This window comes from Lotus japonicus, chromosome 6 (assembly GCF_012489685.1).
Source record: "Lotus japonicus ecotype B-129 chromosome 6, LjGifu_v1.2".
NCBI lineage: Eukaryota > Viridiplantae > Streptophyta > Magnoliopsida > Fabales > Fabaceae > Lotus > Lotus japonicus.
This window is the reverse complement of record NC_080046.1, coordinates 58,970,960-59,115,138: the sequence shown is the minus strand read 5'-3', so window position 1 is coordinate 59,115,138 and position 144,179 is coordinate 58,970,960. Positions and strand designations below refer to the sequence as shown.

At 34.5% G+C, this 144,179-nt stretch overlaps 7 protein-coding genes, 3 long non-coding RNA genes and 2 pseudogenes across 14 annotated transcripts; 7 read left to right on the top strand and 5 right to left on the bottom strand.

Moving 5' to 3' along the window:
- Positions 1–9,948: 9,948 nt before the first annotated feature.
- LOC130724720 (patatin-like protein 6) lies at positions 9,949–11,953 on the top strand. The gene is made up of 2 exons (XM_057576011.1): positions 9,949–10,988; positions 11,218–11,953. The coding sequence occupies exons 1-2, from the start codon at positions 10,059–10,061 to the stop codon at positions 11,563–11,565; spliced, it is 1,278 nt and encodes a 425-aa protein (XP_057431994.1). The 5' UTR covers positions 9,949–10,058; the 3' UTR covers positions 11,566–11,953.
- A 1,543-nt stretch (positions 11,954–13,496) lies between these two features.
- LOC130726554 (accelerated cell death 11) lies at positions 13,497–17,403 on the top strand. Its single transcript, XM_057577837.1, has 4 exons — positions 13,497–13,834; positions 14,292–14,464; positions 16,376–16,521; positions 17,110–17,403. Exons 1-4 carry the CDS (start codon positions 13,640–13,642, stop codon positions 17,214–17,216), a joined length of 621 nt encoding a protein of 206 aa, XP_057433820.1. The 5' UTR covers positions 13,497–13,639; the 3' UTR covers positions 17,217–17,403.
- Positions 17,404–18,962: 1,559 nt separating this feature from the next.
- On the top strand, positions 18,963–31,103 carry LOC130722062 (30-kDa cleavage and polyadenylation specificity factor 30). The gene is made up of 7 exons (XM_057572656.1): positions 18,963–19,483; positions 21,620–22,003; positions 22,831–22,993; positions 25,618–25,728; positions 27,249–27,317; positions 28,977–29,063; positions 29,933–31,103. The coding sequence occupies exons 1-7, from the start codon at positions 19,089–19,091 to the stop codon at positions 30,794–30,796; spliced, it is 2,073 nt and encodes a 690-aa protein (XP_057428639.1). The 5' UTR covers positions 18,963–19,088; the 3' UTR covers positions 30,797–31,103.
- Positions 31,104–31,237: 134 nt separating this feature from the next.
- On the bottom strand, positions 31,238–40,051 carry LOC130722063 (uncharacterized; annotated as a pseudogene).
- An 8,757-nt stretch (positions 40,052–48,808) lies between these two features.
- Positions 48,809–51,786, bottom strand: LOC130725661 (peroxidase A2-like; annotated as a pseudogene).
- An 18,833-nt stretch (positions 51,787–70,619) lies between these two features.
- On the bottom strand, positions 70,620–74,134 carry LOC130724361 (1-acyl-sn-glycerol-3-phosphate acyltransferase 2-like). Its single transcript, XM_057575567.1, has 4 exons — positions 73,953–74,134; positions 72,237–72,313; positions 71,898–72,056; positions 70,620–70,970 (listed from the first exon to the last, which is right to left on the bottom strand). Exons 1-4 carry the CDS (start codon positions 73,969–73,971, stop codon positions 70,941–70,943), a joined length of 285 nt encoding a protein of 94 aa, XP_057431550.1. The 5' UTR covers positions 73,972–74,134; the 3' UTR covers positions 70,620–70,940.
- A 3,743-nt stretch (positions 74,135–77,877) lies between these two features.
- On the top strand, positions 77,878–98,832 carry LOC130724038 (uncharacterized). The gene is made up of 10 exons (XM_057575198.1): positions 77,878–78,151; positions 92,396–92,587; positions 92,766–92,931; positions 93,077–93,541; positions 93,803–93,821; positions 95,009–95,018; positions 96,480–96,719; positions 96,845–97,036; positions 97,850–98,015; positions 98,121–98,832. Exons 1-10 carry the CDS (start codon positions 77,933–77,935, stop codon positions 98,600–98,602), a joined length of 2,151 nt encoding a protein of 716 aa, XP_057431181.1. The 5' UTR covers positions 77,878–77,932; the 3' UTR covers positions 98,603–98,832.
- On the bottom strand, positions 88,664–91,664 carry LOC130724039 (uncharacterized). Its single transcript, XR_009014413.1, has 3 exons — positions 91,277–91,664; positions 89,228–89,290; positions 88,664–88,832 (listed from the first exon to the last, which is right to left on the bottom strand). It is a non-coding gene; the product is annotated as an uncharacterized LOC130724039 (long non-coding RNA).
- A 10,743-nt stretch (positions 98,833–109,575) lies between the features above and the next one.
- On the top strand, positions 109,576–117,437 carry LOC130722746 (peroxidase C1A-like). Of its 3 annotated transcripts, none has more exons than XM_057573571.1 (4): positions 109,576–109,987; positions 110,539–110,730; positions 112,786–112,951; positions 116,293–117,186. In XM_057573571.1, the coding sequence occupies exons 1-4, from the start codon at positions 109,766–109,768 to the stop codon at positions 116,403–116,405; spliced, it is 693 nt and encodes a 230-aa protein (XP_057429554.1). In that variant the 5' UTR covers positions 109,576–109,765; the 3' UTR covers positions 116,406–117,186. The 3 variants fall into 3 exon arrangements, with proteins under 3 accessions (XP_057429554.1, XP_057429556.1, XP_057429557.1); XM_057573573.1 differs by lacking the exon at positions 116,293–117,186 and adding an exon at positions 113,040–113,165 and having other exon boundaries at positions 109,578–109,987; XM_057573574.1 differs by lacking the exon at positions 116,293–117,186 and adding an exon at positions 117,278–117,437 and having other exon boundaries at positions 109,583–109,987.
- Positions 117,438–120,987: 3,550 nt separating this feature from the next.
- Positions 120,988–129,242, bottom strand: LOC130722749 (uncharacterized). 3 transcript variants are annotated; one of them, XR_009014091.1, is made up of 6 exons: positions 128,700–129,242; positions 128,495–128,588; positions 127,174–128,390; positions 126,806–126,940; positions 121,274–121,562; positions 120,988–121,194 (listed from the first exon to the last, which is right to left on the bottom strand). It is a non-coding gene; the product is annotated as an uncharacterized LOC130722749 (long non-coding RNA). The 3 variants fall into 3 exon arrangements; XR_009014090.1 differs by having other exon boundaries at positions 120,988–121,562; positions 127,174–128,106; positions 128,285–128,390; XR_009014089.1 differs by having other exon boundaries at positions 120,988–121,562.
- LOC130722748 (uncharacterized) lies at positions 121,688–125,221 on the top strand. The gene is made up of 3 exons (XR_009014088.1): positions 121,688–122,282; positions 123,631–123,717; positions 124,811–125,221. It is a non-coding gene; the product is annotated as an uncharacterized LOC130722748 (long non-coding RNA).
- Positions 129,243–138,640: 9,398 nt separating the features above from the next.
- LOC130722747 (uncharacterized) lies at positions 138,641–140,867 on the top strand. The gene is made up of 3 exons (XM_057573575.1): positions 138,641–138,868; positions 140,153–140,336; positions 140,700–140,867. Exons 1-3 carry the CDS (start codon positions 138,787–138,789, stop codon positions 140,740–140,742), a joined length of 309 nt encoding a protein of 102 aa, XP_057429558.1. The 5' UTR covers positions 138,641–138,786; the 3' UTR covers positions 140,743–140,867.
- The last annotated feature ends 3,312 nt before the right edge of the window (positions 140,868–144,179 follow it).

The window sequence follows — 144,179 nt, the reverse complement described above, 5'->3', positions numbered from 1 at the left end:
AACGTGAAGTGTAAAGACTAGAATTCCCCTCATTCAACCATATATGTTATATCATCTAATATTTTGTTTATAGGAGAGGGAAAAATATCAATGACATGAAAATACACAATGAATTAAATTATATTTTATAATTACTCACACTTATACCAAAGTCTTACATTAACCAACAGACACGGTTGGCAAAGATATTAGGAATGCAAGCTTGCTTCCTCTCAATTTAAGAGTCAAAGATTTGGATATTTCAAGGGACAAGAGAAAAAGAATGAGATCGACCATGGAAAGCAAGCGTGTGAGTGAAGCCAATTTTGAATTTTCGTACCACTAAGTCACTAACAGACTTTATTCAGGCTCATATACTTTAACTTAGTCTAAGAAACCTACCTCAATGATTAAAGGTTAAGACCCATGATTAACAAAGCCTTAAACAAACCCATTTGTCCGGTGAAAAAGAAGCGTGATATTAATTAATTGGATTATGTATGATAGTGCTCCGACAAATATTATTGGTATAGTAGCAATTTTTGCTTCTAATCAAGTTTTTCTATTCTTAATTTCTCACCTAACGCTAGCTTATTACTTTGGTGATGGACTGATGGTGTCCCTACCCACATACATACTCAGAATTCAGAGATATCTGTTTGATACCGTCGTCTTTTGTAACGATTTTATGATCTTATTTTATTTCTCAGAGCAATGCACTTGGCCGTCGGTGAATGCTGGAGGAAACTGTAACGGAAGTTACAGATTTTATATATCAAACAACCATAGCATGGCATGACCCATTGAAGACATATATAATTATGTTTATATGTAGTTAAACAAAGATTATGAATATCAAAGTGGTCTGGAATGGGTGAGGACGGTGGAAGGGGGCAACATATGAAGAATGTAGACTGATGTGGGTCAAAAGAGACACTTCATTTTAATACCTAAGATTTGATATCTTGCGAGTTTGTGAATTAGAATTAGCGATCTAGATAGAGATCATCGAATTTGAGTATAGAGGATATATATGTTTTTGTGTTGCATATACTTATACTTTAAAGTTAAAAGGTGAGCATTTAAAAAAAAAAGTTAAAAGGTTGAATTCATAATTTCCCTTTAAAGCGGTATGTACGTCCTGAATGATAGTTCAAGTGGTAAAAATTAAGTGACATATGAGTTTGATAAGGAATATTCAGAGATCAATTTCTGAAAGGGCCGGAAACAATCATTCTCACTAATATAACAACTCTCGTTACACAAAAATACTCAAACAGAAATGCTCAAAGACACAATCCTTTGATTGTTAGGTTAGTATCTAGGATTTCACTTTTTGAACACAAAGTAACATGTTACTGTGCATAAAATTAAATACTTGATGTTGTGATTTGTTTTGACCCGCTATCTAAGGAAGGGTGAAAAGCGGGACATGAATTAATCTAGTACGAGTAATTCCAATGTTTTGTTTCTCTTTTAAGTGATATTTTATTTGATTATATGATTCTGCTGTCACATTGGAGGACCCATTGAATTCGATCAATCACTCCCAGGAATCTGTCTTAATTAATCCCAGAAAGTTAATTGTGACGACAAATTGAAAACGATGGGTGAGGAATTGTGATCGCAATTATTTAAATTAAGGGGTGACCACAATGATTTTAGTGGGTATAAGGTTTGACCCAATTCCCCTGAAGTAACAAAGATACAAAACCAGAGGTTCAGAGCAAAGCTTCAACATTGAGACTCAGATTTTTACTTTTAGTTAATGCGTCTTTGGAAACTATTTAATAATTGATTCTGAAACTAAATTACTTTTAAGATAAGTTTTAGTAAGTAGCATTTGAGTTTTAAAAATGATTTTGATGAAAAAAAGTTGATCCAAACATATTAGTAATTCAATTTTGGTTGAGAGCAAGTTATGTACTCCTATAAGACATATATATCATTATGGGTTCAAACGTGCAACTAACATGGTTAATTATTCTGTTCAAAATTAAGTGGAGCATGACAGTAAAAATGACTTTTGGTGGAAAAGCATAAGTCAACTCACTTTTTCCCTCTTTGACATTTAAAAGTCAACAATAAAACGATGTTTTGGCATTAGTTACCGTTAATTAAAATTTTGTCAAAATGAAAACTAAGATTGATAATGATGTTAATTTGATGTCGTAAAAGAAGTTTCTGGTGCACAGTGCACTAACCAAACTTTTACTGAGAATTTGGTCAAACAAACTTTCGCAACTGCTTCTGATAATGCTAGAACAATTTCATGTCAGTTAATATACAGGTTTGATATTAAAGAATTAGGGCATGACCTAGACTTTCTTTCTTAATTGGGGTCTATATTTATTCATTCCAATAATTAGACATGCCCAAGTAGTGGCTCGCCATTACTGAATGAACAAATGTAGAAAACAACTGAACTAGATTCCACCCACAACATTCAATTCTTCAAACCACATGCTTGTAAATTTCATTCAATTAATAGAGGTCTAGTCTAATTCAACCCCACTTCATAGAAATATATGAGCTACTACTGCCCAAAAATAATGAACAAGTTCATGTGCCGCCGACAGTGGAAAAACAGTTCACCTTTCATTCCATCGATAAATACAATTGATCCTAAATGGTACTGCCCTTCGTCCTTTTATTGACCCCATATATGTATGTAAGTACTTGACTACTTGCCTAGCATATAATATAGGATATAGGCTAGAATATATCTTCCAAACAGTACATGCACATGCATAATTTCCATTTGAGATTCACAGTAAATTATAGAAGCCTGATGATCAAATATCAATCCCCTGCACTGACCAAATCGTAAATGCTCATGCATGTACCAACAAATTCATGTGTTAACTTTCAGGCTCATTTTCACTTTCTCTATATGATTTACCCCCATTTCCATCGATCTTTCCATACTAATTTGAGAGCATATGATAAATGTGGAAGTTGAACTCTATTTTTTTTGTGTTATGAAAGTTCAAGTTACATAAGGGTATTTATTTCCCAAAAAAATTGTATTCCTAGAGTTGAACTTATAGAAGTGAAAATAGCTTCCCGTACAAAACTTGACTGCAGTGAATGCGAGTAGAGTACTAACAAGTGCAGTGAAAATCCAGAGAACTTCTAGTTTTGGGGTCATGGCAGAGGATAAGTCTCTTCATCACAGCTCATAGCAGCACAACTAGCAGTTGGTACATATTCATGAACTCATCATGGTACGGTTTGCCAGTGGGTACTGTCCGGACAACTGTATTTTCAGAGAAGGGGGTCAAATAATAATGGTCAAGATAGTTATATTGTTTTCAGAAGAATCGCAGACGAATGAATGAAATTTATGGAGGAAAGAGGAAGAGGGAGGTAGATAAATAATCACATCTTTATGATTGTTTGTACATCAAAATCAATTGTTTGTACGGTAATCCCAATAGATCCAAGTCGAATATATATGCTCCTCCACTTGTGGGACATTGGACCATGGCTGAATTTATGTTACCCTAATCCAATTCTAAGTTGGACAAGTCTTCAAAAGACCTCACACCAAACACAAAATTAGTTTTTACATAACGTTGATTTGGTTTCAAATTTTAACTGTTACTTTGGGTTTGTAGGAAGTATTTATGTGTGCATATAAAAAAAAAGGATTATATGTAAACAACACTTCATCCTTTAAGCAAGTGGTTGAGGGTTCGAATCTCAACTCTTGCGAATAGAAAAAACTCATTGGTCAGCCCCCTACCGCTTAGTGCGCTGACCGTGAGATGAGAGATTAATCTCACGGTTGTCGGCTGTAGGAATACCTTGGTCAAGACCAAAAAAATAAAGTATATTGAGACTAACGGTTAAAAATTGGCAGAAGTTAATTTTCATCCGCTGTAAATATTAGCAACGGTTAAAAACTGCTGCAAATATTGGGGCAGTTAAACAAAATATGTACGATAATTAGATGTTATTGATAAACCGTGTGTTTGAGAATCATTTTGGTTAACATAAAGTTAAGACTAACTTAATTTTCCGATTTACCAAAAAGTTAAGACTAACTTAGTTCTTTTATTCTGCTATTTTTGCTATAGTAAAATGTTAAAATTATTTAGTAATTCTTGTGGGTTTCTTTTTTATTTTTAATAAAAATCTGTTAATTTATGGTCCATTTGAGGACATGAGTAAGCGAACTTAATTATTTGAGTGATCCATTTTGTTTGAGCTTGAATATCTGTAATAATTAGTGTGGACTACAGTGTAGGCCTTAACTCATACGCTCATTATGGGAAGAGATTTGGTTAAAACTTAAAACTAGGTCTCCTCTATAATCACTTACCTGAAATGACTCTACAACTTGTTCCATTGACGATTGTAAAAGATAGTGAGAGATATAAAGGAAATCTTAGTCACTTGTAGTTAATTGATCCACATCTAGTAGAAGTGATAAATGGTTATTTTTTATAGATTCACATCTAGTAGTGCTAAAATTGAAACCAAACATTCACTAAAAAAACTAGAAGCATCTTCCAATTTTGCAACAGTGAAACTCACAAGATCAATTATGAGGAACATTCACATCAATTCTAGTGAGGCTAGCTCTCTTAAACCTTAATGACATTTTTTCATACACACATTATACTCAAATTTAAACATTGCTTAAACCAAATAACACTTGAATCAACCACCAGTTAACTAATATTTTAATTGAATAACAATAGAATTAAGCAAAAAAACAGAAAAAGCAAAGTATATATACTAATAAACAAAGGTAGGAAATTATAAATTAAAAAGAAAATATTTGGCCGCAGATAAATGTCGGTACGACCGTACATGCATGAACTTTTGAGAGAAGAAGAGATCAAAGAGAACAGGCTGTAAGGGAAAGGAGGAAGAGGGAGTGAAGATTGATAATAAGATCTAGAGGCCCTACTGAGATTTTCCCTCTGACCCTCACAGTGAGAGAGAAAGAGAGCAATTGTGTTGAGCAGGACATGACATGGGTGTGTTTGATACATGATAGGGAATCTCATCTGTAACATTAATGTTCCAATTTTCACAAACCCCTGCACGGGTGAGTAGTCGATCAATGTTACTTTTTTGCTGGTGTTAGCTCAGAAGTTTAATGTCACAATGGTCAGATATGGCCTAGGGAATTAAATGAAGAGTAGCCTACTCTAGTTTTTTCATCCATTTTTGTTGGATTCTTACTCTAGGGAATAAAGAAATTGAACAATAGCTTCTTAATTTCTTAGTAGGCATTCATTGAACATTGAAAGTACAAATTTCTTAGAGTGGATAAGAGATCAGGAGAGATGTTAATGATAACTATACAACATTCAGAACATCAGTTTATCTAGTATATGTATGGGTCAAGTCAAGATTTGTAATTTTTGTAAGGTGCTAGATCTCCCATTAATTAATGCTTATCTTTTATGTTTGTTTGCTTTTTAAATTTTAGTTAATTACTACATATATTTTGGAGAATGAAAATTCTAGTTGACACAACATTTGTCCAGCACAACTTGCACACCTACACTCTTATTTTGGCGTATTGATTTTTTGTTTTATTATATTTAAAAAAACATGATTTTTCACTAATTTAATTTAACAATGTTATGCCTAGTCGTGCATAGTGAGTGTCATATGTTATAGCAGCTCTCTTTGGAACAAGAATTATAAAATTAACTTATAAATGTTAAGGAATAATTTATATTTTTTAACCATAATTAAAGGGTCCATTTACCATACACAAGAATTTTCTTGTGTAAGGTTACACAACTCTCACTTTTACCTACTATGATAGGTTTTCAGGTCATTGATATTTTTCATTTAAAAATATATATATTTACTACCTCCTCCTCTCCATCACCTTCCTCCCCTCAACCTCCACCATCCGTTGCCGGCACCACCACCCTATTTTCTCCAGATTTATCGAATCCTTTCTTCAAACCTTCCTTCCTTCAAACTCACCAGAAAACTTTCTTCAAGCCACCAAATCTGAACCAGATCCAAAAGGGGTGTTGCAGAGAGAATCTAATTGGGTAAGGGTAATTGAGAATTTAATTGGAGTTGAAGGAGGAGGATTTTGGAGGGATGTTTGATTCACGTTCTTCTCACTTGCGTTACCACCGTACCCCGTCATCGCCCTTTCCCCCATCGCCAGCGAAGTCGCGACCTTCTCTCTCAGGTCGTTTTCTCTCTCTCTCAAACTTGCTCTGTTCTGATTGCTTCCAAATTTTTGCTGTTTTTGTTCCAGCATTGAACCCTCTCTATCTGTTTGTGTGAAAATTAGGGGAAAGAAAAGGGAAGAAGTGGATTCCACGCATGATAATGGGTCTACAGATGGTCTTTGAACCCATTTATCGTAAATCCTACAAGAGCAAGATATGATGTAAAATTCTGGAAGAGTAAACTATGTTGTTGAGTTAAATCAATCACGAAGTGCCCTCCTTCATATGAGTTAAATCAATTCTACGGGTGGTTTTGTTTTTGTTTATGGGTTTTGATTAGGGTGGTTTTAATTTTTCTGGGCAAAAACCAAACTTCCTCTTCCTCCTCCTCATTGTTTGAGCAAACCCAACATTTCAGATCTGCAAATGACAGAGATCGAGCAAACCCAGCATTGCAGGGAGGAGAGAAGGAAGGGGTGGAGTTGGTGGTGGAGGAAGGAGGGGTCGGCGGTGGCGGTGGTGCCGGCGGCGGATGATGTGGAGGTTGAGGGGAGGAAGATGGTGGAGAAGGGGGAGAAAATAAATAAATATTTTTTAAAATTAAAAAGAGTGACCTGCTGAGAAACCTGTAATAATGGCTAAAATTAGGCTGCGTCTAGTGTGGGTCAGTTTCAAACTGACCCACCGTGGATCAGTTTCATTATGCTTATGATAAGTCAAAAATAACCTTCATTTTTAAATTTCTCCATGTTTATCCTTCGCCCAAATTCTTTCTTCTGCATCTGTTACCACCGACAACACCATAGCACGTCGCTGCAGCGTCGTAGCCTCGCCGCTCCACCGAGTTCTTGTTCGCCTCATCTCCAACTGCTCCTTCCCCACCACAATCGAGAGAGGTCAATCCACCATATCCTCAACAACCCCCTTTCTCTCCGCCGTTGGATCTGATGATCTTCACGCCTTTGTTGGAATCGAAATCGTGGTTGAAAGCGATGAAATCACCGTCGGAGGAGAAGCTTGGGAACGAACCGTTCAGTCTCAGCAACTTCAAGTTCGGGACGGGTGAATGCACCCGGTGCATGGTCGCGGGTGTGAAGCAGTGCAGGGCCGGAGGCGTGACCCGAACTGGTAAGGTTGTGGGTTCAGCGAGGTTCAAATCGGGTAAATCAACTCTGAAGATGCTCACCAACCATCCTCCGCGATCCTGTGGAAGAAAATCGTGGAGTCTCGCGACCAAGATGGCCACCCACCACGCTCGGAGACAACAACGCGATTCTCCACCCAATTTTGGATCTTGGTTTCGCTCTTGAACCCATTCAATTTCGGATCTGGATTTAACTTATGCGGTTTCGGATCTGGGTGTTTGGAGGGGTGTTTTGGGTGGAGGATTTGGTCGTTGGGGGTGGTTTTAGTGTTGGCGGATGTGATAACCGTGGCTATCTCCATCTCCGGGAGCTGGATTTGACGGTGGTGAAGTTCTATATGAGTTTTTGGTAGGGTGACTTTGGGTGGAGATGATGGGTTTGCATGTTGCTTCAACTTCAGTTCTGGGTTTTTGGTAGATCCATGGTGGCGGTTCTAGTAGGCTGAGGGAGAGATTGACGGTGGTAGCAGTTCAAGCACGGTAGTGGGGTTGAAGAAGCATGGGAAGGGAGAAGGGTGTTTTAGTAAAATTAGATATATTTAATTAATAAATTTTTATTATTATTAGCTGATCTATACTGTTCAAATTAAAAACATTAAATCGAGCGGTTGAAAGTTGAGCTGATCCACCGTGGGTCAGTTTCAAACTGACCCACGCTAGGCAAAACCCTAAAATTAGGGTTGTGCAACCTTGCAAAAAAAAAAGTTGTGTACACTAAATGAACCCATAATTAAAAAAATTGGATTAGTCCAATCGATTGAACAAAAAATTAGTGGAGTGACATTTCGGTTAATTTAGAATGTTGATATGTGCACATACATACGCATTTCAGCGGACATCCAAGAAACATATAATTGAGTAAAGGTTTTTAGTTGTTCCTAACATTAGTGGCAGCATAACAACAACTAGAAACCGACACTAATCCACGTGCCCCTTAAATATTCCAGAACTTTGTATATAAGGCTAACATTTTCCTTAAATTTGTGTTCACGAGTGAACCGCGTGGGATACTAAGTTATGAATCATAGGAGAATTCAATACTTAGTTTTATGAGCTTGAGGGCGTTACAGACCCGCCCTAGAGATCTCCCTACCAGCCTTCTCGTTTCTAACCTTCACCATGATTGTAGGTATAAGGATCCTCCCTCCGCAAACCATTTGGTCAATTCGATCCTCTTAAGGACATTTACCTTCCTAAGGATTACTACACTCGGTTTTAGCAATGATTTTGAGTTTTGAAAACAAGTATCTAGTAAGAACAAGATGTTATTGGTAGTGAAAATGTCAAGAACATGAATAGACTTTGATTACATTATCAAGATGTTGCGAGTCTTAAAGATTTTCGGGCAATTTGCTCTACATATACTTCGAAAACTCTAGCCTTTTTGCATAATTGTCCCCCCTACCATGTTGCTACAAGAGCTTGGTATGAGGCTAGTGCGCCTTAACCTAATCAAAGATATAAAATACCTTTGCCACAACGGTCTTCGACAAGCCGCGACACAATAGGTTGGTCACCTTTGTTGAAGCGGGTCGAACGCGACGAAGCAAATTGCTCAAATTTTTAAAATATAAACCCAAAATCTTTTGATACATTCAAATCAGTCAGGCCCAAAATTCAACATTTCTGTCCAATTTAAAAACTAGTTGATCTCATAAACGCTGAAAATGGATAAATAATCAATTGAACTGAGTCAATGGTGGTGGTATTTAGCCCGTTTGAATATGAATCACCTGTGAGAAAGCGAAAAGGGAATGGCTGAAAATGACTTCACCATTTTTATCCAATAAAGGAATGATAAACAAAAATTACATTCATCAAAAATGGGAACAACAAGATCAGAACAGTGTGAATCACACCATGAAATTCCCCCCACTAAGTTTTAAAATTCAGAAGCTCAATTGAAAGTAGCTCGAATAAAGCAGAGAAGAAAGAAAAGTGCAGCAGTAGCACAAAAAGGAAGACTAACAAAAGAAAAGACTCTACCCACCCACACAAATTTAAATTCAACCCACATCATCATATCACACATGTAAACTTAAAAAGTAGTTGAATTGCAGCTTTGATTGTGGTCTCCTCATTTTTCTCTTTCTTTTTCTTCACACACACCGCTTTTTCTTTTTAAATAAAAAAATGTCATTTGTTTCACATTTTTCTCATAGCACATCAAAACAATTCCCTCCTTAATTCCACACATAAATATTTAAAAAAATTGAAATATTTGGTTTAACATAGGTGAAAGAAGTAGTAAAAATCCTTAAGCATTTAGTACAGAATTCGACGTCAACAATATATGTGAGTAGAATTTGTTCGTAGAGATCTACACACTTAATATGATCTCTAAACATCAAGAGTATTTGAATTCCGTCAAATCAGAAAATATCTTATTTTTTTAATTAAAATTAAAGTCAAATGTAATTATCTCTCCTATGTGGCATGCTTTGGTTGGATGACTGTGTAAAACTATTTTACACTGTCAGTGCATATCCATTAAACTCTTTCTTAATATCGAGAGAATTAATCTCAAAACTGTCGGATATCGATTCGATGTGAGATATATAAAAAAAAAATGAAATGAAATGACGTGGCTATTAATTAGGAATGTTCTTGGATTGTAACATTCACTCACCCACACACTCACTATATAAATCACGTTGCAGTCCTTTCTTCATCATCAACAGCATTCAACAGACACCAACAAAATCCTCCACAGTCAATTTCTCTCTCTCTCACTCTCTCTAACTTTCTCTCTCTAAAAACAACAAATTACAGAAATGGCGGCACTGAACACCATGGATTCTACCTTCGAGGTCGACAAGCTCACCTACGAAATCTTCTCCATCTTGGAGAACAAGTTCCTCTTCGGCTACGCCGACGCCGAGAATCCCAAGAATTCAGTTCCCAATTTGGCGCAATTTTCATCAAAATTGGATAACAACACCGCCGGCAAGGTCAGGATCCTCTGCATTGACGGCGCCGGCTCCACCGACGGAATCCTCGCCGCCAAATCCCTCGCTCACCTCGAATCCTGCCTCCGCCGCAAGTCCGGCGACCCAAACGCGAGCATCGCAGGATACTTCGACGCCGTCGCAGGCTCCGGCGTCGGCGGAGTCCTCGCCGCGCTTCTCTTCACCCGCGGCAGCGACGGGCTCCCGATGTTCACCGCCGATGAGGCGGTAAAGTACCTCACCGACAACCGGAGCAAGATCTCCCGGAAGCCGGCTGGGTTTCTCCGCCGGCGAGTTTTCCGGCAAGTGTCAAAGGCGGAGAAGCTTTTCCAGAAGACGTTCGGCGAGTGCACGCTGAGGGACACTCTGAAGCCGGTGCTGATCCCCTGCTACGACCTCGTGACGCGCGCGCCGTTCGTTTTCTCCCGCGCTGACGCGCTCGAAATGGACGGTTACGATTTCAAGATGCGCGACGTGTGCGCTGCCACGTCAGCTGACCCTGCCTCAGTGGGCCCCACTGAGATGCGGTCTTTGGACGGAAGGACGAAGATCTTGGCCGTCGACGGCGGCGTCGCGATGAACAACCCAACCGCCGCCGCCGTCACGCACGTGCTGAATAACAAGCATGAGTTTCCGTTCTGTAACGGCGTTTCTGACCTGTTAGTCCTTTCCCTTGGCAACGGAGAGTCAGACTTCAACGCCGTTAACTCGCCGTCAGGGTTTGTGAAAATCGCCGGTGAAGGTGCTTCCGATATGGTAAGAACCAACTACCAATAAGAAATCTTATTTTAATAAAAAATAATTATTATCCTTTTTATCGTGATCCCTTTTAAATTATAATTGGAGTGGTGGTTAGGCTAAGAGTGATGAATTTCTCACCTAACAAACATATCCATTTAAATATTTATTTAAAAAAAAGGTGTGATGGGTTGGATTAATTTTAATTATTGGCAAATACTAATGATTGTTGAAAACAATAATGCAGATTGATCAAGCTGTATCAATGGCATTTGGAGAATGTGGGATGAACAATTATGTGAGGATTCAGTCAAACCGGGTGATGGCGAAGGCCGAAAGCAAGGCGGCGTCGGATTTGTTGGCGGTATCGGAGGAGATGTTGGGTCAGAAGAATGTGGAGTCTATTTTGTTCAAAGGAAGGAAGGTAGCAGAGAACACAAATTTGGACAAGTTGGAATTGTTTGGTGGTGAATTGATCAAGGAACATGAGAGGAGAAAAACTAGCATTTTGCCAACTGTGGTGTTGAAGAATTCCTCTCCCTCACCAAGAACATCATCTGCTACTACTTTGTCATCTTTGTCTTCAAGCTGTTAGAGTGAGGGGAAAAGATTAGTAGGAAAAAATTCAAAATTGGATTTCATAGAGGGTTGGATTTTTATGTGAGTTAAATGTTGTGATTTTGGGTTAACTGCCGCTTATGACTGATCAAGGAAAAATGAGTCTGAGCTGTGCAGAGCTGAATCCTCTATACTACTACTACCTACATTATGTAGTTTTTGGGTATATATTACATGTATTACATGTATTTACTATTTAGTGATAGTGGTTTGTGCATATGTGGTTGTCAAAGGATGAATTTTGAGGCCAAGTATAGAGCTATGCTTGATTTGTGAGGAACTGAGAATTAGATTGTACTGTTCAATCAGAATGTCTGATTGTATTGTGACTAAAAATGCACAACATTTATTCTATTAAATTTAAATCCCATGACTAAATGATTGGTGTTTTTTCCCCAAGTGACACATTTGTTAAATCTGATGACTAAACTAATTTTCACAATAGGGAATCTTGAATTAAAAAACATGTGTAAATATATTTTACATTAAAAAAATATTACAGGAGGAAAGGCATTTTACATAAACATTTAAGTATACTTCATTATCTTATTGTTTAAATTAAAATTTAGCTTTTTTTTTTGTGTTAAATTAATATTGGACACAATGCGCTTTCAAAATGAGAAAATTGGACCCAATGCATATAGTGAGAGGTAAAGTCTGATATTGGGCCGTATTCTGTCCAATCTGCATTGTCCACAAACGGTCCAATGAATTTTTTTTACATTTAACCGAAAACTTCATTTAAACGAACCATTGACAAAAAAGTTTAAACGAACCAAAAAAAAAGATGGCACATCAGAGCAAAGAAGGGGAACAAATCATGGAATAATCCTTCCGTGCAAGAGAGTCGGCCACAACATTATGTTACTACCATTTTACATGAATCAAATTACAGGCAGCAGAAAAGACTAAGACAATCCTGGATCAAAGTGGAAAAGTAAGAGGATTCTACAACTTGTGTTTTTTATTTTCTTTAAAATGGTAGAAGAAAAAGAATACACCTCAAACTATCGGACAGAGTGTCAGTGACATGCTGAAGTGACCAGCAGAGGTCCACTCCTTGGTAGGAGCGTCGAGAATCTTCATAAGGAAGGTTTCCCATCGATTGATATTTTACTTGACGCATGAAGATTCGAACTCTCGACCTATGAAGATGTAAGAGTTAAAGTCGGAACATGGGCCAGTTGTGTCAACCCAAGTTGGTCGGATTCGACAACTTTGACTTCCAAATTGTAGAAATGTTTATGATCAATCTCAAATGTTACATTTCCAAATCCCAAATCATGAGCTAGATTCAATGCCCATTTAGAACAATAAGTCTCAACAAAAAGAGGATAACACATCCAATCACCAGTTTGTTGCAATAGCAAATACCTTGACATTTATATCACGAGCAATAATGCCTCAACCCGTGCCCACATCCTTTATGAAGGAGGCGTTGATGTTAATCTTCACCGTACCAACAAACAAAGGAGACCACCTCTCGGCGGACTGAGGAAGTAGATTTGTAGAAACTGCAACATCATGGCCAAGAACTTTAGGGAGAGAACACATATTTTCCATTGACAACACTTAGGTAACTAAAAGCAGAGAGTTCTAGGAGATTATCTTGGTACGCCGATTTCACATCGTCCAGGCCAAACAACGATCAATTCCACAAGTGAAAATAGAGCCTTCATGTACAAAATAGCTACAGACGCAACAAATCACATCAGTTGAACTTATACATATTTTGCCTACATTTAACCGTGTGCACCAACAATGTAAAGATTATAATGTTTAACATTTTTTATTTTAATTATTTGTGATGGGGTGACAATAATTATTTTATTTAGTAACTATGACATTGACAATAAAAAAAAACTATGTTAATATTTATACATACATTTTTAAATAGAGATTAACAATGGAGGAAATTCATATTTCCAGAAAAGTGATGATGCCTTCTATCATGCATTGAGTGATTGCCACATTGCAGCAAAGAACAAATTCTCAGTGTCGACATCGAGGAACACAAGACAACAACAGAAGATCCCTCTCCTTGGCTATCAATGGCGGATAGCAACGGCGACAAAACACTGCGTCTAATCGCCGGCGCATTCAAGGACCTCGCCAGCGCAGTCGCCGATTCGCAGAAGGCAGAGGTGGAGGTTGCTCCCTTCTCGCAGGCATGCTCTCTCGTCTCCCCTCTCTTCGGATGCTTAGGTGTGGCCTTCAAATTCGCTGAAAGGGATTATGTTGCCAAGGTAATGTGTAGATTCATGATCATGGGTTTTTGATTCAGCTGTAACGCTTTGGATTAATTGGGTTTGTTGTAATTCTCAAAAGGGTCTTCGAAAGTCTGAATCTTTATTTATTTGGTTGCTGCTTTCAGTAGAATGTCTCAGCTGAGGAATTCACACTTTTTTTCTTGCTTTCAGCTGAGAGCCCTTGATTTAAATCATGCTCATTTTTTATGATTACAAAGAAAAATAAACAATTTTTTTAATTCTTTGGATTAGTGAAATAGTTTTTTTTTTGTGTAATTTAGTTTTATCTTTTAATGATCTCAAGACATGAAGTGAGATTGAGCATATAGTTTCATCTCCACGTTGGGCACTTAGTACTTAGTGTATCTACTTAATGCTATTTATTATGATGATTTAGCTTACTTTTGTTATGCCAAGGTTTCAAGGTTTTTGGTTTATTGTTTGATGATCATAGGTTGTAGATTTATCAGAGGCATCGAAGTCCATTCCGACTTTACATTCTTTGATTGATCGGGATGTACAAGCTGATTCTGTCAGGACTGCGGGCAGCCATACCAGAAATCTGTTGAGAGTAAAGCGTGGACTTGACATGGTCAGAGTACTCTTTGAACAAATGCTAGTCACTGAGTATGTACTACATCACTCACTGCTTTACATTTTGCTTTGTGCTAGTTTCTTCTGTTTATAAATTGCTATGTTTTGCTTTGTGCAATATTAAGATAGGATAAAATTATGCTATGAAACTGAAGAGGGATGAAAAATTGGAAGAATAGCTTCTAATTTTCATCTGTGGATCCCAGATGGCCAGGGTGAAAAAAGGAGGTTGGTAATTGATTTCAGCCCCTGTTGCTTGTGGGGTAGGGGAGAAAAATAGCCCAGTAGCGAATTTGACATTCAACATGACCATCAAACTTCAATCACAAAGACTGGGGTTGGTGCCAATTGAGTTACAAGCTCATTGACTTACCGTCTTATTGTCATTATAGCATCTATAATCTATAATCTATAATAAAAAACTCCTTGTTGAACAATGTGTTTGTTTATGGCTGTTCTTTGCCCTGTGACCAGTATATTCAATTAAGGGTTGTTAAACTCGAGAATCTATATATACCTTTAGAGCTTCTTTAAACTCTTCTTATAGTCCCAACTCATAAACTCATAGGATTTTACCTAGTACAAATGTAATATTTAAAATCGTATAAATAAATCTAATGTTTATGTTTTGCATTTTATGATTGAGCCCTAGCCCCAACATTTCATGCATAAAAGACTACATTTTGGGTAGAGTTTCCATTTCCCTGAAGACTTGCTGACTCTTTCATAAACTCAAATTCATGTGAGTTTAAGCAGTTTGTCTGAAGTCTATCCAGAATCAAGTATTAATGTGAATTAACTCGATTTCACAGAGAAATTGTGAACTTTCAAGATTCTACAAGTTGATAGTTTGACAACAATGAGTATATTCCCCTCTTCCCACTGTAACTGATTAATTCGGATTCTGTTTCCTGACCAGTTTCATTGTCAAACCAGCATGACCCAGAAAATTTAGTAGAAATTGATAAACTGGAAGTATTTCCTTTTTCTTTTTGTTTATTTTCAAATCTACTGATTACAATCTTCTCAAAGGTGCTAATTGCTTTGGTTTTTCATTTGAAAAACCTTGGTTTTGTTTAAAAAACTGTCTAGTTCTGATTTGTCAGAAGGGGTTGTAAAGGCAGTTCATTTCTGTTGCGGTCATGTGATATTTCAGCCTTTATTGTCCTATTTTTATCAAACACTTTTGGGTTAAGAAATGTTTGCAAGCACTATAATATCATAGAAGTGAATGCTTCAAATACTGTATCCCAGTTAGGCCTAGGTAGCTTGAAACATTCAAGTACCAATTCACACTTCACACTTCATCATTTTCTGTTTTTACTGTTATGTTTGATACCAGTTTGACCATGGAAGTAATCAGAGGGTTCGGCCTGCACTAAACCGGTGAATGATCACCAGCTTGTCCATTCTGGTCTTTTAGACAAGGGTCAAAACAAATGAAAATAGTGAATAGTTCAATGAAATGTTCCTTAATGATGATGATGATTTCCATTACCTTAAATTTTTTGCTTTTAAAGAACTTTTTCACAACCATCTTTTGTAATGTAACTACAGAGTCTAATGGAGATAGTTGTAATTTTAAAACTAAGATTGAGGTTCTTGCCATTTGGTGCCAAATCTCAGTGCAGTGTATCAAATAAAAGCTATTCTTGAAGAAGCTTTAAATTTTGGCATCCAGTCCTACAACTTTTCAGAAGCTTTAAATGGCAACATTAGCCTTAACTTATCCCCAAGTACCTTCTTTCGCCACAAAAACTTACTTGCCTTATAGCAAAAAGTGATTATCTCCATAGCCATATTGTGTTAGCTGATGTTAGTTATTGATACATAATTACATATTCAAATTAACAAATAGTCGGATATTGAGCAAGTAGCACAGAAAATGTATCTATCTATAAGAAACACTTGTGTTAACCCCAATAGATGAATATCTTGTGGCAGGGGAAACTCCCTTAGGGATCCAGCTTCCAAGGCTTATGAGCAGGTATTTGCACCTTACCATGGTTGGGCTATCAGGAAAGCTGTTTCTGCTGGAATGTATCTCCTTCCTACAAAGGAACAGCTTTTGCAGAAACTCAATGAGGACGGTAAGTGTAGCCTTAAGTTTACTTTCTCATTTATTGAAGTTTAATTCCTGGAAAATTACTTGACAGTGTAGTTGGGTCTAGTGCTAGAACAGGGGAGGCAGGGTAGCGAGAGAGAAATGATTTATTTGAGATCTATTCAACAGGCAACACTTTCATCGTTTTTTGGGACTTTTTCTAAGCAGTTGCATATCTCAATTCTCAGGTTTAACCTTAAAGTTTGGGGGTAGAGTAGTATTTTTATTCTTCTATGGTTCTACCCACATTGTTGTGAGCAACTCCTAGGAGCATCAAAGCTACATGAATTGAATGTTTAAGCGTCCTTTGCACCATATTATTAAACTAGTGTAATTTTTTTTTGAAGCTAAAACCAAGAGAGATAATATCAAATCAATTCTGCTCCATCACATTGTATCTTGTGAATATTCTTCTTACCATTCTTTCTAAATGTGGGATTAGGACAGTGTAGAAGAATGGAAATAGGAAAAACCATTTTCAGAGACTGTTGTTCAAAATTTGTCTTGTAAATTTATGCATTCAGGATGCTCATTTTCCCCCTTTTCCTTTTGTTGCTTTCATTTTTTGATTCAGAGGCGTCAGCAAAAGATCAAATGCAAATATATGTCTCGTCATCGGCATCTCTAATCCAATATATTGACAAACTCTTTGTTTCCAGAGACTTGGGAATAGATTGGTGAACCTTGGATTGTATTCAAATTGTACAATGTAATTTGCTATTAAGTTATATGCCATAATTCAAGTGTTTAGTATTCATTTTATTATGTAATTAGTCCATATTACAGTTGATGTTTTTTAGCGCTAATTTGCTGGCTATTAAGATGCTACTGGATATGTATACTCAATGGTAATAGTGGGTTCCAAACATATTTGACCGGTTCTATTGAAAAATATAATCTAGCAGTAAAATGGTAATTTATCCTCTTATATGGGTGATAGTGGTAGAGAATAGTAATGGTGGTAGTAATAATGGTAGCAACGGAAGTGAAGTGTGGTAGGTGGTGATAGTGGAGGCAGTCAGTGACAGCGACAATGGGGTGTCAAGTAGCGGTGGCGAGGTGGAGTGTGACATGTGGTGGTAGAGTTGTGGTAGATGGCGGTGGCAGTGTTGTGTGCATAAAAATGATGGCGGTGATGGATGGACCAGACGATGATGGTGAGTGGTGCTTGTTATTGGAGGAGGAAGGTGGAGTCTTGGGTGCACGGTGAAAGATTTATGGCAATGATGATAGAAGTGGATGGTTCCCCCACATTGTGTGGAGGTGGAAAGCGTCAAACAATATTGATTGTGAATGCTATCAAGTATTGTTGATTATCAAGTTGTGATGGATATAGACAATGTTCATGGATGGTTGCGACGAGTAGTTCTTTGTGGTGGTGGTGGTGAATGGTGTCTAGGGATGGTGGAAAACTTGAAATGGTGGAGGGAGACAAAGATGATGGTGTTTGTCTTGTGTAGTGGTGGAGGGTTCTCAACAACAATGATGATGGATGGTGTTGGGTGTTGATGACGGTGGAGGCTGTTTGTCAACAATAGCATTGGTAGGGGTGATAAGTGTTTGTGAAAGGGGTTGAGTGGCAGTGATAGATGATGCCAAGAGACGATGTAGTGGTGGAGGGTGCTCACCAGTGTGATGGAAGATGTGTTAGATAGCAATGGTGATGGCGATGGAGGGTGTTGGTTACGATGGTTGTGTTGGAAATATCAAGCAACAATGGTGGCGGTGGTGGGAGGTGTCAAATGGTTACAATGGTAGGTGTCAAACAATGGTGAAAGACATTAGGTGGTGATAGCGATGGTGTAGAGTGTAGGCGGTAATGATATAGGTTGAAATTGAGAAGAGAAAAGTAACTACCATATCCTCAACTCCCATATCCTACTTATTTCCACTCTAACTCGTCTTTCTACATAAAAAATTACATTAATGATCTAGAATGGATAAGCCAATATGCTTATCATATCCTATAATCTTAATAAATATATGATTAAAATACTTAGTTCAAGAGCTTTGCAGTCCATAATAGTCGTACCCGACTCAAATAAGATTGTCTCAGTGAATGATATATATTATTTAAACAAAAAAATTCTCCATAATATTATGATCACTAGCGAGCTCTTAAAGTACTATTATTTTCTCTAACAATTATCATCATCTTCCATTTTTCCATTTAATAAGTGTCATGAATTAACAGTTAATTTGATTTTATATTGCAAATATTTCAAAAGTAAGGGTTTCTTTTTTTGTTACAAAAATGAGGAAACAATGACACAAACAAAATCAAGTGATGTTGTTGTAATGGGTATAGTTTGGGCTTCTGGCCCCATAATTAATCAAATAAAAAAAGAAACATACAAAATTCACCAATAATAGCAAGAAATAAAAAAACAGTTACACATAATAAATAATGAAAAAAGAAAAAGAAAAAGAAAAACACACACAAGTGTTCACTGCAGTTTTGATCTGTGTCCATTACAGTGAGTTTCCTCTCGAAATGCATCATATTACCATTTCCCCCTCAAATCCCTAATTCACTTTCAAACAAAACCCTCAATGGACGACACCGAGGGAGTTCTCAGTTTCGATTTCGAAGGCGGTCTCGACGCCGCCACCACCGCCGTTGCCGCCGCAGCACCTTCCGGACCCCTCGTCCACCATGATCCCACGTCCGCCTCTTCTGCCTTCGCCAACGGTGGTGCCGTCTCCGCCCCATCTGCTGCCGACCCCGCGCCCGTCAACAACGTCACCGTCGGGCGCCGGAGCTACCGGCAGACGGTGTGCCGCCACTGGCTTCGGAGCTTGTGCATGAAGGGCGACGCGTGTGGGTTCCTGCATCAGTATGACAAGTCCAGGATGCCGGTGTGTCGATTCTTCAGGCTCTATGGAGAGTGCCGCGAGCAGGATTGTGTGTATAAGCACACCAATGAAGATATCAAGGAGTGTAACATGTATGTATGTGTGTTTGTGATTATGTGATTAATGCTTCTTGGCTTTTTTCGCTTTTCCTTGTAGTTTTGTGTGTATGTGTGTTATTGAAGATTGTGCGTTTGTTCTGTTTCTTGTTTGATTGTAAGTTTTAGGTGTGATTGGTGAGTCAATTGAACTGGTGTCAAGGTTACTAGTTTTGGGATAGAGGATTGTTTGGCTTAAACACTTGCTCTTATTATAGACTAGGACTGTTTGATTAGATGAAAGAATGAAAACAATATTTTGCTTCCGTTAGTTCCCCGCTCGTTAAGAAATTGGGAAGTTATAGTAATAGGGTTTCGACGTAGATGCAACTTTGGTACTTAGAAAGGAAGGGTTGGATTGGTGAAAGTAAGTCTTGTAGCAAAGTTGCGACTGAAATCTCGGCTTATATACTTGGATGGAGGAGTTTAAAGGGGAGGGAGGATATTTTTTTGTAAGTAAACATTACTCTTAAAGACCGTTAAACCAGAGGGCTAGCATCTAGTTCTCACAGCATGTCGAGTTAGCTACAATGCACTTTAATGAAGATCACTGACCAAGAGAAAGAACAATGTTTTGTGAGTAGAAGTATGTATAGTCCTTCAAAAGCATGCTTGACTGCATGCTGAAATGATTACTGTGCTGCTGCTATTTAGGTAATTATGATTTTCACAGTTATAAAAAATGCTGATTATATATGTACTGAACCAGCTGACCTGGCTTGGTCTGGTAACCTTTTATGTTAATTCATTTTGTCTACATTCTTAGTAGGTTCTTACTATTGGATCATAAAATTACCTTTACCATTCTCTGTATGATTACAATTAACTAATTTGGGAGAAACAAGTTTAATATGCTGTGATTGGACCTTCCAAACCAGGTTTTGACCTTAAGGTGCTTTCTATTTCTACATATTATTATTAAGCATTTCACTTTGAAGTGCCTTTCTAGAAGTATTTTTAGTCAACTGAGAAACAGTGAAGTAAGAGTGTATAGTGGTGATTCTTGAATAAATAATAGAAGTTAATCAATAACCTGAGATGGCAAGTGATCACTATGATGTAAGAAAGGTGTTGGTATTTGATACTGTCAATGACTAATTTTTTATTTATTTTATATGTTTAGACTGATCAATAGAGTCTTGAAAATAGTCATTGGTGGAAGGAGACAAAATGTTCAGGACATTTACTGTTTTTTGTTGATCAAACATTTATTCTAGCTTGACTTTCGAGCTTCTACTTTCATTAAACATTGCATTCTAGCTGCTGGTCTGTTTGGAATGATCTCTTTGGCATATTTTCTGAACAGTCGGTTGGCCCATAACAGTTGGAGGAGCTTAATGACTCACTTCAGGGGTCTTGGGTGAAGAAAGATGGGTAAGAATAGATTCTGCGGATTTGTGTACAGTGTTTGTGATAGTTTGGACTTTTTGCCCTTCACTGGAGGAGAATAAGTTTGTGCTAAGAAGTTTCTGTTTTATTTGTTAGTGATATAGTGTTACTTATTAGCATCATTATGATGTTCTGGTATTGAAGTTGTTAGAAATATAATTTAAAATCAATCATGTGACTTCACCCAACAACTTAAGCTTTTGGGATAATGAGTTTATGCCTTTATGGCATGATATTAGAGTCTTATGTCCTATGACCAAGTGGTCTAGAGTTAGATTCTTCTTACCACCCCTATTCTTCTAATAAAATGTTGATTGCTGAGTGGGCCTACACCTCGTCCATGCTCCTTGCCCGATGGGCTCTCACATGTGGGGCATTGTTAGAAATTTGATAAACCATTCATTTGTCTTCATTAAACAGCTTAAGCTTTAGGGATTGTTGAAGTTTTAGAGCTGGCTGCCTTCTCTGTTGGATATTGAAAGAGATTGGAATGATTTATTGGTTTGATGTGCTTGGATCACGTACCTGTGCTCTTTTTTAGCTTTTCAGTGTTATCCGTGAATTTTCTATCTCTCTATTGTTTCTTTCATTTATTTTTTACTTAACTCTTGTATAAACATTTTCTGTCTAAGAAAAATTCTTTCATCCTAAATCTGATTCGGTATTTTGTCTGGCTTTTTAAGTTTTAACTTCATTGGTAATATCAAAATGTCTATTTATAATTATTATTTTTTGAATCTGCAGGTACAAGTTAGGATTTTGCCCTAATGGGCCTGATTGCCGATATAGGCATGCAAAGTCTCCTGGACCTCCTCCTCCTGTTGAAGAGGTCCTTCAAAAGATCCAACATTTATCTTACAATTACAACTCCTCTAACAAATTTTTCCATCAAAGGGGCACTGGCTATAATCAACAAGTTGAAAAACCTCAGTTTCCTCAAGGAATTAATTCTACAAACCAAGTTGTAGCTGGAAAACCATTAGGAGCAGAGTCAGGAAATGTCCAGCAGCAGCAACAAGTTCAGCAGTCTCAGCAGCAGATCAGCCAGAGCCAAACACAAAATCTTGCAAATGGCCAGCCCATTCAAGCCAATAGAACTGCAACTCCTTTACCCCAAGGAGTATCTAGGTGTGTTCAGAGTCTTGTAATTTTCAATTGGGCTTAGATAAAATCTGTTATGAGTATGCTGATAGTTACATTACCACTACAAGAAAGTACATACTTTAGTATCATTTTTCTGTATTGGAGTATATGGCATATCATGTAATTGGCCGTATAGTATCATAGCCTCTAGTGTGCAGTTAGAAAGTAGTTAGCACAGCTGTCACAGTTAGAAATTAGAGTTAGTTGAAGGCTACAGCTAAGCATAGGCTGAGCCTATATATTTATGTACTTGTGCACTTCTCAATCATTCAATGAGAATCAGATTCACATACACTCTTTCTTGCTTCTAGCTCACCTTTCTCTTTACTTTTTTTTTCTGAACTCTTTACTTGTAATAGTCTGGGAGATTTTACCAACATTTGCCTTATGTAGTTAGTTTCTCTGAAGATTACTGCAGTTCACTTGGAAATTCAATACAGATATATTTCATGTTGTGCCATAGGTTCAGACTCCTAGTTGATTTCTCGTATTTTCTTTACCACTCACTAATTTACTTTATACAAAGTCCTCACACTGGCTTCTAATTCATCCTGGAAATATGATAGCTGATTGCTGAACAAGCTAAGCATTGAAGTTCTTCACTACTTACTGTTAATACTTGTCTGGCTGTTATTTTCAGTTCTAATGTACAAAAATGAAAAAAAATGACCTGTTGAAGGTGAGAAGGAAGTTTATTATAAAAATGATAAAGTTTGACATTTTAGACAGCAAAATGTCTGAGTAACTTCATGAATTTGATATTATAAGTTTTTTTTTGTTACACTAATGTACTTTTCCTCTAAAAACCTTAGGTATTTTATTGTTAAAAGTTGCAATCGTGAAAATTTGGAGTTATCTGTACAACAAGGAGTATGGGCAACTCAAAGGAGCAATGAATCTAAACTAAATGAAGCTTTTGACTCTGTGGAAAATGTGATATTGATTTTCTCAGTCAACCGTACTCGACATTTCCAGGTATGTTGTGTATTTCACCTCCCACTTGGCTAGGCTTGTTACATTTTATGGATTTACGCCACAAATCTCATTGCTATCAATCGACCGGTGAAATGAAAATATTCAGCTGTCAACACCTCTTTAAAACATAGCATGCCTCTAGATTAATTTTATTTGACTACTAGGTGGAAAACTAATTAACAGATAAGAATCTTGGGGGGCTTACTATTAGGTCAATTTTCGCTTAATGGACAAAGATTCATATTTAATGTCATGACTAAACCATGTTGCCTTTCTGGCACTCATTTTTAAAATCTTTGACACAGTTTCTTTTTGTAAGATGCTTCTTTGAAAGTGTTATTGGTGAGGTTGGTACTGCTTATTGATGATTAGAATAGAGACCTAAAAAGTCTGATGGTAATCATTGGTTCTTTGGTATTGCTTAGCATGGGTTGTTTTTTCCTCTTTTGTCTTTTTCTATTCTCTCAAATTTTCAATGACACATCCATGTCTATGGTTCTTTGCTGATATCACATGCAATAAATCTAACAAGTTGCTCTTATTTTGATTTGGAGGGTTTCAAAAGTATATTAATGATTTATTTTAGAAGCTGCCAAGTGTTGGCAAATGGCAGCCATGGCGGTATGACATGGTGGATTTTTGACAAAACACCTTTTCATGGCTGTGACATGGTGACTTCACATAGTGGCCTGGTGGCTGCTATTGTGTGGCAAATATGGTGGTTCTTACAGCTATTGCAGAAATGGTTTCTAAATTACCTAAAGAAATGAAAACAGACTGGTATCAGAGACCTGCTTTAAACCCTTATGACCCATCAAGCCCATAATTACTTGCAAAAATCCTACTGACCTATCCAAGCCCTAACACAGACCTGCACATCTCTTCCCTCAATCTCGCACATATTTGCTGATTGCTCTAATTCACACGTCTATGCTCTTAACTCAAGAGGCTAAAATTCACCTGCTCAGCTGCTTCCACGTCTCCTTTGTCATCTCTGGAAAGCAGTCCTTCTCTAGTGAACTACCCATCTCCAGCAAACACAAAGCAATCCATTCTCTTCCTCCCTTTCTTTTCCGTATTCCCTATTTTCTTAGTCTCAATCCTTGCTCTGTATATCCTGTTCTGTTCTCTGTTCCTCTGTCTATGTCCCTCTACATCCTTTTCAATTCTATCCAAGCTATTTTTTCTTAGTGGTTTTGCCTTATTTATTCAGTGCTTCAAGGGCTTCTAATAATGATACTTTTGGTGAATTTCATGTATTTCTTGTTTATTTTATTTTATATTCTACATTTTTTTTTCTATACTTTTTACGTATTTATTATATGTTTACTATAGCTGACATGCTTCCACCGTAAGCCTCAGCTCCATCTGTCCTATCGAAATGGTGGATTTTGGGTTTGCTGCCATGAAGTTCCCTCTCCCGTTAACATCATTGAAGCTGCTAAAACTTTTAATATTTCTATAGAAGTACTGAATATTTTTCTTAGCTTACAATGAAAGATGAAATCTACAGCTCTTTGCTGCGACCTCTATAAAACATATGGCTGTTTTTAGTAGTTTCTTTTAACTTTCAGTTAACCACATATTTTTATCTAGCAGTGTGTTTTTATTTGTTTTTTAGATGGAGGCTTCTCTGAAAAGTTCCTTATAAGCATTAGAAGTAGCTAAGATGCTGAGTGTATTTTTTCGAGATAAGTTAATAATGATTGGTTAGTGGTAAAAATGAGCGTAACACATTGCATAATTAATTCATTCATCCAATTAATTGTGTGTTGTTGCTTGCTTGGTAAAGGTTCTTTTGCTCATAATTTATCTCCACTAGAGGGGATATCGTATAATTTTAGCTAATTGCACTTTTCATATTGTTATTATAGCTGATGTGCTATTTTGGTGTCCAAATAATGTTTTTAGCATATTTAGTCCCTCGATTTTAAAAATTGTTATAATTAAGCCCCCTATTGTTTTTTGGATCAAAATTAAGCCCCCTATTGTACTTACAAGTTAAAACTCTCATTTCCTAAGTAAAATCTCCACAAATTGAGTCGATTAATTTATTTTAAACATTATTCCACTCAAAACCCATCAACCAAAATAGTTAGTTTAAATTGAGAAATTCCCAATACTCTCCTCTTTAAACCGAGTCTCACATCCTATAAAATTCTTCAAAATTTATTAAACTTTTACCGAATATTTTACTATTAAACTTTCAAATTTATTTTATATTTCCAATCCATCATAAACTCCAAAATATTTAAATACAATGAGCACTCAAGGATTTTTTAGATATGAAAATTGATAGAAGGACCATATTTACTAAATTTTAAAACTAGAGGTACTGGATTAGCTCGAATTTGACTAGGGGGCCAAAATTGCAGTGCAAATAGAAGGAAAAAAGTGCAATTAAGCCTATAACTTTAAAATGCACATTATGCGTGCCTAATTGGTTACTTGATTAACTTATTAAGTCCTTATGTCTCACTAAGGCAGCCAAATGCTCCCCCCCAGCATTTAACTGCTTATGGATTGGGGACTTTTTTATTTTATTTATTGACAAAAGATCCGTAGATGGCTTTGCTTGGGCTATGGCCAAGCCACTGAACCTGGACCTATCTACATTTTGGCAGGGTTGTGCAAAGATGACATCCAGGATTGGTGGTTCTGTTAGTGGCGGGAACTGGAAATATGCTCACGGAACTGCACATTACGGGCGGAATTTCTCTGTTAAATGGTTGAAGGTATGAAAACTTTCTCATCAACTTCCTTGACTTGATTTCTCTGAAATAGAAATAATCCCGGAGGTAATTCCAAACATACTTAGGGCTCGTTTGGCATGCCGTATTAGGCATGATAGTATAAGCTTATACAATACATTATGAGTTTATCCATTGTTTGGTGATGACATTGTATTGTATAAGCTTATCCATCAAAGTCCCCTTATACGTTAAAATGACGTATTATTTAATCCATCATGTGAGTGATGGATAAGGCATGATAAGGTTGTGACGTATAAGTCACCATCACCACCACCCTCTATTGCTGCCAACTTACACCACCATTGGCACCGCCACCACCACCATCCGATCACCGCCGCCGCCGCCACCACCGCCCTACCGTCACCACTGGTGTTGCCACCGCCGCCGCCGCCGCCCTACCGCCACCACCACCATAATCGCCGCCACCACAACCCTATCGCCACCACCACCATAATCGCCGCCACCACCGACACCACAACCACCACCCTATCGCCACCACCACCACCACCACCATTGCCTCCACCCTCCACCGTCACCACCACCCTACTAAGCCGCCACCGCCTTACTACCACCACCACACCCTATCGTCGCCAACACCACAACCACCATCGCTGCCACCACCGATGTTACCGCCACCACCACCGCCGCCCCCCTACCGCCACCACAACCACCACCACCACCATTGCCTCCACCCTCCACTGTAGCCGCCACCGCCTTACCACCACCACCACCACCCTATCATCACCACCCCCACAACCACCATCGCTGCCACCACCACCACCAACCTATCTCCACTGTCACCACCACCGCCACCAACACCAACCTACCACCATTGCCACCACCACCACCAACCTACCACTACTTCCATCACCACCGCCACCACCGTTATAATCACCTCCATATTTGATTTTTATTTTATATCATTATTCAATACTTCATTAAACATAAAATTGCATTAATTTAAACGATATGGTAAATTATACAGTGTATGTCCAAACGCTGGATAGTATAAGAAAGTTATCAGGGCTTATACTATCAGGCCTAATACTATCAGGTCTTATACTATCAGGTCTTATACTATACGTCGCACCAAACGGGCCCTTATAAGACTGTGGCAAAGGGAAGCTAAAATTACAAACTTCTGAGCTGGATCAACTTTTAAATTAATTACCTTCGGCATTTAGTTGCAATACAGTAAAATATTTGGAGTATACCTTTGTGTTTTATGGTGAACAGTTGTCTTTATAAGCGTTTCATCTAAAAAGAAGAAAAAGAAGCTCGGTGATGTAATCTCCGTGGGATTCAGTTTTTATTTTTCTTTTCTATTAGATATTTAGATCACAAAAGGAAAAGGATTTTCAACTAGATTATGAACCCAGCCGGCTGTCTAGTTAAGCACAACATAATTTTTTTTATTGTTTCTGTGTCCTAACTTTGTTGGGAGAAGTTTGTTCCTGAACCACTATTGGAAACTGTGTAATGTCTAATGGTATTTCTTGCAGTTATGTGAACTGTCATTCCACAAAACACGCCATTTAAGGAACCCATACAATGAGAACTTACCAGTGAAGGTATTATCTTTTCCATTTCTATGATCTTATTCAAAGTATAATAAGAGTTGTTTTCTTGTCTTACTCTTTAGCATAATAAGAGTTGTTTTCTTGTCTTACTCTCGACATGCTACACTCTTTTTTCCCTCTCTTAATGTGGCTCTTAATCTTACACAGAAATTTTCGTTCTGAAGTCATATCCTTCTTGAATATAGCAAGGATTGAATATATCGGGCTATTGATGTGATCCTTGTGAAAGTGTAGTTGGATCCACCATCCGCCATATTTAAAGTTTAAATCTCACCTCACTTTCTTGGTTAATGTTTTATCTTGTGTTTCCTTGGTTCTTTGGAAAATCCATTACATATCGCCATTTAATTGAGATTTTTACATGATTACATCTACCAAAACATCAGAGAGTCAATCACAGGGAAAATGTTAGACCCTACAACGTCCGTTAAAAAACGATTACCTCTGATTAAATATCAAAGTATAATAACTTCGAAAACATTTACTTAACCCCAACAAAGTTAATTTTGGAGTTTTTTCGTTAATTTGATTTTTTGGTATTTTGATTTAACTAATAAAAGAGATTATTACAAGTTTGGCTTGAGAAGTTTTAATTCATGCTCTTGCATATTCCTTGATGCAATGGATAATTCGAAGCGATGTTTGAGTTGTCTCTTCAGCCATGTTTTTGAGGAAACCAGACTCTATTATTTGGTCATTTTTGCTTTATTTAAAAGGTTCACTTGTAACTTAACAAGCTTTAGCATGAGGGGTAGTGAGAGAAAACATGTCATATTTATTTTATATTTTAGAATATCTTATCTATTAGGATTAGTTTTAATATTTCTTTATATTTCATAATTTTTTCCGTAGCTAATTAGGATTCTTAGTGCTTTGTCTTTTCTATAACATCCGAAGATACAAGGAAACTTTATCCAGGGACTAACTTATCTCTTTTCCTCTTCCTTATCTAAAACCATATAATTTCTGCAATTTTCAAATGGGCGAGCCACATGTACCCTAATTTATCTGTAGTATAAATTTGTTGGTTGTTGATCTTGTTCCTTTATAATGTTTATTCCCAAATTGTACACCCCTTTTCACTTTTTGACTTGTATGACTTCTGCATCAGTTAAAGGCAGATTTGAAAATGAATACCACTAGACATTTAAGTCAGATTTATCTAACAAATCTTTTGAGTTTCATGGATAAATTCAAGAGTAAGAAGTGAAGAACTGAATTCTATGAATTATTAATCATGGAACTTTTAACAAATCGTGAAAATGTAAAACTTCAGTTTGCGATGCTAGTCATTTGTGTAGTCATTAATATGCAACAAAAACGGGAGAAAGTATGTTCCAAGTACTTTTAATTATTTGGTGATGGTTGTCACTAGAAAGGATAAGGAGCATGGACCACAAAAAGTAAGAATAGGTGGCCAGAAGATGGTTATAACTCATAAGCTGGTCAGTTGGAGTGTATTACAAGTTTCTGCAATAGCTAAATATTAAGTTTTTCTCTCTTGGCTTGATGATATATCTTGGGTGTATTGTTGAGGTGTATTACGTTGTTACTTGTTCTTGCCTTTCTAGTTTATTTCCATTTCTTATCTGACATTAGTGTTGGTTCATGACAATGTCTAAATATTTCTGTTCATGTATGTAATTGCAGATAAGTAGAGATTGTCAGGAGCTGGAACCCTCTATTGGTGAGCAGCTGGCATCCTTGCTTTATCTTGAGCCGGATAGTGAGCTTATGGTATGTTCTCCATTTTGTCATCATCTTTTTATTCCCCAGTGAATAGAAACTGTTATTGGTTCATGATGTATAAATGTGAGAAGTTGAGTGACTCTGGATCTGTATATTTATTTTCACTGATATGATAAGGTTTTCATAGTTTTACACTTTTACTTAATTTTCAAAAATAGGTTCCTATAATTTAGAAGTCTTTAACCAGGTCCATATAATTTTAATATTTTTAAATAGGCATATATTGGCTGATAGTAGTTGGTAACAATCAACAGCAACAACAAAAAAACCTTATCCTACTAAGATTTAATTTTAAATTTTAATAATTAGTAGGAGCTTCCTTGAAAAATTAGTTAAACCACAGGGACTTGTTTAAAATGTTTTAGAAGTATTTGTCCCCAAGAGAATCTTTTACACCTCTATGAGTTTGTGCACCAGACCTTGCTCCATCTTATGTCTTTTTCCTCGAGCGCATGTCCTACCATCTCCATTTTAGCTTCCACAGGACTTCTTGTTTAATGTTCTTCTCACGAGTAGTATCTCATTCTTATGTTTAATGTTATGTTTCTCTTTTATCATTTTACCAGCATATAGAGCATGTCCAGGGTCCCATTTCCGTGGGGGGTAAAATTCAGCTGTTAAAACATGCTATGATCAACTGCTTGATCTTTGCAATTTTTTGATTTTTTTCTTTTGGTGGGGATGGTGCCCAATCCACGGAAGGAAAAAGCACTAAACATTTGATTATTTGCAAAGTGTATCAGTTATCTGTTGAGTTAGCCATTGGAATGAATGAATTTGAGAAATATTAACAGCTGTATTGAACTGTAATATTTTAAGAAATAGTTTAATCTCAGCTTTCTTTTTCACATTTACAGGCTATCTCAATTGCAGCAGAGTCTAAACGAGAAGAAGAAAAAGCAAAGGGAGTGAATCCCGATAATGGAGGAGAAAATCCAGATATTGTCCCATTTGAGGACAACGAAGAAGAGGAAGAGGAAGAAAGTGATGAAGAGGAAGAGAGCTTTGGTCACGGTGTTGGACCAGCTATCCAAGGCAGAGGTAGGGGCCGAGGTATGATGTGGCCGCCTCACATGCCTCTGGGTCGTGGAGCCAGACCCATGCCTGGAATGCAAGGTTTTAACCCAATGATGGGTGATGGATTATCCTATGGGCCTGTTGGACCTGATGGTTTTGGTATGCCAGATCTTTTTGGTGTGGGACCCCGAGGTTTTGGCCCATATGGTCCTAGGTTCTCTGGTGATTTTGGAGGTCCCCCAGCAGCTATGATGTTTCGTGGACGACCCTCACAACCTGGGATGTTCCCGGGTGGTGGATTTGGGATGATGATGAATCACGGGCGTGGTCCATTTATGGGGGGGATGGGAGTTGCAGGTGCAAATCCTCCAAGAGGTGGTAGGCCAGTTAATATGCCTCCGATGTTCCCGCCACCTCCGCCCCCACCTCAGAATACAAACCGCATCGCCAGGAGAGATCAAAGAACCGGTGATCGGAATGATAGATACGGTCCGGGATCAGAGCAGGGTAAGAGTCAAGACATGCTCAGTCAGAGTGGTGGTCCTGATGATGACATGCAGTATCAGCAAGGGCACAGGGCACAGCTCCAAGATGATCAGCATCCTGCCTCGAACAACTTCAGGAATGATGATAGTGAAAGTGAGGATGAGGCGCCTAGGCGGTCAAGACACGGAGAGGGGAAAAAAAGAAAAGGCGAAGCTTAGAAGATGTTAACACACTATTTTCACTAACCATATGATGCCAGTTTCCAATGCTTTCTATTTTAAATGAAATGATGAGACTATCATGTTACTTGTACGAGTTTCGTTTTTCTTTTCTTCATAAAAGAAAATTAAAATTCTGTTCACTGGTCGTGTAATTTTTACATTGTTATTTACACATTCAATGCTATGTATCGTGATCAAGGTGATAACAAGTAGGCTGAGGGAATGTACACCTATGTATTTGTAAAGGGATCGTAACAATAGAGTTCTCAGTGAAAAAGGTGTGGGATGCTATATACTTCACAAAGCATTTCGTTTATGGCACAAAGAGATAAAGGGGTAATCATGTAAATCAATTCAATCAATGCTATTACTTCATTTTTTGTTATTTCTGTTCCAATATAAACAATACAAGTTATAGTAAAAACCTAGCTCCCTAGGATTAAGGGATGGCCAACAAGTTGAAACATTCAATTATAGGGAACTTTCTAGAACATTACACTTGATAGCAGACTGGAATTAGTACTAGAATTAATAAAACTAGAAAATAGCAATTCTGGTCCATTTGATGAGTAGTCTAATAGAAGTGAAACTTCTATCAAGGACTTAGATCAAAGCAAGCCATGCACTCTCTTTTAGCCTATTTGTTAAAGCACACAAGGTTACAACCTTTTATTTTGAGGCTTTTAAAACATGTACACTTCAATGAGCTAATTTAGATTGAAACATCTTGTGAATCTTTGGATGCAGCACCACCAACTAGTCCATACGGGTTCTCATTCACAAAGTTGCATTGTGATCGTATTTCTCCATTATTCCTTGTTAACACTCCAATATTACCCATTTTTATCATCGATGCACTAAATTTGTCAAAGAAGAGACTCTGGTCACAACTGAAGCTATTCACAATGGCAATGGTATCCGCACCACAAGTGGAGAATAGCTCTTGGTCGCTCTGAACTAAACCCTTTTGGATTTGAAGATTGGAATAGAACTTCTTATCAAATTGATTAGGTGTGGTGAGGTCGAAATTGACGAGGCCATCTCCATTCTCGGGACACATCTCACGCAGTGTTTCCAAGTAAGTAGTGTCCAAAGTTGGGTCAGGATTTCCAGTGTTGCTGAAATTGTATAATCGGTCAATAAAATTTCTGCAGTGAGCTCTTCCAAATGTATGAGCACCTAAATATCAATGATTACAAATTAGGCTGTATATATTGAAATTATACACACACAATTATCAAAGGTGATGAATTTGATTTTGTATATATACCTGAGAGTGCAACTAAATCAGTAGTGTTGAGTCCTTGAGCAGCAAAAGAAGCTTTAAGTTGATCCAATGTGAAGAAGGGTGCTGGAAGGTTTTGATTTGCAAGGGTTTGATTTGCCGTTAAGCTATCCCTTCTTCCCAGTTGAATTGTCCATGAGGGACCTCCTCCCTGTTGATTGATAAATAAACTTTTTCAACATATTAGTATATATGCCTGACAGAAAGGTAATTATGGTGTCCTTTCTTTCTTTAGTTTTATTAGGCATTTTTATCATAATGACATGCAAATTGCTTTCTGAAACAATAATTAATAAAAAAAACTAAATTATGAAGAAGTTGTGTATTTTATATCTAGAGGTCCGACATCAAATAATATATAAAAAAAATTAAGTATCGTGTGTAAATAGTGTGTTTGAGTCGGGCGTCGTTTGTGTCGGGGCACACATATTTTAAGAATAATATTTATTAAAGTAATTGTATACGTTTAAAGATTTTTTATAGTAGTCCCCGAATGATAGCTCAAGTGGTAAGAGTTATGAGACATATAAGTTGGGTGAAGGAGGTCCATAAATCAATTCTTAAAGAGTGCAATTTATCTTTCCAAATATAAAAAAAAAAAAAAATTTATACAACCGCACTTTTAATATAAAAAGGAGTTACTTAGTTTCACACCCAAAGGCCAAATATGCATGTGGTCATGTGAAGATACATTGAAAAACAAATAATAGAAGTTTTTTTTTTGTTAGACAACAAATAATAGAAGTTAATATCCTTCAAAGGCTATATCCCTTTGTAATTTGCCAGAAGGATCAGGCCAGTGTCAATTACTTGAGCTATAAGAAAACTATGCACTAGTTGCCCAAATACTACTCATCAGTCATTCTACTGTGCCTCCGCAACACCTTCGGAGATCAAACCCTTTTTCATAGGGATGAACCTGAATTAGATACTTTATAAGTTCAGCTATCTAACAACTTTTATACAGCTTATTGACATTCAACAGATTTTTTAATTGAAAAAAGAGTGCTCTACACATTGTGTTAGTTAGAAATATATATATACCAGAACAGAGGCAACTTGAGCTGATATAGCAAGAATATCAGCACGTGAAACTGTACATGGACAAAGATTTTCAACTGCAGTCTTGATGTTATTGACAACGTCCAAACCCCTTAATGAGTTGTTATTTGGAAAAGCAAATTGCTCACTTTCTATAGTTGCCTATTGTTCAACAAAACCGATCCATCACAACCCTGTCACAAACATTAAACTGCAGTTTTTAGTTTTTTTATTGACAAATCCTCTACATCCAATAATATTTAAATGACCAAATAGATTTATAATAAAGTTAATTAAAGTAAAACTAAATTTAATTGAACATTCATATCGCGCGAGCATATCCATATCTCATCTAGCATGTCAAAGATAGAGAGACCTATGCTATTTGGCACTACAAATTCAAGCACGATGTGCTGCACAACTTTTTCATGGAACAATCAGAAGATCATCAAGATTTATATATAAAACATGCATCAGAAAAATAAAAGAAAATTTCAAAAATGTAAATAACACTAGTCGTGAATTTCGTGAGGTATATCAATCGTGCAATCAACTGAATCAAGCATTTGAGACTGAAAACAACATATAATTTATATTTTAGAAGAATGTGTTGGTAGCACTTGTAATATTGCATAAGAAGATAGAAATTAAACACGTGAAATAGGGAAATAAAGAGCTAACATTTGATTTTAATTAACTAACGCACTTGAACAAAGCAATCATGAAAATGAAGCCTCATGAGGCTAGCACCGATACGGGGATCGGTGAGTGAGGCAGTGGAGATGACTGTGGACACAGTAGTGTAGAGTAATGGACATGTTAGGCTGTAGAAAGTTGGAGTGAGCTGAGCATTTGAGACTGAAAACACTGCATTATGCATCACAATTGCACACAAAAGTGCCACTACTACAACACGATTTGTAGAAACCATATTTTATCTGCTCTATGGAATCCTGAGCATGTTTTCAGATCTCATGAATGGAGCCTTCGTTTATAGAGAGAAACTGTGCTGGTTACTTGTGAAGAGGAGAATGCAAGCTGTTCTTTAGATAAACAATAATAATTTATCAATCATTTATTTTTTTCAAACAAGACAATTATATGTAACTATAGTCACTATATTTTATAAGATTTGTCCTGAATCGTGAATACTAGTTCTCGATGATGAATGAATTAGTATTACGAAAAATCTGGTTAGCATTTGGGTAAATAAGTTAATTAAGTATTTATGACAATATAAATAGAACTTTCTAGATATTGACAAGATGTTTTCACGTCCCGTCCAGAGTCAATAACACTCTGCACAATTGGTAATAACACTACACTCAAGGAGTTGTTTTCACACACAAACTAGCCTCAGTTTCGCGATAAAACGACGATCAGAATGATTCAACGACGCTCGTAAATCCTAGAGCTAGCAAGTGCCCCCACCGCATATGACCTAGGAAGCCATGAACCTTCGCCTATATAAGACAAAAAGTCGAAGACCTTCATGTATCAGTTCTACACTATTCTCTTGTTTATCACCCAGGTTTTGACTTGGGCGTTTTCTTGCTTGTTCCCCATTTACGAGAGAGAAGGATACCACGCCATGAACCCTCTTGCACTTCGAAACCTCAACCTCTCCAACCACCACGAACCATCTTCCCCATGGTCATTTCCTCCATACATTGTTGCCCTTTAATTGTTCAATATCCAAATTTCAAAAAATTCTTTTTTTTTTGAAAGTAGAAAGATTTATCGGATGAAAGATCGATAATACAAACGACACTCAATAAAGTAAACACAGTCCCCTCCTATAGTACATAGAAAACCTTAAAAAAGTAATTTAGGATGAGCTAAATTGTTTTCCGACGATCTATTGCACCCACATGTAAAACTTTTGAAGCTCTAAAAATTACTTACCTAGATTTTCGAACTGCATCACGATGGTACCTATTTCGTCAGTTCCCTCGAAACCAACTCCATGTTCATGATAACATTTTCAATGTATGTTTGGAAAAGAAAAATGCAAACCAATTAGACACTAAGGCGGGTTTTGCAGTAGTTAATCTGTGGCAGACGAAAAAATCAGCTTCATGCATTTCCATGGCATTTACTAGTGATTTTTCATTAGATGAAAACTCACATAAAAATTTGTTGATAAATCCTCAAGAACTTGACTTTCCCGCATAGGGATGGCGCCCGCCTCTGCATTTCTCCTTAGTCCCCACCTCCATTTTTCGCGGCGAGTTGAATTTTTAATTCATACCCGCTCCCCACCTCTCCAATGGTCCCATGGGGATCTCAAACATGTAAGTTTCTGTAGTAAAAACATAAACAACAAGTAACAATGTATCTACGTCAAATTCAATAAAAATATATAACAAAGTTCAGCAAAACTAAATGATATCACACAGTATGTGAAGTTTATAAAATAAAAAATTTGAAATGTCAAGTACACAACATTCAATTCATCCAAAATGTTAAGTCTTTGTTGTTCAATATTTTAAGAGTATTATTGCATTATATTTTTACTTATATAGATGAGAACAACGTGTGGAAGGGAGAATGATCCTCATCTCCATCCCCATATTCTCATCGGGATGATTTTGGTCCCTGTTCCCACCCCAAGGAGAAATATTCCTCAAGGTTAGACCTAAAACATAGCTATTTCAATGGAGATTCTCATTTTTAAGTGGAAATTGTCATCCCTAATCCCCCAGATGCCATAATTTTTTATGTTTATACATCACGACCCTTTGTAAAATGATTGATTGCAATATACATTCCATTTCTGTTTAACACGTAAAATGTCATTTTTGACTAGATTTAACACCTCTATGTTTATATTAGAGTTAGGTTAAATGTGGAAGTTCTTTCATCCAATTCAACTCTTTTGTTATTAAAAAAATATATTTTTCTTAATATTTAGATGTGTGCTAATATGAGTTGAAACTTGAAAGTCTTTCCAACACTTCTCCAATAACGTCATAGACAACCGCGGGATGAAATTGAAATTGTCAGGAATCCGTTAAAATATGCATGTCAAGATTGGCGTGTCCTATAATCATCATTGATGATAGAAAATTAGAAATTACTCCTCCGTCTTTATTTTTTTGATACATCGGAAGATTAACTCCTCCGTCTTAAAGTCAATAACATTTACCATATCACTTTAAACAATTGGGATATAATCTTGAATTGATTAAATTGAGCCTGGATTTTGTGACATATATCAATGGGGATGATTCTTAATGGGATGGGGGATAGTTAACAAAGATCACATAGATCCTGGCTTGTTATGACTTTTTTGTGTTTTAAAAAAAATAAAAATCTTTGGTTATCATGGACAAAGTTGAAAGAAGACCCAGCGAGTAGCAGTTGTTTATTTAATTAAAATTCAAAAAAAAATATGGACTAGGGTTAAATACGTTTTTAGTCCCTATTAAATAGGGGAGAATTGAACTTGATTTCTCTAAAAAAGACACATAGATTTTATTATGGTGAAATTAGTTTTCCGATGAATCAAAAAAGAAATAGGTGAAATTAGTTTCTCCGCTAATTTTGTGGCCATTCGAACAACCACTAAATCAAGAATGAATAATTTGTGGCGGTAAAAAATCACTGTTAAAACATAAAAACCGCCACAAAAAGCTTGACAGAGACTAACTTCACATATTTCAATAATGTTAGAATTAAAATCAATAAATGTTTTTGGAAGGACCAGATTAAATTTAGCCCATATTTTACAATAACTAAAAACATATTTTTTTGAACTCAACTAAAAACATATTTAATCCTATGGATTATTGATAAACCGTTAGAAAAATCTAAAAGGCATAAAATTTAAAGTTAGGGCAAATGGGTGAACGTGGACTTTATTTTGGGTCAATAAACTGAGCTAAATTTGTGTTTTTGTGAAAATATGCTGGGCTAAGCGCCTACTGACGATTGTGGTTGACCAAAAATATGTGAAATCTGAATCCAAATGTGGGAAGAAAAGGAAAAACACTTGTTTTTAATTAATTTTATGATGAGATGATAATGGATGAGTATTCGTTCGATGTAATCGTGTAATTAAAGTCATAATCTTGCTCAGACAAGTTGGAGTAAGTTACCATATTTGTGACCGGAAAGTAAAGTTCACCTGTCCAAGTTAGCTGAATTAAGCAAGCAAGCAAGTAGTCTCTACATTTTAGAAAGTCGTTCTAGCTAGTTTAATTTGGACAAATTAAAATTGATCAGCATTTGAATGAAAAGTTGTTAGGGGTACATACAATTACAGAAGTTGTTAGGGTGATTATGTTATGAGAGCATCATTTTTCCAACTTCATTTTTCTGTTATTTATGTCCCAACACAACCTATCATGCACCCTGGAATTATTGGAGATCAACAAGTATAAACATCCAATTACCGGATCTCTAGAACATAAAACTTGAAAATAAATTGGAATTCACACTAAGAGATTAATAAAACGAGAAAATAGTAACTATGGCCTATTTGATCCAATAAAAGTGAAACTTCTATCAGGGACAAAGATTCAAAGCATTAAAGCAAGTATGATAACAAGAGCTAGGTTGTAACACGGCAAAATCACATTGACATGCACCCTCTTTTAGCTTATTTAGTAAAACACACAAGGTTTACAACCTTTTATTTTGAGGCTTTTGCAACACATCCTCAATTAACTTATTTAGATTGAGACATCTTTTGAGTTTTTGGATACAACACCACCCGCTAGTCCATACGAGTTTCCATTCACAAAATTGCACTGTTGTCGTATTTCTCCGTTATTCCCACTTAAAACACTAATGTTACCCATTTTTATCATTGACGCACTAAATTTGTTAAAGAAGAGACTCTGGTCACTACTGAAGCTATTCACAATGGCAATGGTATCTGCGCCGCTAGTAGAGAATAGCTCTTGGTCGCTCTGAAGCAAACCCTTTTGGATCTGAAGATTTGAATAAAACTTCTTATCAAATTGATTTGGTGTAGTCAGGTCCAAATTTGCGAGGTTATTCCCATCTCCATTTTGGGGACACGCCGCACGCAATGTTACCAAGTAAGTAGTGTCTAAAGTTGGATTAGGATTTCCAGTGCCACTAAAATTGTATAATCGGTCAACAAAATTTCTGTACTGAGCTCTTCCAAATGTATGAGCACCTAAATACATATATAGAATGATTTTAAATTAATTAGAGTGATACATTAAAATTGTACACACAATTATCAAACATGATGAATTTGGTTTTGTATATATACCTGAAAGTGCAACTAAATCAGAAGTGTTGAGACCTTGAGCAGCAAAGGAAGCTTTAAGTTGATCCAGTGTGAAGAAGGGTGCTGGAAGGTTTTGATTTGCAAGAGTTGGACTTGCCGTTAAGCTATCTCTTCTTCCCAGTTGAATTGTCCATGAGGGACCTCCTCCCTGTTAATTAATAGATAACTTTTTCAACATATTAGTATAAAACTACACATGCCTAACACAAAGGTAACTATGCTTCCCTTTCATTGACACCAAATTTGAGGGGTAAATTACTGAAATTATGCTCAAGCTGCCCTAATACTACTCAGACAAAAAGACTAAATTTGGATCCCCTTTTGCCTCTGCAGCATGTAACTACATATATATATATATAACCATATATTTTAAAAGTTAACTACTATGTTTGTGCTTGAGGGTGCTCTATATATTGTGTTAGTTAGAAATATACCAAAACAGAGGCAACTTGAGCTGCTATAGCAAGAATATCAGCACATGAAACTCTCCCTGGACAAAGAGTTTCAACTGCAGTCTTGATGTTATTGACCACATCCAAACCCCTCAATGAGTTGTTATTTGGCAAAGCAAATTGCTCGCTTTCTATAGTTGCACTGTTGTTCAACAAAACCGATCCATCACAACCCTGTCACAAACATTGAAATTGCAGTTTTTAGTTTTTTCATTGACAAATTCCTCTACACTCCAATAATATTTCATTAACAAAAAATGACCACAGACTTATAATCATTCAAGTTAATTAAAGTAAGAATACTAGTGTTATATATATATATATATATATATATATATATATATATATATATATATATATATATATATATATGTTAATTAGTACGTATTTTAAAATGCCAATGCACAACGCGAACGTGATGTACTAGCTTCCTCTACCAACCATTTTATGTGATTGATTTATTTTTTATGAAATTAACACCTGTTTAAAAAAGTGAGATCAATATATTGATTTTTTTAAAAATAAATAAATTACACAATATAAGTGTGTTTAAAAAATGGGACGTCTAAATCATACCGAGAGAGACAATCCCTCTAAAAAAATGGTGTTGATAATAAATTTATCATTTTGTGGCAGTTTTTAACTTCATAAAATTGTATGTTTAAAGAATGTCTGAGAAAAGTGTATGTCTATTAATACTTTTCCTTAATAGAATGAATGAGGTTAAGAACTGCCATAAACTAGTTTGTCTCATTGCATGATGCTTTAGCAAGTGTATATCTATTAATATTTTTCATTAAAATAATGAGTGAGGTTAAAGACGATCACAAACTATTACGCCTAAAGGATGTTCCAGCAAATTGTATGTTTATCAATATATTTCGTTAGAAAATGTGTCGGTAGGACTCATTGTTTAAGAATGATAGAAAACATATGAAATAGGGAAGTATAGAGGGTGCCAGTAAGGAGCTTAACTAACGCACTTGAACAAAGCAATCATGAAAATGAAGCCTCATGAGGCTGGCACCGATACGGGGATCGGTGAGTGAGGCAGTAAAGATGACTGAAGACACAGTGGTGTAGAGTAATGGACATGTTAGGCTGTAGAAAATTGGACTGAGCTGAGCATTTGAGACTGAAAATACTGCATTATGCATCACAACTGCACTTAAAAGTGCCACCACTGCAACACGCATTATGGAAGCCATTTTTTAACTGCTATGGAAGAATCCTGAGCTTGTTTTCAGATCTCATCAGGGAAGCCGTCATTTATAGAGAAAAATTGTGTTGGTTACTTGTCAAGAGGAGAATGCAAGCTGTTCTTTATTTGGATAAATAATAATTACTTCTCAATCATATCAGTTTTGTTCAAAGTAGACAAATTATATGTGATTGTACAACTTTTAAAAGATTGAGTTTAATTTTGATACACCGATTGTGTAATTTTTTTTACACAATCAGTAAATCAAATTTTTAAGATTTTTCATGTTAGTCAATTAATTAAATAAAAAAATCATTTTATCCACATTTTGAAATTTGATTGGTTAACGGTGTAATTTTTTTTTACACCGTAGCTGATTCAAATTTTAAGGAGAAACTAATTTACTAACATTACTAATAGCATTTACCTAAAAAAATTAAAAAATTGATTCACAAGTTAATGTAATTTATTTATTAGTAAAACCTATCATATTAGAACATAATATAAATAGGAGTAAAAAGAATAGTTCACCAGTTTAGATGTGCTCTTTGATTATATATAAAAGGGTAGCACACTTTCAAAATGATTTGTTAACCTTATATCAAATCAATTAGTCTTTCAAAGTTTTGTCATAAAATTTACTTTAAATATCTATAAATTTTTTGAAAATTTATTAAAAATAGTCAGAGTAGGGTATATGGGTTGTGGCCTCGGGTAGTTTTGGCTTGTTAAGACATGGTATAACCCCGGCCGCTAGGCCATTCGATTTTCTTTAACAACTATCGGCACACTGGCTCTACCGACATTCCTCAACCAGACACCGAAACAAAGACGTCATTTTATTGAAGAGTCCTCTTGACTAATTAAGGTATCACACGTAACATTCATAAGTATCGAGAAGCGAGACTCAGGTCAATCACGCTAGGAGTGTAGCTCGACTTTTGCAATATAAATACGATTCCACGTTATTTCCAACAGAAACCCCTTCACCATCAACCTCTCTGATAACTAGCTCTCGCATTCGCAAGTCGCACGACATCATTTTATTGTGAAAAATAGTTTTCTCGGTTATAAAAGCTGTTTTTTCCTGGTCTGAATGATACATTGGAATCTAGTTGTTACCAAATATGCATCCATGAAGGAAAGAAGCTGAAAATCAAAGGGATTATCCACCAATTTATTAATGTTTGAGAGAGGAAATTGGTCTTTTGGGATGTGTGATCCAAGCACATATACATCACTTGGCATAAGCCATTTTTAACTAGAACCAAGTTAGGCAATCAGGAAGCATAGTAAATCTCCCTTATGAACACGACATTTAACAACTCCTTGCTTGCATCCATCGCGCCTAGCTCGGTTCTGAGACTCTCGGTCCCTATATGAGTCATATTCCCAAGCGAATACCCACAAAAAGCATAGTATTATTGGCGACTATAAACTGTCAATAAGTCCCAAAAGTTGCGGGTATTGAGCTTATCGGTAATTTATTATTAACAAAATTAATTGCATTTTTTAATATATGTGCATCACGTAAATACTTATATTGAAACGGAAATAGTATGTTATAAGAGTGTGTTCAATTAGGATTTTAAAAGTGGTTAGCACACTTTCTCATGTGATTTTTTCAAAGTACCAAATTTATCCAATTAAAATAAGAATTTTCACAACACCTACACAAACATGCTCCAAGCAGATGAATAAGACAGGAATGGGCTAAAATATGAGAAGGTTGGCGACTTGGCGTGTCGTATAGTCATCAATGTCATTGTTGATAGAAATTACTCATCCGTCTTAAAGTCAATAATTGTTACTTAGATACAATCTTGAATGGATTATACAAATTGAGTCTGGATTTTATGACAGATTAGTTATAATTTTTGTCAATGGCTATGGTGAATCTTAATGGGATGGGATAGTCAACAAACAATCCCATAGATCTTGGCTGGTTATGACGACTTAGACTACCCACAATGGTTTCAACATTCAACACCCTCAACACTCCACTTTTTCTCTTCCCAACACTCCACATCACCTTCTCTCTCCAGTTCAACACTTCATTCAACTTTTACCCACTCCAATGGTTTTTCATTCAACACCCTACCCCCTACCCCACCACTTTTATTTCATATTTTGATTTAATTTTATATTTTTCTTTTTATGATTTCATAAAATTAAAATTTACGATAAAAATTAAATTAAATAAACTATTATCGATTTAATTTAACTTAATTTTTTTTTATTTATTTAAATTAAATTAAATTAACATAATATTTTTTTAACGTAAATTAAATTAAAACACTTAACAATTTAATATTTTTTTAAAAAAATATACACAATAATTTATTTTATTTTATTAACTTCAAATGGAAGAAAAGAAACTAAGCACACAATAATACATTTTATTTGGTTGTTGGGAAACTGATTTGGATGTTGATAATTGTTGGGAATTTGGTTGTTGGGAAACTGATTTGGATGTTGGGAATTTGGTTAGAAGAATTCTGGGTGTTGAAATGGTACTTGTTGGGATCCATTTCAAAGCAAAGGGGATAGTAGAAAGATAATAAGATGAATAAGATGATGGAAAACTTGGTTTTTTTTTTCTGTGTCCAAATCAAACGAACCAAGTCTTTATTTATAGAGAAAAAAAAATCATGAATTTTGGTAATTTGTTTATATTTTTTAAAAATTTTTTTGAATGAAATAATTGAGTTGGAAAGATTAGGATAAAAGAAAATCGTCCGGACCAATCAACGCGTGACACGCGTCACCCTCAGACCGTCCTCTCTCTCCTCTGACGCGTGGCACGCACGCGCCTGTCGGTGCCCAACCGACGCGTGCCACGCGTCCCACCACGGTCCCGCCTGCTGCCACGGCCTGCCCGTAACGCGCCCTGTCTGCGCGTGTGTGGCACGCGCCTGGCATCAACCAACCAGGCCGTGCCACGTGTCACCGCGGGCAGGTTTCAACACAGTTGAAAATTTTCAACACCTCTTTCCTCCTTCCAACTTTCAACACTCACTTTCAACACCATTAAAACTAGAGCTGTCAATATGGGTTCCAACCCGCGAGCCAGCTCGACGGGTTGGCTAAATGAGCCGGGTTGGGTTGGTTAAATTCCAGCTCGAAAAGAACTTGGGTTAGTGCAACCCGGGCCAACCCGCGGGTCAAGCTAGCCAACCCGTCGGGTTAGAGTTATTTTTTATTTAAAAATTATTTTATTTGTCTTTAATTTAAGGTTAGTTTTATGGATTACTTTTAGATAGAAAAATGGAAATTTTCATTTCTTTAAATTTGAGACAATTTTTTGTGTTTTATTTATTGTTATTCTATTATTTATCTTATTTTAAATGTGACAGTAAAATAATTGTGTTTTTAAATCTTGTCAACTAAATTATTTTACTATATTTTGTAACAAAAAAGTTACTTTACTATATTTCAAATGTGACATACAAATTAATGGATTGATAAACCTATTTCTTATGAGTTGTTACCAATTTCTTTAAGTATTTTTGTGAAATTATTTTTTTAAAACATTTTCTAATCCAATTTATCTATTTTTTATATTTTTTTTCACCCAACCCGCGAGCCAGCCCGCGAGCTCGTAGCGAGCCGGGTTGGGTTCATATTTTCCTGGCTCGTTAAGGCCCCGGGTTGACACAACCCAACCCGTTTTCAACTCAACCCATACGGGTTGACCCATATGGGCCGGACTGGCCCGTATTGACAGCTCTAATTAAAACCCACTTTCAACATTAAACTACCCACTTTCAACACCATTGTGGGTAGTCTTATGAAAACAAAACAAAAAACTTTGCATGGTTGCTATGGATAGAGTTGAAAGAAGACTTTGCGTGTTCATATTACCATGAGAAAAATCTAAAAGGCATTTTTTTTTAAAGGAAAATCTAAAAGGCATTACATATATGTATTTAATGTACTTACTCTATTAAATAACTGACACTATTTCTAGCTAAATTTTGTTCCTAATTATCTGTTACTTTATAAAGTTCAAGAGCGCATTAATTATACTTTACCAATTATACCCTTCATTTAATGGTGGTAGAAAAGTTGGAAAGTTAGAATTAATGTGAGAAATAAAGGGTATAATAGGAAGTTGGATTTTAATTTTAATAAAACAAGAACATTAATTAGTAATACTTATGCAACAACTTTAAAGTGTCAGTTATTTAAGAACGGAAAGAGTAATTTATAATTAGGCCAATTGATTAAACGTGGAATTAATAAACAAGCAGAGAACCGAGGAGATTTAATTGGGCCGATTGGGTAAACATCGACTTGGGCTTAATATGCAGCAAATAACCTCTTGGGTCGATAAGCTGGCTAATCTCTTTTCTTTGTCAAGATGAGCTGGGCGGCTATGCTGAAAGAGTAGTATTATAATTATAGCAAATAAAATACAGTGGACTAGTGGACTATTGACAAAAAAAAAAGTTACAGAGGAATGAAGGCTGGTTTAAACCCTCAATTAACCCGGCAGAGTTGATGAGTTGTTTAAGGGGAGCGCTGCATAAAATTGAGGAAAAAAAATTTCCGCTCTGAAGACATTTAGTATTTTACATCATGGTTTTCAGCTGGTTTGTTCAGCTTATTTATTTGAGTGTGCATGCTTGTTCTTTATTTGCTTATGTCTGGTGCATTGCGTATCACTCTTTGAGATTTATTCAAAACATCATTGACAAAAAAAAACCCTTTTATTTTTGTCCTAATCAAAATATACTCATATTCGACAGCAATGAGACTAATTTCTCGTCCTATGATTAACTTACTAATTAGCGATAAAGTATTAACCAATGAATTTTTATCATATAAGTTGAGAATTATATAAAACCTCAAATCACTTACTTAAAAGATGAAGTTGATTCACTATGTAACTCACTCAGTTAAACCCTTAATTAACCCATTGACAATTAAAGGTGAAATCTGAATCCAAATGCGGGAAGAAAAGGAAAAGCACGTGTCTTTAATTTTATGATCATGAGATGAGTATTCGTTGCATGTAATCCTGTAAAGTCATAATAATCTTATTCAGACAAGTTGGAATAAGTTACCATATATTAGGGGTGTACAAGACCCGACCCTACCCGCCGACCTGTCCCGGCTCAAGCCTTTAGGGCCGGGTTGAACCCGGCCCGATCATTAAAAGAGACCGGGTTCGGGTTGATCTTTGAGTTACCCGACTTCGGGTCGGGTCGGGTCGGGTTGAAACTCGGGTCACCCGGCCCGTCCCACATATATATTTGATAAAATATTAATTTGTCATAATGATTAAAATGTGATACATGGTGCTCAAATTTATCTTATCATGTAGATGAAATTAAAATGTTTAACATTTACCTTATGAATTAAATTAACTATTGACACTTTCATGCTCTAACAAGAGAAAATCATGTGTGTGTATTATGCATATGTGAGACAAGTGAAGAAATGATCAAACAAAATGTAAACCTCTCAAGTGCAATAGATTATGAAAGAATTGAATTCTTTCAAGTTATTTCTTCTAAAAAATGGTTCCAACTTATAACTCTTTTAGTATGTTATTATCTTTAAATTTTACAATTAGTATCAAATAGTCTTAAACTTATTGTCCCTCGGGTCAACCCGGTCCCGTCCTACATAGACCCGTCCTAAATTGGACCCGCATAATGTCGGGTTGCTTCGGGTCTAGGGACGGGTTAGGGTCTATGAGTTGACCCGATCAATATTTAGGGTCGGGTTAGGGTTAACCAAAACCCGTCCCAACCCGTCCCTTGTACACCCCTACCATATGTGATATATGTTTGTGACTGTAAGTGGGGGGCACATGGCTAAACATATCCTTCATTCAGAAAGTAAAGTTCAGTTGTCCAAAGTTAGCTGATCAATTAAGCAAGCAATGTATGCTTAATTGCAACTTTGGTCCCCGACGTTTACCAATGCCACGATTTTGGTCCCCCACCTAATTTAATTACATGGATGGTCCCCGACGTTGTAGGTCGTGTGCAACGTTAGTCCTACCGTTTATTTCTTAATGGAGGAGGCTTACGTGGACGTCCAGTTGGAGAGAGAAATGAGGTATGAGGAGAGAGGGAAGTACGTGAGTATCACGCGACCCTTATCTGAACCCATTATACCCAAACCCCTGACCTCCCTGGAACGAAGAAGGTAACGCGATTTAGATCCCTAGGGTTTCAGATTTGGGTATAATGGGTTCATATAAGGTTCACGTGATACTCACGTGCTCCCCTCTCTCCTCAGATCTCCTTTTTCTCTCCAACTAGACGTCCACGTAAGCTTCCTCCATTAAGAAATAAACGGTAGGACTAACGTTGCACGCAGCCTACAACGTCGGGGACCATCCATATAATTAAATTAGGTGGAAGACCAAAATCGTGGCATTGGTAAACGTCGGGACCAAAGTTGTAATTAAGCCATATATATATTCCATACAAAGTCGTTCTAATTTGGACAAAATTATATTATTTGACCAGCATTTGAGTGAAGATAGAGCTGTTACTTAATTAGGGGTACACGTACATACAATTAAGGGAGTTGTTATGGTGATTATATATGTTCTGATCAGCAATCTTCATTATAAAGATAAAACAAAAAAATAATCACAATGCATATTATATAACAACTCCCATCCGAATATAGGCTTTGTAGCTTTCTATAGTTCCTCTGCCTAATTTGACTTCCAACATTCACGTTCTTTGGTAAGTTTCTCGAGATCAGTATATACCGGTGGTGTAATTTTTAGGCTTAATTGCAGTTTTACTCTCTCATTTTTCACCTATGTGTGATTTAGCTCCCTTATGTTTAAAACGAGCGATTTTGCTCCCTTATCTTACAATTTGTGAAAATCAACTCTTTCTGTTAGTTAGCCGTTTAAAGTTTGACGGAGTTGGTTGACGTGGCGTTCATTAAATGACATGGTTCTCACATATTGAACACTTGGATGCCACTTCACTAAATAAATAAAACAAACAATTAAATAATAATAATAATTAAACCCAAATCTCCTCTCCCCTTCGTTCATCTTCAACTCTGTTTTCTCTTCCTCCTCTGTCACATTCCTCCTTTTCTTCTACTTCTTCCAACCTAGAGATTCAACCCAAATCTGAAAACCCAGATTTTTCCAAAATTGTGAAAACCTAGATCTGAAAAACCAGTAGTTGCCCTCCCGTAACTGTCACATCTGTCGTGAAACTCATTTTCATAAGCCCCAAACCCACCGTGACTCAAATCAAAGAAGAAAGATGGTGGCTTTATTGAGAAAGGTGATGGCTATGAGAAAGGTGGTGGTGTGTTGAATGGGTCTTTGAGTGTGAGGTCTTTCTCTTCATCTTTTTAATCTCCAGGTCGATTGAATTTGTGGGTGGTGGTTTTCGTTTAGGGGGTGGGGATTTCAGGTCTAGGTGTTGGATTTAATGGTGGCTGGGGTTCTGGTTTAAGGAGAGGTAAGAAGAAGGAGAAGAAAATTGGGGCTGAGAAGGGAGTGGAGGTGGTGAGAATGGAGGTGGCTGATGATGGATCTGAAGATGAGGTTGGGTGAGAAGTGAGTCAGATTAAGGTTTTGTTCTCAGGTTTTAAAACCCAAGTTTTTCCCGTATCTGAAAACCAAGCTCTTCGTCTCTTCACTTCTCTGCTTCAACTTCCCAAATTTGCTCGTGGCATAACCAAAAATTTGGTATTGTGTTTTTCGACTGGAAGTTAGTGACTAAATCACAAAGGATAATAATATAATATGGCTTGTTTAGCAAACTCAATTTGTTTCAGTTTTGTTTAAAGGATTAAACCAAGATTTTCTCGGTATTGGTTTGATTTTCTAGGTTTTGTTTAAGATGATGGAAGAAGGAGGATGCAGGTGATAGCCCGATGGGGATGAAGATGATAAAAGAATGATTAGTATTTAAAAAATATTCATTTAGGGTTAATTTTGTTTTTTTAATTTATTTGCTTTTTTTTATTTTGTTTATTTACTGATGTGTCATTTTGTGTGGTGCAATTAGCAAAGCCACGTCATCCTTAGTGGTGCAACAAGCAAATTCCGTCTGAAATTTGACGGCAAATAGACGGAGGGAGCCAATTTTCACAAACTAGAATTTGAGGGAGTAAAATCGCTCGTTTTAAACATGAGGGAGCCAAATCGCACTTAGGTGAAAGATAAGGGAGCAAAACTGCAATTAAGCCTAATTTTTACATTGCACATTCAATGCTATATTCATAAAAAAACAATACATTTCCTATTATAATTTTATCTTGTTTAAATAAATTTTTAGTCCTGCAAAATACATCATTTTTGTTTTTCGTCACTGGATTTTTTTTTTACCATTCTCCGAAAATTAAACATTTTATTTTTAGTTTTACCATCACATTTTTCATCCAATTTAAATGGAATTAGTATGAGTTAAATAGTTATTGTGTTATGTGAAGACAAGGACTAAAAACAAAACATATAATTTTGCGAGGATATTAAACAAAAAATTATTTATCAGGAATGAAAGACAAAAATGATGCATTTTGTAAGGACTAATTAAGTTTATTTAAGCCTTTTATCTTTTTCATTTTCTGTTATGACACTTGGTACGTAAGTGATATATAACTGATAACTGACTGGAATTAATGCTATAAAATTAATTAATAAAAGTAGAAAATAGTAATTTTGGCCCATTTGATCAGATGTCCAGTAGAAGTGAAACATCTATCAGGGACGACAAAGATTCAAAGCAAGCATGATAACAAGAGCTAGAGGTACATGGCAAAATCACATTGACATACACACTCTTTTAGCTTATTTAGTAAAGCACAACGCACAAGAGCTAGAGGTACATGGCAAAATCACATTGATATACACACTCTTTTAGCTTATTTAGTAAACCACACAAGGATTACAACATTTAATTTTGAGGCTTTTGAAAAACATTCACTTCAATTAACTTATTTAGATTGAGGCAGCTTCTGAGTCTTTGAATGAAGCACTATGAGCTAGCCCACACGAGTTTCTATTCACAAAATTGCACTGCTGTCGTATTTGTCCTTTATTCCCCGTTAACACTCCAATATTTCCCATTTTTATCATTGACGCACTAAAATTGTTAAAGAAGAGAATCTGGTCCTTGCTGAAGCTATTCACAATGGCAATGGTATCTGCACCCGTACTGGAGAATAGCTCTTGATCGCTCTGAAGTAAACCCTTTTGGATTTGAAGATTGGAATAGAACTTTGTATCAAATTGATTAGGTGTGGTCAGGTCCAAATTGGCTAGGTTATTCCCATCTCCTCTCTGGGGACACACCACACGCAATGTTTTCAAGTAAGTAGAGTCTAAAGTTGGATCAGGTTTTTCAGTACCGCTGAAATTGTATAATCAATCAACGAAATTTCTGCAGTGAGCTCTTCCAAATGTATGAGCACCTAAATATATATATGCCATGATTTTAAATTAGGTTGGATACATTAAAAATATACACACACAAATTATCAAAGAAAATGAATTTGATATTGTATGTATACCTGAGAGTGCTAACTAAATCATTAGTGTTGAGACCTTGAGCAGCAAAGGAAGCTTTAAGTTGATCGAGTGAGAAGGTGGGTGCCGGAAGGTTTCGATTTGCAAGAGTTCGATTTGCCGTTAAGCTATCTCTTCTTCCCAGTTGAACTATCCATAAGGGACCTCCCCCCTTTATTTAATAAATAATATTTTTCAACATATTAGTACAAAATGCCTAACACAAAGGTACCTATATATACTTCCCTTTATTGTTTAGTTTTATTTTCAAATTTTTTTTGTGAAAATTCAGTATTTTATATTTCAGTCTATGGATTTTATATTTTTGAGGGCTGACATCAAAAAATATATAAGAAACTTTTAAAGCAAATGATGTATTTGAAACATTTGTGTTGTGTGTTAGGGCTCCACATATTTTAAGATTAATAATTATTAATGTTGTTATGTTTGAAGTTTTTTTATAGAAGAAATCCTTATATTCATAGGAGTTTCTTAGTTTCACACCAAAAGGTCAAATATGCATGTGGTCATGTGAAGAAAAAGTGAAAAACAAAAAATACAAGCTAAGTTAATATCCTTCAAAGAGATATAACCCTTGTAACTTGCCAAAAGGATCAGGCCAGTGTCAATCACTTAAGCTATAGGAAATATAGACAGCAGATTTGAGGGATAACGAATACCTCCAAGGAGAAATTACAGGTTTTTCCTTTTCCAGGTTTTTCCCAAGGGGGTTTTCCTGGGAAGGTTTTAATGAGGCATATTTTATTATGCTGTGCTTTCAAGGAGGAGGGGGTTATATTCCTGACATGTTTTTTCATTGTTTTTTGCTTCTTTCTTACTACTTTATCTTTCTTCCTCTTTGTATTGGGTTGAAGTACCCCTTGTACTTCATTCAATATATTCATTTGGCTTATCAAAAAATAAAAGATTTGAGGGATAAATTACTAAAATTGTGCACAAGTTTCCCAAATACTACTCATTACAATAAGAAGGAAAAAAGGCCAGGTGTATTTTATAGTGAATTTGGACCCTCTACTGCCTCTACAACAGATAACTAACCATAAATTGGATGAAAAAAAAATCAATGGCTAGCTTGAGGCCATATATTGTCTTAGTTAGGAATACATACCAGAAATGAAGCAACTTGAGCTGCAATAGCAAGAATATCAGCACATGACACTTTGCATGGACAAAACCTTTCAACCTCAGTCTTGATGTTATTGATGACATCCAAACCCCTTAGCGAGTTGATATTGGGCCGTGCATCTTGCTCGCTCTCTATAGTCGCAGTGTTGTTCAACAAAACTGATCCATCACAACCCTGTCACAAATATTAAACATTAAGCTGCAGTTTTTAGTTTTTTCACTGGCAAATTCATCTACACTCCAATAATATGATTAAAATTTCAAAAATAAAATAAAATAATATGATTAATTTATGTACTTTTAAAAGTTAGCACTTTTTAATAAAGTGAGACCAATATGTTAACTTTTTAAAAATAAATTAATTGTACTATGTAGTGTGTTTAAAAAATGGGTTGTCTAAATCATCTTAAGAGAGGCAATCCCTTTAAAAGGATGAGTGATAATTATAGACATGCATTTTCGGTATGACATCCTTAAAATATACAATTTTGTGGTGGTTTTTAACCCCATAAGTGGTATATCTTAAGACAAATTGTATGTCTATCAATACTTTTCCTTAAAAGAGTGAGTGCAATTAAAAACAACCACAAAGTGGTTTGTCTCAAGTTAGGATGCTTCCAAACTTATATATCTATCAATACTTTTTGTTAAAATAATGTTTTAGGTTAAAAACCCCCCACAAAGTAATATGTCTAAAGGATGAAGGATGTTTCAAAAAATTGTATGTCTATCAATACTTTTCTCGTTAAAAATGTGTTGGTATGACTCATTGTATAAGAAGATAGTTGTGTAAGAATGGTAGAAAACACATGAAATAGGGAAGTAACTACAGAGCTAGCATTTAACTAACGCACTTGAACAAAGCAGTCATGAAAATGAAGCCTCATGAGGCTGGCACCGATACGGGGGTCACTGAATGAGGCAGTGAAGATGACTCTGTACACAATAGGGTAGAGAAATGGACATGTTTGACTGTAGAAAGTTGGACTGAGCTGAGCATTTGGGACTGAAAACATTGCATTATGCATCACAACTGCACACAAAACTGACAAAAGTGCCACCACTACAACACCCACTCTGTAAACCATTTTTTATCTGCTATGGAAGAACCCTGAGCTTGTTTTCAGATTTCATCAATGGAGCCTTTTTATAGACAAAATTTGTGCATGTTGTTCTATAGATAAACAATAACTATTTCTCAATCATTTTCAAGACAATTTCAAACAAGACAATTGTATGTAATTATAGTCATTTTAAAAGATTTTTCCTGTTTTGATCACGAATACCACTTTTTGATGAAAGAATTGATTTATAATGGTTTTGTTTACTGTGGACCAGAGACGGATCCAGAAATTTGATGGTATGAAAGCAATTATATATATATATAAATTTGTAAAAAAAAATAATATATACTATTAGAAGTGAGAGCATTCTTTTACTAAAAGGGACACAAGTCAGGAAATTTTCTACCAAAGAGATCATAAAAAATTACATACTTTTACTACTCAAATGAGGGCATTGAGCAATTTAGAACACAAGTGAGGGCATATTTTACCAAATGAGCCATAAAAAACCACATACTTTTACTACTTAAATTTTTTTCTAATGATTTTTTTTTCAAAATCAAGTGAGGGCACTTGCCCTCATAGTCTTATACATAGATTCGTCTATGTTGTGAACAAAGAAAAATATGACTCACAAGCTAAAATGATTTTTCTGTAAATTAAATTTATCACATAAGTAACATATTGTGAATAACATATAGTACTAAATAGTATTAGTAAAAACATAGTTTACGTGTAGGGGTGGAAATGGGCTTAGGCTTTGCGATGTCTGGGTCTGACCTACATTCAGAGCTCGCGGTTCAAGTCTTGGACTATGGCATTTCGTAGGCAAAATTTAAGGTTCGGTCTAACCTAACATACGATCATGTTCGAAAGCATACTTACCTAAAAATATCATCTTAAAGAGATTAATGGCTAATAAGCTAATAGGCTTTAAGGCTAATAGGTTGTGAATCAAGAAACACAAAATTAAAAATAAAATTGAAACAGGAAAATATTGAAAAAAAGGAAAATACATAGATGATGAAACAGGGAAATGAAAAAGAACCTTGAATCAGAGATGATGTGGTGGTCGTGCTTTGTGGTGGCTTGAATGATGAACGTGCTCTATTGGGGTTGCTCCTCGATGGTGGCTTGTGCTTTAGGCCTTGAGGACTTGTGCAGCTGCTGGGTGAGAGGCTGAGATAGTGAGAGTTAACAAAGTGAAAGACAAAAGGAGAGAACGTTTCTAATTTAGGTTTTCATCTTAAGATTTCTTCTATTTTAGTTTTAGTATTTTTGTATTTTTTAGACATGATATTTAAGTATCAATAATTTTTGTTACAATTAAATTTATTAATATATTAGTATTACTTGTTAAAATATAAAAAAATAATTAGGTAAATGGGGCTAGCCTATCAGGCCTAATAGATACACTACAAGAGAAAAGTTTTTTCGCAGCGACAAATGTTGTTGAGATATGTTAAAAGTCGTTGCTAAAACTACATTTCGCAGCAAAAAAAGTCGTTGCATGTCGTCACGATAAGTTCCGACGCGGAAACTTTTTGCACCGACATTTGATGTCGCTGTCATTACTGATGTTTTCACAACGATTATTTTTGCTGTCATTGTTGAAGTTGTCACAACGACTACTTTCGCTGCCATTGTTGATGTTTTCACAACGACTTGTTTCGCTGCCATTGTTTATGCTTTGACAACAACTATTTTCGCTGCCATTGTTTATGTTTTCACAATGACTATTTTCGCTGCCATTGTTTATGTTTTCACAACGACTATTTTCGCTGCAAAGTAAAAATTTTGTCGATGCTATAAATATTGATGGAAGCCACTAACATAGCTTTCATAGCGACTCAAGTCGCCGCAAAAAATGTTTTTCTCAACAAATTTAGTCGTTACAATAAGGTGTTTTATCTCAACAACGATAATTGTTGCTATAAGCAAAGTTTTCTCAACAATTTAAGTTGTCACATTTAGGTATTTTTCTCAACTAATAAAGTTGTTATTATTTTTTTTATTTTTTGAATTATTTGATTTTATAGTTTTTACCAAGTTTAATAAATTAACAATAAAATAAGATAAAAATAAAAGAAAAGGTAAGATAAGGTGTAATAAAGTGTTCATACCAAAAAAATTCTAATATTTTAAATTCAAAGTTGATATTAATATAATTTTCTAGCAAATAAATAACATAAACATAATTTTTCCATTTAAGAAATTAAATGGTTTTTTAGAAGCAACACACATATCGTTTCGCAGCGACAACAGTTATTGTTAGGAAAAACATAAATTAGGTTGTTGCCATAAATTTGTATCTTTTTGCAGCAATTATAATTGTTGTTGCCAATCATATACATTTATCTCAACTAAAAATATAGTTGTTGGGATATATGTTAGTCAAATCAATTATTATCAGCAATAATTCGTTTTGTTGGCATACATGTGAACCTTTTAGCATCAACTATAATTGTTGTTGCTAAAATATGTAGGTTATTTCGCAGCGACTGGTACAGTTGTTGGGATAAGTAGATTTTTTACAACAATATTAGTATTGTCGCAAAAAAAATTCTTTTGGCAACAACTTGAAAATGTTGCTGCCAAATATACCTATCTTTAGCAACAACCCAAATGTTGTTGGGAGAAAGTCGCTGCGAATTAGCTTATTTCGCAGCGACCAGTAAAGTTGTTGGGATAAGTACAATTTTCTACAACAATATTAGTGTTGTTGTGAAAAAAAATTCTTTTGGCAACAACTTGGAAATGTTGCTGCCATATACCTATCTTTAGCAACAACCTAAATGTTGTTGGAAAAAAGTCATTGTGAATTAGCTCTTTTCGCAGCGACTAGTAAAGTTGTTGGGATAAGTTCATTTTTGACAACAATATTAGTATTGTCGCGAAAAAAAATTCTTTTGGCAACAACTCTAAAATGTTGCTGCCATATAGCTATTTTTAGCAACAACCTAAATGTTGTTGGGAAAAAGTCGCTGCGAATTAGCTTATTTCTTGTAGTGATATTTTTTTAAGTCTAGGCGTAGCCTTTTTAGCTAATTAAGATTTTTAAAAAGCACAAGTCTGACGTTTTTAACAAATAAGCCCGACCTAGACCTGACCTTTGTTAGGCTAAGCCGTAAGCTCTCGACAAATCGTCGGGCCATTTCCACCCTATTTATGTGTGAACTAGATTAATTAGATTTGATTTGATTTATATATAAAAATGGTGGTACATTTTTGAAATGATTTGTTAACCTTATCTTAATAATATATAAAGCTCATCCACCAAAGTGGGCCACATTGTTACTTAATTTCCACATGTATTCATTCTATTGGTTGATACCATTGAATTTCCAAATGTCTTATTCTAATTGGTCCACATTAATTAGTTTTCATTAATCCCTATTGATAACTCAATAAATTAAAAAATTAAATTATGTTTAATTAGGAATATACTAACAAAAGATGCCATCATTGATGAATGATATTTTAATTTTGCCGTGAATGCCATATCCCTCAGAGATATAACAATCAATTTAATTTTTCTTTTGCAATTAACCGTTTAAAAAAAAGTCAAAAAGATGCATATTTGAATAATGCTTTTTTTTTTAAAGCAAAATTTTTAATTGATGAATGTATGCTATATTTTTTTAAACGTAAACGGATACTATAATTCAAAGATATATGATTTTAATTTTTTTTTGTAATTAACTGTTTAAAAAAATAAAAGTAAAAAGGAAGCATATTTTACTAATTTCTTTTTTTACATTGATGGATGAATACTGCTTTTGTTTTGAACGTGACTGGATAGTATGAGAGATATATGATTTTAATTTTTTTTTCAACTAACCGTTCAAAAAAATAAAAATAAAAAAGAAGCATATCTTTTTTTAACCTAAATGTCACATGTTTTTCACCTATTGGTTCTAACGATATTTTTGAAATGTTTGATTTTCATTGGTTCATATTGATGACTCAATAAATTAGGAAAAAAAGATATACATATTAAAAAACATTTATTCAAAATATGATCAATTTTGATAAATTGATAATTATTCATACTCTGCTCAAACGGGTAATACTCCTGGAATTGATAAATTTATTACGTTTGAATTGGAAAGATACTCAATCCCTAATTTCTTTATGCCGATTCCCTAATTTAGCATCCATTAGCAAAGTTGTTAATTATGTTTCTTTTATATGAAATGTCTAATATACTTACTTTCAGTCATTCAAAACAAATTTTTAAGTTTGAATTTTATCTCTTAATCACACTCAATTAACTCTTATTTGTGTAACAGCCAGTCAAAGTGCAATTCAAATTTTCAACCCTATTTTCCCTCACAAATTTGGCTGTGCATTTTTCTAAATAGCAACATCTTATGTTCATTCCTCCATCTCTTCCCCAATGTTATTAGAGCTTCAAATTGGCACTAGAGCTTTTTTTTCGTATCATAAGTATTTTTCTTTCTGAGTCGAATATTTTCGTTCTTCTTTACAAATTCTCTTATGTTCTTGATGATTGGAGATTGCAAGTAAAATTCAAAGCTTTAGTGGTTCTAACTTCTAAGCTTACTTAACTAAAGATCTCTTTCTATTTGGTTTTCAGGAGATTTTCTGTTTGGCCCAAGTATCTTTTGGGGTGTTGCTTTTAGTAGGTCCGCTGTGTAGATTTCTAGAACTCAGTAATCTCATGTAGGCAGGCTTTGATTCTTCATTGGCTTAATTGCACTTTTGCTCCCTGATCTTTCACCTTTGTGCGATTTACCTCCCTCATCTTTAAAATGAGCGAATTCCCTCCCTCTTCTATTAATACGTGTGATTTAGGCCCTTCCGTTAGTTAGTCGTCCAATTGCTAACGGTGGTTGCTATTTTCACCCCCCTTTTACTAACCACACCCCCTTATCAGAAATAAAAATAAAAAAATAAAAAATAAACGAAATAAATTAAATAAAATTAATAGAAAATAAAAAAAATTATAAATTAAAAAAACTGAAAAAATATTTTTATAAAAATCAAAGAAAAAATAATAAAATAAATGAAATAAGTTAAATACAATTAATAGAAAATGAAAAAATATTTTTATAAAATCCAAGAAAAAACTGAATTTTTTTTATAAAAATCAAAGAAAAAAATGTTTTTATAAAATCAAAGAAAATAACATATTTTTTTTAATTGAAGATAGAAATTTAAAAATAAAATAAAAGAAGAATTTGTTTCTATTTGCACCACCTACACTAAATTAAAAATAATTATTCTTTTATTTTATTTTTAAATTTCTATATTCAATTAAAAAAATATTTTATTTTCTTTGATTTTATAAAAACATTTTTTTCTTTGATTTTTATAAAAATATTTTTTTCAGTTTTTTTTGTTGATTTTATAAAAATGTTTTTTCATTTTCTATTATTTGTATTTAACTTATTTCATTTATTTTATTATTTTTTCTTTGATTTTTATAAAAATATTTTTTCAGTTTTTTTTTTTTATTTTCTATTAATTGTATTTAATTTATTTCATTTATTTTTTTATTTTTTGGCTTAATTGCACTTTTGCCCCCTGATCTTTCACCTTTGTGCGATTTACCTCCATTTTTTTATTTTATTTTTATTTTTATTTCTGATATGGGGGTGTGGTTAGTAAAAGGGAGGGTGAAAATAGCAACCGCCGTTAGTAATTGGACGGCTAACTAACGGAAGGGCCTAAATCGCACATATTAATAGAAGAGGGAGGGAATTCGCTCATTTTAAAGATGAGGGAGGTAAATCGCACAAAGGTGAAAGATCAGGGAGCAAAAGTGCAATTAAGCCTTCTTCATTTGCTGAATTTTGTTGCACTACAAAGATTTTGAGTGATGGTCCCAATTTGAGCAAGAAGTCCAATTTTGCAAATCCAAATTCAAGGTGGATTTGGGGAGTGTATAATTGTTGATGAAAGCCAGAAGACCAGCCAGTGCCTATGTCTCTAGAGCGAAATGAACCAATGCATACCGAGGTAAATAATTTTGAGATTATTGGTAGTTCTTTTTTATTTATTTATTTGCATCGTTCTTTTTCCAAAGCAAACAACATTTTCCGTCTAATGATTTTCTTCATTCAATTTCATGGTGTTAAGAGTCTGGCATAAAAGGATGCTATCCACGATTTTTTTGGTTATGTGAATTGAAGTACTTTCTTTGACTAACAATTCAAGTAATTTGGAAGAAGATGATGAACATTAATCCACGACTTTATATGCTAGGCTTTCACCTTACCATATCTACTAAGTAAACCTTCTTCAATGTGAAGAAAGAGATCAAGAACCTCTTTTATAGTTGTTTTGTTAGGACCTGCACAGAGAGAAAGACCTTTGAAAAGGGTCCAAGGCAGCTATCACATATAGGCTTGGGTGTGACTAAGAGTCGCTGTAGAATATGACTGCCGATATGGGGTTCTGGCCTTTCTTTATCATATTCATCACAATCTTCCGCCCTCCTCTGTTTGGCAATGTCAGTGTTGCTTTTGTTTTAATTAGTTTACAACATATAGTTGACTTGGTAAGTTATGATTTGTTGTGGTTTCTTATTGATTAGTTTTTATTACTTGATTGTGAATGAAATATTTGATTTAATTTGTTGTCTGCTGTGATTTTAAATTTATCCTCTTTGAGAAATTGAGTGTCCTTCCTAAAGCTTAAATTTATAAATCGGTAGATTAAATTAGAATGGTAATGTTTATCTCTTCCTCCATGGCTTTCAAGCCTTATGTTATAAAAAACCGGTGCGAGAGAAGATAGATATATCTTTCTTTGGAATCTATTCCAAATCATGTATGAGGATGATGGGACAAATTTCAATTCAAAGTTTCCTTTGGATGTAAGTTGAATTAATTAATGGTCTTTTTCAGGGAGTTACAAGTTGAAGTCTTTTGTTGGCTATTGAGCTGTTATTTTCACCGTGCATATGATACTCAATGCTTCAGTCTTCTAAGAAACTGAGTATAATAGAGCCATTGTAAGGGACTGTTCTATCTCTTCCTCCCTTTTGCATATGTTGTTATAAACTATTGCTTATTTGTTATATTTTTTCTCTTGAGGATTTTATGAAATGGATGATGGAAATGTTATATCTTTGTCAGTGAGTGGAGATGTGCAAGTTTTATCAATTAGCATATCGTTTTCTCTTGGTATATAAAAGTTTAGTTTGCCAATGTTGGAACTTTTGCATTGGAACAAACATTAGCATTGGAAGAAGGATTATTGGTAACACAATGTTTAGTATGAGTTGTAGAATGTTAAACTCATTATTTGTGCATCATCTTAGTGCTTAGGTCATGTTATTGATTGAGCACCCCGCACATCATATATTACTCAGACAAGCAAAGTAGCTATGGCTTTGTCCCAACCGTCCTCTTTTCAATTTCTTCCTTTCCCTTTGTTATCATATTAATTAGTCATAGAGTACTTATTCTGCTATAATTTTTATTGGTCTTTAAATTTTATGTAGATATGGTTAATATTGATGTCCCCTTTAAAGCTGTTTGATTATTCTAATACATTAATTAATGGTCTTTTTCAGGGAGTCACAAGTTGAATTGGTCATTTACTTATTTTTACTGAACTTTTTCAATTAAGTTTTGTAGGGAGTATGTTCCGTGATTTTTTAAATTGATGTATCATTTATGCTTTGTTTGGTTTAGGAGAGAGGTAAAGAGAGGAGAAAAGATGAGTAGAGAAAATTATGAGAAAAAATAGTACATCTTAGAGATTGTTTGATATGATAAAAAGAAAAGAGAAAGAATGAATGATGTGGACACTCTCTCCTAACAAGGTGTTAGAGCTGTTTCATTATTTTTTCATTTGTTTTGGTGCCTACGCTAAGAATGGACACTCAGGTTTTGTGTACTTATTTGTCCAATAATTTTATTTCATATTAAATAATCATTACATGGTGCTCCTTTGTCTTAGTTTTTCTAATGAAATGACAAGTTTGTTTTGGGACACAATTGCTCTTAATGAGAATGTGCTGGTGTAAATATCAATTGTTAGTATGAAAGTAACTAGGTAATATTTAGCATATTAATAGAATAGAATAGACAGAATTCTATAAGTAAGTTCTTATATTTAAATTACTTAAGTTTCATTCTTAAAAATGTATTTTGTATGCTTACTTAGGTTACTTACCATTTGTATCCTTGATGTTCTCCTATATGTGTAGGTGTAGCTGGAGCCAGAACACCACTTTCACCCTTATATAACCTATCAATTTTTGGGAGCCTTAGAGTCAATGGATCCAACTTTTCTGTTTCTCCTAACAATTATGCAGATATTCTCTTTGGTAAACAAGATTACAAATCCAGGTAAAATATAAACATATTGTTTATTATCTTTTTAGTATTTGATGTCTCTTTATATTTGTGCTTTTATTTTATTGGTCTTAAGTTTATTCATATATTTATGTTAATAGTGAAACAATGCAACAATATCGAAGTCTTGATGTGTTTAGGGGATGACATTGAGAAGAAGTTTAATGATTATTAATTCCATAAGCATACTTGAGGATAAATAATTACCCTGGTCCAGTAATTATGGAATATCAAGTTGAGGGACTTGGGTTGTATACCGAATGAGTTTCATTACTATCTTTTATCAAGATGAAATAGGAGATCTTCAGGTTTAATCAAAAGAGGGAAAATTGATAGTTATGTTTTCATTTGAGAAATTTATTGCTCAGTAAGAATTTTTTTTGTCACATATGGCTAAGTACTTGGATTGAGCAAGCATATCTCTTCAACCCATGGGATAGTTTAAGAAATAAAGGATTAGTTTGCAGTTTCAGATAGAGCTATGGGATAGTTTAAGAAATCTCCTCAATTTTATTTTGAACAGGATCTTTGCTGACTTAACTATATGTTGTTCACTTTGAATAGAGCTAGACATTCCGGAGCCTCGATGAATGTATCGAAGTTCTCAGAACATGCTACCAGTCTACCAATGTTGTCGTTATTCAACCTCATATATCTGCATATCTCATATCTTATTACTAATTTAGTTTTATGACTTACATCAATCTGTTTGTCTTTAGGACTTGGTAAGTTGTGAAACTAGGGAAACTAATTTGTTTGTTTTTTTCATTGCAGTGGCATCTCCTAAACAGATTATAAAATTGATGCAAGTGGAAGACTTGACTAATGGTAAAGGCAAAAGCTATTTACAAGTGAGTGCGTTTGTATTTAATCAGATTAGAGTATTAGACTACAAATGGTGGATAATATCTTCGTTTTCTTTATTTAACAATAATTTAAAACTCTATTAAATCATATTGGCATGCTCATTGAAACTAAGACAAAATATTTAGCAATTGTATATATGATTCTGTTGTAGGCAGTGAAGGATGGTATTGTGATGGTTGTGCAAAAGCCAAGTAGCAGAGTTGATGTGGAAAATATGGTCTCTTAATTATGATTTATTGGTTGAAAAGTTGGTGTTTTGAAAAAGAAAGAAAGAAGAGAGAGGGGACTGAGAAGGGAGTGGTGCTAAAAAAGGAATAACGAACTTGGACCTGTGCTGGCTTTATCTCTTAATTTTCATTATGATTTAGTAGGTTTTCCTTATGGATGGATTGAATTCTAGGTTTTATTTTACAGCATTGTTAATTTTATAATTTGAATCTTGCAATGCCTAAATCATGGTACTCTTAAGCGAGGGATGTTGCCTCTTCTGCATTAGCTACAAAAGGGTGACCTGTGCTGGATGAAAGAAGTTGAAAATGGTAATTGGTAGTTTTTTTTTCTGCAAATTATGTTGGCCTGAAGTGGGATGTTAAAACACTAATGATGGATAAATTTTGTTGTTATTGAAGTTTTATCATGCAACTTTCAACCTAAATTTGCTTTTCTCACAGTTAAATTTTGGAAAATCATTCTTTTAGTTTTACTTTTTGTTCTAGACTTCTTGGTCAAGAAGTTAGATCGTTGAGAGGAATTTCCGATATTACTAAAACTTCATAGTTGAGAAGGATGGATGTATATTAAGATGGACAAAACTGCAGTACATTTTATTCTAATGTTTTAGAGTATACTTCTTAAAAGTAAAAAATGAAAAATAAATAAGGAGTACATATAGGTCTCAACTATAGTTAATGCTATGAATATGAAGATTATGTGTCACACATGGATGTACTTACCCATGAACAACACATTCACCAATATGCTTTTGATGGCTCTTCCTTTTTCTCCTTATTGCACCAATGCTAATGTGTTGAATTGGCAAACATATTGAAGATTGTCGCCATCCTTCCCCTTTAGCATTTTGGACCGATAAAAAATGTTCTTTCTTATTTTTTTTATTTTCTTGCAGAGGTGAGCTGACTCAAACTGAGTGATTTGAACATTGTGAGCAGAAGTGCTGGCGCCTTTTATATTTATTGTATTTATTTTGATTATTGTATTTATCTTTCTAATGATAGAAGACTTGATTCTATGAACTTGTGGTTGCAGTTAAGCTAGGCCTCTCCCTCATCTCCTTCTGTAAGGCTTAGCCTCACTAACAATTATGGAAAATAGTTGTAGTTTTGTGATAGTTGTTTTAGTGCTATGATAACTCGAATTTAATTTATTAATTGCTCCAAGTTCTTTTAGAATTCTTGGACTATACATGCAAATTCATGTCATAAAGAATTGCAATTTTTGTTCGCTTCCTCAGGTGAATAATGAGCATCCATTGAGTAAGGTCATTTTCGAGTATGCCAAAAAATTCAGAGATGAAGAGAAACCTTCTTTGTCAGAGGGAGAATTCAAAGACGTAAAGAATCATTCTTACTAATTAAAGATACTTATGCTTATGTGCAAATAGAGAAAGAACTTGCTTAGGCAACTAGAGTGATATACCATGTGCATAATGAATAAAGCCTAATGAAATTTATTATGGAATAAAGATCTTGTGACTTATTTTTTCTCTCACTATCCTTATTCATTTTCATCTTTGGGCAAGGCTAGGGACAAGCTTTTCCCAATTTTGGAGACAAAAATAAACTGGAAGTTTAGTACGTAGTTTGGGCATGCTATTTGAGATGACATTCTTTTCTGTAATTGTCTCTACTTTAATAGAGATTTAGTAGAAATCTCATGTTCATCTTGCTGACTTGCGGAATTTAATTGCACTGTAGTAAGTTAACCTTATGGTCTTTTGCTCATGCCTTATGAATATTAACAAAATCTGTACAAAGTAACTTCACTTACTTGTAGTTGATATAAAAGATGACATTTCACCTTTCTAAAGAATACATTAAATATTGGGTAAATTGCTTTAGTCTTCAATGACATTTATTGTTGTTGCATTTATCTCCCTTCTATTTTTAACAAGACACTAATCTCCCTCATTTTATTGGATACATTGCACCAACTTCCTTGAGGTTTAGCCTTATTGTGTTGACCTCCACTAAGATTTATCATTATAACACTTAACACTACTATATTACTCTAAATGAGACATCAAGGGGAGATGTCAATGAATTTTGCAAAATATAAGTGAGATTAATGTAACAATGATAAACATCACAATGCAATTTCTCCTTAAATATTTATAAGTTTAGAACTAATCTTTTGTGGAAGCTACTATAACCTCTTTATCATTGTGGAAGCAATGCAAAGTTATGAAATTGTCTAAGAACATGCGGCTAACCGCAGCTGAGACGCCTGATGAAGCAAAAGAAATCAAAGAGTTTGCAGGAGAGCATGATGTTCAAATCCCGCAAGATCTGCTTATCTCAATTAGTCATGGCCAATTAATGGAATTGATTAAATATACATATTCTGACCTTCCGCACAAAATGAGAGACCTGCAATTCTTTCAAGATAGAGCAATATTGGCCCCTACATTGGAGGCAGTTGAAATGATAAACACATGTTTGGCATGATAGCTGCACCAAAACATGAATATCTGAGCTCCGACTCTGCCTTGCGATCAGATGAGGATTATGAAATCCGAGGTGAGTGGTTTACCATAGAAATTTTTAACGACACTAAAAGTTCAGGAATCCCTAACCACAAACTATTATTGAAAGTTGGTACTTCAATCATGCTTTTGAGAAATATAGACCAAACAACAAATTTATGCAATGGAACCAAGTTAATTGTGGAACTTGGTGAACGTGTTATCGGTGCAACTGTTACCACAAGAACAAATGTTAATGTCAAAATGCACATTTCAAGAACGGACTTGATTCCTTATGATTACAAATTTCCAATTAAATTCAGAAGAAGAGAGTTTCCAATTGCAGTATGCTTTGCGATGACCATAAAAAAAGTCAAAGACAAATACTATCTCAGGTTGGGCTCTTCCTTCCGATGCCCGTCTTCACTCATGGTCAGTTATATGTAGCTCTCTCTAGAGTACGCTCAAGAAATGGTCTTAAACTTTGTATATTGGATGAGTCGGGCAAACAACATACCAGTACGGTAAATGTGGTGTTTAAGGAAGTTTTTGAAATGTTTGATATAGACAACATAATTTCATTTATTTATTTCATTTTTCTCTTCATATATTATTACACGATTGATTTATACACGATTGACTTATTTATAATTTAAAAATTACACATATATATATATATGGAAACTAATTTATTTATTAAAAAATTCCAACATAAAATTCCGTGCAACGCACGGGTTATCGCACTAGTAATTTATACCGTGGTCAATTCAGTTAGTCTTTAAAAATTCCTTTAACTAAATCATAAAAATGTTTAAATTATTTAATTAAAAATAGTTTGAGTTATGTATATGGGTCGTGACCTGTTAGACCCTCAATTAAACTTTTGTTTACCTCCCTTATCTTATTGTTGCGTGTGATTTTTATCATTTAACTTAACTTGATTGATGATTTGGAGTAAATTTTCACGGATGTGGATTTTTTTCAAATGCTCACATAGTATATTAGAGAGACCAAAATAATAATAAAATCATCACAACCAACATTTTCATCCCCAATCATCTTCATCCTCCATCGTCTCCTTCAATGTATTAAAAAAAGACATTATTTAATGCCTTATGGACATGCGGATGAACTTGACAGGGTGAATTATACAAATTGAACCTGGATTTTATGACGACTTATCAATGGCAATGATTCTTAATGGGATTGGGATAGTCAACAAACAATCCCATTAATCTTGGCTGGTTATGACGACTTATTACCAAAAAAGAAATTAAACCATTGGTTGTTATGGTCTTATGGATATAGAGTAAAATAGACTTTGGTTGTTATGGTCTTATGGATAAAGAGTTGATAGAAGACTTTACGTGTTTATATTACCATATATAAGAAAAATCTAAAAGGCATATGACATATATTCCATACAATTTGTAATTAGGCCAATTGGGTAAACGTTGAATTAATCAGCAAGGAGAGAAGCGAGGAAATTTTAATTGGGCCGATTGGGTAAACATTGACTGGGCTTAATCAGCTGCAAATAAGCTCTTGGATCGATAAGCTGGGCTAAAACCCTTTTTTTGTCAAGATGAGCTTGGCTATGCTAAAAGAGTAATATAATGGTCAAATAAAATACAGAGGAATGAAGACCGTTGTCAAATCCTTAATTAATTATTGACAAAAAAAAAAATCCTTAATTAATTTCTTTTTTTCCTTGCACAACAAGACGTTCCGAGATTAGCCTCCAAACATTTCCTAGCAACTTTGTAGCAAATTTTAGCAAAAGGCGTTTAGCTAGAGAAAAAACTAGTGTTTGGCTACCCCAGATTTTTGGTTGCTTGATTTGAGTGGCTGATTGGCTTCCAAATATTTTTCCAGTTAAATGGAGGCGAAATCGAAAAGTTTCCTAGCTATTTACAGAATAAATGCAAGCCATATATTACAATATTTTTTTTTATTTTACGAGTATTAACTAGGAAAATTTCCAACTATTTCCTAGTTGATTGACATGAAAATATCGTTAGCAATTTGGCACCTAATAATACGTAGCTATTTAGTAATTTAAATGACAGCTGCTTTACAACTAATTTCATACTCATTATATTGATTATAATATTTTTATTTAAATATAATATATACCTATATATGGTTAATTTAATTTTAACTATTTTGTAAGTAATGCAACTTAACATTTTTTTAGCTTTATCTATGATTACTATGTTTGCATAAATTAAAAGAAGATGTAGCTATAAATAGGAATCATAAATTAATAGAAGCTAACCAAACTAACAAGTACATATACAAAACAACAAATCATATGAATGCTTTTCGTAAGTAATTAATAACCAAATAATTCAAAATAATTTGAAGTATAAGTAGTTCAATCCAAGCAATTCTAGAATATATCAGTCAATTAGGATTGCTAAGAGCAAATCTTTAGTACAAGTAAACAAGAACATCTTAAGGACTTTCTACTTTTTTTTTTTACTATCCTTGAGGCATCTCTCTTGTATCATCATTTTCATATCTCCTGCACTCTAAGAACCTGAAAATTACATAAACGGGACAAACCCGAGACTAATTTTTCGCCATATGGTCAACTTATGTACTAAGGTGTTGGAGACTTGTTAATGATTTTTTTTTCACTCACAGTTAAAATTCAAATACGTACTCAACTACTTATTTAAGGGATGTTGAATCACTTCATCAACACGTTTGGTTAGACCCTATAATTAACCTATTGACTATTAAAGGTGAAATCTGAATCCAAATGCGGGAGAAGAAAAGGAAAAGCACGTGTTTTTATGATGAGATGATCACCATGGATGAGTATTCGTTGCATGTACGATCGTAAAGTCATAATCGTGTTCAGACAAGTTGGAATAAGTTACCATATACTATTTCTTTGACCGTAAGTGGGGGGACACATGGCTCAACATATTCTTCATTCGGAAAGTAAAGTGCATCTGTCCAAGTTAGCTGAATTAAGCAAGCAATGTCTACATCATATATATATATATATATATATTGCATAAAAAGTCGTTCTAATTTAATTTGGACAACATTATATTGATCTGCATTAGAAGAGTTGTTAATAGGGGTTAATGGAGATTGTATATGTTAGATCAGCAATCGTCATAGAGATAAACAAAAGAATAATCAAAGTGCATGAATATAACAACTCCCATGGACCCATCCGAGTATATGCTTGTTACTTTCTAAAATTCCACCTGCCTAATTTGACAAAAGCCTTAATATTCACACTCTTTGGTAAGTTTCTGGAGATCAGTCCTAGTGCCCTTCCCATCTAGATTTGTCCGTCTCATAATCATAGGTTTGAAATTCTGATTGGACTGATCAGTCCAACCGGTTAATAATTAGGAACATGTTATGTGACCGATTCCCTTAAATGAAAAAAATAGTAAATTTTAGAATTAGAGAGAACTATGAAGATCCAACCGGATCAAAACTAATCAAAATCAACAACGATATTGAAATTGTATGTTTTTTATTTTTACTTTTAATCTTATAAATATACATTATGTTCTTTTTATGAGTTTAAACTTAATTTAACTTAGTTTTAACATTTTATGTTGATAAATTATTCAATATATTAAAAAATATTTATTTAATAATTTTGGTTCAAACAGAATTTAACCATAGTTGAGTTATGAAACAACATCTGATGCCTTGGAGGCTTGTTCTTTTTTAATTGTATTCTGCTGTTTCTCCTTTCTCTCCTCTTTTTTTCTGTCTTCTTTACTTCTATTGGGTTGAAATACTCCCTGTACTTTTTTTCAATATAATTTTCATTGCTTAACGTTGAGTAATTGAAGCGTGAAAAACCCAGCACCTTCATTGATTCAACTATATATCAGATTTTTCAAACATGATAATTAATGGACAACAATTAATGAATGAAAGAATCACAATAAGTATCAAGAGACTTTTCTTCACACTTATCTTCCTTTTTTTCTCAATTTACTTTTTCCATTATATTTACTGATCGGGGGGGGGGGGGGACAGACCAAACCTACCAGGAAGGGTAGGGAGAGGGGAGAACGGTAGGGAACTGGTGGACGTCGAGCTGAGGTCGGGCGAGGGGCAGTCTCGAGCAAAGAGGGTGAGCCCAGGAGGGGGTCCTGCTAGGCACTCCAATGCTTAAGTTAGTTCAGGTAGTGAAAGGTGAGAGAGTTTGATGTAGAGAGTTGGGAAAAAGATAAGTTACCTTGGCCCCCAGCTGCAAGGGGCCTTTTATATCAGAGAGATCGAGATCAAGATATCCCTTAGGAGAAGCAATGAGAACCTAGGATCAGGAGCGGTTCTCCTTCGTTAGATTAGTCTGCAGTTCCTGCAGGTCCGAGGGATACTACGGCTGAGGTTTTCTAGTAACTGATGACTAGGCCTCGAGCCTCGATCCTAATCTTTAGCCTTATGGTGTAGGGTCAGTGATGTGATGTCTGAGTTGATTCGAACCTTACTTCCTGTCGTGGTAAGTCGTGAGCAACCTCTTCATCACAGCCAGGGTCGGTTGTACAATCGTTCAGTCCCGTGGTCGAGTGACTCCTAAACGTTCGTCCTGGTAAGGGATGATCGTCCTAAAACGGTGGTCGGGTTGGGCTGCTTCTCAGCCTCAGTATCGCGGTCGGGTGCTTCACGGCGGTCGTCCACTTAGACATATGAGGTGGTCGGGTATTTCACCGACTCCCAGAACAATAGTCACCTAGTTCTAATCCACTTAAGTAATGGAGAGTGAACTAATAAATTGTCCGTCCTTTCTCAACTGGTGGTTAAGTCGTTTTACCGACTCCCAAAACATTTAAGGTCCACTTTCTTTATTTTGAGACTGTGAGGTTGATCCGATCCATGACTTTTTTTTTTTTGCAGACATATCAACGAAATTTTTTAGATCACAAAGGAGAGGAAATTAAATATTGGATGATTAAAAGTATTTTTTTATCTTCCTTAAAGCTCTCTGCTGTTTAGTTTAAAGTCTAGAAAATAACGTTCATTCCAAAAAAAAGTTTAAATAAAAATATATTGTTCTGAAAAGAGATAAAAGAAATTGCAGGGTGATCTGCATCCGGATATTGAAATGTGCCCATATGCATGACACTTTCATGGCTTTACCAAATGCTTAAAGGCTGTAAATAATAATGACTCTACCAAGTGGCAATTAACAGTTGAGCAAATAATGAATGCGAAGAATGAGGGAAAGTTCATATGATACTAGGATAGAGCCCGTTTGCCCGTGCGATGCACGGGTAAGTTTTTAACAAATTAATTGTTAATTATAATTATTGAGTACTTCATATATATATATATATATATACAATGATATATTTACGAAAACATACAATTTTAATTAGTGAAACACTTATATGTTGTTATTATCTTCCATTTTCTCTTAATGTTTCATCTTACTTATAGTCATTAATTGGATAACTCTGCAATATTAAGTTTAGTTCGCCCTTAACGTGTTTCAAATTTACCCAATCTATCACTTTTTGTTAACAACTCTTATTTCTTTTATCTCCATTAATAAGAATTAGATTATGTACCAAAAAAAATATCCATCGAGTAACGGTTAACCGTTTTCTGGATCAATCTGATTCATCACTTAGATCAGTAGTTCCTTTTCATGATAAAAGAGGAATACAATGATAAAATGAATATTTTTATATTTATTTACTGGTTTGTTTGTGTTAATTGACATGTAAATCCTTACAAAAGAGGAAATTGTATTTAAAATACTATCCATTAGTTCCACAAAGTGAGGTCGTCCTGCACCCGTATCGCAAGGAAAAATCATTTGACAATTTAATAGTGAATCAAGAAATTAACAAACTAAATATATAAATTGTTGGAATATTATTTAAAGTTAAATTTAGTAATCAATAAAATATTTACATATCATATTCGTATTAATTGTTATTTTTACGAAACATAACATTGACTGCATAATCTATACCCTACATAAAAATTTTAGCTTCCTTAAATTATACTAAAAGAAATAAGGACATAAAAATAGCAGTAGCGGTCAAGAAATATGAATGTACTTTATGAAATAGATGCCCTTTTGCTCCCCTGCTAGTACTCCCAATAGATTAGAGCAAGTAGCTCCCTATGCTTTTGTACAGGACTGCAAAAGCCAATTGGCAGCATCCATCCAATGCTCACAAATTTGCCTCATCAATCAATGCACATGCCATGAGTTTAAAACTATGCTGGAACGAAGAAAAATATCAAAATGATCCATCTAATTCTGCATTCACATAGTGGCATGTGTCTAATTTTAAATAAATTACATTTATTTTAAGAAATAAAATCCATGCCATGCTTTGAATAAAGAACTTGACAAAATGAACATAAAGAACATATTGATTCCATATGTTTTAATGTATCATTCTCATATTATTTTTAATTTTTTTTTCTCACTATATATTTCATGGGGCACTTGTGCAAACACCCCCAACAGATTTTTAGTGTAAACTGTAAAGACTAAAGAGTCATAATGAAATAAGATGATAACATTATAAAAAATATATTTAATGTAGTGTAGTACTTTTACACATGGAATGGAACCAATGTGTTTTATATCAAGTACAATCATATCCAGGGGCAAAACATAAAGTTCGATACTTCATTAATCACTTAACCAAAATCCAACACCCCACCACCATCTCTTGAGGAATTATACTACCAGCCAAAGATACATAAGAAGAGTGGGGCTTGGTCAAGAAAACATAAACTCTTCCTTGCACGCTCAATTCCAGCAACAATTCAAAACTCATCAACTCAGCAACAAACAACATCACTACAGGCAGTGAGACCATATATGACCTATACCAACAACACACACCCCACATTATATAGTCCCAACTTCAATAAGTAAATTGTATCAAGCTTTGAAAAAATAGAAAAATTCAGAACAACAATAAAGCAAATAATTCGCGAGAAATAGTAGAGAAAATTACATAAAGCAATTAATTTTGCTGCCAAAGTTTTAGGGTTTTCAGAACCCATATAATTATAAAACATACACCAACAGAGAACCCTAACAACCGGTACAGAAACACTCAGCTCTCTCTCTCTCTCTCCTTCTTCTCCCAAAACTCTAAGTCGCGCGGCCACCACCTCATTCTCCCTAATCGCGCCGCAACCTCCTCCACTCAGCGCCGCCACCACTTCCTCTCTTCCCATCACCACCGAGCCACAACCACCAAATCAACTATCACCGGATCAACCCACACCATCGAAGGGTCCTTATTGTTTTCAGGTTATTTAGGTGCCATTGACGTCCAGCAATTCTGCAAATGTAAAAGACTTTGTTTAGCATTAATTAATTTAGCTATTAAAAAACAGAACTTAAGACCTAAGGGTGACCAGTACATCATTTCATCCAAGCTAATCTAAAATTGAACTTTTCTCCATCTTAGATTAATCATTATCTAAAATATAAAGAAAGGCATAGCAACTTTTTTTTTTGGTGCTTCGGAAGAACATAGCAACTAATTAAATTTGGAAAAGAAACAAAAAACATTGGGCCATTTTCACTATGTAGTTAGGATAGGATTAGGAAACCCAGGGAAGTTAAATGAGAAACTAATACCTACAAAGGAAATAAACTGTTTTATTAAAAACTGAGAATATGAAAAACTTTTATTTAAACTTCCTAACTTACTGAAGAATCCTTCCATAATTACCAATATTTCTAAACCATATGACCATATCCCCTCTCAATACTAAATTCTCAAACTGTACCTAATCGACATACCATAGAACTAATTCCTCTAACTGCCTCCTTTCCCTCTATCCTTAAATATTCTAATATATAAAAATGCTTCAAATTTGAATAGCTTATGTTTAGCTACTCCTCTTGAATCATTTTGTTTCAGTCCTCAAAAAATTGCATCAATCGATTCACTATGACCATATGAACCTAGCTAGCATGTGATTCATGAATGTGTTATCCACAAAACCACCAAACTGAATTAAACTTTTAGCTACCCTTGCTCGCTAGAATGAAATCAACTTAATCACAAGCAGAACAATAGTAACAGTTTCGTAGACAATGCTGCTACGATTTGCAAGTGATAGATGCTATACATGGAACAGTTAAGCCTGGTAGTTATATCAGAACAAAATAGTATAGCTTCAAATCTAGGCAACGTATGAAAAATAAATGCAAGGGAAGTTTGAAGACAAATGAAGCGGAAAAAATAGTTATACATCACCTTAGTTGTAGGAATCAAAACATTTCTCGGAACAGGCAATCCAGTGGAGGTTGCATATTCCTGTGCAACTAAGAGTTTGGCCTGTGTAAAGCGTGTTCCTTCTACAAATAGAGCCAACCAAAATGGAAGCGGGAAATCACTCAGCCGTTGGAGGCATGACTGCAGAAAGAGTAATGAAACACTTAAATTCCAGAATACAAACTAAAGCTTATTCAGGGGTTCCTAGTCATTTCATATATATTGCTGCATATGTAAGAAGAAAATAATATGGCAAGCAAAAGCAAGTATCTTTATCATATAAAAGGGTATAGCTTGTAATTATAATTTAGAAACTCGTACCTTTAATGTGCTTTCATCCTTGGCCCAAATTTTCTCCAAAAAGAGATACTCAGAAACCAAATTGACCAGCCAATGACCTGCATATATAGAATTTAGCACAAATACCAATATTGAGAGAAATAACCGGCATAACATACTTCTAATGCTTTACTAATTATAATTACATGCCAAAGTTATGCCTGTGATCAGAAAACAAAAAGTAATCTTCAAGGCAGGTAAATTGCACATAGAAAGTGAAACATTAAAAAAAGAATTAAATGTTATTATTTCCAAGGACTAAATCAAAATACTATATAGCGCGGGGTACACTTTTGGCGATATATTCTTAATCATAGAATAAAAAAAACATCCAATCTTTTCATTTCAAAAGTAAAAGCCAAAACAAAGCATGTATCGGAAGAAATTTCGATGATTTCTTCATCACAGCTAGAGTACTGCCAAGGCAACCTGAACGCTGTTGGATAATGTTAAATAAACTGTCAACAGTTGAAGGACAAATCAAATAAAAAAATGTCAAATCAAAGATTAGCATCCATGTTCCATCCATGTGTTATGGCTATAATCAACCAACTATGTAAATGATTAGCATTGAAAAGGAAACATGTAATATTTGGTCTCACTTTTCTGTCTATAATAACAATAAAGAAGAGAAATGTGTGATCAGAACATGATTCAAGCTAAGAAAGTATAAAAAACTCTAATCATGACTAATACCTCTTAAAAAAGAGGGCGTTATAAGCAATTAAATAATGCTTCCAAAGGGGTAATACCAGGAATATGGACCAACAATATATAATCATTAAAAGACATCAGTATCAGTATAACTCACAACTTCATATGCAATATCAATTGAGGATTTGAGGATGAGGATGGGAAAACAACAAAACAATGGGAGTATTTATAGAGAATGAAAAGGGAAAAGCTCATTACTCTATAGTCTATAACCAATAGGAGATAATTAAAATATTAATAGGGTAACAGGTAACTATTTGTATGATCAATGGAGTATGTCATCTTATTGGAAACGTGAACACTTGAATAAAAGAAGCTAACCTGTTTTTACACAATTGTTGTGAACACTTGAATAAAACATTATGTGAGCTCTGAAGGTTTTAATATCAAATATCAAATTCTCTAATATTCTAAAATTAAAATAGCTTCATGCCTTTCAGCAATTGGCTTTCAAGAACATGTGAAGAATAAGGAAAAACACAGCCATGAAGGGAGAGTAAACCAGACCATTTTATATACAACTAACTAAAACACGAGTGTGATACCAAAAGCACAACAATACAAAATGTCCAAAACAAAAATTAAAAACTTTTGCAAACAATGAAGGTTTTAAGATCTTCAACAGATTCTCCATTATAATATTATAAAAAATAGCCCAAGACAAATTATGAATAATCCAATCTCATATTTATTGACTTCAAAGTCCTTCAACCAATGATTCAACCACCATTCAAAATAATAAATAGTTCTCGTAATAGGATAAAGATTGAAGTTGGACCATCATCACAATCACGATTATAAACAAAGCCAAACATTTAATCAAGTACCAAACTGATATTCAGACCTCTTCACATTTAGGATCTAAAAACTACTTAAAATGAATGAGATACATGAAATTTAAAGAAAATTAATCATGTAAACTTACAAAAGTTAAAATAAGCTTTCAAATTGTGATATAATCAAATGAATTAGCTGCAAAATTACCTTCCTGCACAATTACCATTGCCCTTTCTGCATAGTTTTATTAGTTGCTCCAGCAGAACCTTGATTTACAAAAGTAGAGCTCCAGAATACACATATCTGAGAAAAAGAGAAAAGAAATCAGGCAAGGCAACAAATGGCAAGACAAAATATTTTGCAGAACAGTTGATAACACACGAATCCTGAATCTTTTGTTACTCCTGATTGAATTAATAGTGCTGATCATCTAAAGAGTTCATAACACACAAATAAAAGGGTTAAATAGCAGAGCTAACCGGAAGGGGAGGTAAAGTGTGAATGAGAACTAAGGGGATATTTATAGCCAAATCTATCTGAAGAAACAAAATAATAGAAGAGTCTCTGTAAAGCCTTCCACCTATAACCCTCCATCTACATCTACATACCTAATCTCAACTTCTGCTCAGAATAGAAATGATAGATGCATAAAAAATGAAAGAATCGAAGATAACAATGGGATGGAATTAGGAGGAAACGTATGAGAAGTGCTAAACCAAGTACCAAATCCCCTAAAAAAAATGCACATCTAATCAACTATATCAGATAAAAAATACATAAAAAGGACGAAATTAGGAGAAAACGTATGAGAAGGGTTAAGATACAGTGGGTTGAAGTACAAAAAAGAATTGTTACAAAGGCTTACCCACGTAATAGTAGATAGGGAGATGTGATGGCCATCACCGGAGAATCCGTGGGAGCACACCGAGGGTCGTGGAAAGTAAGTCTTTTGCGCTGAGTGACGTCGGTAACCGCTGGAAACGGGGGAAATCGGTGACACTGATACAGAGGAAGCGAGAAATCGGGGAAAAAGTACGGAAGGGCGGCGGCGTCGGCACGATCTGGAAAGAAAGGGAGCGATGGCGGTGGTGCTCAATTTAGGTTGTGTTGAAGGTGGCGGCACAATTCTGACGGTGAAGAGGTGGTCGGTGGTGGTGGGTTTGAGGGGGAAGAGAGGAGCTGGTGCGGTGGTGATGGGAAAAGAGGAGGTGGTGGCAGCGCTAAATGGACCCGAGTGGAGGTGGTCGGTGGTGGTGGGTTCGAGGGGAAGAGAGAAGGTGATGGGAAAAGAGGAGGCGGCGTGAAGAGTGCAGAAGGAAGGACTGCAAATTGGGGTTCGTCATCGTAGGGGAGTCACAGTGAAAAAGGGAGAACGACGTCGTTTCCCAAGTTCCAACTGAAAAAAAAAAAACTTGTTAAAGCTGCAGACACGTGGCGAGCAGCGATTGGTGGTTTTGAAGGAATAGTGAAATTGAAACTTGCAAATAAGAAGTAGTAGATACTACTACTAGTACACGTACTGCTAAATAATTCAAAAATCATCAAGTTGTACAGATAGACTTGTAGCTCTTTCTTTCTTTCTTGAACATACCTTGTTGACGTCATGCTTTTTTTCTTTCTCATTCAATGAAATTCATTCGCTTACTTAGAAAAATGCAAAATCAACAATATCAAGTTTTTTTTATAGGCATCAACAATGTCAAGTAAAATGAAAAAGAAGTTCATATAGAATAACACAATGTGAAGTTAGAGCATGGAAAGCGCACAGAGCTTACTTTAGGCTTTGTTTGGTTGGAGGGAGAGGAAAGGAAAGGGAAGGAAAACACGGAAATCGAGGAGTGAACTTGGACTAGAATCGATTTCCGTGTTTTCCTTCCCTTTCCTTTCCTCTCCCTCCAACCAAACATAGCATTAATGTAACACTCGTATATTTTTGATTAACATACTCCCACCATACCATTAAAGTGTAACTAATATATAAACGACAGGAAGATTTAGATTGCACAAACAAATCTTGGTCATGGCATGTGCCGCCCATGTTTGTGTATATTTGTAGGCAGTTAAAATATAAGTGAATTTTCATCTCAATCCATAAAAATAATCATGTACATGCACTTTATATTTTGAAATAAGTCTGTTTACATTAGTGTTCCGATATCCAAATATAAGTTTACCAGCACTATCTTGATTTTGTTTATGACATGAATTAACAAACACTAATCACCTCAAAAAAATTCTTTAAAAGTAAAAGTTTTTTTTTTCAAAATATGAATTTTTAATTATATATTAATACTATATTTTTAATAAAAACTCATTTATTTCTTTTCTTTTAACTAATTTAATATCTTCCCTGAGCGGCAATTAACAAGAGTTTCAAATCTGAGACTTGTATGTGAATAAACCCCAGCTAGAATAGTTAGTTATACCATGAAGAATATCAGCTTAAAAAATAAGCGCAAGCCTTTTATTAATAGGGGTCCACGCTCTACTTGAAATTTGAAATTTGAAATTTGAAGTAGATCTAATTTTATCTTAAAAACTAATATAGATGTGTGGATTGCCGATCTAATTAAAAGTGATGAGTTTTACTTCTTTCAAACACTGTTTTTTAAAATAAAATATGGTAGGATGCAGAAAAAAAAACACCTCCCAACTATCAAAACTAAAATTTTAGTGTCAACCTTATTGAGAGATAAAAATTAAACAAAAACTTGTTATGGTGTCAATCCAAACGGGCTCATAAATCATATCTCTTGTCCACAATGACTTCTCGAGACAATATTGTATTCTATATAGTAGACCAAGCATTGCATCTCTGTCATAGCCATCGTCATGGACATTTGTTTTGTTATAGTATAAACAAAGATTCGTTCTCTGCTCCAGTCTCCAACAGCTTTCCAAAAAACAACAACAAATGCACGTACTTTAATGTCACACTTATGCTCAGTTGAATAAAATAAAATACACCAATAAAGCATAGTTAGTAAAATCCCAGAAAAATATCAAATCCTAGTCGTGCCGTTGTGTCGCTTCAGCAGCCTGCAGCAGGTTCACTTCATTTGCTAAATAGTTACTAGGAAGATTTTAGTTGATAATTTATGATTTTAATTATTCTATGATTGGTTTCTATAAAGTAAATTTATCAGTCATCACATTAGTTAATTATTTATTATGGTTACATTGGAGAGACAAAGCCCCACAGCAGTTAATTTTGAAAGTGTGATTTGTGAACATATATTCACATATAAAAAATTATGAGGTTTTTTAAATATTAATAGTAGTATACTCTTTAAGCATATTCATTTGATCCGTAAGCATATTCATTTGATCATCAGTTAATTATACTATTAATGATTGTCTTAATGCTGTGTTTTTTTAGCACTAATGTATTTTACCATGACAATCACCAGACTAATCTCCTTGAAAATTTAAGATCACATTAAGGGGACAAACATCTCCAAACCAAGATTCTTTTCAATATACACAATGAAAAGATCAAATCATCAACTAAATGCTTAAGGAACTCAATAATCTACTCTTCGGTTTTTAAGTGAATTTCTAATTTTAGACGAATTGAATTCTTGATATTTTTCATTCACCTGGCTATTAGTTAGTTAGCCTTATTAATATCATTCTTAAATTAAGCTCATACATCACATCTACGCTTAGCCGGTGGTTGATTCGAATGGTACAAATTTAATTTGAATTTAGATAGCACGTAGTTAGATTATCCTTAAATTCATAGTTAACAAATTAGAACACCTTTCGATCTTGATTGAAAGACTTAAATTGTAAGTTATTTCTATCATCTGATTTTGATAAAAAAACATAAGTGGACTAATCCTAGTCCTGTGGTCGACATTTCATCAATTAATGAATACAAGAGATTTAAACTTCAGGAACCCAAATCCTAAGCTAAGTACTGTCTCACTTCAAGTAAAAAAATTGTGTTGAGAGGCCACTCCCACTAAAAATGTGGATGGTTACTTTTAAAAGATTACCTTAAAATTTTAAGATATGGCAATATCGAGCCGCCTCCTCCTTTATGGGGTCCCACCATGTAAGTGCCACTTGGCTATAATGTTCTTATCATTCCCGTCTGGTCTATAAAGGAAGGCTTGTGTTCTGCCCAGTCTCCCACACAGCTTCAAATTAAGCCTCCAACATTTATTAAGAAAGAAAAAAAAATGAGATCTCTTAGTACTCTCATAGCTCTGTTGTGTGTAGTGGTTGTGTTTGGAGGACTAAGCTTGTCCTCAAATGCACAGCTTGATCCCTCGTTTTACAGGAACACTTGTCCTAAGGTTCATTCAATTGTACGAGAAGTTGTGAGGGAAGTTTCTAAGAAAGATCCTCGAATGCTTGCCAGTCTCGTCAGACTTCATTTCCATGACTGTTTTGTTCAAGTACGTATACTTTGTTTCCAAATGCAAATTCATCACTTAATTACCTCCGATTAGGCTTTCCTCATCTCTTTTTTACTAGTGTTTTTTACCCGTGCGTTGCACGGCGATTAAATTTATTTGAAAGATGAATCAGTAGAAATAAGTTTTAACTTAGTTTAGACTCTTTTTAGTATGTAAAACAGATATGGAACCGAACATATGATACAAACATGTTGATGAATGGACAACATTAAATATATTAATTTGATGAGGTTGTATAAACCTCACACTGTCAACACTTGAATAGTAATAAGAACAAAGTTTTTAAGGAATGCATTCCATTGAAATTGAAATAAGATAAACATAACAATGACAACGACATGAACGCTTATTAGAAGTTGTAGTCCATGATTAATGATAAAAACTCCATAACCGATCTTATTGTCAATCAAGTAAATTTGAGCTATAGAACCTACAAAGACAACAAATTATATAAGAGTAATAATAATTAACCAATACAAATATAAACTATGTATAATTTGAAAATGTTAAACAAACCTTATAAAAGCGTCAATAAACCTTCAAATTAGATGATCAATAAACTGTTTGACATCTTTTTATGCTGTCAAAAATAAAATTAATAACCATATCAGTTTTCCTACTAATGAAATTTAATTTGAAATTATTTGTAAGATAAAAAAGCACTTACATGTCAAATATTATCGAAGACTTCTTGATACACCACGTTGCGTGTAGTGTTAGATACAACTCCTTCGTCATCTATGATGAGCATCTTCAACCATTTTCTAGATTTAACTCTAGAAAGTGTAACATATAGCTGCCTGTGAGTAAAGACATGCCTTGGCAGATACATCCCAACATGAGATAAAGATTGCCCCTGACTTTTATTTATAGTCATTGCAAAACATAAATTAATTGGGAATTGTCTGCGCTGAAATTTGAATGGAATGTCAGAATTAGATGGAGTTAAACTCATCCTTGGAATAAATGTTGTTTCACCCATCTTGTTTCCATTTAAAACAGTAGCAACAATTATATATTTAGTCAAAGTTTTGACTATCATTCGAGTGCCATTACACAACCCTGCAGCTTGGTCAATGTTTTGAATGAGCATGATCGGGACACCAACTTTTAGTTTAAATGCATGGTTTGGAATTCAAGAGCATTTGAAATCATTTAAGAATTCTGATGTAAACCATTCCGCATTGACACCCGAATCTTCGTCTGACTTTCACAGAGTATCACAACTCAAATATTCTGTTTCATCACCAGGAATCATTGCTAACATAAAGTTGTTGATTTCCTCTACACTTTCAAGTGTTGGTGCAAGGATCGCTCTTTCTTGAAAGAAGGATTTTTTTTTGCAAATTATGCGCAAGTTTCGTATATGCAAAATTAACTAATTCAAGCAACGGTTCCTTACACTGTTCAATAAGAATATCTGGAGGAATCTCAATAAGTGTTTCTTCCTCATCAATTGTTTTAACTGTACCATCTCCCACTTGAAGCAACCAATCTGCAAACTCTTTTATTTCTGCTGCTGAAGAAGTCGATGTAGCATTTTGCAATCTCATATTAACAGTCAACTTCATTACCTTGCAATGCTTCCACAGATATGAAGAATTGATAGCTGAACCGACAATTTAAGAACGGCTTCCTTTGGAAATAACTAGAAGTATTTGTCTAAAGTCGCCTCCTAGTACCACAACTTTACCTCCGAATGGAATGTCATAACCATGGGTAGACTGAGTCTTCATAATGTCATTTAGAGATATGTCTAAAGCTTCAAAGCAATGTTTGTTTAACATAGGTGCCCCATCCTAAATAATTAGGCTTGCTTTTTTCAATAATTCAGCTTTTGGGGAACCTTGACGAAGATTACAGGTTGATATCTCATTTATTGAAATAGGAATAGAAAACGTTGAATGAGCCGTTCTACCTCCAGGTAACAATAGCGATGCAATTCCGCTAGATGCCACATTTAAGATGATAAGGCCCCTTGAACGCAAAGTAGCAGATAATGTATTCCAAACAAATGTTTTTCCAGTTCCTCCAAAACCATATAGAAAAAAGAATCCACCGTTATCAGACAAAACAACATCCAAAACGTTCTTATAAACAATCTCTTGCTCCGAAGTAAGAGAACTGACCAATTCATCATGAATCTTTACCATTTCATCCATATTATAATTCAACTCATCTGCAACGAATCTATTTTTAAAATTATGAATTTCTGAAAATTTAGGGTATGGTAAACATGGAAATTCCTTGAGCGACCTTCCATTGCCTTGCAATATTTTTTCAATCTCAATCATACATAAGTTCTGTAATTCTTCATCCTCTATACGAAGATCTCAATGACAGCACAATGTATCAGTATACATCAGGTTGGTAAACAACAAAAATTAGGAAGGATTATGTAGTGCCTTAATTATGTTTATTTTAAAGCATTTATACCTTCGTAAGCAATGGGTTAATGCGGTGATACATTTGGGAATAATTTATTTTTGTTTTCACAGTAGGGAATAATTTATTAATGATTATAATGTATGCTATAATTTTCCGCCCATAATTGTAGTTACTTCCATTTTAAATAATTTAAAAAGAGGTATGAATCTTCTGGTATTAATTTATTTTAAAAGTCATTTAATGCTTTCATATTTCTATAAGTTTGAAAAATATTTGATAATGGAGAGAATGATGCTACTCATAATAAATAATTAATGCTCTTAAATTCATTTAAAAGTGTATGGAATATCACGAATTTTTTTTTACGAAATTAAAACTAAAAATTAATAGCAGCTATGGGTTCATGAAGTGATTAATTTGGGAATAATATATTAATGATTACGAATATACACTCAATATTTTACTTAATATTTTTTTTAAAAAAATATTGAGTGTTGGGTTAAAATCTACACTATTAACTTAAATAAGAAAATTAAATAAAATAAGGAAATTAAATTAAATAAGAAATTTATATTATATGATAAATATTGAGAATTTTTTTTTCCAATTTTAGAAAGAAAATGCACTTAATCAAGTGCAATTTTTTCCTTCTAATCATACTTACAAAAATTTTGTAATCAAATTTGCAATATTTTAAAAAAATGGTAGTATTTTTAACGTGATACTCATGGATAAAACATTTTTTAAAAAAAACTGACACATAAATGGGTTTCCTTAGTGAAGCTCTAAAATAGATTTGTTCCGGATTTTTTTTTTAACCTGAAAGAAATAATAGTGAGATTGGATTTTGGAAAAAAAATGTGTTAATACAGTTTTTTATAAATATATAAAAAAACGAAAAATTTGTACATCATTAAGGTAATACTGATTATTTATCAATTTATCACATTGATTAACCAAATTCTTTTTTTATGGGTTGGAATCAATCAAAAATTAATGCCCAAAGTTTTTCCCAATATTTAAAGCAGAATTAGGCAAGGAATAATAAATCATTTTCGTTTTTTAAATTAATGGAAAAAACATAATACATTAACTAAATTCCCAATTTGAACCTGATCTAGGTCATCATTTCGTTTTCTATATTTATTCTAAAATAAAAAATAATACTTAAATATGTAAAGAATAATAATTAATTTGTCTACTATGAACCACAAATAATTAAAAGAAATGAAAGATTGCAGAAAATTAAATATTAATAATTGTGTCTAAAAAATAAGTTCATCTTCTTGCTACATTTGCAAGCAGGGTAATACCAATCCATACCCTCTGCGATATACTTAACCGTACCAAGAACAACACAATAGGACTTCTGCTAAATTAAATGTGTAAATCAAAACGTGTAATATATGTTGTAACTAAAAATGGAATGGAATATAAATTATTATTGAATTGTAAAGTCAAAAGTATACCTCACCAAAATCTTTGAGTTGCTCAATGGTTTTCCCATCACTAAGTTTTAGGAAATCATCTTCAGGGGTAGATTTTTTTGCCGAGTCCTGCAGCGGGCTAATCACTTGTGCAGCAGTATCATTTGATTCCAAGAACCTGGAAGATAGTCGATTTCATAGTTTGTTATGAATAGAAAAAATGAAAGAGGTTTAAAAAATTAGAATAAAACTCACCGAGCTCGGAGAGGGGCAGCTTCTTGTATGAGAGGATTAAAAAGAACCTTTGTAGCCCCATAAACATTTTGGAGACTTGTCTTACCTGTAAAAAAAAATTAGAATAAAGGAAAATAATATGCGCAACGAAATTTTGATCATTCGACACCAGATCAAACTTTTCAATACCTTTAAAGGGCTTGATCTTTGCACATTGCACCACCACAACAGTATTTGTTGCATCTCCCGATGCAAGATAACCTACGATTTCCGCAACATACTTGCCAAAAAAGGCACATTCAACCCTATCCCTATTTAAAAATTTAGGAAAATATAAAAATGATTTAATAATAATAAATAATGAAAAAATGTGAATAAAATTTAAAGTCAAGAGTGTACCCATCTTGGTCAAGTTGAATAGTAATTCTCTTATGTTTTTCCCCGTCTTTCTCAAATTCTTGCTCACCAGTTGCACCAGTGGGAATCTCAATTACATCTGCTCAATCAAAAAAACACTAATCCAAATTTTAGAGTAGTGATTTAAAAGCAAAAAGATTTGAAAAGAGTATATACCTATAAGAAAAGATGTATCAAGGTCCTTAGAAATTATATCAGAGAGTGGCACAAAAGAATAAGGGCTTAAGTTTATCGCCTTGTTGGGAACCAATCTCACAGAAGTATGAATGTCAAAGTTGATTTTCCATGGATGCGAGGTTGGACGGAAGTCACGACCACTTTCACCAACACCAAAAAATGAAATCTGATATACCCGACCTTCACTTAGCAAAGATTGAAATCGGTATATAAGAGTCTTTCTTACCGAAGCGTGAATCTTATGACCCTGAAATTTAACAATAAGAGAACATAAGAGATTTACCAACCATTTCAAAAAAATTAACTTAAAACATGGTGATTATAATAAAAAGTGATATACCTTGTCATCCATAAGAATCATGTCCATGGAAAATGGAAGCTTTGAGCCATATAAGCTCGGACTATGCCATAAACGAATAACCTTTGCCATAATAGTCCAATTCTCCTTCGAGGCATCGAGGGTGGCGACATCGTCAATTGCCATGAGATCAGAACAAAGTATATTTCAAAGCTAATTAATTGGTGGATGATGAAAGGACTGATGATGGTGAAGAATAACATTAGGTGATTTATATAGAAATCAGATAAGTGTGGCTCACAATGTAAAGAAAAAGTGCAAAGAATACACCCTTGACTTTTTATTCGAGTATTATAGTAATTCGTATGATTCCTATTACAAAACTGAATATTCGAATTGAATTTGAATTGAATAAGATGAATAAATCTTAAATTTCAAGTCGAAAATATCGTAACATTTGATAGCATTAAATGTAATCAATCCAAATTCAAATTTTCCTCAGCATTTTGCGGTTTTAATTTGGTCGAACATATGGTCAAATTGGAAAGTAGTAAATAGAATCAATGCAAATTTGACAATATCATTCAAATTTGAAGTTTTTATTTAAAAGAATTAAATCAAATAAATAAATAGATACAAATCAATACTTAATTTTAAAAACATAATGCATTAACTGATATAGGTCAGCATTATGTGTAACCATTTTATTTAGGTTTATTCTTTTATATTAAGAAAGGAAATAAACTAACTCAATTTTAAATTTTTCCTTCTAATTAGCCTAACCTTCTGGATTTTTTTTTAAAATCAGTAGCATTAAAGAAGGATAATCAAGGAGGCCGATTTTTTAGGTTTATTCTTTTATATTCATTTATACATCTATATAATTGCCCCAATCAACGACAATTATTCAATACTCCTGGAATTTTGGCTATAAATTAATTGTGTGACAATTGGAATTTTTGACTCATTGTGAAAGGAAATAAATTTACTCAACTTTAATTTTTTTCATTCAATTTAGCCTAACCTTCTGGAATATTTTTTAAAAATTGTAGCATTAAAGAAGGATAATTAAACTTGGCAATTTTTTGAATGCTGTTTGTATTCTATAGTTGTGGCTCTTCAATTTGACTTTTTCAAATAAATGAGTGGAATCAATTGGCATTGCATTCAAATAAATAGGTTTAATTCAAATAAATGTGTTGCCAACTAATGGGCCTTCATACAAAACTCATATAAAAATGGGTTTGTAATACTTTGGTCCAAATCAATGTCATGGTGACACTTGTCAGGCAAAGAGGGGGTTGAGTGAAAGTTATTCTTGGAGTGTCAAGTGTGCTAGGTGGATCTCACAACCTTCCTCTTTTCTAAAGTATATAGAATAATTCAAATAAATGTGTTGCCAATTAATGGGCCTCCATACCAAACTCATATAAAAATGGGCTTGTTATACTTTGGTCCAAATCAATGTCATGGTGACACTTGTCAGGCAAAGAGGGGGGTTGGGTGAAAGTTATTATTGGAGTGCCAAGTGTGCTAAGTGGGTCTCACAACCTTCCTCTTTTCTAAAGTATATAGATGTCATGGTGACACTTGTCAGGCAAAGAGGGGGTTGAGTGAAAGTTATTCTTGGAGTGTCAAGTGTGCTAGGTGGATCTCACAACCTTCCTCTTTTCTAAAGTATATAGAATAATTCAAATAAATGTGTTGCCAATTAATGGGCCTCCATACCAAACTCATATAAAAATGGGCTTGTTATACTTTGGTCCAAATCAATGTCATGGTGACACTTGTCAGGCAAAGAGGGGGTTGGGTGAAAGTTATTATTGGAGTGCCAAGTGTGCTAAGTGGGTCTCACAACCTTCCTCTTTTCTAAAGTATATAGATTAACTATAAAAGCACATGAATCATCTAATTGCACTAGGTAAAGTTTGGGTTAAATATTAATTATAATTTTAATATTTAAGATAAATGATAAAATATAAAATTTTTAACCCACTAACCTAAAATATTATTGACTACAAAATTTTAACATAGACTTTATCTAGTGTCATTTAGACAACTTAACTTCACATATTTTACTTGTACCTAGTTTATAACAGTTAAAGTTTCCACCCACAGACAACCTATGCAAAACTATGGGCCGGGTAGCGAGACCACTTTCAAATTAACTACTTTTGAAGTTTAATAAAATTAACTTTACTAAAGTTAAGTCACAAAAGAATAAATTTGTATTTTAAAATGGTTGTCTGACTTATATGTCCTATCCTATTTAATTTCATTCTAGTAGAATCAAAAATATTCACAAATTTTTAATTTTTTTTTATAAATACCCATAACGGTTCACTGGAATGGGGTTAACGGGTTAAGTTACTAGGGGTGCACATGGATTGGGTTGGATGAATTTTGATTAAAATAAAATCGGAACCGATTAAAATTGTCAGGGTTGGGTTGAGTTGGATTTCACGAATTTCTTCTTCGGACCCGATCCGAACCAACCCGACGAAGTTTGGATTGGGTTGGATGGATTTATTGGGTCACTATATTAAAATAATAATATATTTAAAATATTAAAAAATCTTGTAAAAATTATTATAAATTTAGAAAAAGTTATAAAAAATACTAAATATGTTATAATACTAAATAGCATGAAAAAGACATAAAAAGTTATAGAAATAATACCACATAAATGACAAATAGCCAAATATCATGAAAACTAGAAATTATACCCGTGCGTTGCACGAGTTTATTTATAATATTTTAAAAATTATATATGATTATTATAGTTTTAAGAAATATATAAATATGTTTAATTATAAAATATAATATTTAAATAATAATGGAGGTGAGACATTTCATTGAGTAGAATTAGAGTTGTCTAAATCTAAATAATTAATATTACTCAAATTTGATAATTGACCTTTTTTAAAAAAGAAACCTTATTGAAACGCAATAAAAATGAGAAAAACTTTCTCATTTATATAATTACATTGGATCACAACAAACTCATATCTGTTGTTCCCTACCACACCCTTGATTTGCCAAAAAGTTTGTCATAGTGTTTTCCTGACTCAATACATGCACCACACCAACACACTGAATTATAGACATCAGATGATCTATATGATTAAATACATGTTCCAATTTCCATGACCTCCTATCTACCATAGACGTACTCACCCAACCACTGAGGAAGAATCACTCTCAACTACCACATTTGAAAATTTAAATTGTTGGAAAAATAACAAAGCATGTAACACTGCTTGAACCTTCGTCAAAAGCCCACAACATTTCAGTTCCTTTTGCAAAGTAACCTAACAAATCTCCTCCTTGATCCCTCAAAATCCCGCCAATACCACTCACCACTGGGTTCCCTTTCAACGCCTCATCTACATTAAACTTCAAAACAGTTTCTAGTTGTGGCTCCCAATACACTCTTTGTGGCATCTTTTGTTTTCGTGACCATTTAATACGCTCAAAGCCTCTAGCTAGCAAACTGTTCCAAATCATATGAACAATCATTCCACTTCCCCTTGACCCACCAAAACACACAAACCAAGCAATAGTCTCATATATGTTCAAGAGAAACAATATTGTTATTAAACACGCATGCATTTCTCTCTAGTAATTGATATTAAATAATTAGCACTGAAGTAGTCTTAATATTTTATTCATTTAAAAATATAGAAATCATTATGTGAATTTGAAATATATTAAATCAAGTAATAAGTTTTTAATATCATAAATAAGTTATAATGACATATTTTTTTACACTTTATATCCACAATAAAGTAATTTTAACTTTTAAAATTACAATAAGAAATGATTTTATCAGTGTAAAGAATTATTTATTAAATTTAAATTTATTCAACTCTGGTTATAGTTATTTTACTCTGTTATTATTTCTCAAGTCATTTCTACTAATATATAATAAATAAAAAATTATATTTGAAGAATTTTTTCAACGAATACACACATATTATAGTTAATGGTAAATACTCATAGAGCGACTTTTTATTTAAAGACTACTTTTTCTTAATTATTTTTAATAAATATTATTTTATTATAATTAATTTTAACTCTCAGTATTTTTTGTATAAAAAATATTACTTGGTTCTATTTTAATTTTCTTCCCTTCAATTTATGATTGATAATTAATATTCTAACATTTTTTAATTAATATTGAATAAACCATTTTTTTATAAGCAACTACAATTTATAATTAATAGTTAATACAACTAATACAAACATGAGTATTTTATTATCTAATGTATTTTATATTTTTACTATTTAATATATAATACTTTCATATATATGATTTAATGTAGTTTTTTTTTATAGTTGATGAATTATTTTCTGAAATGAAGAAATAATAAATGAGTAATGTAAAAAACAAATTCAAAATTTAGTTTATAATTTTATTATTTAGTATAGGTATCTAAATAGTCTCTAGTTAATTTCTTTCAGTTTTCAATATTTATATTTAATGTATTTAATAAAAATATTATTACATAATTTAATCAAAGGTTACAACATATTGGCATGTGTAAAGTCAAAAATCATAAAAATTGAAATATTTCAAAAGTTACATTATATTGAAAGTTGAATAGAAATTTAATTTGTTTAACTTCATTGTTTAATGCTTTTATTACATATAGCTCAAGTGAGCTTTACATATATATATAGATATCAAACTTCATTACCAAATAACATGAAACAATTTAATATAAATAATATCTAAAAAGTGAAAAACAACACTAAATGTCATGTCATGACACTTAGAACTTAGATGTCTCCAACATGCCAAATAACTATATATAAACATGTAATAAATAACTACGAACAAATACTCTAAGTTCAAATATGACAAATAACTACAAATACTTAAGTCTCAAAGTTTCAAAAAGTCATCACTCCGACACTAGCACTCCAAGTATGAGTAAAATTATAAAAATTATTATTATATGTATGGATTCTGGGTTGGGTTTGATGGATTTGAACTGAACCCGAAATCCGATCCGAACTTGGTTGGGTTGTAGTAATATCCATCCGACTAATTCGATTGTCCGATCCAACCCGCATTTTTTCTATTGGATCGGATTGGATTGGGCGGGTTCCACTAGTACAAAAAATAGATAAGGTAGCGGTTAAAATATAGCAATGGTAGTGGTTATAACCGCAGAAAAGCAAGGCGTAGCCATTGAGCATGTGCAGCAGTAGCGGTTCATAACCGCTACCTTTAAACACTAAAGGCAGCGGTTGTTTTTTAGGGAACCGCTACCAATACTGCAGAAATGATACCACCAGCAAACTTCAAACGTAGCGGTTATAACCGCTGTCTTTGTTTGAATATTAACAACAAAGGCAGCAATTCCAAACCGCTGCGTTAAGTTTTATTTATTTTTTAAATGTACTGTATGAAACGTAGGCAACTGGCCTTCCTTACTAAAGAAACATGCTAAAAGAATTTCCAAACCAAAATTTACATAGTTCCCAAGTATCTTGATTATGTAATAATATTTGCTAGAAGGAAAAACAATTAAAACATGACAAAGTTCATCTTTTAAGGTTTCCAAACAAAATAGGCTAAAATAAACATACATATAAGTGTATAACCTACACATATAATAATGAAAGAGTAAGTACGATACAAAAAGATGACAGCTAAATTCTCCAATAGCTTGCTCATCAAAATCCAAAAGACTTCACTATCTCCATAAACCTGCACCAATAAAACAAAAATCCAAACAAGTCAACATGTGATAATACAATTACAACATTATCAAAGCACGAGCAAAGAGGGCTATGACATTCACACCGCTAAGCCATGAACCTCTAAAATCAACCGACACAATTAAATTCAGGTCCTCACATCTTCTATTTTAGGTACTCTAGCAAAAGTAAGATTTTAACAATGAACCCAACACTTGGTTGTACCATTATTTTTGCAAAAGCTCAATTGAAGTCTGAAGGTTATTAGAACATGGATTAAATATAATAACTAAACTATGGATTAAATTTAAAACAACAATCGATAAATTTAGAATTGATAAAATACAAGCAATAAAGTCCAAACAAAGAAAAACACACAAAATAAAGATAAATAAATGTCATTACCTGTCTTGTTTCTCTCTATCACAATCACCTTTGTGCTCATGGCCTCGCAATACCACTCTGAAACTGCAAATCACCAGATACGTACTAGAAATTCAGCTATTTTTATGAGATTAGAGAGCTTAAAGTAAAAGGTGTACTTTTCAAGGAATAGTATGGAATTACACAGTTTAAAAACTAATAGCATAGTTTGTTTAACATGTACATATCTTTCATCACAATCTCATTTGTTAATTGTTTAATCAATAGTTACTACTCCACAGTTTAGTGCACTCCTCACTTTAATCTAAACTTTTTCCACAAACCTAACAACCAGGGATTTCAGATCAAATGTGTAACAACAAAGAGAAGTTATTACAAGACAGTGAATGAAATGCAAATGATTAAGAGTACTCAAACATGCATTCAAGTTAACAGCAGAAGATTAGCGTTTGTGGCCAGCTGGATGGTACTAGTAGTTGTGGTGGAACACAATCGTCAGGTCCCAAGTTCAAATGTTGATAACAGCTATGAAGTTTACAACATAAGCTTATTATATAATTCATAAAGAACCAAGCAGGCTGCAGTTTTAGTTTACTGCAGATGCTTATAATATAGTTGATAAAGAATTTCTGGTTCTGATATATGTTGCTGTTATCTTCAAAAACAGCAAGGATTTCTGGTTTTCTTATCTATCTGTTTGCAGCAATGGTGAGGATCTAATCGGTTTCGTCTTTACTGGTTTGCTAATGCTCGAGATTTTTGGGCTGAGCTAATGAAGCTGTTGAAGAAGCTGCAGGGGACTTTTACTTAGTGCAATTTCTGCTGGATGTGGTTGGAGCGCCTAGGCCTATTGGAGAGTAGCCATTGAAGTGAAGATGGTTTCATTTATCTTATATGGATACGGCTGGTTCTGTTGCTCTGAGGTTTTTTGCGCAGTGGTGAAATAGGGGATAAAATTCTGATCTATTTTGCTGTGTGTACAGCGAAAATAAAGGGCCGGTTTTTTCTTTTTGATAGGCAAAAGAATGTATTAAAATAGAAGTACAAGAAGTACTTCAACCCAATACAATGAAGAAGAGAACAAGGGAAAGGAAAAGAACACGAAAAAGTATAACAGACCTAAGACAAGAAACTAATCCATCCCTCCATCTCAAACAAAGAGAACACTAAAAAGCCACAAATGACTATAAAATCTCCTCAAGCCCACCAAAACAGATCCACATTGCCATCAAACCGTGGTAGATTGCTTGAAACAGATAGCCAACAGAGACAGGACAAAATAAATAAAAGCCTCCAATAGTCAAGATCAATTAACTCCAATCAGCATAATCAACATGGTACCTTCCTCAAATCTGTCAACTGCAGTATGTACAATCCTCTAGGCACAACAAAGATCAAAGAAAAGGAGTGAAAAAACAGAAGTCACCTACAGCTCAGCAAGCCTTTCAAAGTAAGTCCAGAGACAAAACAATAGGGTGCTGTCATCTCATAAAGCTGGTTTTGAAGGCTTTAAATTGCTGTGCAATAAGCAATGCTACAACATATAGAAGATGATATAATATAAAACAACTATCCCCCTCTAATATTTTCTTAAGGCAACATAAGGTTTAACGAAAAGCACAAAAAATAACACCACATTAATTCTTTTGTGTGCCATCAGACAAGGAGCCCCACGAATCAATCTTTTTTTTGGTTCAAGAGTTAATTACATAAACCACAAAACTAATGTGATAGCTATGGAATACAGTAATTTGTAAAATTCAGAAGTTTAAAAGAGAATCTCTGAGTTCAAAAATGAACTTAAAACATCCATTGATACACAAAGCAATAAGTTGTTACATTGCAGATTAACAAGGAAAAGAACTACCTATCACCCAATACATAAAACTGCTGCTAATTTCTTTCTCTAATCTACCCTAAAAACATTGCAACCAATCTATCAAACTCATCACCCCCAATTCTTGCCATTTGTTTTTCTTGACGGCAAAACTTATCCTCACCCACAGATAAGCCAGACACAGCAATTGACCAAATATAATACAAACTTAAAAATCAAAAACTGTAGATTACCGGCAAAATAGAGATGACAGCAACAACCACGAGATGAGTTTGACAACAAGACGGAGTACGGCGCCAATAATCACAAAGAGACGGCAACACCCACAAACCTCGCAGCAACCGTGGCGGCAACAAGACGAGGAAGACAACCACAAACCTCGAAGCAACGGTGGCGGCAACAATTTCTGGTGGCTGTTAGGGCGCGAGATATATGGCGAAAAGATGCGTGCAGAATGGGAAGCAAAGACGGTAGCAGCAAGCTGTGGAGTAGGCCGCCAAAAATCTATGGTAACTGGTGTGGAGTAGGGCGCGCACGATCTATTAGTGGAGAAACCCTGCAGCTCTTTTTTTTTTTTAAATGATAAAGTAGCAAACTCTAAGGTAGCAGTTCATTTTTACCCGGTACCAAAGCCCACCTTCCCTATTTTGTTACTTAGTCCACTACCTATGTTTGCTTAAAGGTTGCGGTTGTTTTTTTAACCACTACTTTAGCCCCTTCCACACTAATTAATATAAAAAAAACGTGATAAGGTAGTGGTTCTTTTAAAACTGCTACCTTTAGGCCGCTACCTAATCCTTTTTGTGGTGTAGTGTTCATTGAATTTACCCGGCCATGTTCACCCCTATAAGTTATCCTATGCAGTAAGTTGGACAACCTCAATTTTAATGATGGTCTCTTTTTTTTAACTTTCTCCTTTTTTTCTTCTAAATTACTGGTTGTTTTGGGCTCGCTTAATGTTCTAAGGTACTATTTTCACAACACTAATCCTAGATGACAACGACTAGGACCACAACCAACAATTTGGATGACTAAAATGTCAACGTCACCTCTTGATAGATTTCAATCCACTTGGATTGTGTTTTGGTTTTAAAATAAATAGATTAACTACAAAACATTATCGTGCCAGATTGTGCATTTATTTTATCGTGTCAATAAGCATATAGCTCTTTTTCCACTAGGTTCTTTGCTTGTGATTCGTATAGAGGCACTAATTTTCTTCTGCTAATTATCTTCTAATTAAAAGTAATTTTAGAACATTTTAATTTATGGTGGAACCACACACCAAACATGCTATGAGACTTGAGAGCCAATAACAAATGAATTGATTGTGTTATCCATGATTGTGACAGGGGTGTGATGCATCAATTTTGCTGAACAACACCAATACAATCTTGAGCGAACAACAAGCTTTTCCAAACAACAACTCCATAAGGGGTTTGGATGTTATCAACCAGATCAAGACATCAGTTGAAAGCGCTTGTCCTAACACCGTTTCTTGTGCTGATATTCTTGCCCTTGCTTCTGAAATTTCTTCCCGTCTGGTATATATACATAATACATGCCTCTATTTCCTGTATATATAATGTAGATTTCTAATTTAGCATGTCATATCATCTTCAAATTGATTTTGCTTGAGTTCTAATTATAAGTTTACATCAAAGATAATAAATTTTAACTAAATTAAATAGAAATTTTTATTTTACTTGTTGCGATGAATAGGCTAAAGGTCCTGATTGGAAAGTTCCCTTGGGAAGAAGGGATGGTCGAACAGCAAACCGTACTGCTGCTAATGAAAACCTTCCAGGTCCTTCCTTCTCTTTGGATCGACTTAAAAAAGCATTTGGTGATCAAGGTCTCAACACTAATGATCTAGTTGCGCTTTCAGGTACGCAACATATATCATATTATAAATAGCATATACTAAACATTAGCAGTAAAAACATGGTTCTTGTTGTTGTATCAACTTTTAATATAGTTAGTCGTAGAATTTCTTGTTGTGATTAGTAAATTCATACTTCAATTAATTTCAGGTGCTCATACATTTGGTAGAGCCAGTTGCTCTTTATTCGTTGATCGATTGTACAATTTCAACAAAACTGGGAAACCCGATCCAACCCTTGACACTAACTACTTGCAACAATTGCGCAAAATATGCCCCAACGGTGGACCTGGATCGACCCTCGCCAATTTTGACCCCACGACTCCGGATATATTAGATGAGAACTACTTCACCAATCTTCGCGCTAAAAAGGGGTTGCTTCAAAGTGACCAAGAGTTGTTTTCAACAAGTGGCGCAGACACGATTAGCATAGTCAACAAATTCAGCAGCAACCAAGCTGCTTTCTTTGAGAGCTTTGAGGCTGCCATGATTAAAATGGGCAACATTGGTGTGCTTACTGGGAACCGAGGAGAAATCAGAAAACATTGCAATTTTGTTAACCAAAAATCTGCTGAACTTGACTTGGGTTCTGAAGAATCATCAGAGGGTATGGTTAGCTCAATCTAAATGATGAAATGTTGTGATTGGAGGCCACCAATAAAGTAGCTATAGGCATATTAATGTTATGTGCTGGCATGGCTAGTTAATATGTCTCGTGCATGCATGTGAGTGTGTAAGATGTTCTTTCTTGTAATTTCAAAAAAAAAAAATGTTCTTTCTTGTAGTCTGAGTCATGTATGGTTCATATTTAATAAAATTTCACTCTATGTATCTGTCTTGCTCTGTTTGTGTCCATCCTCTGGTTTTGAAAACACAGTCGCTATTTTATATATATTGTTTATCAAATGGTAATTTAATAAAAGGACCAGGGAAACAGTTGTGGATATTATTATGTATACTATTCATATAATTGAAAGTTTGAAACATTATTGAACAACTCTCGATTTTGATAGGATAGTGAAGTACATGTGCATTAATATTTACGGAGTGGATCTGGACACCTCCCCTGCTTTTATCTAATGCTTATCTGATTCACCAATGAAGAAAAGTGGGACTTAAGAAAGTGGAGAAACTAAAGGAAATCAGGAACTGGAAAAAAATAATTTACGAAATAATGATGTAAAAATCTCTCACGAAAATTAAAAATATGATAATTCTTCATTTTGATATAAAGTACTTAAAAGAATTTTGAATAAAATATAATTATTGTACTTTCACGTAAATTAAATGATATTTTAAATAATGAGAAACTTTCCACCATATATGTTAGCAACACTTTACAACGTTTTTTTTTACAGTGTTGAGTGAATTATCAACACTTTACAACGTACGATTATTAAAAATCACCACCAAAGGGTATATCAAAAGAATATCATTGACTTGACTGTCGATAAATAATTCAAAATCCCACTCTCATTTTTTTCCATGTATTGGTGAGCGATTTTTCTAGTGGGGCCCAGTTACTTTTTTTTTCTTCTTCTTCTGCTAGTTTCTTCTTCTAAAGCAAACAAGGAAAACCGTGATGTTATTTGTGTTTTCTGTTCTCCTTCATCTATTTCGTTACATTGCCAGCACATATACCAAAACCAAGTGTTAATCAATTAAACAAGTATAGTAGACAGAAAAATGCTATTACTTTGATTGCTACATAGAAAGAGACCTCACATCATAGTTTGGTTAGTGATTAATTATACGTATGCGGAAAAGAAAAAATGGATGGGAACTGGTAGCCGAGCAATATAATGATCACCATTTTTGTTTGTTAATAAGTTAAAGAAATTTATTAGCTAAAGTTAAGACTTGCAAGTAAGTACTCTCAAGAAAAAAAGAAATAATTGAAAAGTTTAATTACAAATATTTGAAATTATAGGAATTTAATTAATTTTTTTTTACTTTATCGAAAAATTACAAAACAAACAAACAGAAACTAAGGGATAGAAAGTGAGTCCTTCAACAGAAGGTACTCAACAAAATGGACTACCCTGTCAAATGTCAATAATTCAAGTCCCAGAACTAATAGCAGCAGCATCTCTGCGACCTAAATGATCCGCTACAACATTACTTTCCTGGTGCACATTGTTAATCCTAACATGCCAATCCCTTGCCAAGAGTTGAGTGATTGAGTTAAGATCAGAAATTCATAGTGCAACTGCACTGCTGCAATATCAACCAAAATAGCCACTAAATTGTCACAATCCACCTCACAAATTAGTCTCCTATAGCATCTGTTCCAAGCCAACTCGAGGACCTCCAACAACGCCTTGGCCTCCGCTCTAAGAGCATTGCCTGCCGCTTCACCTGAGTAGCAGCTCGCCAACCAGCGGCCTTGGTGATCACGAATGACACCACCCCCGCCCATTCGCAGCTCCTCCTCACGGTAGCTGCCATCGGAATTGCATAAAATTATAAGGATTCAATTAAAAAATACGTTCAAAAAAATTAAAAAATTGAATAAAATTATAGGGACATATGTATAAGTTTAACGATTTTTAATGACAAATTTTTAATAAATGCCATTGATTTGTTGAGCAAAATATACGCATATCATTATTTAAGTAAAAAAATTTTTTTTTTGATAAGTTGACAAAAAAAACATGATTTATATATGTTTTATTTAAATAAAATATCAGCTTAATATTTATGTTAATTACCGGTCTACCCACACATATATTATATATATGTCTAAATTATAAAGTCAGACCAATCATTCAAGAGTTTGAATTAAGACAGAGCACACTAACCAGGTTTGGTTTCAGACTAATGGCGTGGGATATGAAGCAACCGGGAAAGTCTAAAGATTTAGATTGGATTTCCTAACTGAAAATTTAAGACATTGTAATAAATTTACTATATCTGTATGTGAGATACTGAGATATTACTATAAGTCTATAACACATGGTTCTAGAACAAGTTTAGCTGTTCGAGTTTAGAAATACATGTATGGAGCAGAGGACTAAAGTTCAGGGAAAGCAGAATAGGCAAACAAGACCGACAAAAGTAGGTTTAATTTCATCCCAAAGATTGAGATCCTTTGATTTTTTGCTTCAGCCAAATAAAAAATGTACACGTAATTTCTAAATTAATATATTATTTATTTAGGTATTTTTTATGGAAAAGGTCAAAACAACGATGGAGAGGTACCTACAAAAACACTTTGATGTTCAAGTTAGTATATGAGTATAAAGAATGATATTTTCAAAATATAAAAAAGATATTTAAAAAAAAAAGATACATCAAATTTGTGGGGAAGTAATTTAATATTTTCTTATATATAACTTTTGTTAGTTATGTCTCCCACAATGGAGTTTTATTTCCTCAAAATGGATTATGGTCCCAAATGTGATTTTACAATGCACTCCCAAACATGGAATGGGAGACTTTTCTCTGTATACCGGTCACATGATTGAACTAGAACCACAAATGCAGGTGGTTGTCTCTTTATAAATAGATGCCTGTCATCTGCATCGATCTGCAAAGAGTCTTGCAAGAATTAGACATATATCTATCTATCAGAGGAAAAAATGAGTCCCATTCATCTAGCTGTAGTGTTCTGTGTGGTGATTGGGGCACTAGTACCCTACTCATCAGATGCACAGCTAGATAACTCGTTTTACAAAGACACTTGTCCCAACGTGCATTCAATTGTTCGTGAAGTGGTTAGAAATGTTTCCAAATCAGATCCTCGCATGCTTGGTAGCCTCATCAGACTCCACTTTCATGACTGTTTTGTTCAAGTATGTTTGTAGTGCTTTAGTACTGCATTTTGAGTTAATAACTAAGTAGATATATGCTTATGAGAAAATAAAATTTATGCCAAAATCGTCACTATGAGTATCTTATATTCCAGCTTTTTTGACAGGGGTGCGATGCATCAATCTTGCTGAACGATACCTCAACTATCGTTAGCGAACAAGGAGCTTTCCCAAACAATAACTCCATTAGAGGTTTGGATGTTGTGAACCAGATCAAGACAGCAGTGGAGAATGCTTGTCCAAACACAGTTTCTTGCGCTGATATTCTTGCTCTTGCGGCTGAAATTTCTTCAGTTCTGGTATGTCCATCCACTCATCCTATATTCTAATCCGTAAAATTCAATACTGAAATCAAGATAAGCTTTAGGATAGTTATTATTATACACCCATTTTTTTAAAAGGATAAAAGTGAAAATAAGAAAAATAATTGTTAATTGACAATATGATACATAAGAAAGAGAGGCATAAAAAAGAGAAAGAAGGTGGCACTGAGATAGAAAACAAGCAGTATGGTCCTTCACTCAGAGTATAAACAGAAAAAAGAAAAGAAAAAAAAGGGTGAGAGATATGAACGACAAAAAAGAGAAAGTTACAATAGTGATAAGAAAAGAATTCGACACATGAGAAAAAGTGTTATAAAAAAATTAATGATTCGTGAACAGATAGTTTTTATATACAAATTTTTTGCAGTTTTAAGCTGTTGCAAACATTAGCGGTGGTTAAAAATTGCCTCTAAACTGTGTTTGAAAGATGCATGTAAAAAACATATGTTTAACAATCATTTTAGATGAGAAAAAATTACTAATCAGTTTTTTTTTTTAATTCAAGTTGTTATTGTTTAATTAGAAAGAAAAAGAAAGACAAAAGATAAGGATATAGACAATTGGAATCCGTAAAAAAGAAAGAACGTGTTATCTTTAATAAAGGAATTTCTTTCTCTTTGGGTAGTTAGCTTTTAGAATGTGTCCTCAGTGAAAATATTGGCAGCCAATTTTGAAAATTAAGTACTGCTGTTAAAGGTGAAAAAATCAAAGTCTTATAAGTTAACATGCATATTCAAAATCATTGCTTTTTTATTCTATCCATTTTAATATTTACAATGATTTTCACAGGCTAATGGTGTTGATTGGAAAGTTCCATTGGGAAGAAGGGATAGTTTAACAGCAAACAGAAGCCTTGCTAACCAAAATCTTCCTGGTCCCAATTTCAATCTAAGCCAACTTAATGCCTCATTTGCTGTTCAAAATCTCAACATTACTGATCTAGTTGCACTCTCAGGTATAAAATATTTAACATCTTCAAGAAATTAGTCTCTATAAAAAATGGCATATATATATGTTAGTGTGTACTAATTTGTATGTATAATATTGTTTAATTTTTTAGGTGCTCACACAATTGGCAGAGGACAATGCCAATTTTTCGTTAACCGATTATACAATTTTAGCAATACCGGAAATCCTGATCCAACTCTCAACACGACCTACTTGCAAACATTGCGTTCAATTTGCCCCAATGGTGGACCGGGTACCACACTGGCCAATTTGGACCCGACCACACCTGATACATTAGACTCCAAATACTTCTCCAATCTTCAGGGTGGAAAGGGCTTGTTCCAGAGTGACCAAGTGTTGTTTTCCACAAGCGGCGCAGCTACCGTCGCCATTGTCAACAGTTTCAGCAGTAACCAAACTCTTTTCTTTGAGAATTTCAAGGCCTCAATGATAAAAATGAGCAGGATTGGAGTGTTGACGGGATCTCAAGGAGAAATCAGAAAACAATGTAACTTTGTTAATGGAAACTCTGCTGGATTGGCTTCTGTAACCACTAAAGAATCATCAGAATATGGCATGGCTAGCTCAATGTAATAAGTAATTAATAACATAATTAGCCGCATATGCTAGTTGGAAATGCAGAGGTACCTAATAAAGAGTTCTGTAAGAACAAGCTAAGACTACCATGGTTGTACTCTGTACACTACGGTCACATGGTATTGTGTTTGTAAGATTTGCTTTCCTATGTTACGAGAATATGTCATATGATATCATGTTAATGATTATGGTAAATGATACCACGGTCCTTGCTGGGGTGTTTGATATGGATATAAACTATAGCTACTAATTCCTGTTTCTAACAAAGAATATTTAATTACAGGGTATTGAAATTAAATGATCGATCAACTTGCAGGACCACTTGCTCTCGCTATATTAATCTAGCATCACAAGAACACAGCTTAGCTAGCTTGGCTGAAAAATTAAACGCATGCAGCTGCTCAAATTCTGTGATTTTCTATCTGTGAGCAAAGACAATTTTTTCTGATGGAAGTTTCCTATCTTGTCATATATATTTTCCAGAAATGTGGTATATCACCATTTTATACTTTCCCTTTACCTAATTTTTCATACTCATTCCGTTCCTATTTAACTGTTCAGGAAGAGAAGAAACACACATATTAAGGAGTGCAATTAATTTTGTTACTTTTCATAAAGTATTATTTAATTTTCTATTTCACCCTTTAAAATGTATATTATATTTCCTCATTTATTGTTTCTGTAAGGGCATTTCTTGGAAAAACATTATTTAATTCTCTCTTGAAACTCTAAGTGGACAGATATATAAAAACAAATTTTTTTCTTCAAAATGGACGGTTAATAAGGAACGGATGGAGTATAGTGTACTTGGTATTACATAGGTAATTTTCTTCTATCTTCTCTAGATACCAGAGTAGCGCTTACTGCTTAGTACTTGTCATGTTCTGTTATTATATTTAAAAAAAAAAACATGAGCAACATCCTTTCCTTCTTCAAAAATAAATTAATTAATTGGAAGCCAAAAAACTCTGTACAAAATTGGCCAAATCCTGAGTAGTGTGAGATCTAACTCTGTCTTGTATTATGAATAATGTGAGGTGTATTAAAATCAAAATTCTCTGTGGCCTTGATTGTGTCCTTCTGGTTTCAAATTAAGCTCCAAGAAAGGGCAGAATAGAGGAATCAAATATATTCGCACCCAAAATCCACAGTTAAGATATGAATAAAAGACAGTGTACTAAAACACTAGAAGAAAATGTTTTTAACCGACGCCCATCGAGAAGTCCAAAAAATTGTCGGTAACGCTTAATTACCAACCAACGGCTAAAAACTCGTTGCTATTGGCTCGTTGGTAATTACTGACAGAATTTTTATTGCTAACTTAAATATGGTTTTTTTCATCGCTAATTACTGACAATTTTTTCCGTCGCTAATTATCAACAATTATTTCCGTTGCTAAATTACTGACGGTTTTTCCGTCGGTAATTGATTTGGTTAGCGCAAAAAAAAAATGATTTTGTTGCAAATAAAAATGTCGATGTGACATTCTTATATGCCGCAAAAGAATCATTTTGCGGTCTTTAAAATTATAATTATTTATAATTTATACAAAAATGAGAAATTATTATTATTAACTAATTATCACTATTTTTTTTAAATTACGCTCATATTTAATATGAAAGAGATAACAAGATTTTTTTGGTGCATTGAAAAATTAACAAATAAATAGATGAACTAAGGGACGGCTAGGGGGCTTATCTAAAAAAAAAGGGACGGCTAGGAAATCTTTCAACAGAAGAGTTTCTAGCTTGGGAGAAGGGGAAACAATAATTTGAGTACCCACTGAATGAGAAATAGCACTCTGACAAGCAAGTCAATCAACCGAAGAATTACCATCATAGTGAATCCACGACACCTATGCCCTCCACCCTCTATCCAGGAGCTCACGAATTTCTCGCAACACCCGCACATGAACATGAAAACGCGCCCTATCACTATCCTCCAAAATCGCTACTAGTTCCGAGCAATCCACTTCACAAAGAAGTCAACGCGAATCACGATTCCAAGCCATGAATAACTCATCTCTAAAAGCTAACACCTCTGCTAGAAACAGACTTTTCGTTGATCCATTACTCATAAAGGGTGGAGGAAGAGAAATCCTTAGGAAAAATTTATGAAAGTTGATAAATCTTTTTACAAATTTATTGTTAGTTACTACAGTATTTTTTTCAATTTTTTTTTGAGAGCAAAAGAAATGTTATTTAATAATAATCAAAAGAGGGAACAACCCAAAGATGGGACAAAACAAAAACACCAAACCAAACAAGAAAAAAAAAAAACAACCACCCAAGGAGAAAAGCACACCCTTCCTAACACCTAGGGGGAAATTCTCTTTTATACCTGCAGCCAACCCTCGAATGACATCTTCATCACTATCGGGGAAAGACATGCCAACAGACTTAGCAAGACACCGAGCCTTCATTGCTCGAGTGAACAGTATTTTTTTCAATATAAGATAATTAAGTAAAAATAACTTATAAATAGAAAATTACTATATATTTTTTCTCTTCATTTCTCTTTATCTTCTTATTTTGGTTAATGAGGTGTGTACAAATGTATTACTCCCTCCGTCCCTAATTATAAGCTACTCCTTCCGTTTCTTATTAACTGTCCACTTTGAAGAATAAATTGTGTTCCTATATATCTGTCCACTTAGAGTTTCAAGAGAACATTAATTGATGTTTTTCCAAGAAATGCCCTTACAGAAACATTAAATGAAGAAAGATAAAATACATTCTAAAGGGTTATATAGGAAAACAAATACTCCCTCCGTCCCTTATTAACTGTCCACTTTGAAGAAAAAATTGTGTTTCTATATATCTGTCCACTTAGAGTTTCAAGAGAGCATTAATTGATATTTTTCCAAGAAATGCCTTTACATAAACAATAAATGAAGAAATATAAAATACATTCTAAAGGGTTATATAGGAAAATAAATAATACTTTTATGAAAATCAACACAATTAATTGTTTTCCTTAATTTGTGTTAACCTTATCTTCCTGGACAGATAAACATGAACGGAGGGAGTAATACTTTTATGAAAATCAACACAATTAATTGTTTTCCTTAATTTATATGAACCTTCTCTTCCTGGACAGATAAATAGGAACGGAGGGAGTAGTATTGAGTCATATTTGTCCTTGCATTTATTGTTTTTTCAATTCCAAAATTTTGAAATTGAAACCCACTTTTACTCTATTTCCTCCTAGTACTACCCACTTAAATAGGGGTAAATATACTACATTATTTAAAGAACCAATGCATCAATTAAGACTTTCTTAATTAGTGTGATTTTTAAAATTTTAGCTTAAAATTTGGGATAGAGAGAGTAGTAATTATTGCTTTTTTCGGTCTGTGTGTGAACGTGTGTTTTTTCATTTTGATTCTCCTAATTAATGTATGACTTTAACCATTGGAAATATTAACCCCAAACATATGACCTATTAATAAACAAAAGACAAATAAAAAAAATTCAGCGTCAAATTAGTGGGAAGATCCATAAAGCATTAATTACACTGCGGACACGAAAAAGCACATTCGATCATGGGAATCTGTCCAAACAAAGAGAAGCAACAAGTAGAAGTAGGATATTTTGGATTGGGAGGAGATGATCATTTTGGATTATTGACAGAACTATAAAACTATTTAATAACTAGAATTATTGACACACACCACACCTAAAAAAGGCACTAGAATACGTAACAATGTTGGATTATTGGCAGAAATATAAAATTATTTAATAACTAACAATGTACAATGCACCAACTCCTTGGATTACTTCCCTTGACTTAATTTATTTATATGCACATGACAATGCGTACATTTTCATATTTATGTTGGTTTCATCAACGTGTGAGATTCCATATCAATCAAAGACCAAAGAAGAAATGTTCATTAGGAGAAAAAAAGGATAAATATTATGAGGAGACCTCTAGCTGGCAACTCTGCCCAAACGTTTTTATATGTGTAGTGTATAGTGATAGATTTAGGACTCAGGGGTTTAAATTTTTCAAATGAACACATCAGTAAAAATATAATTAAAAATAACTTTAATACGTTTATACATCAGAAATTATATAAATTATAGTTGTGCAAATATGTGACCTTTAGTGCAAATAGGTACAAAATTTACAATCTACTAGTATAATTTAAAATTTACCAAGGGTTAAAAAAAAATATAAAATTAAGTGCAATTTTTCACTTATAGCTAGGTCCGCCCCGATTGTTTTCGAAAAAAAATGTGTAGTGCAGAGATAGAGATAAAAGGCATGAAATTAAATTCTGTGTTTAATATTTATATTGGGAGGAGATGATCATTTTGAATCGAATTTAGAAATTAAATACAGAAAGAAACATACGCTCGTGTATTTACGATCTAGTTATAAAATTAGTTGTATAAGTCAAGCCAACACCCTAATAGGATCTTTTGCGTGTGTGAGTGTGTCCTTGATGGTTTGAATTTATATTTGAAGTTTAGAACCATGAGGTCAATTATTTTTGGTCTATTAGAATATTATTATATGCACAACGTAAGAGTAAGAAATGTGCAAAAGTCTGTGGGTTTAGGTTGGATCCTAACCAAAAGTTTGAGAAAATAGAAAACAAATTAAATTGTCGTGTTAGCGTGTGGTTCCTGAGAGCGACTAATAATAAAGAAAAAAAAGTCATACACCATCGGGTCACTATTATAAGTAAAAGTTAGTTTTTCAGATTCATTAAATAAATGATGTATGTGGTCATTAAAATTGTCACATACATCATTTATTAAATGAATCTAAAAGCAAACTTTTACTTATAATAATGACCGGAGGGTGTACAACATGAAGTGATTTCTCCATGCAAATTAAAAGGTCATATAACATGCCAATAATGTTATCTTCACACCTCTTTTTGAGGTGGAGAGAGGTGAAATGAAGAGAGATAGGAAGAAAAGAAAAAGTAAGAGAGAGAAAGTATTAGATGTGATAGATGATAAGAGGAGAGAGATAGAAATAAAAAGAGGTGGAAATGAAGTGTTTCAAAGATGAGGTGTGTATATATCATTTCTCTATAACATGCAGAGACAATGGAGACCGACAGGAGGAAATGTCGAGGTTGATTTCTCCATTTTTTTTATCTCCCTCTAAATGGAGTACACCCTCCGGTCATATATATAAGTAAAAAAAATATTTTAGATTCATTCATTTAATAAATATGTCTAACCATTAATAATGACTAGATACATTCATTAAATGAATGAACCTAAAATGTATCTTTTACTTATATATGTGATCAGGGTGTTTGGTGTTAACATACAATTATTCTTTTCAATTTGCCTTTTATGTAATAATGTTGCTGGCTTGCTGCAGATTCGATGAACAACACATGGTGGAGTATGGTGCTCACTTTGAGGTGGGATGTTGACCGGCCATCATGTTAAAGATTGTTCTTGTTAATTATATGGTGTATGTTATTATTATTTTTCTTTCATTTATTTATTTTTTGTATAAATAAATAAAATATATAAATTTCAATTCACTTATCTTCAATGTAATTAAATGATGGGTTATTTAATCCAAACTTTCTAGCTCATGAGTCATTTAAACAACCAATAAAAATATTTTGGTGAATTAAATATTATGTAAACATACTTGCAATAACGACATACTTCAAAAACAAAACATATTAGATATATTTGTGGTAGTTTGATACCCTGACAATTATGTTTGATATATTTTACAATAAACATACACAATTTGTCACGGTTAAAAATTATCATGAATGTTATAATCGGCCATATCAGGGTTTGAGTATCTTAACCGCATAAGGCATAAAACTAGTGATGTATTAAAATTTAAAACCATTTATGCGTTAAAGTTAAACATACACAATTTGTCAGGTTAAAAATCACCATGCAAGTTGTGTATCTCTTGAATGTTACCGGTCGGCCCAACACTAAATGAGGTCTAAAACAAATTTTAAAATAAGTTTTTTACCTAAAAAAAATTAGTAAAAAAAGATTTTGGAGGTCTTTTTGACTTAGTAAATATAAATTTGGGGACCTTTTTAATTACTTAGTAAAAATAATTTTTTCTTGGAGCCTAAAGCCCTTGTTTTGGTGACTTACTCTTGGGACAACCTTAAATATCACCATACCAGGGTTTGAGTATAGAACTAGTGAGTAGTGATGTATTAAAATTTGAAACCATTTACGTGTTAAAGCAGATGTATTTGACCTTTTTGGTCCACTTATGTATTAATTACAATGAACTAAATTAACAGGTTTGTTTTTTGGTCAATAAAGAAAGTCAGATTGAAGTATTTAAAGAGTGCATTCACTATTCAGTATACTAGCTAGCAGTAGTATTAATCACAAAGGCCGTTGTTACTGTCTTGCTGTCCAGATTGATCGGTCAGAAAGGTTGAGGAGAGGAGAGGATGTAGTGCTGGGTCAAGTCAAGCTAGACGGGATTCAGAAGTGTTTAATGAGTTTATTGAGACACTTGAATTGGTAGATGTTCCGGTAACAGGTAAAAAATATTCCTGGATAAGGCCTAATGGTTCGTCTATGAGCAGATTATATCGCTTTTTGGTATCAATGGAATGGTTGGAGATATGGCCGAAGAGCGTTTAGCGAATTATGGAGCGTGAGTTCTCCGATCACTGTCCTGTGGTGCTGCATCATATGGACCAGAATTGGGGACCCAAGCCATTTAGGGTCCTTAACTGTTGGCTAACCGATCATAGACTGAAAAACGTTGTTGAGGATTGTTGGAAAAGCGCTGAAGTGCCTGGTAGAGGAACATATATTTTTAAGGAGAAGTTGAAACTGTTGAAGTCTAAATTAAAGCAGTGGAATGTGGAGGATTTTGGTGATCTAAATGTAAAAAAGAGGTCTGTAATTGAGAAAATGAACAATCTGGACAGCAAAGCAGAGGAACATGTGTTATCATCTGAAGAAGTACTCGAAAGGAAGGAATTATGGGGGGATTTTTGGCGTGTATCTAATTCTTTTGAATCTCTACTCTGTCAAAAATCCAGAATTAGATGGCTACAGGAAGGAGATAGCAACTCACGGTTTTTTCACGGCATGGTTAAATGGCGACAACGAACTAATTCCATAAATGGGCTGACTATAAATGACCGCTGGGAGGAAGATCCTGTGTTGGTAAAGGAAGAGGTGAGGCAGTTCTTTACTCTTAAATTCCATGAGGACCAGAGAGAGGTTCCAAATTTGGATGGTGTCCCTTTCAAACAATTATTGGAGAGGGATGTGGAGATGTTGACAGCGGAATTTAGCATGGAGGAAATCAAGTCAGCTGTTTGGGAGTGTGAGGGGAATAAAAGTCCCGGCCCAGATGGATATAACTTCAGATTTTTGAAGAAATTTTGGGATATAATGCAAGATGATGTTAAGTTACTTCTAGATGATTTTCACTCAAATGGGATGTGGCCTAGAGGTACTAATTGCTCGTTTATTACCTTAATACCAAAATGTGATTCACCGCAATGTCTGAATGATTTTAGGCCAATTTCATTGGTGGGTTGTGGATACAAAATTGTGGCTAAAGTATTGGCAGCAAGGATCAAGCAAGTTCTACCTAAGGTAATCGATGATAATCAATTTGCATTTCTTGGCGGGAGAGGGATGCTAGATAGTGTGATAATTGCAAATGAGGTTTACCATGAGGCCAAATCTTCGAAGCTGCCTTCTTTTATTTTCAAAGTAGACTTCGAAAAGGCCTATGATTTGATCAGATGGAATTTCTTGCTATATATGTTGAGGAGACTGAACTTTGGAGAAAAATGGGTGAGATGGATCCATGGATGCTTACAATCAACCTCTGTTTCCGTATTGGTTAACGGCAGCCCAACTGATGAGTTTAAGATGGAGAAGGGAATTAGGCAAGGAGACCCACTTGCTCCATTTCTCTTCCTAGTGGTGGCTGAAGGGTTGAATGGTCTATTAAAACAAGCGGTAGCAACTAATAATTATCGACCTTTGAAGGTAGGTAAGGGGATTGGTGTGGATGTTGATTTGCTGCAGTTTGCAGACGATGCGTTATTCTTTGGTGACGCATGTGCTGAAAATGTGGTAACTTTGAAAAGTGTGTTGAGAGGATTTGAATTAGTTTCAGGGATGAAGGTCAATTTTCACAAAAGTAAAATTGCAGGTGTTTCTATTCCTGTATCTACCACAAACAGATTCGCAGCGATGCTAAACTGTAAAACAATGGAGGTCCCTTTCACTTACTTAGGACTTCCAATTGGAGCTAATCCGAGGAAACTGGCTACATGGTCACCTGTAATAACTAAATTGGAAAAAAGGCTTTCGAGTTGGAAAGGCAAAAACTTATCCTTTGGAGGGCGAATTTGTTTAATTAAAAGTGTACTAACTTCTTTGCCTTTATATTTTATCTCCTTTTTTAGGATGCCGAAGGGAATCATCAATCGCTGTAAGCAGATCATGTTGCGTTTCTTGTGGGGCGGATCTGATGAAGTCCGAAAGATTGCGTGGGTGTCTTGGGATCTGGTTTGCAAACCGAAGGCGGAAGGTGGGCTTGGAGTAAGAGACTTGGAGAGCTTTAATCTAGCCCTACTTGGGAAATGGCGATGGCGTCTTCTACACGAACGTGATAAGTTATGGCACCGTATTTTATCAGCTAAATATGGTGCAGGTTCGTGCTCTAAACACTCAACATGGTGGAAGGACCTGCTAGCTTCTTGTACAGATGTGGAGGGCTCTTGGTTTGATAATACTGTGAGCCACCGAATTGGAGAGGGAGATGATACATGCTTCTGGACTGATAATTGGCATGGCAAAGGTTTGTTCAAAGAAACTTTTGGTAGCTTATATTTGTTGTCTGACCAACAAGAGTGTAAAATCATGGAGATGGGTTATTGGGTGGAAAATAGGTGGGTTTGGGACCTTAAATGGAAAGAAAGAATTTCTGGTGAAGATACTTTGAAACTTGGTGTTATGAAGCAGATAATCTCTTCTTACTCGCTGATCAAAGGGAAAAAAGATACATGGGTGTGGACTTTGGAAGGCGATGGCCATTACTCTGTAAAGTCTGCTTATGATCTTATCTCTGGCTTGGATACTACAGCTGGTGTAACAGTATTCAGTAAATTATGGAAGGCGTGTGCACCTTCGAATGCGGTGGCATTGGGCTGGCGTGTTCTCTTAAATAGATTACAGACAAAGGAAAATTTAGCCCGAAGAAATATCCCAATTGGCAATCTTTCCTGCCCTTGGTGTGGTTCAGAAACAGAATCTACTTCTCATCTGTTATTCACGTGTGGCTTTGCGTGGAAGGTATGGACTCTGCTGCTTCGCTGGCTTAATTTGGTGCTGGTGCTCCCTGATGAACCGAGCTATCACTTTGCCCAATTCGTGGAAAGCTGTTCTTTATTGAAAAGAAATGCATTATCAGCTGTGTGGTTGGCTTCAGTGGGGATGTTATGGAATTGAAGAAATTCAGTCATCTTTAGAGAGGAGACAGTGGATACTAATGACTTGAGTGAAAGGATAAAATTAAAATCATGGAATTGGCTCAGGGCTAGGCAGCATGAATTTCAATACTCTTTTTTTGAGTGGTGTAATGATCCTTTGCTTTGTCTACCTTGATGGATGGGTTCTTTTATTGCAGATATATGTGGGTGGCATTGGAGGCTTTGTTTCCTACTGCAAACTGAGACCACTGAAAATCATTGTTGGTTGGTGGGAATATTTGTACAGAGGCTTATAATTCAGAGTGTATGGCGTTGGATCAAAGTAAGAAGCATTGTTTGTGGAGGTTATATCTCTGGTCTGTATGGCAATTGGAGGGTTGAATCTAATTTGGTTCTTATGACAAACTTGACTTATATAGTTGCACGCTACTCATGGATATTCTCATGATGAAGGATTAAGTAGTCTTGGCTTATGTTTTGGAGAAGGATTTTGAAGGAACTTGAAGGAATTTTCTGCCTGCCTCATACTTTTGAAGGCTATTGTTTAGAATGCAGGAATTGTGCTGTATTAGTCCCTATGATATTCTATATTGTCCTTCTTGGAGACTTCATTTTGATTATTGAATCCATGTACTCTTTTTCCTTCACCAGGTTTTCCCAATGGGGTTTTTCCGGGTAAGGTTTTAACGAGGCATGTGTTCTCTAATCTGTCTCTAAGGAGGTGGTGGGTGGTGGGTTTTTTAGTAGTAGGAGGTCCTCGCTTTTGATGTTAATTGTATTGCTACTACTCTTAATTTCTTTCCTCCTCTTATCTCATTTGTATTGGGTTGAAGTACCCCTTGTACTTCATTCAATATAATTCAATATTGCTTATAAAAAAATATATATATAGCAAGTCACTTAAATGTGTTTTTTAAGACTCGAGGGGATTAGTCTCACGATATGCCGGTCATGAAAGTACTTTTAAAAAACAAAAACATACACCGATAATAAATTAAACATAAATGAGAAAGAAAGAAAGAAAAAAAGTTATATAATGGATGATGTAATATATAGAAGAAGAATTAAGAATAAAATGAGAAAATGTGTAAAAATTAGGCGAAAAAAGTGGATCTAAATATAAATATATCAAATCTAAAATAAAACCTTGGCAGTTGGTTTGGTATCCAGCTTTACTTTCCTTTAAGGTTTAAGGCATAATCTTATCTTATTTTGTGGAAAAAGCAGGGTTAGTGGTAGTAAATGGTTGAGTCCATTTGTCTTTTTTTATTTACAGCAAAAGCTCATTGATTAATTAATAGAGATGAGAACCACCCTCTCATCAAAGGGGAGTACAAGCAATGCGCTTTATATATTTCCAGTTAATACAAGCCCATAAGTTATTTCTCCTATTGCACCCTTATTTGGCTAGGCTATCAGCAATGTCATTCAACTCCCTGTAATATGGAAAAAATGACTTTCTAACTTTTTTAAGTCAAAAATTATTCACAATCTGATCAATATAATTGCTAATTTCAGTATAATTTGAATTTCAGATACAATGTATGTACTATTGAATACTTTCCTCCCATCGACTTTTCTCACCAAAGTGGCAGGCAAAATTTGAACCATATGAAAGGCCAGTACATTGCATTCTTCACACGCTTCTCTACAAATATATATAGAGACTCTCCATATGTCTCTACAACAAACACACACTCATAACTCAAAAAAACAGAACAAAAATGAGCTCTCTTACGGTGAGAGCTGCTTTGTGCTGTGTAGTGGTTATTGTGCTAATTGGAGCACCACCCTTCTCCGATGCTCAGCTAGATCCCTCGTTTTATAATAGTACTTGTTCAAATGTGCATTCAATTGTGCGTGAAGTGCTCATAAATGTTTCCAAATCTGATCCACGTATACTTGGCAGTCTCATGAGGCTCCACTTTCATGATTGTTTTGTTCAAGTGAGGATTTTTCTTCTTCCTTCTTTGTATGTGTTTGGACTTTCATTAACAATTAAAATCCACATATCACTTGTAGAAAAACATTTTTTTTATATAAATCCAAACAAACGCTACATTACTAAAACTCTGTTTTGTACAAAGTTTAATGGAATATGTAGAAGAGGAAGCAATTAAAGTGGTTTGTTTGGATGATTATATTTTCTGTACACCACCTAATAGTTTAGGTATATTTTTATTAGTGAAAAGTTACCCCATACTCGATTTTCAAATGGTAGCATATAAAGTTAATTTAATTAATAAGAGAAAATAAGGCTTATTTTGGCTTATATGTGTATAGTTTATGAGATGGGGAATAATACTAAATATGTAAGTTTAACAGCTAGTTCTATAGTTTTATGGTGGACCATTTAAAAAATTGGTTTACTTATCAATCATATTTTATAGCTAAAATTCAGTAAATATTATTTACATCATACTCCTTTTGTGAATCATGTTTTCATGGTCTGCGGGGAGACAAAACCAAGTTTAACTATAAGAATGCTTTGTGATAGGGTTGTGATGCATCAATCTTGCTAAACGATACCTCAACTGTCGTGAGCGAACAAGGAGCTGCGCCGAACAACAACTCCATCAGAGGCTTGGATGTTGTGAATCAGATCAAGACCGCAGTAGAAAATACTTGTCCCAACATTGTTTCTTGTGCTGATATTCTTGCACTTGCCGCTGAAATTTCATCTGTTCTGGTATGTATTAAGATATTATCAAGAATCCTACTTAACCCTTAATCATTTCTTAATCACTCCATATTGAACAATTAATGATGACTATTTTGAAAATAATAAAAAAATACCATCACGTACATATGATGTGAACAAAAACGTACAAAAACTTGTTCTGTTCAGGTCTGAAGTAGTCCATAGTCAATTGGTCATCCATAATTCAACAATCCAACCAATGATCAATAATGCACACCAAAAGTACTGAGTTTCTTCTCTATGGACTTTAACTTTACATATTCCTATTTAGATAAATAAGAATATGTATAGGACTCCTTTTGTGACTAGTTGCAATAATGCATCCCTTCTTACCACTTGGTCCTGTGGCTTTTTCTTTATCTATTCCCCTGTTACATCACCCAAGCTTTAATTAGTATCTTTTACACAAGAACCGTTATATATTAGTATATTATATTAGAAATCGGGAGAACTATACTCAACCACAAAAGCTAGTTCAAGAGTTGAGGTTTGCACTCATATATAAACACTTGTGCTCTAGCCGATGTGGGACTTTATTACCTCCCTCACGCAGAGCGTGGGCCAACCAACCTACCAATGGGGCCCCATCAACCAACCAACCAACGGGTAGTCACCACAACCAACCGACCAACCAACGGTCTAGGCAGGCTCTGATACCATATTAGAAATCGGGAGGCCTATATTCAACCACAAAAATTAGTTTAAGAGTTGAAGTTTGCACTCATATATAAACACATGTGTTCTAGCCGATGTGGGACTTTATTATATTACTATGAAAGAAAAAGTAAGAAACATGAAAAATACTAATGTGATAAAACTAATGAGGTTATTTGGTAAAAATTCTAAAAGAGTATGGTGGTTAAGTTTTACTTGTTGTATCTTGTATAGTAGCTTTTATTATTATTTCCATCTTTTATTTTTCTCTCATGTCTTTTGTCTCTGTTTTCTTTTCCTCCCTTTTTTTAGACCTATATATGTTTTAGGGACATATATGACATTATAACACGCTCTTCTTCCTTTGGGCCAAAGTCGATGGCCTTTGAGCGATTGGCCATTCGTAAACTTTTCAATATGTTCCCTTCCGCTGAAAAATATAATAATACCTATCGATAAAAAATAACTTTGTTCAGAATTTTTTTAAAAATAATTAAGTTAACCTAAATATACGTTTTAGTACGTTCAAAAAAAATATACGTTTTAGTTTTGTAACAAAAAAAAAACATTTCAAATTTTTTTTTTCAAATTATAAATATCTACAAATCATTTTTAAACTAATTTTTAACAATTATATTAATTTCTGAAATGTTTAATCCAAAAGTTTCAATGTACCAAAAAAATCCAAAAGTTTCAAAAAAAATTTATTATAAATTTTAACTAAATTTCCATATGGAATACACGAAAACATGACTAGTATCCCATAATTATTCAAAAAAAAAAAGAGACTAGCTAGTACTCCGATTATCTAAAAGTGTATTTATATTGATTTTTTTAAAACTAAACGTCTAAACTGCATTAATCAACGGGAACCCAACATAGAACCCAAAAAATGTATTTATATGAAATCTCAGCTAATATTAAATAAATTGACTTTACTATCAATTATAAAAAATTAAACAAATCGACTATCATAATTAATTTAATAAGAAATTATCTATAAATTGTTTAAAAGGCATAATCTTGTAACCAAAAAAATTAGCTTAATGATCTCCTCTAAACCAAGCTCATACACTAAATCAACATTAAAGAAAGAAGAGAGAAAATAAAATGAGCTTTATAAGAACATAGTTTTAGGGTAATGATATATACGCACCTCTTTCTTTATACACTTCATTTCTACATATTTTTATTTCTATCTCTATCCTCTTATCATCTATCACATCTTATACTTTCTCACTCTTACTTTTTCTTTTCTTCCTATCTCTCTCTTCCTCCACCTCATTCCACCTCATTTTGAGGTGTGAATAAATAATTATTGATAGTTTTATGGACATGTCATGTTTTTTCACAAACTTGCTTACTTATTTTGATGATTTTAATCTGCAGGCTAATGGTCCTGATTGGAAAGTTCCACTAGGAAGGAGAGATAGTTTAACAGCAAATCGCACCCTTGCTAATCAAAATCTTCCAGGTCCCAATTTCAACCTAACTCGACTTAAATCTGCATTTACGGCACAAAACCTCAACACTACAGATCTAGTTGCACTCTCAGGTATGAAAAAATTTACCCTGCAGAAAATCAATCCCTACAAAAAATTAGAACTATATAATAAAAATTGTATATATGTTTCATTGTTTAGGCACTAGGGCTGAGCATGGGTCGGGTTCGGGTGAGTTCAGGTGAAACATACCGGGTTTGAACGGGCTTCAATCAAGCATATTCACCACCGATTCCGCCCATGGTATGATTACGGGTGTGTCGGTTTGGGTGAAACGGGTAGCGGGTAGCTTCGGTGGGTTGGGGCGGTTTGAACCCAGAAAAAAAAAGAGAAAATTAAGAAGGAAACCCAATATAGAAGATGGGAAGATCAAAGAAAAAATATCCTAAAAACAGAGAGATTAAGAAGAATAAAATTTACATAGAAAGATCCAGTTGCTCTAATCACTGAAGCATGGAAAAAATACAACAAAATATTCATATTTCCAGCCTTTCATTTGGTCACCAGTAAGCCCCTTTTTATGCAGTTTTTGACAGCTAGCTGTAGAGCCATGGCGAAGAATAGAGGGGTAGAGTCGTAGAAGGTGGAAACCATGGATAAATGAAGAAAAACTGAAATGTTGGAGGATTAGAGAGGGAGATGGGGAACCATGGTGAAATAAAAAAGAGAAAGCAAGTGCTGGAGAAAATGAATAATGGAATTGGAATTGGTTTGAAGACTAATGGAATTGGAAGAAGAAAGAGACGTTTTTGTGGCCTTGGAATGAGAGAGAAGTAGTATGTTTCCAATAAACAATTAAATGAATTAATGACCCATGGAACTTCAAAAGAGTTAATTAAAAAAGAAAGAGATAGTGGGCAGAGTAGTTGAACGGCTTTAGACTAGTAGGAATACACTGCAAACAGTGAAAAGTTAAGTAGATGTGCCAGGCTAGTACAGGTCTAGTGGTCTACACGCTGAACAACACGGGAACTTATGCATTCACGCGGTCGGGTGCCGGTTTCCACGGAAATATTTTACACAACCCGCACCCGCCCGTATTTAACTGATTCAAACCGATTTTTCACGTTTCTGTACCCGATTACCTGCCCAAACCCGCCCGAGGGCTTTATTTTACTGTCGGGTGGCTCGGTTACGGGTCGATGGCGGGTTGATGCTCACCCCTAGGCACTACCACAAAAATGCCTTTAGGTAGCGGTTCTATAACAAGTTAGGCAGCGGTTAAATGAGTGGTGCATAACTCAGCGGTGCTAAAGATAGGTAGCGGTTAATAACCGCTGCGCAAATTGATCTTGGGTAGCGGTTCATACCAATGGGAACCGCTACCAATACTGCCAGCCTTTTTTTTTATTTTGCGTTATACCTTGGGTAGCGGTTCAGAACCGCTACCTAACTCATTTTTATTTTTAAATATTTTTGTAGAATAGTGGCGGTTTGTCACCCCCACAAGTATTTGTGGCAATATTTTGCCAATTCGCACCTTTATTTTGTAGCCAAACTATATTAAACCATATGAAACAAATATTTTTAGATTAAATAGAAACATCAACACACATATAAAACTCATACTGAATCCAAATTCCCTGGCCTCCAAAAACTCATAGACAAGAGAAGATTAAATCAAAAGATATACATGATGTTTCATTGCTAAACCCAATAAATATACTAGGGCCTAGGACACACTCAAGTACCAACTTACTATACTAAAACTCTATGAAAAGGTATGAAATTATCACTAACTAGAAACATATTGATAACTAAAAGCTTTAAACTAGTTCAGAATATAGAGGGCTAACAAAAAATCAAAGAAAAATACTAGTTATACCAACATATTTGGGGATTTGAGATCCCAAGGCACAATAAGAGGCTTCATGGAGATAATTAATCCCTTTTCCTGCAACCAAATCAATCATACACCATTCAGTAAATAATTTACTAATGTGATAAAACAACAATTCACTGAATAAACTTTCATGGCTAATCTTGCATCTTCGCACACATGCTACCAAACCAATCAGACACCATCCAGTAAATAATTCACTAATGTGATAAAACAATAATTCACTTAGTAAATAACAATAGAAAGCTAAAGCAAAATAGAAAACTCGTGAAAACTACACATGCTATTATGAATTGTTTGTGGTACCTTAGATCTTTGACATTCATTCCTTAGAAGATCAAAGACCTTGGTGTGAGGATAAGGAAGTCAGATGGTTGAAACTTGAAACTGCACTGAGAATCACCTCATTAGCCATTAGGCTGCCCAGGCTGTGGTTTTCCTAGATGTGATTCTAACTGTGTCTTCAGGGGAATCTGATATGGCAGTCCAAGATTGGCCACCAGAGGTGTTCATGTTAAGGCTAAATGTTTCTGTCATACCTTGAGCTAGTTTCATCTAGTTTTTCCTTGCTTCTGAAGAAGGTATCACTACAAAGCAGAGAAAATAAGTAAAATCAAAGTTATTATATCTGTTTTTTTAGTCTATTCTATTATTCTATAACTGAACTAGTTTCCCTAATTTTGTTATAGCTCAGTTCATGCACCATTTTTTACTAAGTTGGGAAAATTTATAACTTAATATACAATTATCATAAATTTGACAAAAGGTAGATAAGATTTTGAGAACCTCTAGGATCTGATATGTTTCTGGCCATGACCATGAGGCTAGCAACCCTTTCACACAGTCTCTGCAAAACTCATAACCAGCGTTGTGCTCCAACTGCCATTCTTACGGAATATCTGATGGTCAGGTTTCTCTTCTACTTTTCCATGCTCAACCCATGTTACCTACAAGGATAAACAAAAGGAAAAACATCCAACAACTTTCACACCAGAGATTTAGGAGAAACACCAACTTTGTATAAGTTTAAACACATAACAGTACATGATTAGAAACATGCGTGGATTAACCTTGAATACACACTTGGCACATCTTGAAGCACACAACCAGAGCACCTCCTGGAGTATCTAGAGCAAAAGACCATAAAATAACACAAATATGCACACATAAAGACATGAGTATTCAACTAGCTGAACCAACATAAAAATTCATTTAGACAAATAAATGGTTTGCTAATTTTTCAAGGAAAGATAATGCACATTTAGAGTACGAATACACATTCCAGAAAAACATAATAAAGGAATAAATGGATTTCCACTTCCTTTCTCTGTTTAGCTGTTATGTTCAAGATTAAATCAAGCCAATCTTCTAATAATACACAACCAGAAGAAATCCTTAAAAATCAATATAGTGAGGACCCAAGTCAATGAATTGGAGATACGTAGGTCCTAGTCACATAAACAAACCATAAGAACAAAATTTCTAGCAGCAAGAGGTAGCATGTCAGCATAAGAAATGCAATCAAATTTTTGATTTCGATTTATCATGATGCAGAAATTGAGCTTCACCGAATTCAATTCAAAAGCCCAAACAACAAAATGAAAATGATACCTATTATTGGTGAAGCTGATTTGGCTATGGGGAATCAAGGTGCAGAAGAGAATTGAAGAGCGGCGAGATGTGTTGTGAGCCGGTGACGAAGCAGCAGAACGGAACCAAGGCTCGGTGAAGAGAGAGAGAGACAGCGCAGAACTAGGGCTCCTTGAGATGCGGCGCGGAACTACGACTCTCTAAGATGCAGAGACGGTGATGGCAACGAGGAAGGGTTGAGATCAAGATCGCGAAAGTAGGGAGACGCGTGAGTAACAGAAGCAGCAGTAAAAAAAGAAGGTAAGATGAAAGAAGGGAGATGTCACCTGTAGAGCTTGTGCCCCTGCCGAGCTTGTGTCGAGCACTGGTGGAAGGCAGCCAAGGCTTGTGCCCCTGCCGAGCTTGTGTCGAGCACTGATGCGAAGACGGTTACGACATCGAGCAAGGGTTATTGCGTTCACGAGAGAAGGAAAGGGAAAAGGATTTCGCAAGTAGGGTTTTGATAAATTTGGGGAAAAAGGTTTTCAATTTGGGTAGCGGTTCCGGTAACCGCTACCTAGCACCGAGAAATTTTATTTGAGTAGCGGTTTCATTATAAAATTGATTTTTTCTGTTTTTTTAATGCTACAAGATAGCTTCTTTCCATATTTTTTTTTTTTGCTATAAGACTTGGGCAGCGGTAAACAGTGAACCGCTACCCCATAGCCGCTGCCCAAAGCCATTTTTGTGGTAGTGAGGTGGTCATACATTTGGAAGAGGTCAATGCAGATTTTTTGTGGACCGATTATACAATTTTAGTGGCACTGGAAATCCCGATCCATCTCTCAACACAACTTATTTACAAACACTGCAATCAATATGCCCTAATGGTGGATCTGGTTCCACCCTTACTAATTTGGATCCATCCACTCCTGATACATTTGACTCTAAATACTACTCCAATCTTCAGGTAGGAAAGGGTTTGTTCCAAAGTGACCAAGAGTTGTTTTCCACAAGTGGTGCAGATACCATTGCTATCGTCAATAGTTTCAGCAGTAACCAAACTCGTTTCTTTGAAATCTTTAAGGCCTCAATGATAAAAATGGGTAACATTGGAGTGCTAACTGGATCTCAAGGAGAAATCAGAAAACAATGCAACTTTGTCAATGGGAATTCTGTTGGATTGGCTACTCTGGCCACCGAGGAATCATCAGATGATGGCATGTTTAGCTCAATCTAAATAAGTTAATTAAAAAATATTATGAAAGATGCAATGATTAGAGTTCATGAATAAAAGGCACTCCATACGCACAATCATGTTGTGTGCTAGTGGTGGAGTGTGATACCACTTTTGTACCTTGTTTTATGTTGATAGTATCTAATTGTGAGAATTAAGTTGTTTGATGCTTTTCTAGTTTAACATGTGTAAAAGAACACCGCAAACTTAAAAATGCTCGTTGTGTTTTAAACAATAACCATGCTCTCCAATTAGTGTCCAATAGAAAGATGTCTAGTGTACAAGTTGTCGTGTCATCTGTTTGGCTAATAAATTTTATTTTTTAAATTTAGGTCCTTAAACGTTTCATGTTTTGTATTTTATCCTCCAACTATTTACATTTTTAATTATTTAAAAAAAAAACATTATAGAAACAAACCCATTTTATTTTCCCATCTTTGCTGCTTCTCATGTGCCGCTGCTTCACGACACTGTCGCCGTCGTCACCGTGGCGCGACCAACTCCGGCCAACCACCACTTTGTGCCTCGCGCTCCAACACCTTTGTCTCGTCTCTCTCATGATCTTGTTCTGATCTAAGTGTTATTCAATTGTTATGGGAGTTTTCTGTTTGATTTTGATCAGTGGTGGTTCCTAGATCTGGAATGTTGCAGAACGCCGCCACGCCGCACCACCTTCGTCGGGCTTCCCTTTATCTTCTTCCTCTTTCCTCGCTCTAACTCGTATCGAGAACCTGACCCGCCGTGGTCTCCTCTCCGCTGCAATGCCACCACCGCAACTCGAGAGATTATGCCACCGCGCGCAACCCTTCTCTCCACCCGCACACACCGTCCTAAACCTGAAGTTGCGGCATGTTCCAGTCGCATCCACCGCGAGCACCGCACCCTAGCCACCGCTCCAACGACCATTGCAGGAAAATCCATCACCTCGTCGAAGATGAAGAACGCTGCATAGAAGCTCAAGAACATAGCAGCGACGAGACAGAGAAGATGAAGAACGCATCGGCAGCGAGATGAAGAACACAACAGTAACGAGACAAAGAAGCTGAAGAATATGGCACACCAGATTATGACCACAGTATCCCAATAACGCTGACAAGAAGAAGATGAACGGCTGAGAAGATGAACGTGGTGGCGAGGAGACAAAGAAGAGGATGAAGAACAAGACTCACCAGATTGAGATTTGAAATTAGGTCAAGATTTACCCCCAAATAAAATTAAAATTAAAAACATAAGACATTTTATGATAAAAATAAAATTAAAATAATATTGTATGGTACATTTCTTAATACTAAAAACTGAGGGACCATATTTGAGATTTCAAAAGTTATAATGACATGACACTCACTAGGCATCCATTTACACATGACATTTATTCATTGGATAATACAGAAACATAATTATAACCCCCTCTCATGAACCATCATGTAAAAGTTTGCCAAAGAACATTCACATTTAGACAATCTTATAGTTGTTCAAACATTCACATGTAATCAATCTTAAGTCTTTATTTGTTAATTTTTAAGTTCAATTGAAGTTTTATGATGAAGTACTAATTAGTAATTACTTTTAAATTTTATGATATTTTACATAATTAATAGCTAATTAAATTTCTTCTATAATTAAAAAGTCCATAGTTACTTTGATAAAGACACACATGCCCGCACCATGCACACGCAAGCACTTCATTAACATGTGGCACTTAATTTTTTTTATATACTATTTAAACTCGGCCACTGGATATAAATTCCTAGCTCCTCCCCTCGTTACATATATTTTTAAAACTGAAAATTGACATTTTACCATCATGGACCAAAAGCATCTTCAGATCTTTTGATATATATGGTATAATGACCGATGAAACTAGTAAAAGGTTCAAAAGGTAAGTGATCATAATACCCCGACAACCCATATTAGAATATTATAATAATAATTAAGAGTGTGATGTATAAACTGCATGAAAATATTTAATCCATCACCACCACCACAGGTCCACAACCCTCCACCATCGCCGCCACCACCACCCTCCATGTTCACCACTGTCACCTCCACCATTGTTGTCGCTATAATCTTCATAATCACCATAGTTATCGCCACTGCCACCACCCTCTACCTCTGCCGTCGTCGTCTCTACCACTGCCACCACCGTTGTCGTCATCGTTATCGTCACTGCGCTGCCACCACCCACCACCACCATTGCCACCTCCATAAAAAAAAAAACGGTCACATTCCAACACCAACACCGCCACTGTCACGTCCTCCACCACCTTAACAACCATCGTCATCGCCTCCACCACTACATACCGCCATGGCTCTCCACCACCACTAACGCAACAACCCCCCTCCACCGCTGCCTCTACCACTTCCACCACCACCATCACCATCACTTTCAAACACCTCCACCGTCGTCGTCACCACTGTAAATGTTGTCATCAATGCCCTACAACACTGCCACCACAATAGTCTTTACCAACATTATCCACCACCCTCCACCGCCATCGTCATCGTCACCACTACCTACCGCCACAACCACCTCCCTCCACTGCTGCCACCACTCAACATTACCACTGCAACCTCTACAACCAGCACCATCCCCCATCACCAACGTACACTTCCATTGTTGGAGCCACCTCGGCGGCCACTGCCATCTTTACCACCCACTAACATCATCCTCATTTTTATAATTTCTATCATTATTCAATATTTCACAAAACATAGGTTTATATTAATTCAAACAAAATGATAAGTTATATAATGTATGACCAAATGTTATAGTGTTAAGTTTTTATCATTTATAATACTATTAAGTCTTATATTATCAAACATTATACTAAAAAGCTCTTACTCATTGGTTGTTTTCCTTAATTGGGGAGCAATCTGGCTATCACTATATGCAAGTAATATCAAACACAACTCAATAGTGTTGGGTTTCAATTTCCTTAGACACCCCCACATTTTGAGATATACGGTTTTCTATTTTCCCAAAACTTATAAGAGGCTATGTCAGAATTTTGTCAAGAATTTTACTAAATAATATCACTACAATGAAAACTGCCATATACCAACGGCAGAAAACTGTTGGTAAAGGGTTTAAAACCGTGGGTATAACCTAAAAACCTTTACCGACTGACAATTCATTTCGTGGTTTTTATTTCGCTATACCCACGGATAAATTTCCGTCGGTATATCCTATAGTGACAGTTATGAATCCGTAGGTAAAACACTTTCATATATACCTACAACTTCTCTTCCGTCGGTATAGGTATTGGTAGTACAAAAAAAATGTTCTTTAGCAGTGGTTTCTGGCCGCTGCAATTGCATAAGTTTTCAAAAACGACATTCAAGTATGGTAATTTACAACATCAAAATAAAGTTAACAATTAAACCAAACATAAAAGTATCTTAACATCAGATAACACTTCTTTTTTTTTGAAAGTAACATCAGATAACACTTAATACTACTTTATTAAATAAAACAAGATAACAAAGCTTACATAAAGTAACTCAAAAGATAGGGTCATTTTCTTTTTTCCCTATAGCATGAATAACAACTTGATTTTAACAAACAAGTTGGTAACTAATTAAAGAAAACACTTGTAGACGATTTCAATCTGAATCCAATTCCGTTGCCATTTGGAAATTCCTAAGCCAAGCTGTATCAAAGGCAACTGAACAAAGAATGATAAAGAAAACAGAGAATGATAAACATAATACATAAACTATTATACTTACACCATATAAACTTATCTTGGTAAAGGTAACCAACTTGCAATTGATGCATTGATAATAACACGACCATTGCTTCGGTGAAGGTAAGGAAGAGCCACAATCATTGAATAAACAATCCCCAAAAAATTAATATCGTGAGAATGAAATTTTTAAAAACCATATTATCTAATTGATAGACAAAAAACATGAAGATTGTAATGTAAGAATTTCAAGATTATAGTAGCAGGAACAAACAGCATGGGAGATAATAAAATGCATAACCTGTCATATCATTTATGGCACTTTGGGCATCCTGCATAATGAATGCATAAAGACATGTCATTTTACTAATTCAACACATAATCAACATAACATAATGATACAACTGTCAGCAAAAATGAGAGAGGTTTTGAATTTTACTACGGAAGTAGGTGCAATCTCATGGATACAAAATCCCAGAACTATTTGAGAGGTTATGGATCTCTCTTGAGCAAGTGACACAATGGCCTAATATACCTATGGCCTCTATAACACCTTCTAACAGCTCAATAACCAACCACAGTAACCAGTCTGTAACCAACTTTGAACTATTCTTACTACTAGAATCTCTAATCTACTACTTCTTATTCTCAAGTTACTATTCCTAAAAGACCTCCAATCAGGTTCTGCCATCTGGCTTTCTTTTCTTTAGTTTTTTTTTTACCCTAGCTAGCAACCATATCTGATGGGTAAGTACCCAACCAGTTTTCCTCCCCTCTGAAGTCTCAATCACGTGTTGTAGCAGAACCGCCTCCATCCTCTCCGGGAAAAATGGGTAAGTACCAACCCACTTTCCCTTCCGCCACTCTACCTCTAGAAAATCCGTCCTTTTCCCCGATTTTGTGCTAGGCCAGCGGTATGATTGTGATAGATTTCACCCGCTCCAGCTGTGGTTACGTTTGGCGGTTCACAAAATCTACTCTTCGCGATCTTTAGCCCCTTTCCATGGCTTCTCCGACGTCAGCCATCACTTCCCACCGTCAACAATACTTGGGTAAGTCTTTGTAATCAGTGAAATGTGAACCTACTGTAGCTTTGCAATTGATTTACGTTTTGTTCTAATTTTGTCCTTTGTTTGAATTTTTTATGTGATATTTTTTACTAGATGTGCCTTTGGTACTTGGTTTGGGCTGTATTTTCAGTTCCTTGATTTTTTATGCATCTGTCACTCCAATCTGATTTGAAGTTGGGTTAGGTTTGTAGCTGGAGAGTTATAGTGGGTATGGGTTTAGAGAACCTTCTCCTTTGCATGTTTCTTCAAATCCATTTGCCTATAAATGTTCACACAACCCTCACTTCACCACAATTCACATCCCCTTCCAGTTGCATCTGTTATTTCTGAGTTTTTTGAGATGGTTGTTGCTATTAATTCTATCAGAAATCTCATTCCTGAAAGAGATTTATGGAGAGTCATATGCAATTGGCTAGGTTTGGGCCACTACTAAATAATATTACTTCTTGAAATTTCATACTTATTTAGATGTTTTCATTGTATCTGTAAGCTGTATTCACTTTTTTGTATGTTTTTGTGAGGTATGAAGAAGACTTACTTGGGGTAAAAAAGAAAAGGGATAAAAATTAAAGCCCAGTTTGGATTGGATGCCTTAAGTTATGTTGCCACTAAAATAAATAGTTTGTTCTTTGTCATTGATAGAAGTATATTAGTCTCTTTATTTGTACATACACAATAATCACTTTGTAATACTATTTCTTTTATGTGACAAACTATGCATATAATTTCCAATTATCCATTATTATACATGAGTTCATTAGGTGAAAACCGGTTCTCATTATATAATGTATACATGATAAAAGTGTTGCATTAGTTTTATTCAATTCCTCTGCTGAGAAGATACTGTGTGAAATAGTAGGTGGATAAAGGGCCTTCTTGCATTACTCTGGTCACGAAATCTACTATGGAAGGTGGCAAGGTGAATAATGACCACTTGGTTTCTTGATTGCTATGTATGTGAGATATGGAGAAGGCTTTCTCTAAAATTTCTATTGTTCTATCTGCATAAGCTGGGTTGGAACTGGTCTAATTTGTTCTGGTGGGAGATAGGGTAGAGCATTGTAAGATTTTTTATCTTTGCTAGGAGTTAGCTAGCATGTATGTTTAGTTTACCTTTCTCTTTGTATCCTTTCTATTTCTTTGTATTGAGATTGAAATGCCCTTTTACTTCTATCTAATGAATTTGTCTTATAAAAAAAAATACATGATAAAATGGTGAAACTTACTTCTTTATATAGCCATATGAAACTGTATGAGTAAATGTCTATTTATGCTCCATTTTATCCAACACTAATCGCATTACGAATATATCTTATATTTCATATTGCAGGCATTGCAAGGAGCACTACTCAGCAGTACATACACTGTACTTGACAATGCACAAACTGGATTGATTGCAACATATTTCTTCTATAAAGTAAGATTGCTAACCCTTTTAATATTAATTCATCGTTCATTGAGTGTTGACAATATTGCACAATCAATTCAATTTTTTTTGTAAACCTTAGCATACCGGGAATGGGGGATAATGTTGCTTAGTTTTGAATTTTAGAACTGATTAGTGTCGAGCTTGAGTACCAATTATCAAATATTGCCACCAATAGTCATGGTTGGCTCAAGTACTTGCTTTTCAGATTCTGGTCACACAAAATATGATTTCAATTTTGATGGTAAGAAGCTCACTTTTCATTATAGATTATAGATATTGCCTAAAGTTATGATCGGTGCATTGCCTAAAGGATATGTGAATCTAATATGTAATATGAACATGTAGCAAAAGAAGGGTACTGCTACCACCAGATTTTCCTTGAACCATTGAGTTGTTTAGTTTTGTTTACAAATTCAAATTGTTGTTATTTTCTAGACTTTATAAATATGTCATTCACTTGGTGTTTCTTCAAGATCTCCATCTTTGGAATAATGATGGATAGATTTAAGTTTAACCATATTGAAATTACACTATCTACAAGTCCCAAATGCCAAGTTCCCATTTGCACTGTTTTCCACTGTCCACCATACACTTAAGACCAAGTTCTCATTTACATTATATTGCACTATTATGGTGCGAGTTCCCCCCCCCCCCCCAGCCCTTTCAGATTGGATCGGGCTTTTCGGACCCTAAATGGTCCAGTCTACGAAATTTCATTGCTAAAGACCACCGACCTGTTGAAGAAATGGATATCCCAAATTTGTCTTAGGTTTATTTGAAATATTCGCTAAGGTTTCAAAATCTATCTACCTCATTTTTAATAAATACCTAGGTGGTTGATTTCTATTTCGAATGGCATCCCCAAATCTGCCTTTGATTGGCTTTGGGTTTGAGTTCTGTACCTCATCTTTCTCTTCATTGATTTTCTCCTAATTTCTCCATATTCATCTGATGGTGGAGAATTTTGGGCAGTTAACTCCATTAGGAGTCTGTTCTTCATTTTTCTGTTGATTTGCTGAAAAATTGTTCATTTGAGCTTTTGGTATTATTTATTTATGCAATTCGTTATTTGTTGGTTCAGGGCCAAAAAATTGAAGATTGAAGCAATCATTCGGAAATCAATGATCAGGAAGTACCGGGGTGAAATTGCTTAGGGAAAGGTCTATAAAATTATCTATTTTGTCTTGGTGACCAATGGTGGAGTGGGGTTGGCCAACCTCACATGAATTCAAGATACTCTTCAATGACAGGACAAGGATAGTCCCTGATGAATCTGCTCCTATTTTTTGTGTACCTAAATCTTTTATTGTGGTGATGATAACATAGTGTGAAAGTGAATAATAAAAAGGCGTGAAGGTGGTTCTATAACTGTGGGGGGATTAACACATTTGCTACATAGAAATTTTTTTAGAGCCAAACACTTCATATTGCACAATCTTGGAGCTATTCTTGGTTCCAAGACAAATGATATAATTCTTTCTATGGTCTAAGATCTCATAGTAGTCTTTACATGCATGGTCATATGGCTTCAAGAGATGCAGTCATATGGCTTAAGCCAGTATCTCATCTTATTTTATCATGCTATTAAGTGATCTTGAAATGGTTATAGAAATTTTAGTTTAGATCTCTCAAATCTAATAGTCAATGTTCACAGCAAATTGATGGTAATTGATGACCGTTTAGCTTTTACTAGATCATCTAATGTAAATAATCAGAGTTTGCTTGGATTAAGAGACTTTGATGTACACTTAATATCTTATTTGTGTCACTATAGTCTGCTATTTCTAAAAGAATATGTAATTATGATATAAATTTAATCTGATTGTCGCAGTCTACCCGCCACATGTACCTTGGGTGATTAGAGCATCACAAATTTGAATTAAAAAGATATTATGCTACTTTTTTATGAGTGTTTAGTTTCTTTCTTTAATATATTTTTCTCCATTTGATGGATTTTGTTTTCCTCTTCTTTTTATACATCTTATTTTATTAACAAGGTTTTATTTTATAAGAAAAACACTGAAAATTTTGCATTTGCATTGCTTTATAATAAAGAGAGGTTATGCAATGCGGTACCTTAATAGTAAGATAAGATTTAAGATACTGAAGTTATTTCAAAAAAAAATACTGAAGTTCAAACTTTTAATTGAATTTAAGACATTACTAATTTCTTTTAATGTTAATTGACCAATTTCATTTTTACCAAGGGCTTTGAGTGCAAACACAAGGTTTTGATGTCATTGATATCCTTTTATGATAATGAGGTAAATTTGGTTATGTCATTCTTATGCTATAAGTGTCTTAGAAATTTGTTTATGTCTTTAGTTTATTTGACTCCACTAAAGTGAGTGTACTCTCAATGATTAGTTCCTATGAGCATGAATCATGTCTCTGCACCACATTAATTACATTAAAAGATTGAGTCTTATGATGTTACAAAATCTTTCCTTTCTTTTATGCGTATTAATTAGTCTCTTCCTACCGTTCGAGGTTTTTTATTTTTTTTCTTTTGGTCAAAGTCTCATTGTCATTAAAAGGAGCTCAAGGGCACTCGAGCCAAACCGGCCCATGCCTCCAAGAAAGCAAAACTGCCCATTGTTGAACACTCCTGAAGATTAAAAATTAATTGTATCCATTTCATTACTTTGATGGCCTTTTTGTTTTTTGGCCTAATGTAAATTCTGCAATCTCTATCCAAAAACAATCTCCTACCGGTCATACCTAATTGGCCCAATAACTTTTATTTCATATATTATATTTATTTGTGACTTTACTTGCCATGTACATCCAATATTGTGCATAATATCATTCATATAGAGGGTGTAGCTATTACAAATTTGAAAACTGTCCATATAATCTCCACACGGAAGGTGACATGTATAAACATCGATAGAAAATATCAAAATAATTACAATCAGTAACTACATCATTGCAGTATTCCAGATATATCAATATTCATCTAAACTCAATCATAATAATTAGTAGTTAATTCAAACGAAAATTCCCCGTGCATCGCACGGGTAAACGGGCTAAATACTAGTCTATTTGGTAAGGAAGTAGAAAGAACAGTATTCACCTGGAGGTCACCAAGGTGCAAAAAATTCATCCCCTAAGATTGGCACAAACAACAAGGTCAGTATCTTCCATTGTTATTCTATCTTTCCACCCTCCTACTTCGTTGATAGCAGCAATTCTCCAAATCCTGTTGTGCCTGCATTCATGTTCGGAAAAAACAACTTTCTTAATCATCATGATTGGAAACTATTTATGTATGGTTACTTCCAAAATAACCTATACATAAATCCTGCTCATATAATACTATTATGCACTTTTTTTGTTTGTATACACCTTAATTCCTAGCAATCTTTTTATACTAGATGAAACTGATATTGCCTAGTTATCTAATATAACTAAGTTAGGAAGAGTATAAGGAAAATGAATTACCGTTGAATCCAAAGAAAGCATGAGTGGCTGACCCAGCACCACAAAAGCTAGCTGTTGTAGTTGGAGTGCCCAAAGTCTTATAAATTCCACATTAGAATCTCATACTTCAAATGCTCACTCAAGTCCCATACCTTGCAATTATGTCCTAACAGATTCCACAATTAAAAGAACAAACAAAAGAAAACTAGATATAATTTCAACTAACTTGACAACCCAAACGAGTTTCTTCCATTAACAATAAAATGTAAGCATGACTCCTGCTTAATCAATACCACAAGCTTATTTTCCCAATCTGTGTCAAATAGATTACTTAAAATTGGACCAGCCTTGACAAAAACTGAGAAAGCTCTTTGAAAAAATCTGCAATGTTAATACAGAATAAATGACCACAACAAATAATATAACAATCTACAAACTTAAATAGTAGACGGAAAAGCTAGTGAACTGCAATCTTAGATTTGAAGAAAGATATTATAAATTTGTTTATGCATGGTTGCACTTAGACCACATTATTTGACTGACTCAATACATTACCAATTTCTCTAGCAAATCAACCTTCCATAGAGAAAGATTAATTATACGAACCAAATCTAATATGGATCTGTGTTCTGAAATCGGAGTAAAGTTCTAACAAGTGTGCTCAACATGCAAAACTAGGACTTCCAACTTAACAGGTTCATTGTTGAAATTATTATAACATGCAGAAAGAGACTAACTGGTATCAGAGATCAATGGAACAGAAGGAAAAAATCTGACATATGTTTAACCAAGACAATCTGTCATAAAAAGTGCAGCATGAGAGCATGTATTCCATAAGCAGTGACATCAAACTTTCAAAGACTCTCCTACTTTCACCATATCTTCCAATGCCATAGAGATATGTGTCTCTGTCAAGCCTTCCAATTTAATGCCTTTCCAACCCAATCTTAGATACTAGAAAGACAAGTCAGTAAAATACTTAAGTCAATCTCCTGCTTGCGTATAAAATAAAAGCAAACCAGTACTGCTCTGCATCTTCAGACTGGAAAAGGATTATACAACCTCATGAATTCAAATAAAAAACTTCAATACAAGTCATATTTTTCACTTAAATAAAAATGAACTTGCGTACCATTGCATTCCCCATTGATGAAACATTTGTCAGTAGAATATACTTGGTTTCTCCAAACAGATCCATTGCTTCTTTATAGTTTTTTTTCATCCAATGCTAGCCCATTCTGGCAATAAAGAGTACATCAATGAAGAATTTAATGGATAAAGAATAAAAACTAAAACCTCAATTAATCTACCTGAAAGCAAGAAGAAATTTATAGACATTTACCTCTCTGAGTCTACTTCTTTAACAAATCTCAACCTGATATGGATTCAACTGTCTCAAATCTAAAGTATGACCTATTTTCTTGAATCAATGTTCTCTGTGACCAAATATTTAAAGTTGTTAAGATAAAAATGCAAATTACAGACAGTGAAATCAAAGAGTATAAAACAAACGTAAAGTTAGAAACAACCAATTCGCAAAACCCAACCTTCTTCACCACAAAACCCTACTCTGACCAGTAGTCTTTGACCCAAATCAACCACCGTTCGAGAGTCAGCCAACAACCCCTATCATGATTCAGACCACCAAGCCAGCAACCATCGCATCCCTCTTCAGCCACAATCGACCTCGCTTCCAGAAGCGCTGACAGTCCAGACCAAACCCAACCTCGCACTACCGCATTCGATTCCCCTATGTCTTGAATTGCACCAGGAGCCACCGCACGACCCAAAACAGCACCTCGTCTCAAATCTCGGCCCAGAGGATCTTCCTCCTTGCAACTCTCCTTCTCTCTCTCTCGACCCACACCATCACTTCATTTTGAGGGGATCTAGCGCAACAGAGCTCGCAAGTGGAGCCCTTGTAAGGGTTGGGCAGAATGTAGGACCATTTTGGAGAAGAGAAGCAGATTTTGTATTCGGAAGAAGCAGGATTGAGGAAAGTTCATAAGATGAGACTAAACCCTAGAATTGGAAGGATGAAGGGAAAGAAAGAATTTGAGAAAGAAAGAAGAGCAAGTTGGAGGGTAATAAAATTTGAGGCAAATGTATTGCGGGAACGCGAAAAAGTAACATTTTTTATATGTCTATACCTATAATTTCACTTTTTGTCACTAAAACAATTAGTGACCATAATAAGTACCGTCGCTATAAACTACTTATACCCACACTTTATAATATATCTGTCAGTATATGATATTTATACCCACGGTTTTTGTTTCTGTCACTAAAAGCATCCGTAGGTATATGACAGTTTTGTTGTAATATAAGAATTTACCCCACAAATTTTTATATAAACATGCAGCCATCACCATATTACTAAGACCAAGGAGTAACCAATCAGAAAACAAAAACACACAAGTTGTAATTGATGCAACACTTCTCAACTTAATTCATTAATTAATCAAACATTTAGTGTAAGCCAAGAAAATCATTATCTAATAAAAGAGACTCTGCCAACTAGCTGAAAAATCATGTTATACTCACGACCTATCCTATCTCATGCATAGCCTTCATATGTCCCTTGGGCAAAAGCATTTACTCAAAAATAAAGGAACCAAGGAAGCCCTTTAGACAAAAGTTTCAGCCCATGTAATCATAATCTCACAAGTTCTCACATTCAATATTTTAAATCTATATTCTTTATTACTTCTATATAGGCATGTTTTGTATTTCAATTCACATACATATATTCAAATATGCCAACATTCTTTTCTTTAATCACTTCATGCACACCCACCAATTCATATTCCATAATAATATAAAACACACACGGCAAAACAGAGGAAAAAGAAGGCCATAAGTTCCATGCAGATTATGGATCATACTCTCTATATAACAGAGATTGAAATTTATAAACATGAATACATGATAGTAAATTAATAAACCATACCATGTAGGAGCATATTCTCCAACTCTATCAGATTTAAGATTTTTTTTTAAATCAGTTAAAAAAGACATTAAATTTGATTTAAATATGCCACCATAAATGTATAGCACCAGATTTTAACAAGTATTAAACCACGCTACCAAAGCAAACAGAAGGCACCAAAAGTAATACTCAGAGCAAGAACAACACTATTCAAAGATTTTATCTTTGTTTTCAAAACATTGAATACACTAAAATTGTATTTGTAATATTGTTAGAGTTCTCATAATAAAAGAGTTTTAGTTCATTTTCTTTCTCTCATTACTCAATACTGGCATCTAACGAAAAGAAAATACATATCAGGCTTCATTAACATAAACTCAATTGCTTAATATGTTCTCAAGTTTTTGAAAGACAGCTTTTCTCTCTAAGATTGATAGAAAAGATTATTGACATGAAATTAAATATACATTTACAAAACAAACATTGAGATCGAGACAATGAATATAATCAAAGAGGAGATGCTGTTATTTATCAAACACCATATATTACAATAAGAATCAAACGGTAATCAATAATAAATAAATAAGAGAAAGGGTTTAAATAAGTCTGGGTTGAAGCGCGCTAAGCGCTGTCCTTAGAGAGAAAACGCCCCCATTGCACATGGTAGAATGAGAACTTAAATGCGTTCCTCTCCCAAGATATGTCAACCTGCCGGATCATTCGTGTGCAGAACTGATGAACAAGTTTGTGCTATTTAGAGAAATTGTGAAAAAAGAAGAAGAGAAAACATTTTAAGATATGTAGGGAAAATCATTTTGCTACTGTATCTCTGCCAAGATGCTGAACGTGCACCAAGTAAATAGGCAACATGAAGTCTGCCACACCAAAATAGGAGTTTGTTTTGACTCATTTGAAGTAAGCCTCATGGGCTAAAAAATAGGAAAATAAGGGCCTGTTTGATAAGTGTTTTTAAAAACAGTTTTCTATTTTATAAAATAAAAAACAAAAAAACTTGTTTGGTTAAATTGTTTTCTCAAAATTAATTTGAAAACAGTTTTCTATTTTTCTGTTTTTAAAACAATAAAATGAGAACAGAAAAAAATTGTTTTTGTTTTCTGGTTTTGAATTTCTATTTTGGAAATAGAAAAAACACGGAGAACAGACTGTTTTTTATATCTCTCATTAATGGCACGTTCGTAATTATCAGCAATTAGAAAAATAGGGTTTCTACTCAAAATAACGCTCTTATTTTCTCTCAGCCGTGTTGACGCCTCATTCTGCACATCGCTTCGATTCGGTTCTTCTCGTCTGGGTTGCGGCTTGAACTCCGATCGTTCTTTCTTTGCTCAAGGTAATCCTCATCTTCTTTTGCTTCTCTTGCCACAATCACCCGCTCCTCTACTTCTCTTGTTGATTCGATGAATTTATTATGCCTCTTCTCATCGTCTTCTTTTGATTCTGGGAACGCAAAGCTCTTTCTGTATTTTGTGTATCTCTTACTTTTGGTTGTGCTTTATCTAGTTAAGGCAGTGTCTTAGGTGGGTTTACTACTCTACTGGCATCTGCTGGTGATTATTTGGTCTATTGAGTGTTTTGATATGTGGTTAGATTTATGAAAAAGTTTTAGTATGAGAACATGGTAAATAGACAAAAAGCATGAGGTTTTTAAATGTCAGATTCATCTCTGTCCTTGTCGTTTAACAGTTATAAGAACTCAGGATAATGTTCCAAACATGCAGTTCAATACCATGGTGTGACCTTCACAATTAGAAGCTAGCTAATTAATTTGCCAATCAATTACTTGCACGTTGATGATATCTAGATTAGTGACCAACCATATCATTATCATCTAAGTGGTATCTATCTAAATTACATGTAGCATTTGTCATGGTTTGAACTCTATAGGGTGCTACTTTGCCAAAAGGTGGCTTATATGTCATGGATCGACCAAATCTTTATTTGAAGGTGAAAACAACTAAATAATTGAAAACAGAACTTGTTGTTCATTGATACAAAACTGAGTCCAACAGAGATTGTGAAAGGGAAACGGTATTTGCATTATTGAAATAAGAGGGAGACCTACTAGTTCCCAGAGCCAAGCTCATACAATGAGCTATTTCTCTCCATTCACAAAACAGAAAATGATTATCCAACAATACCTCTCTCTCCACTAACCAACACCTACATGGACTCAAGTTCCCCCTCTCTTGGTAACTAACACTTCCATTCTGCAAGTTCTCTCACTGACAGCTCACCCTTCTTTCTCCTAGTATACACCCTCCAAACTTTAGTTATTCTGTGAGTAGCTTCTAGATACAAAATTTGATTCAGAAAAAAATTAAGCTGATCCAACATAGCATAGTTCAACACTTTGCCAAAGCTGATCCAGAATTGTGAATTAACTTGGAAAAGTGGTGGCAGCCTCTAATCAATTATAAGACAATCATATCAGTTCAACACTTTGAGAAAACTAATATCACAGCACATGCCATCATCAGAATAGTCTGGATCGACCAAATCTTTTCCATGTATCTATTTAAATTTCATTTAGCATTTAAATTACAAATCTGTATTATGGATTGAAGTGAAGGGAAGGAATGTCAATTTCTCTTTGTATGTGTGGCAATTGAACCTTATCTAACTCTTTCAATTTCTCTTGGCTATGGTGTGCATTGAATCTAAATCTGCCCCCTCTAACACTGTAGTTCTCTAGTTTTTCCTAGTTGTTTGATGCAGGTTTCTAGGCTTAGTTGCATAGCCATAAATCTGGTTTACTTACAAAAAATTCTGTTTTGGTGGCAGACTTTAATTACAGTTGATAGTATATATTCTTGGTGGCTTAGGAGTATTAGTTGGGTGGGATATTAGTTGATCCAACATGGTGCTTTGTTTTCCCTGTGCTGTAGCCACATTTTGTTTTTCCTATGTTATTTGCTTGTTTTAATTTTTGTAAACTCTTTCTATTCTGATTTTTTTCTGATCACAATATTATGGACTCATCCCTCTTCAGACCATGCTTTGTTAAGAACTTGTGAGTTACTTATAGTCTACTTACTTCAATGTTTATTTATGATAGATGGATTCTAATGTTGAAAAAAATGAGTTCAAGATTTGGTCTGCCTCAATTGTCAAATGTTTTATAGACATTATGGTTGATGAAGTCACAAAAGGAAATATGTCAAATGGTGTATTTCACTCTAAAATATGGAATTCCATGACTTCCAAATTGAATTCCATGACAAGTCGTTCATTTAGTGTTAAACAAGTAAAACAAAAGATGAATAGATTGCGTACAATGCATCGTGAGTTTTCTTTACTCTTGCAAACCACTGGATTTGGTTGGGATCCGGATACCAACACTGTTACTGCAAGTGAAGAAGTCTGGCAAACTTACATTCGGGTATGATTTAGTTTAGCAATAAATATTATTTATTTGTGAGGTTATAGTTTAATATATATGTAAAATTTCTTAACAATTAGTTGAATAATTAGTTGCTTTATTTTAGGCACATAAAGAGGCTGCTCAATTTCAGAAGAAAGGATGTGAGCATTATAAGTTATTGGGCATCATATTCAATAGAAGTACTGCAACTGGAGTATTGCATCATTCCTCTACCCAAGACCCACCAAATACAGATGAAGAAAATGAGCTTGAAGATCAATACTTTAACACTGGGGTTCATGTAAATATTGATAAGGATAGTACAGACGATGAAGTGGAGCACATCTCACGTAGTGGAAAGCGCAAAATGCCTATAAAAGAGCAAAAACCCAAGAAAGAGTCTAAATCAAATCAAATGGGAGAGGCACTTGCAGCATGGACTGAAGCGTCTAAGGCAAGGGCAGTGATTAATTTTGCTAGAGCTGAGAAACTTATGGCTAAGAACGTGGAGAATACTTCTGACTATTCTATGGCCAAGTGTATGGCTGTTCTTGGAGAGACTGAAGATGTTTCAGATGATCTTTTTGCAAAAGCCATAGAAAAATTTGAGAAGCTTGTGTGGAGAGAAACATTTCTTACCATGCCTAGTGATAGGAGAAAGGGATGGCTAGTTAGACTTTAAGGCCAAATTTTGCTTCTTTTAAGTTAGATTTTGAATTTGATATACTTTTAGTATTATGGTGTATTTTCGTTATTATTTCTCTTTGATTAGTATGACTGATTTCATAATTTTTTCCAGTATTATGATATTATTTTCATTGGCCTCCATTAGTGTTATTGATTTCATTAGATTTTAATGATTGAATTGCTATTTATTAATGCATTGTGATGGAATTTCATGACAGGTTATAGTTATAATGGATGATAATATTAACTCAGCAAGTGATGCTTGTAGCTCCGATGATTTTTCTTCTTCTGATGAATCAAGTGATGATGATGAACTCATGATAGTTGACATAGTGTATCAATATTATCAAAAATTTTTAAATAAAGCAAGTGTGCACAATTCTGCTCTAAATGGTCGTGCATTTGTTGCTGAGATGTTAAATGGATCTGGAACGACTTGCTTTGACTTATTTCGAATGGAGAAGACATGTTTTCTCAATTTTTGTAATGAAATGAGGGGAAAGAACTACTTGAGCGACTCAAGGGATGTCCTTCTTGAAGAAAAAGTTGCCATGTTTTTGTTCATAATTGGCCACAGTGTTCGCCATAGAGTTGCTGCTAACCGCTTCCAACACTCCACAGAAACAGTTTCTCGTTATTTCAAGGAAGTATTAAGGGCAGTATGTCGGTTTGGAAAAGAGTTGATTAAACAAGAGTCCACAGAAATGCCTGATAGAATTAAGAATAACAAGAAATATTATCCTTGGTTCAAGGTAATTAACTTCATCATAAATGTCATATTTATATAAATGTCATATTGCTACGATCTAGTTTCAATTTCTTTTATTTGGCTTTTGTTGTAGAATTGTGTAGGTGTGATCGATGGAACACATGTAAGCGCATGGGTTCCTGCTGAAAAACAAGTGTCATGCAGGGGTAGAAAGACAACGGTCACACAAAATGTTATGTGTGCATGTGATTTCAATATGATGTTCACATATGTGTATTCAGGATGGGAAGGAAGTGCACATGACGCAAAGGTTTTCTTGGATGCCCTTACCAATCCAAATGCAGAATTTCCTTGGCCACCTGCAGGTAAATACTATCATTAGTAATGAGAATTTTTTGTGTAAATAAAATAAAGAATCAAAATTAATACATAGTTCGTTGATACAAGTTTTTTTTATCTTGTTGATTCTGGCTACCCATGTACCGGAGGTTTCCTCCCCCCTTATAGGGGTGAAAGATATCATGCACAAGAATATAGGGGTCAAGGTAGACAACCCAGGAGTCGTGAAGAATTATTTAACTACAGGCACTCATCTCTAAGGATGACGATTGAGCGTTGCTTTGGAGTCTTGAAAAATAGATTTCCAATTTTAAAATTGATGCCTTCATATAAACCTGTTAGGCAGCGACTTATAGTGACAGCATGTTGTACAATTCATAATTATATACGCAAGTGGAATCTGCGTGATGAATTATTTAGTTTATGGGAAGATATGGATCCTATAGAAATTGATGCAATGAATGGAGGTTCCAGCACCATGAATGAAGGTTCTAGCGCCATGAATGAAGATTATGACATAGAGGGAACAAACTCTAATAACGACAACTTATCAAGGTTATCCGACGAAGGAGCAACGCAAATGGCAGGATATAGAGATCATGTTGCAAATATAATGTGGGCACACCGAAACGACTAGTTTATCAAATTTGATTTATGTTCTTACTTTATTTATTAAGTTATACATATATGGATTTCAGGATTAATGATTATTATACATTGATGATATTTTATAAACGTTATTATACTTATATTTAAGATTTATGGTTTCTTGGTAACTCTTTACATTCATTGTTAACTATTTTGTCACGAATATTTTTCATAAATGAATAAAAGTATATGAAAAAATCTTATCATAGAGTTGAAACACTTTGGGAGAGGTTTGCATAGGTGAATTTTTGTTTCCAATATGGGTCTCAAGCATTAGATGAGAACTACGCAGGTCCTGGCATTGCAATCCTTTTCTTTGGTTTATGCAGGTTATTTATCTAGTTGTTTAAATAGTGGCAGGATACTAATTTTATTTGCTTTAATGCAAGTTGTAATTGAGTCTATGTGTACACCAACGTAATAAGGTTTGTAAAGGTGTGACGTATGGACATGTAAGTTTGGGGGTGATATTGGTGGGATTGAAAATTAATTGATTCAATAAATTCAGATAATTACTTTTTTCCTAAGGACATCCAAACGAGTTTTCTATTTTTTTGTTTTCAAAACATGTTTTGGGAACAAATTTATCAAACAAGCATTTTTGTTTTAAATTTTTAAAACTGTTTTCAAAATCTAATTACCAAACAAGTTTTTTTCCTATATTGTTGTAAGAAACAGTTTTTAAAAATTATTTTAGAAAACAGTTTTGAAAACAAGAAAATTGGGAACACGATCAAACAGGCCCTAAGTCACTTCACTTTCTGATATTAATTAGGAAATAATATAATATCAATTAAAAAATAATAAAATAAAATAGTAGTTAAAATAAAATATTCGTTATATTTAAATCAGAATTTTAAATTAATTAAAATATTTTTCCAACAATTTTTCCGTCGTAAAATTCCGTCCTAATTTGAGTATTTTGTATCGACAAAAAAAAAAAGCTGAGAATCATATTCTTCAACATTACCAGCTAGCTAGATTGAAGTAACTACGAGCTAGCAACCGACTCACAAGCAAGCAATATTTACAATGATATCCATGACAACCGGAAAAGACTTTTTCTTCCTTATTCTTTTCACTTAAGTAGCGTTTGGTAACCGAACAGAACATGACAAAACGGGATGGAACGGAACGTAACAGGATGGTACAGTACAATAATGTTTTGTGCACTGTGTTTGGTAAACATAGCACAGAACAGGACCATTAGATAGGTAAATTACATGTATATCCAAATTCAAAATTTTCCAAATAATTAATTAAATTGAAATTAAAAAACTCGTCCCCATTAACGTGGAAAATAATTTGCAGATGCCCAGAAAAATTCTACGCTTCTCTCGTTTGAAATCCAAAAGTTTTCAAATTTTCTATCCCCAAATCCATAAGACTTCCAAGAAAACACGTTCTAAAAAAAGATGCAACTATACAATCCCAAAAGTTCTTAAACCCAAATTCTCCTATGCAATTGTTCTTCCCCTTTTTTTTTTTCAACAGTGCCAGTTAGAAGCCTCCTTCATCACCGTTTGCGAGAAACAATTCCACAGGGAAAAAAGGAGTTTGCGATTTACTTAATTGTGTGTGCTGCTGAATCATAGAGAAAATGAAGCACAATTGGAGATGGTAGAATGATTCAACGCAGAGGACAAGATTGGAGCGTATGAAATTTTAGCATAAACCTAGGGATAATTTTGTCAATATAAATATTTTTAAAATGTGTTCCGTTCTGTTCCCTTCCGTTCCACCCCTTTTCCACCGAACCAAATTGTCCCGTTCCACGAGCTTTTTGTCCTGTTCCGTTCTATCCTAAAATCGCAACAAACACATAACGGAACATATTTGTCCTGTTCCGTTCCCTTCCCACATGTCTACCAAACGCTACCTTATATACTATGGACAAGACTTGAAAGGTGAGTGAACACAACCTAGCTCATGTAGTCATGTTGCAATAGGGTGAGACGTTTAAGTTCAATTTTGCACCAAAAAATAGTTAATCAACTATCAGTAACTAAGCTTTTTCATACTTCCTTAAGTTGGACAGTAAGTAATTATTTGTTAAAATAAACCAACATTAGATATTTGTCAAGATATATTTCATAATTTCCTTGTTCAAGAGGTGGGATCTTGAGCTTTACCGAGTTGTTTGGGTTGACCGGAAGAGGGGATTTCGACGTACCATCTTATATATGTGACTTGTATATATATTTATTGGGAGGAGGTCCCTCGTGATAGGTTCTACTAGGAAGAAGGGCAGGCAAATAAACAAGAAATTCTCCAATTGAAACCTCTCAGGACAACTTTCACACTAGACCAGCTCAAAGTTATTTTTGGGTTCAACATTTCACCACTGCGAATCTAGTTGCACTTTGCTAAATTCATCATTTCTTGCAACAACTTTTTCTTCATATCAATAGTAAAATCTGATGAGCCAGCAACTTAATTATGTAAAGTCTCAGATGTGTAAAATTGCACTCAGACTTATTTGTGTTGAGCAAAATGCCTAGAGTAAAATAATGCTAAAAGTTGTTTTTTAGATAAATTCCATGAATCAATAATAAATAATTAAAGAAGGAGATAAAAACAAATGACGTGTTGGTGGTAAAAGAATGGGGGTTCTTTTGCCTAAGATTTTGGTTGATGGGTGTTAGTTAAGCAAGTGCCTTCCCTTTTTTTTGACAGAAAAAGCAAGTGCCTTCCTAGTCAAGCAAGTGCCTTCCTATGCAATATATACACGGGGTGACTCGATGCACACTAACGTTAGTGCTTTTGTTTGTATATATATCTGCAAGTGCCTTCCATAGTTTGTAACCGCTTGCTTTATTTCATTGTCTCCTTTCTTTCTTTCTTTCTCAGAACAAACCTCTTGCGTGTTCAAGATCGATTCACAAGGCAAGCACGTTTTTCAACTCCTGCGTTTTTCTTTCTCAGCGACTACACCTCAAAATGCCCCTGATGCGGACAAGCGGCTCTTCCCACATCATAATCTTTTTTATGATTCTATGCATTGCTTCTGCTATTACTTCAGGTAACTAAAGTTAACTACAATACTATTTCAAAAGTTCGATCATATACTGAACTGATGAACTAAAGTGAACCTAACTGGTCACAGTCTGAGTGAGTAAAATTGAACTGAACTGTTTTTATGGTTCGGTGAACCAGTTTTGTGCGATGAAATCAACATCATTTTACTTTTCCTATTTTTGTTTCAGTCTGTGACTTTAATAACAATCAATTTGTATTTCAATATCAATTATTTGCATTAACTCGCAATTATTTACTACTCAATTATGGTTTTTTCAAAATTATAAAATCTGAAATCAGAGATGGAGATAGAATAGGCAAATAAAAAACGTAAACAAATTCTAGAAACAGGAACGAAATCAACTAATTTACAAACTTGAATCAGAATTTTTTTTTTTATTATGAGGTGAAATCAACCATGGAGAAATAGAAACGAAATCAATCATGGAAAAAGTAACAGAAACGATTTTTTTAAGCAAATCAATAACTAAACACAGAAAAAAAAAACCCAAAAAAATTAAAAGATGGAATTACACATGTGGAACCTCCAATCCGTGTTCCGAACCACTGATCTGGGTGAAATGAAGGTGAAGAACGCGGTCTGAGAAGAAGGTGAAGAACGCGTTCTGATTTGTGTTCAGAACCACCAATCTGGGACATGAGTATGAGGTTATGTCGTTTTAGGGTTAATTTGGGTCCTTTTGGTCACTTTGTGACCGTTTGGCCCAATTAAAAAAAATATTAGACAAAAATTAGGGTTAAATTGGTGAGGATTGATATTTTTTTTTTTGTACAAACCATGTTGATTTTTAAATACATATTTAAATTCAAATAATAATGCTTAAGTGAAAATAAAAAATATAAATATATGAAGTATAGTGGGGTCCAATTAAAAGTAAAATAAACAACCGTGCACTTGAGTGAATTTTGCATGAGTTACTTATGAGTTGTTTAAATCCTATGGGGCAATATAAACCCACCAAAATAGTAGTTAAGCAATCCAACTAGCAACCATGCATTGGAGATGTTCGGTGTAATGGTTAGTAAAATACAATTCGGAATAATTGAATTGTATTGGAAAAGCAGTACGGTTCCGAACTGGTTTGCTTTTAAACGGTTCCTTACAAGAATTTAAGTAATGGTTTCGTTTTATTATTTTCAATTCAGTACATTACAGTTTGAAATACAATTCGGTGCACTATTATTTTTTTAACATGCCATTCTAAGATATTAGCCCATTAAATACAAATGTGATATGCAATTTCTAATAACATTTTACTAATCGCAGAAGAAACTATTAGTTCAGCTGCTCCTCGATGGGCGAAGGAGGAAGCTTGCTTTTTCGAGTACTATCCTGGCTGCCACGACAAATCATGTCACCAACAGTGCAGTGGCACACGTCCTTACACTGGTGGTCGATGTGTATGTGCTTCGCAATGCAATATTGGAAAAAAATGTTGCTGCTATAAGATGTATGTAGTATTTTCCATTGTGTTCATATATATATATGAATCTACAAACACAATTTATATGATTTCAATAAAAAATATGTGAAAAAATGAATATTTAGTTTAATTTTAGAATTATTTTTATAAAGTTTCTTTAGGGACTTCAATGAAATATATCACAAAATTCTATTAAAATTCATTAGGTTTTTTGGTCAATCTTAACTGGTCTGATATTATTTTTATAATCAATTGAAAGTTGATGAAAAATATTTTACCCATTTTTTGTTGCCTTAGTTTGTCATTATTGACGATTATTTGTTAATTAATTAACCTTACTTGACATAGATTTCTATTATTTGGTCTAATTAAGTTTATTATTATTTTCAGGTCATATTCTAGCATCAAGGGCATTTTGGGAATTGTGGATTGAAGAGTTTATTTATGCTGAAGTGAAGATTGTATTTTACTTTTTAGATTATATTAGGATTTAATTTCAGAATAAAATTATCTTTAGGATTTGATCTCAGCTTTATTTAAGGATTTGTGTTGTGACAACCTTCTACTTTACTCTTTTTAGTTTTTTTTTTCCTGTGAAAATTTAATGAGGACAATTCAAGTTCCAAACCAAATACTCTACACAAATTTTGCCTAACTTCACTTAATTAGAAACATTAACAAGATATGAATAGCAATTTGTGTTTGAAGAATGACACTTTTCATGTTGGAACGCTATGGATAGAAATAGCAAAAACCAAATTAAAAACAAATAAAACCCAGCCACTAATTATAAGACCAAACTTTGACATGACCATGATCTTCATAATCCACCCACCCGATTCAGGTCGGTAAATTCTGACTTTTCAGCCTTTGCATTTTGCAATGAAAGGCTTAGTTTCCCACTTAATGGCATGTGAAAATGATATGATATGGGGAATGAAAACGTGGAAGATGGAACACCACAAAACCAGTAAACCAACCCTTGTGTGGGGTCTTGAAGATGAAGAGTCACTTAACGTCTTAACTTTCAGCCCCATCTAGCACCCAATTTTGACATAAATGTCTGTATTTTAGGCTATAGAGGTACTATATATAGTCTTAGGATTCATTGTTCAGTTTCATATAAACCTGCATAAAAATAATTGAAGTATCAAGACTTTGTAGTGAAACTTTCAAAAGTAAATTTGAACACTAGAGTGACGGTGCCATTTAAATAGTGCTCTACATTGTTAGCCTCAAAATCTCCATTACCCTAATTGCAAAGTGTTGTTGGTCAATGGTTTCAACCTACAACAACATAAATCAATAGATTAAAGGCTTAATCCAGTTTTTGGTCCCTAATTTTTGTCATAAATATGGTTTTAGTCCCTCGTCGGAGTAAAGATGGGATTGATCCCAATTTTTTTGCAAAATGATTGACTTTGGTCCTTCCGGCCGGTTGGGTCAACGCCGGAGCTCCTCCGGCTGATGTGACTCTTGCCACATCAATTAATGAGTCTTGCTGGATCTTCTTTTTCTTTTTTCATTAAATTAAAATAAAATTAAGACATACAAAATTAAAACATTAATTAACTCTCACTAATTAACCTCATTTTTAATTAATTAAAATCCTCATCCAGATTTTTTCTTCATCATTATCAACACCATCATCCTCCTCATCTTCTTCTCCTTTTTTACACTCCCAAACCCAAAAATTTACAGCTACTCCATCCCCAACCCCAACCCCATCTTCACCGCTGATTCTTCACACAACACCAACCCCACCACCACCACCCCCCAACCCCAACTTCCCTTACTTTCTTTATTTTTCACGCTCTCTCTCTGCTTCTGTTACTGTTTCTCTTCTTTTTTCTACCCATATCACTACCCCAACCTACCCATATCTCCCCACCACAACCCATACTGGTTTTCACCTTTTCTTCACCAGATCCATATTGCAAATGCTAAGATTTCAAATAAATTAAGCCACTGATCTAGACCAAAATCGCAGCTTGATCATATGCTCGTGCTGCTTCCTCTGCTGTTTCAAATGTGCCTAGCCACACCCTTCTCTTCCTGTTTCACAAATAAGCTAATAAATCAAACATTCACAATCTAACAAAGAAAAAGGCAAAACCTTTACAATAATTAGAAACTGGGTATGTTGTGTTGAGGTGATTTGATTTGATTGAGAATAATGTAGTAATAGTAAGAAGAAGTGAAGAAACATACAAAAGGGGGTGTCGAATTTCTGAAACGGTGATACCCATGAGCCCCAATGGCGCCGTCTGACACCTCTGAACTTCTTTGAATGAACCATGAAAGAAAAATCTGTTTTTATTCTTTCCCTTTTCATCTTTTTACAATTCTGTTTCTGGGTCTTGAAAAAAATTTCAACTTTTTTAATATCCTGTTTCTGGGTTGATTTATCAGGTTCGGGTTGAATTCGAATCTGTGTTCTGGACCTTGGTTGACATGGGTAGGGAGAGAGGGAAACAGGTTTTAATTAATTAAAAATGAGGTTAATTAGTGAGAGTTTTTTGTTTTTGAAAGTAATTAGTGAGAGTTAATTAATGTTTTAATTTTTGTGTATCTTAATTTTATTTTAATTTAATGAAAAAAGAAAAAAAATCCAGCAAGACTTATTAATTGATGTGGCCACATCAGCCGACGAAGCTCCAACGTTGATCAAACCGGTTGGAAGGACCAAAGCCAATTATTTTGCCAAAAATTAGGGACCAATTCCCACCTTTACACCGGTGAGGAACTAAAGTCATATTTATGACAAAGGTTAGGGATTAAACACTGTATTAAGCCTAGATTAAACAATAACTAGCTAGGTGGACTCGAAAGTAACAGTAATTTGAGGCAGAGTATTACATAGAATTGTAGAAATCTTAATAAACAATGTAATCTTTTTTTTTTTTGGTCACTAACAATGTAATCTTATGACAGTGACATGAATTGCATTAATTAGATTCTTTAAATGTTTTAAACTTTTTCTCTGATGTATTCTCTGAGATGTAGTACTAGAAATTTTAATGGGTATAGTGCAGAGAAACCAAATCATATATGAACGCAACAGTATTATGCACAGTATAGCCATTTAGGTCCCGTTTGAAAATACTCCATAGTTTAATTAAGAGCTTATGGTCATAGGCGCTTATATCATAAGCGCTTATTTATAAGCTATTTTAAATTTTTTATTGAAATAAATAAAAAATAAGTTATATATAAGCTTAAACTCTTTTTTCATAAGCTATTCATAATAGCTTATGAAAATGAGCTATTTGAAAATAAGCTCAAAATAACTTATTTGTTTGCATAAGTTTTCTCAAACACTTATGCTATCAGATAAGCTCAAATAAGCTCTTCCAAACGGGGCCTTGATCTAATTGCAAATGTAATTGAACTTTGTTTTGTATACTAGGATTATACCCGTGCGATGCACGGAGGCTTAATTTAAATGGGTTAAATAAGTTGCGTATTTCACTCATTTTAATTGTTATCTTTACTATTATAATTTAAAATTTGAATATGAAAATATTAAAGATACATATACAATTGTAAGTTTTTTAAAGTGTTATTATATCTTTCAAAAAAAAGTGTTATTATAATTATTTTATAATAATGTTATTATTTTCAATTTATGCCTCAAGACTCAACTTACACCAATGATAAAAAGTTTCCACATTAATAAGACTTTTTTTGGTAATGCACCGAAATATAAAGAATATTATTTATTCATTAGATATGTTATTTGACAATAGAGATTTTTTTTTTGACAATAGAGATTTGATATTATTACAAATAAAAAACACCGGATGAAACGCATTGTCATTTTTTAGTTTTTGAATTTGAAGTTTTTTTGGGTACATCAGAAAAATAAAT

Excerpts from the sequence above, each read along its gene's own strand:
- LOC130724720 (XM_057576011.1), top strand. The coding sequence starts at position 10,059 with ATGGCGGCACTGAACACCATGGATTCTACCTTCGAGGTCGACAAGCTC. Across the intron at positions 10,989-11,217 it reads GTGAAGGTGCTTCCGATATG|ATTGATCAAGCTGTATCAAT; the intron begins GTAAGAACCAAC and ends ACAATAATGCAG.
- LOC130726554 (XM_057577837.1), top strand. The coding sequence starts at position 13,640 with ATGGCGGATAGCAACGGCGACAAAACACTGCGTCTAATCGCCGGCGCA. Across the intron at positions 14,465-16,375 it reads GAACAAATGCTAGTCACTGA|GGGAAACTCCCTTAGGGATC; the intron begins GTATGTACTACA and ends ATCTTGTGGCAG. Across the intron at positions 16,522-17,109 it reads GCAGAAACTCAATGAGGACG|AGGCGTCAGCAAAAGATCAA; the intron begins GTAAGTGTAGCC and ends TTTTTGATTCAG.
- LOC130722062 (XM_057572656.1), top strand. The coding sequence starts at position 19,089 with ATGGACGACACCGAGGGAGTTCTCAGTTTCGATTTCGAAGGCGGTCTC. Across the intron at positions 19,484-21,619 it reads GATATCAAGGAGTGTAACAT|GTACAAGTTAGGATTTTGCC; the intron begins GTATGTATGTGT and ends TTGAATCTGCAG. Across the intron at positions 22,994-25,617 it reads ACCGTACTCGACATTTCCAG|GGTTGTGCAAAGATGACATC; the intron begins GTATGTTGTGTA and ends ACATTTTGGCAG.
- LOC130724361 (XM_057575567.1), bottom strand. Across the intron at positions 72,057-72,236 it reads AGGATGAAAGCACATTAAAG|TCATGCCTCCAACGGCTGAG; the intron begins GTACGAGTTTCT and ends CTCTTTCTGCAG. Across the intron at positions 70,971-71,897 it reads TTTTGATTCCTACAACTAAG|AATTGCTGGACGTCAATGGC; the intron begins GTGATGTATAAC and ends TTACATTTGCAG.
- LOC130724038 (XM_057575198.1), top strand. The coding sequence starts at position 77,933 with ATGAGATCTCTTAGTACTCTCATAGCTCTGTTGTGTGTAGTGGTTGTG. Across the intron at positions 92,588-92,765 it reads CTGAAATTTCTTCCCGTCTG|GCTAAAGGTCCTGATTGGAA; the intron begins GTATATATACAT and ends TGCGATGAATAG. Across the intron at positions 96,720-96,844 it reads TTCATGACTGTTTTGTTCAA|GGGTGCGATGCATCAATCTT; the intron begins GTATGTTTGTAG and ends CTTTTTTGACAG.
- LOC130722746 (XM_057573571.1), top strand. The coding sequence starts at position 109,766 with ATGAGCTCTCTTACGGTGAGAGCTGCTTTGTGCTGTGTAGTGGTTATT. Across the intron at positions 110,731-112,785 it reads CTGAAATTTCATCTGTTCTG|GCTAATGGTCCTGATTGGAA; the intron begins GTATGTATTAAG and ends TTTAATCTGCAG. Across the intron at positions 112,952-116,292 it reads AGATCTAGTTGCACTCTCAG|AAATTGAGCTTCACCGAATT; the intron begins GTATGAAAAAAT and ends ATCATGATGCAG.
- LOC130722747 (XM_057573575.1), top strand. The coding sequence starts at position 138,787 with ATGCCCCTGATGCGGACAAGCGGCTCTTCCCACATCATAATCTTTTTT. Across the intron at positions 138,869-140,152 it reads TGCTTCTGCTATTACTTCAG|AAGAAACTATTAGTTCAGCT; the intron begins GTAACTAAAGTT and ends TACTAATCGCAG. Across the intron at positions 140,337-140,699 it reads AAATGTTGCTGCTATAAGAT|GTCATATTCTAGCATCAAGG; the intron begins GTATGTAGTATT and ends TATTATTTTCAG.